Source organism: Netta rufina, assembly GCF_964035555.1.
Source record: "Netta rufina genome assembly, chromosome: 5".
Classification (NCBI taxonomy): domain Eukaryota; kingdom Metazoa; phylum Chordata; class Aves; order Anseriformes; family Anatidae; genus Netta; species Netta rufina.
The window spans coordinates 59,852,369-59,992,232 of record NC_140128.1 but is presented as its reverse complement, the minus strand read 5'-3'; the positions used below and the strand labels follow the sequence as shown (position 1 = coordinate 59,992,232).

At 51.2% G+C, this 139,864-nt stretch overlaps 5 protein-coding genes across 6 annotated transcripts; 3 read left to right on the top strand and 2 right to left on the bottom strand.

The window, feature by feature from the left end:
• Positions 1-476: 476 nt before the first annotated feature.
• LOC311210224 (inositol 1,4,5-trisphosphate receptor-interacting protein-like 1) lies at positions 477-2,336 on the top strand (the record flags this gene model as incomplete). The annotated part of the gene is made up of 2 exons (XM_084288013.1): positions 477-563; positions 858-2,336. The coding sequence occupies 2 exons, from the start codon at positions 477-479 to the stop codon at positions 2,334-2,336; spliced, it is 1,566 nt and encodes a 521-aa protein (XP_084144139.1).
• Positions 2,337-26,834: 24,498 nt separating this feature from the next.
• On the top strand, positions 26,835-110,051 carry DAAM1 (dishevelled associated activator of morphogenesis 1). Its single transcript, XM_084288563.1, has 27 exons — positions 26,835-26,895; positions 40,203-40,300; positions 59,929-60,152; positions 73,702-73,791; positions 82,346-82,417; positions 83,183-83,277; positions 84,942-85,275; positions 85,779-85,889; positions 86,002-86,105; positions 86,631-86,697; positions 87,092-87,209; positions 87,320-87,458; positions 87,909-87,967; positions 88,312-88,499; positions 88,789-89,100; positions 89,231-89,338; positions 93,479-93,508; positions 94,636-94,739; positions 99,266-99,350; positions 100,119-100,225; positions 101,845-101,933; positions 102,075-102,243; positions 102,825-102,932; positions 105,158-105,218; positions 105,813-105,944; positions 107,974-108,144; positions 108,378-110,051. Exons 3-27 carry the CDS (start codon positions 59,970-59,972, stop codon positions 108,585-108,587), a joined length of 3,246 nt encoding a protein of 1,081 aa, XP_084144689.1. The 5' UTR covers positions 26,835-26,895; positions 40,203-40,300; positions 59,929-59,969; the 3' UTR covers positions 108,588-110,051.
• A 7,637-nt stretch (positions 110,052-117,688) lies between these two features.
• GPR135 (G protein-coupled receptor 135) lies at positions 117,689-118,957 on the bottom strand (the record flags this gene model as incomplete). Its single annotated transcript, XM_084288395.1, has 1 exon — positions 117,689-118,957. One exon carries the CDS (start codon positions 118,955-118,957, stop codon positions 117,689-117,691), a length of 1,269 nt encoding a protein of 422 aa, XP_084144521.1.
• Positions 118,958-120,966: 2,009 nt separating this feature from the next.
• On the bottom strand, positions 120,967-122,887 carry L3HYPDH (trans-L-3-hydroxyproline dehydratase; the record flags this gene model as incomplete). Its single annotated transcript, XM_084288012.1, has 5 exons — positions 120,967-121,092; positions 121,471-121,608; positions 121,796-121,918; positions 121,998-122,167; positions 122,344-122,887. The coding sequence occupies 5 exons, from the start codon at positions 122,885-122,887 to the stop codon at positions 120,967-120,969; spliced, it is 1,101 nt and encodes a 366-aa protein (XP_084144138.1).
• Positions 122,888-123,179: 292 nt separating this feature from the next.
• Positions 123,180-129,027, top strand: JKAMP (JNK1/MAPK8 associated membrane protein). Of its 2 annotated transcripts, none has more exons than XM_084287625.1 (7): positions 123,180-123,223; positions 123,361-123,452; positions 123,564-123,718; positions 124,946-125,152; positions 125,725-125,906; positions 126,430-126,506; positions 126,796-129,027. In XM_084287625.1, the coding sequence occupies exons 1-7, from the start codon at positions 123,211-123,213 to the stop codon at positions 127,012-127,014; spliced, it is 945 nt and encodes a 314-aa protein (XP_084143751.1). In that variant the 5' UTR covers positions 123,180-123,210; the 3' UTR covers positions 127,015-129,027. The 2 variants fall into 2 exon arrangements, with proteins under 2 accessions (XP_084143751.1, XP_084143750.1); XM_084287624.1 differs by having other exon boundaries at positions 123,564-123,745.
• The last annotated feature ends 10,837 nt before the right edge of the window (positions 129,028-139,864 follow it).

Genomic DNA, 139,864 nt, shown 5'->3' with positions numbered 1-139,864 from the left:
GGGTCTGCCATCTGGATCTCCCTTGTCTCGTAACGCTCTCTTGCCCACCAGAGGGCAGAAACAGGGCTGAAGTGGCTGACCATCAGCCCTGCCCTAACGATGCTGGTCTCTGCTAGGGCACCCAGCTCACCCCACGCAGAGAGGCCTGAGCAATACCAGAAGTGTAGCCCAGGAACCACGTCCCACCTGATTCCTTTCCTGCCCAGCTGGGAAGACTGGCCCTGCATTTGTAGGGCTTTACCTTTAACTGAGCAGCCAGAACTTGCACTTAACTGACGGGAAAATAGTTTGGTGAAATACAGACCTATGCCACCCATGCTTGAAGGCAGCTGTCACGCACCACCTGACCACCATCCCCTTTGGAAACATGCCCAGGAGGGATTTCCAACCCCACAGCCAGCAATGATTGTGGCAGCTACAAAGATGCCTGACAGACACCCTGCTAGCCACAAGCCCCAAAGCTGAGCATGCTGGACATGGAGAAGATGCTGCTCAGTTGGCAGTGGGACGTGCGGTGGGCACCGAGGGCGGGGCGGGGGTCCTGTGATGCGGTGTGGGCGCAGGTGACATCACAGAGGACGTGTCACAATGGGGGGGAGGCTTTAAAGGCAGCCGCAGGCAGCGCTGCTTCACTTTGGCCTGAGCCATCGGTGAGTGCAGCAGCAGGGGGAAGACTGGGCTGGGCCAGGGCAGGGCTCGTGGCTGTCCCCGCTGGCACTGCCCACAGTCCCTGCTGCCTCCCAGTTCCCTCGCCCCCTCTCCTACCTGACCCCAAGGGCCTGTGGCTCCTGCCGCAGCTCCCTCAGCCGCCATCCAGCTCCCACCCAGCCCCGCTGACGTGCTTCTCTCTCTTTCAGACCATGGTTTCGGCAACTTTCAATTTCTTGGCGTTCTTGGGCTTAGTCGAGAGCCCAGTGGAAGTCGGGGATGAATTGGATGAAGCTACGAATGAGCGCATGCGGCAGTATGCGGAGGAGATGCAACAACGCATGGCGCAGCTCCTGTTGGAAATTGAGCAGATAGAGAAGCAGCAGAGCTCGACGCATATGGGAGCCCTGCTCTTATCTGCGATGCAGACTTGGCAGTTCTGGGTCGGTCTTGGGGTTCTCCTCTTAATTTGGCTGTTGTTTTGGCTTCGTAAAAAGTTCGAGGTGTTTGATGACAGAAGCGACGAGGACTTGGAAGAACCAGCGCTCAATGATGAACCGAATGCAGCCACTGTTATTGCAGAGCGCATCCAGGGGCAGCAGGAAATCCTGACCAACTACTGCCGGCTTGTGGAGGAAATGGTGCGCGGCTTTTGCCGTGCCTGTGACTGGGTCTTTAAGGACACTTTCTCTCCAGTGCTGCAGACACCCATTGGAGTGGGCAGTGCTTTTGAAGGCTGGAGTCCTCGTGAGGGTGATACGGTCTACCGCTGCCTTATTCCCATGACAGCTCCTCGTGGGCACTCCTTCCACGTGGAGCAGAACACCAAATGGAATCTGCCATCAAAGGTGTCTCGTATTCGCGTGAAGCTGGAGTGCACGTGCTGGAGGGAGCAGGAGTTTGGGAATATGCTGTGCTTCCTCCACAACACTGTGGAGGACCTGAGAAGAAATCAGGAACCCAGCCTCCTACAAACTATGTGCACTCGCTCCTACTTGGATGTGCGTAAAGTCTCCTCCTGGTTCCAGCAGCTGGCGAAATTATCCTGGAAATCTGTGCCTCATTCATCTTCATGGCTGGTTAAAGTACTGAAAACCAGACGCTCTTGCATGCTCCGTTTGATTGATGACACCGGATCAACCCTGTTCGTTGAGATGATGTTTGGGGTACAACAAGGTGATACGGACATTTTTCTGAGCAGCGATTACTCTGAGGCTCCCGTTACCCCGGACACAGTATGGCCACAGAGCTGCGCAGTGGCAGAGATGAAGTTCTTCCGGAACATAGCCGCGAATGCCCAGCAGGACAGTTTCCACCTCGGATGCATGCAGCTCTGTGCCCGTATCGCGCTGGGCAGTTATTTTACCAGTTATATGATGAAGACAGTCGTCATGCACCTGCTGAACACCATCCCTCTGGAAAGATGGCACAGGAGGGAGTTTTTGCAGCGCATGGATGACATCGTGGAGTACCTGCGCTCGTGCCTGAGGAAGAAGCGCCTGGACCACTTCTGGTTAGGAAACGAGCAAATGCCTGAGGAGTTCATCTTGCCTCCGGATTTCCAAACATACAGACCACCCAACCTCTTCCAGGACTTAGCAAAGGACCCGGATCAATACACCCAGGCGCACACTGATTTCTGTGAGCTGCAAGAGCAGCTCATGAAAATGCTGAACTTTGGGAATTGAGAGAGGCCTTCATGCAGAGCTCTCCGGGGCACTCTGCTGACAGCAGGCAATGACCTCCCACCACAGAAAGAAGAGGGGAGAACGCAGGACACAGAAAAAGACGGGAAAACTCCGTGCAGCAACCCACTGCCAAGTGTGGCAAGATCCCCGTATGGACAATCTACCAAGCGTAGTAACCACTGATGACTACGGTGGCTACAACCACAACTGCTTGCCACGTGCTGCAGAGCTGAGCATGCTGGACATGGAGAAGATGCTGCTCAGTTGGCAGTGGGAATTGCTGCTCCGTGTTCTCTCCACAGCAAAACCACCCTTGCGGGAGGCACACCCCATGCAGCTGCTTGAAGCAGAGGCTTTGTTACCAGCTGGACAGTGACCATCTAGCTCTTGCACATTGTCCATTCACTCCGGGAGCTCGGCCTCTCCAAAACCCTAATATATTGCTTGCTTAAACAACTGCTTTGTGTGTGAGTGTCTGTATCACTCTTGGTCAGGACAGGCAGGCATGAGATGCTGACAGCTTGGCTGCCACAGCATTGGGGAGCATTTTGCTGAGGAGCTGATCCAATAAGCTTCTTCTCTCTCAACTCCCCAAGCTATGTCTGTGGCAGTCTTCCTCTCTCTGTTGGTTCTGAGCTTTTTCCACACTCTGCACTATATGGGCAAACATTTGCAAGTTCTTCTGTAACTATCATATCAAGAGTGCTGTAAAAGTCCCAGTGCTCTAAAAGCCCAGGGTCCTTCCTCTTTGCAGTCATACACTGCAGAACACAGGCAGTTCTTCCATGGTGTGCAAATCAAAGGGTGTCCACATCATGTAGTCTAGGTATGGTAGGGCTTTCTTTCCACCCCTGGGGCAGTCGATTCCCGGTGTATTAGACACCCCTCAAAGTAAGAGCAAACTGTGGCCTGCACTCTGCTGCCAAAGGGATGGAGAAAAATTCATTAGCTATATCAATTAGCTATATCAATTAGCTATATCAACTGCAGCGTACCACTTGACTGCCTTTGATTCCAGTTCGTCCTGGAGTTCTAGCATGTCTGGCACTGCAGCACTCAGCAGTGGCATGACTTTATTCAGGCCACGATAGTCCACTCACCATTAGACTTTCGCACTGGCCATATGGGACTATGAAAGGGTGAGTGAATCTTGCTGATCATCCCGTGGCTCTCCAGTTGATGAATTAGCTTATGGATGAGAATGGCCAGACACATAATGTGCAGAGGGTGTCAAGGAAATCTAGCCACATGGCGTCAGATCCCAAAAACTCTGCCGCAAACCCTGCCTGTGATCCAGTTGTAAGAGGGACGATCCCAGTCAGCTCCTGCTGGCTTTCACAGTTGGTATAAACTTATCTGTGTATTTTGGGAGTCGAATGTTGATGGTATAAAGGAAAACAACAGTTTCCCCTGGTAGGTAGGGGACGTTTTCACGTCTTTCCTACTTTGCTGGCCTTAGCCACCTGTGCTTGTGACAGGGTGCTTGCATCACACTGACTGGGGCGAGGTGCACTCCCGAGATCCCAGCCCTCCAAAAATTTCAAATAATTTTCATAGCGCTCAAGGAGCTGACTCATCTCTCAGCGTTGGCGTGGACAACTTGTTCTTCCTCTGGGTCTGCCATCTGGATCTCCCTTGTCTCGTAACGCTCTCTTGCCCACCAGAGGGCAGAAACAGGGCTGAAGTGGCTGACCATCAGCCCTGCCCTAACGATGCTGGTCTCTGCTAGGGCACCCAGCTCACCCCACGCAGAGAGGCCTGAGCAATACCAGAAGTGTAGCCCAGGAACCACGTCCCACCTGATTCCTTTCCTGCCCATCTGGGAAGACTGGCCCTGCATTTGTAGGGCTTTACCTTTAACTGAGCAGCCAGAACTTGCACTTAACTGACGGGAAAATAGTTTGGTGAAACACAGACCTTTGCCACCCATGCCTTGAAGGCAGCTGTCACGCACCTCCTGACCACCATCCCCTTTGGAAACATGCCCAGGAGGGAACAGCAGCCCATCTCGTTGCTTGATAGACAAGGAGGAAAATCCTGCTGTCTGGGACAGACAGCATGTGAAAGTCTCTGTGGTCTCTGCCCTTGTCTTTCCTTTTTTCTTCATTATATGTGTTTTCATGCACTTCAATACCGTGCCATATGCTGCTTTCAGGTTAGAAGCCTTGCAGTGAACTAGCCTCTAGCTGGAGCCAGAGATTTGTGTATTCCTCTGTGGTCCTGAAGCAGTCTAACAAGTGAGTGGCTAAAGATGCTCATGCCCCTCTCAAAGCATCAGTCTTCCGTGGCCTGTTCTTGGTCCCTGGCCTTGTTAAAAAACATGAGCCCACTGATAGTGGAGAGGAGGGAGAAACAGCCATTTCCAAATGCTTGAATATGTGCTACCCTAAATCACACCTACTGTGGGACAAAAGACATTAATTGCCTATAAACAACTGTCTTGAGTTTCTTTCCTTCTCTCCAGCAGCTGTTTCTTTTGTGTGGTTATCGCTTCTCTTGTGTTGCTGATGCAAAATGCAAGAAAGCAAGTAGAGCCATCAATCAGGCTACAAGTTGGGTCACTGCAAAGATTAGGGGTTAATCCATTAATCCATGGAAAGGGCAGGGCAGAGTGAAACACGCTTGTGGCGAGAAAGACCTGACTGTCCCAGCACAGGGAAGGAGTAGAGCATACACATGCAATACCAGGGACTTTGGGTCATCCCTTAGTCAGTGCCCCTGGAGGCGTGAATGGCAGGTCCCGAGGACAAGCCTGAACCAGATCAATGCCTCCAAAATTTGGCTAAGTGGCAGAGATGAATCCTGGCCTGAGTGTAGCCACTGCGGCTCAAAGCTCTCTCTGTGCAAAGCAGGATATGGAAATGCTCCTCACTGTGATAGACTGAGCTGTCCACAGCATCTGCAGCCTGTGGGCACTAGCCATCCCCACAGGATTAAGATCTGGCCAAACCATCACCCCAGAGGAGAATGTGTCCTCATATTTCTGCAGGATGCTATTGAAACCAATGGCTGATGACACTGAAGCTTTCCCAGTGAGTTTGGTAAACTCTGGGTGAGAGCTAGACACATGATAGGGAGCAGGTTTTGTAGAGTCATTTCGTAAAGCCCTTAGTAGGAACTTCACTGATGCTAGAACTTAGGAAGCTCCTTTTCCATGCACTCTCCTCATCTTGATTTCTACCCTTGCTCTCTGGATGGGAGAATAGGTTTTGGTGGGTGTCAGAGATAGTGGGAAAGTCTCATGCTAGGGAATGGTGAGTGGGTTTATTTTTGCCACAGCTAGGCCTTTCTCCAGAAAATGCTGTGATCCCTGTAGTACCTATTCACACGCATCGCCTGCTCCACGTTAAGAGTTAAAAGCTGCAAGAGGTGTTTGGCCACCTCAAGGCAGATCACAGAAAACACAGATCTAAAAACAGGGTGAGCGATTGAATGGATAAAGTCACATAGATCTCTCCTAGCCACATCAATCACAGCCTGTGTTTGCCAAGCAGATTAAAACAACATGTACACAAAACACTGGTAGGGAATGGTGGAAAATTTGCTATTTCCAAACACCATGCTTCCTGGAATCATGTGCGTTTCATGTAATAATTAATGGAAGCTGCTGTGCAAGTGTTATGACTCTGCATTGTTTAGATATTATTATGCAATAACATCGTTACAATAGCATTTTTATATATTAATATGCATTATTGAAATTACTACAGTATTATTTCAATATTGTTTGTGCAGGTTGAGGCTTCAACAAGCTGGCCATGGGAGCAGAGGAAGACAGAGACAACCCTGGCACGAAGGGGACTTGAATGTCTGAAGTCCCTTTTGATTTCTACCCTGCCGCCCCACCGCAGCTTTCCGAATTGTTGGCAGAATGAACCTGGGGCAGGATATAGCCCAGATGCTGGCAGCTGTGAGTTGACTGCAGCCATACAGATGAGTCTTACAGATATGACAGGACACGTCCTTGGTAGTGGTGCTGGCAGCGAACCCGTGGGCAGTATGCCACAGCTCGGTTACTCTATTGCACCACCCTGCCTGCTTTCAGGTTAAAGCTGTGGGGTTCAGCTGCTCTCCCAGCCCCTGAGCACAAATCTGAGGAGAGAGAATGGGTGTTACCCATAAATCCCCTTAAAATCACGCTCCAAAACAGAGGAAACAGATGGGAGGAGGCACCTTTTTGAGACGAATCTAGGCAGAGACTGTAAGAGGAAAAGTCACATCCAAGTTATTGTCAAAATAAACCAATAAGAGATGTTTGTAATTTCTGAGATTTATGGCCATGAGAAGCTGTTGCACACTTCTGATGGCCTCTTCCTTGCACGCTGTGCTTCCTCGCCTGTCTCAGAGCTCTGTAAAGGCAGGGGAGGAATTAAACTGTGTCCTCCCTGGCAGACAGGCAGGAGGCTGAAGCATCCTGGAGACTCCCTGGGGAAAGAATGCTGGACCTGCAGCAGCACAGGTAATGTGTATTCAGGCCCTGCTCTGCAACGGGGGATTTGGCTTTCTCTGTAATGAGGGCCTTTAGCTCCACAGTATGTATTTTGTGGAGTTGCTCGTCCTGTCATTAGTGGTGTCTTCTCCTTAGCAGTGGAACAAACTAAACACTAGGGCCTGGAGGATGTTTTTTTTGGCTCTGTCCCTAATAAATAATGTCCCTGTCATCTCTACTGCCTCCCCAGCTACAGGTTTGAGCTGGTCCTGCAGCACACGGTGCAAGTTGCTATTGCTCTGATGTGTCTCAATAATTGCAGCAGCTGATACAGAGGGCTGCTCTCTGCTGAGTGATACCAGAGCTGTTCAGTGGTGCCTGATTGTAAGGACGTGTTGAGGCCAAGGAGAGGATCTAGAGGGCAAATCTAAACAGCAGGGTGGGTGCGTGGATGTCGTACAGTCACTTCTCACAGGCACTTAAGTTACTTTTGGCAGTGGGGCTCAGCATCTGCTGCCATTCACAGTTGCTTCTGCTGGCACTGCTCAGTTCCATGTTCCCACTGCCACAAATGAGGTATGTGGTAGTTTAGTTGGTCTCACGTCCATGCTGAGACACCAGGTGAGACAAAAAGCCTTTTGGGCACCCTGTGCTGTTAGCATTTAGCTAGTGAAAATCAGCCTGCCCCACATATGAGCCAAGCTTTGACTGGAAGGCTCCAGAGATGCAAAGGCAGAAAGCTGAAACCTAAGCTGTGCTGCTTAGCAGCTCGTTGAGCTTGCCTGCCCTCTGTCGTCATTGTTCGTGCCAGTGTAAATCTGGTACACTTAAACAGGGAATTCAGGGTTTGCTGAACGCAAAGGCTAGGGAAGGGCTCTCACTTGTGCTGGCAGTTGGCAGACCCATGGAGGTGACAGAGCAAGTGGGGATTGCTCAGGTGTAGGGACATGTCTGCAAATCCCTCTATAAAAAAGCTAACCCCCAAACACCTCAATCTAATTCCTGGCTAGCCTAAGCTGGTACACCTCTGCTGGCTTCACAGGGTGGCTGCCAAGCTACACCAGCCCGGAATTTGCTGCTCTGATTGCCTCATGTTTCTCCATGTCTCAGAGGCATGAGTCTTTGTAGACTCATTGTTAATTCAGCTGTAGGTTGGATACAGACTATGCAGTATATTCCACTAAACACCAAGTGCAGGGTTGTGAGGTATTTAACTTTCAGTCAGACATAAATTATCTTTATTAAATCTGTGCTGTAGAAACACTAGTAGTTTTCTAACAAAATGTAATATTCATTCCCTAGACTCCACCCTCTAAATCAGGAGCTCTGGAGACCCGGTCCCAACTCTCCCGTTGCCTCTGTGCACAGAGGTTTTGGCTGAACAAACACACCACTCTTCTCCAAGGTGTCAAGATAGGAACACCCTCTTCATTTTGGCTAAATACTCACTGACAGACAGATCTTCAGCTCCCTCCTTGGCCCAAAACATCTGCGTGTGTTTTGTGACTTTGAAGAGAATGTAACAGGGCTTGTTTTATTAACAGCTGATGGACACTTCAAAGCAAAAATGTTGCTGAGAAATTAATCATTCTACACCTCCAAAGTGAGATTTATGGCTCCAAAACTAATACAGAAATGAACCAAAGGCTAAATGCATGAATCATTCTTTTAAAATAAAGTCAAGTCTTCAATGTGTGGAGTCTTCAGTATGTGTGCTGGTAAAATGAATTGGAAGGCCATCTGATTTTCTTCCTTTACGGTTAAAATAATGTTAAAGAAACACTTTGGTCCTTAGCTTCTTAGTGGCCTAGGGAAAGTGTTTCACTTCAGCAGAAGAGGTCGTGTCTGATAATACTTTCCCAGATTACCAAAATGGTTTTTGTTTCCCACTCTTCCTTTTTTTGGGGGGGGGAGGTTGTCTAAAACTCCAAATGAACTTCCTTTGAGGAAATGCTTACTTTCTGTATTTACCAGGGGAAAGAAGGCCATTGTCTCAGGAATATGGGAATGTGAATGCAGGAACGGGGCATTAACATTTGCTGAGTTGGGTTACAAGTGGGATGGAGTTTCACCTAGGGGATTACATTCATAGACTCCATGTGGAAATTTTTTTCACAGTTCCTCCCAGTGCACAATTTTCCTGTAGGAGAATGTGGCCAGCTCCAGATGCAGCATCAAGGGTGCATTTTTAAAAAACTGTTGCTGCCACTTGGTGCTCCAGGAGCTGCCCCTGTCTACAGGACAGACTCTGCCTGCACCCGCAGCCTCCATGGCCACATGCTGGTGGCAAACAGAGCCTGTTTCACAGGTAGGGCTGTGGCTGGAGAGGCCCCCACAGGAACCCTCCTGAGTTTTATCAACCCATCTGCTTGCTGCTGGGCCTGGCTGAGCAGGGATGCTGATTTCCCAGTGCTGTGCCGTGAAGTCTATGTTGTCCTCAGTCCCTTTCAACTCTTCTGGGTTATCATCATGGTGTCATAACGCTGTTTTTACTGATGAGTACGTTATATTATGTCCTCAAACTATATAGTACCAAAATTCTCACTATGCAGAACAGCTTTGTCTTTGCTAAGTTATTTGTATACAAGATATGTTTTCCCCTAAGGGCTGGAAAGGCTCAGCTTCTCATACTAAATCTTTGTCTAATGCACTAAAGTGTTTTTGAACATTTCACATTTCTGTTCTCTTTGGCTTTATTTTCAAAAGCACAAAATCTCTGACTAGAAATAAACGACAACTTCGCAGTGCAGGGATACAGCATGTGGGCAAAAAAGTTACAGTGATATGAAAGGGAAATTCAAACGTCAACATGAAATCCATAGACACCTTTGAAAGGGCTTCCTGTTTTTCCAATCCTTAAGGGCCAGGCGGTTAGTTCATGCAGAGCTTGCTGAGAGCTTGCTTGCACGAGCAGGGCGGCTTGTGGCAGGGATGACATGTCTGCAAGCTGAGAGCAGGCTTCTTGCTTCAAATCACATGCCAGAAACACACAAGAGCTTCAAACACATGCCAGCTTCCAGAAGATGGGGCTGCCCTTCTTCTCAGCATCCCTCTGCCTGCGTCAATGGATGTTTGCAGTGCAGAGGACTTGGGTACAGCCCTCATTTTTCACGTGATAGTCCTTCCCCGGGCTGCAGAGCGGCGTGCTGTGTTTGCATGTGTTGCTGCTTTGGAGCTGGGCTGAGCAAAGATGGTGGTGTCAGCCCAAAGAGAGATTAAGTGATTGTTGAGGAATTTCTTTATCTCTATTCTGTGTAAATACAGATTAGAGAAAAAACATTTTTCTTACAGCTGCAAGTTGCTTCTGCAAACGTGAGGGAACACAGTGCTGGGCGATATTACACAGTCAGCTCTGCGTGTTTCTGCCAAGCAGGAGGTGGACTCCTAGTAGCACCCAGGCAAATGAGAGCAGCGTGTCCTGCTGTGCTTGCAGCCATCTCCTCCATCGGCAATGCCTCGTGGGCCAGCTAGGTACGGCACCCGTGTGTCTGGGTTTGTGTTGGTCCCAGCTGGGCTTCAACCCAGCAATGATAATCTCCTCGCAGGGCAGGATTTGTCCCCCAGATGAAGGTCTCTGCAAGTTGGGCAGCTGGGGGATGTCTCTGGTATATAGAACCATGGAACCTTTTGGATTGGAAGGGACCTTAAAGATCATCTAATTCCAACCCCCCTGTCCTGGACAGGGACACTTTCCACTCAAGCAGGTTGCTCAAAGCCCCATCCAACCTGTCCTTAAACACTTGCAGGGATGGGGCATCCACAGCTTCTCTGGGTAACCTGTTCCGGTGATTCACCACCCTCAGAGCAAAGAATTTCTTCCTAATATCTAACCTAAATCTACCCCTTTCTTTTTGTTTAGAGTCCCCTGGTATTTTACCAAGCAGATCCCTGAAGAGGCCAAAGTCTGCTCTCCCAAAGTCCACGTGAGCAAGCTTGTTGTGCTCCCTCGTCACTGCCCTCAGGATCCTAAATTGCACCATTTCATGGTCACTGCAGCCAAGGCTGCCCTTGAGTTTCATGTTCCCCACCAGCCCCTCCTTGTTGGTGAGGAGGTTCGGCATAGCACCTCTCCTTGTTGGCTCTTTTATCATTTGAAAAACAAAGTTACCATCAATGTATTCCAGGAATGTCCTGGATTGCCTATGCCCTGTCCCTCCAACAGATATCAGGGGTGGTTGAAGCCCCCAGTGAGGACCAGGGCTTATGAATATGAGGATGCTTTGATCTATCTATAGAAGGCCTCATCTCCTTGGTCTTCCTAAATTCTCTGAGTCTTCTGCAGCTCAGGAAACCCCTCTGTATGTGATCCCCATCTCCATTGCAGAATGCACCCACAAGTCAAGGGAAGGGATTGTCCCACTCTTCTCTCTGCTGGTGTGGCCTCACTTCCAGCACTGTGTGCAGTTTGTGGCACCACGGTATAAGAAGGACATAAAACTGTTAGAGAGTGTCCAAAGGAGGGCTACAAAGATGGGGAAGGGTCTGGAGGACAAGACGTATGAGGAGCAGCTGAGGTCCCTTGGTGTGTTCAGCCCAGAGCAGAGCAGGCTGAGGGGAGGCCTCATGGTGGCCTGCAGCTCCCTCACGAGGGGAGCGGAGGGGCAGGTGCTGAGCTCTGCTCTCTGGGGACAGCGACAGGACCCGAGGGGACGGCATGGAGCTGGGACAGGGGAAGGTCAGGCTGGGGGTTAGGGAAAGGTTCTGCACCCAGAGGTGGTTGGGCACTGGGACAGGCTGCCCAGGGCAGTGATCATGGCATCAGGCCTGCCAGAGTTCAAGAAGTGTTTGAACATCACTCTCAGACACATGGTTTTATTTTTGGGTGGTCCTGTGTGGAGCCAGGAGTTGGACTTGATGATCCCTGTGGGACCCTTCCAACTAAGGATATTCTGTGATTCTATGATGCCACATATGAAGTGATGGCTCTGATTACGTGATAAATTGCCTTTATTTGAGAGATGGCCAATTCTGTGCACCAGGCCTTGAATTCTGACCAGAAGAGGTGAGCTGTGCGTGATACAGGAGTGTATACACTGAAACTTCCTATATTCCAATAGCTGCCTTCTTCCTCACAAGCAGGCCTTGAGAAGCATACAGTGCTGAGTGAAAATAAAATAGTATTCATCTCTGGTAATGCAAAACTACTGCAACCCCAGAGGAGAGAAGAGTAACATTTTCCAAGGGCTGAGGTGCAGGCATTGGACAGAGCAGGTCCTGTTACGTGTTTGGATGGCACCCAGCCCACGTCCCATCACTGTTTACTCTGTAAATATTGATTTCCCAATGGGAACAACTGTTGTACAGTACAGCCAGAGTTAAAGAACTGCTCTGACAAAAACCGCACGCGCGCCTCACTTCTGCAGCATTCCTGAGACAAGGCTGTATTTTTATCATCTGCAAAACCAGCTGCATCTGCTGTGCCGAGCTATAACTGGAATCCTGACTCCCTCATTACGACCTCTGTCAGAGAAGTGAGCCAGCTTCCATGGGGTATAATTTAAGCTCTACCCAGTGCTATGGCTTTCCCGACAAAAAGATAACACCCTGGTGCATGGGGCTGGATGATAGACTAGCCCAGCTCTGCTGCTGCAAGATGACCTGTCGCATGCATACCTTAATCTTTCCTAAAAGTCACTCCAGACCTTGGGCACCAAGTTTACTGCAACAGATGAACCCTGTTAAAAAGCCTCTTCCTGCACACAGGCTGTCCTACCCTTGACTATGTGAATCATATGCTTCTTTTGCAGCATGTTTCTTTTAGGAAGATCATTTCCACACCCTCTGACTTCAGAGGAAAAGAGCTGAAAACAGGGAAATAACAGCAATGCCAGGCTTCGCTGGTCCAGTGGAGACTGCTAGCAAGAGAAAGGTTGCTCAGTTTCACTGCATCTGTTAACGGGATTCCATTAAGCTGCCAGAGATGATAAGCATTTAAAGGGACATCAACCATCACTCCTTGCTACCCATCAAAATCTTTGTAATCTCAGTGGTCATAAATAACTGTGGTTGTATTTGGGAAGCATTATGCACTGTATGTCCTCCCTTGGGGGCACCGCTGTTCCTGGTAGACCAAGGTAACTGTCCTGATTGTTGGCACACATGAAAAGAGCGTTTGGGTGCATATCTATTATGTCTGTTTTCATTGAATTAAATAATAATAATAATAATAATAATAATAATAATAATAATAATAAAGGTTCCTTCTAAAACAGATTGAAGGTTGCAAGCAGCAGGTTGGTCAAAAATCAAATTTTCCATTCCTAGGAAAAAAAAAAAATCAAGTTGTTTAAAAACTTGGTCTGAAACCAAATCTGATCAAAAATGAAAGTGTCCATATTTATCAAGGAACTGTATTTGTCACAGAAGTTCTGATGAAAAAAAGAAAAATGTTTTATTGTTGTGTTAAGATAAGGAATGAGGACATGTCAGCAGAACTGGCACCGTCCCATGGGATGTATCTGTTTGCAGTAGCAGGCATTTCCCTCACAGCTGCCTTTCGGCAGAAAGTCCTTGACCAGCTGTAGGAGAAAGCGAGCTCCAGCCAATGCCCTGTACGATCATTCAAGCGATTTCCCCCAGGGCACTGCAGGATTAAAGAGAAGAGGTGAATGATGCATAGAGGTGGACAGACACAAAGATGCAGAAGAGGCTGCTCTCCATGGGGAGACGGCCTCACCATGGTCTTTGCAGCCACCACTGCAGAGAGCATCACTGTGGGCAGGTCTCAGAGAGGATGATGAGATGCCAGCGGGAGGTATGAGGGGCAGCACTGGAGAAAACATGAAGGTGGGGGGATGAAAGTGGAGCAAGCTGGTGACCATTGAGTGCATCCATACTAGGCTTGGAGAGCATCTGCTGGGTGGTGGAGATGAAGCAAGAAGCTCTGATGTGCTGGAGAGAGGTGGGCGAGCAGGGAGATGAAGAGTTGGGTGAAGCAGTGGGGTGGGAAAGACGGTCTCTTTGTGCAGGGTCTGAAAAGATGGGGTGGTGCTGAGGAATGCACAGGCCCAGATGGGGCTTTGCTACATGGCTGGATCAGCAAAGACATGCTGCGAGAAGGGAAGCAGGCTCCTTGGGCAGAGCTGGGGAAGTCTCTCCAAGGGCTAGCTGGTGTGGTGAGCCTCTGATCTCCTCAACGTCCTCATGGTAGGGTTGTGCACCTCCTCTCAAATTTCTCAAATTGCCAGACAATTTCCAAACCTCTGTCTGGGGAGGCCGAGCTATGACCCACTTGCAGGTGCTTTCTTTTCCTTCCAATTGCAAATTGCTTCCTGAAATCAGGCTCCTTTGCTGCATATTGGCCAGCCAAAATAGTCACCCTGAGCTGATAGAGGCTCTGGAAAACATAGGTTCACACTTGGCTCTTTCAGCACCCTCCGGCAGGCAAGGGAGGTGTTTCTTTCCTTGTGCTTCATTTCACCACGTTTGATATTGACCTTTTCTTTCCCTAATGAGGAGGGATTTGAGGAGGCAAAGGGACTGGGAAGGAGGTTTGTTCCTCAAGCCTGCTTTGTGAGTCAAGCAGAAAGACTCAGGGCTTGGCAGGGTGATGGCTATTTGCTCCTTTGTCCCATTCAAGTGGCCAGTTTGGGAAACGTGGTGCTGCTCGTCCTCACTGACAGCTGAGCACTGAGAAACCGAGGGACCAACACACCCGCCGGGTCCTCTCGGGGGACAGTTTTTCCATCGGTTGAATCCAGAAGTGCAGAACTGGGAGGGTTTTGCTGCTTGCTGTGCTGCAGGAAGGAGATTTGTCGTGTGTTCCTGCATCTGTAGCCAGAGGGTTGCATTGTAGGCTTCCACTTTTGCAGAAGGGGCTATTTCTGCTGCTGTGTGTGCAGGGAAAAGAGCCCAGATGTGTTCTGAAAGCACAAAACCCCAGTGAAGGGAGCCAGTGTGTGTTCTTTATATATATATATATATATATATATAAATCTTGTAATTTGTGGAAGCTTAATTTACAATTTGTGAAGTCTGAGATTAACAGCGCTGTGTGTCCAGGAGTCTCAAACAGCAGTAAAGGATACCTCCAGCTTAATTTAGTACCAATAAAATAAAATAAAAATCTCCATTCTCCGGCCCACACAAGTACAGCCTAAAGAGCAATTCCCAGAGAGGAAGACGGGAAAGCCAGGGCACGCACCCAGTCCTGAGCCAGCGATTTCCAACCAGTCTCACCAGTTGTGCGTGCAGCAGCCGGAGCCCTGCGAGTGCAGGATCAGGGCTTTGCCCAGCCCCTGGCAGCTGCCGGCAGCCAGCGGCTCCGGGGCGTGCGCAGCCTCCGCGCATCCTCCTGCAGCCCTGCTGCTGCTGGGAGGGATGAGTCAGGCTTAATGAAGGAGCACACCTTCGTCTGGTGCAAGCCAGCTCTGTGTCATCTCGGTTTTACCACCACCGGTGATGCAGCCCGCCTCGAGGCCTCCCCGGTAATCTCCTTCTCCTATTTTGTAAACAGAAAATAAAAATAATTCGCTTGCAAGTCGCCAGCGGGTTGCCAACCTCCAGCTGCGACTTTGATGACTAACGCAGCCTGCCGTACCCCAGCCGTGCCAAAGTTCTCGTTTGGATAATTTTACATCTTCCTACAGGTTCTCCTTGAGGAAGATGAAGAGAAGGTGGTTTTTCGGAGGGAGATGAGGTTCGTCTGGGGTTTGTTTTGAAACTACTTAGTCAACAGGGTGTAAAGGGTGTGCAAATCGTGTTAGGCGTCACTGCTACACACCTGTCCGAAACCAGAAGTGGAAAGGGCTGGGCTAGAAACGGGCTCATTTGTTGTGGAGAGACAATTTTTTGCAAAGCTGGAGGCCTGGTTTAGAAAATCACTGAATTCGGTTCCACGCACACAAAGCAACACCTCTGAATTAAATATTTGTAAAATCTAAGTCAACTGCAGCCTGTTTTCAGCCAGAAGTCTCATGTGGGAGCGTTCATATCAGAAGCAGCAGAAAGGAAAAGCGGAATGCAGAGCTGCATTTCTCATGTCCCTCAGATTCTTTGTTTCTCTTCCAAGCTGATTTACTGTGGATTTATTCAAACAAAAACGTCCAGCTCTTCAGGAGGAACAGATACGTCAGCCAAAATGATCCATCTATTTTCGGCTTTATTTCAGAGCAGCTTTCAGTGGGCGCCGGTAAGCAGATCCTGGTTGAAGTTAAACGCAGCAAACCCACCCTGTGAGCTCGGGGTGCTGCTCACCTTGCTCTGCTGCAGCCCACAGAAAGAGTATCTGTAATATTCAGGAAATTATGCCCTTCTCCTTGGCTGGGCTCATCCCGAGATCAAGCTGTAGAGGTACATCCTACCGTGCAGAGCTTGTCTCTTGGCAGAAAGAGAGAGAGGAGACAGAAACAGCCCAGAGCCCACAGACAAAGGGAACACCAGGAGCCATTCTGCAGGCAGAGGCTGCTCTGCTCTTGGCCACGTTCACATGGATAAAGGAGACCAAGTCAGAGCCTGCAAAGCTGCGCAGTGATAAGAAAAAAATATTATAATGCTGTCCTGCAGGCTGGGCTGGGCCATGATTATATGGCAGTTCGTCCAGCACGGTTCCCCGGGGCCAAGATGCAGTTAGTAACCCTTCACTTAGACTCCTGGCTTCTCTGCAGAGCCACAAGAGCAGCTGATAACACCCTGGCAGCCCCAGCCGTGGGCAGTTTTGTGTGGCGCAGCGGTGAGCCGAGCATCTAGTTGGGCTGCTTGTCCTTTGGGAGGAGGCCAGGCCAGCAGCGCAGCACGGCGAGGGATGATGGCAATGTCCCTGCTCTGGTGTGGATCCACATTTTGGTCCTGGGCAAATCAGCCAGCTGCTGCCTCAGTCCCAGGAGGCATCAGGAGGATTTTTTCTGCCAGGACATCAGCGCCCAAGGGAGGCGAGTCCCGATGGCAAAGCTGGAGCAAAGCTGGCGGTGGTGGCCAGCTCTTGGGTGGCAGAGTCCAGGTGAGATATGAGTAGATGGCCCCCAGGGAAGGAAAGGATTGAGATGCCCCTCCTGTGGTCACCAGGAGGTGCAGGCATGTGTTTAATACCAGCCAGCTTGTCCCTTCTTGGCTCACTAGAGCTTCACTTAGGGGCAGTGCTGGGTGCTACGCTGCTGGCAGCTCCTGAAAGCTGGAGCTGGGCTGTCAAAGGGGAAGGGGAGCAGTCCAGGAAATATTATCCAGAGCCTGCTTCCAGACATCTCTGGATTTAGAGTACAGGCAGCAAGCAAAGGCAAACAGGCACGTTCTCTGATGTACCCCACCCCGCTCTCCTAGGCCAGCGGGCAGGAGGGCTGCAGCAGCACGGGGCTGGCAGGATGCCCCTGGGCTGGGCTGGGAACGCAGCGATGCATCGCCAGATCCACAGGTTCTCCTCTGGGGCGTTTCCACGCAGTCACTGATTGCCCCACTCCTGACGCAGGACGGCTCCTCACGGCACCACCGGATTGCTCTCACCGCCCCCGGAGCCGAGTGTTTGCACCAGACCCCAGGGACGAGGCTGTGCGATGAGAGGCTTGGGAGATGGATGGTGTTAAACGTCTCTGAAAGCAGTCCTGGATGCGGGGACGATTTCTGAGCACGTCCAAAGGAGCCTCCAGCCTCTGCTTCCCATCAGCAGAGTCGCTCAGGGCACCCGAGTTTCAGACAGATGGACGGTAGCCCAATAACAACAGCAGCTTTTACCAGCAGCCTCCAGTCCAAGCCTTTCCATGAGGGACTGGTTTGAACAGTGAAGGAACACACATCAAAGGTAGCCCACAGGCCTACCAGGGCTGTTGGGGTGTCGCGGGCACGTCGCAGGTGCTCTCTCCTGGAGTGGGAACCCCTCTGTGTGATGTTCTCAGAAGAAAACCATGGCTGGGTGATTTCACCAGAAATAACCCTCGACAGCCTTCACCAAAGCTGACTCAAACCAGCCCTCGTGCCTAGCCCGGCTCGCTGGGCTGCCATGGGTTCGCTGTGCCCCTTGTGCTGTTGTGAGCCAGGGCTCCGTGCCTCTGCAGATGAGCAAGACCACAGTCAGGAACCCATGCCATTACCATTAAGTGAGTAATTGGTGGACTCTAATTTCTTTTCCAGGCCTTCTTTCAGGAGCTGGACCAACACAAGAGGGTTGCTGCCAGCTGGGGTGGACGGTGGAGGCAGTAGGGATACAGAAGCACAACAGCCCCTTCCCTGTCCTAAAGCTCTAGGACCCCCTTCTGTCCCTATTAGCACCTGGTGGGGCGTCCATAACACGTGCAGCTTCCTACGGATGGAGAAAGATCCTTGGTGAGAGCATGTTTGGCCTGGGGTTGTTCTTACATAGGAGATATCTTGGCTTTGCCAGAGTAAAAGCGGTGTGTGTTGTCCACTGAACCAATATCACTGTCCCAGCGGAAGCTTTGAGTGTTCTGGCCTGAGCGTAAATAAATAATGTAGAAAGAATAATAGTGAGCTAATAACGCTATTATCTGGGAAGATTGCAGCCTAATCTCCAGCACAATGAAGATAATGAGTGTTGAATCATGCCCGGAGCATCCCGACTAAGCGGCACTGATTTTGATAAAGGATAGGAGCGGATTTTTGGTGGCAGCCCGTTGCTTGCCTATAGGTTTCTGGGGTGCACTGTGCCGTCCCTAAGCTGTGGGTCACCACTGCTGGTGGCAGAAGTGGCTCAGCCTCGTGCTCCCATCACCTTCACCTTGGGCTGGCTGGGATCCATCCAGCTCGTCTCGTGATGGGGATGTGGATGGGGACACTGAGCCATTCCAGCCCTGGTCCTAAGTGACAAGCTGCGAGGTGGCAATGGCTGTGTGTCACCAAAGGGGCCAAATTGGGCAGCGCTGCCAGCTTGTGCCATTGCTGGCATGAGCTGCAGCAACCCCTGTGAGCAGCCAGCGATCCCAAAATCAAACCAAACAGCCCTGGACATGTTGAGGACACACAAAGGAGCTGACAGCCTCTGAATCTGGCCTCTCATCAGCGAATTGTAACTTGGAAGCTTTACTCGGACTCCTAAGGAAAGCAGCTGCACAAAAATCCCGGTGACCTACTTAAATTGGGATTTCGGTAAGGAGAAAAGCGCTTGGCTCCTGCCGGAGGTGCAGCACCTAACTCCCCTACATCCCTTTCAGAAATCCCAGCCTTGGACTGGAGAGCACTGCAGAAGGGCAGGGTTTGTATAATCTGAAGAAAACTTTTTAAAAATCAGGGAAAAAAAAAATCAGCAGCAATTTAAAAGTGATAAAAACCGACCTCCTGGAGAAGGGGATGGATTAGGGGACACGCATGTGAGGGATGGGAGTAGGGAGCGGGCGCTCTGCTTGGCAAGCTTTTGGTGTTGTGCTTGCAGGGCCACCCGGTTTGGGGTGAGCTGCTCCGTGCGGGCAGGGTGTGTGCACACACGGACCTGGGCAGTGGTGGGGAAAAATATTTGCAGCTGTCAGACAGCCCGAGCTCGCTGTGGTACCCAGAAGGGCTCTATCGCCAAATCCCTATCTACACAGCAATAAAAAGCAGGGAGGGGGGGGAGATAACCCCATGGTGGGATTCTTGCAAGCTCGTAAATCCCGGCAAGCCCCAGCCTTGGACTGCTGGAAGAGCCGGGGGCTGCTCCACCAGCCTCAGCATCGCCGGGAGGAGAACGGGGCCGAGCTGCCGGCACGGGGAGGCTTTTTCCTAGCAGCAGGGAATCTGCTGCAGCCCAAGTTTTTTTTCTTTTTTTTGGAGGGGTGGAATGATTTAAGCACCTCTCCCGCATCCTGCTGATCTTCCCGGGGGAAGGAGGTCAGGGAGAGGGGGGGAGCCCGATAGCCGAGCCTCCTCGGGGTGCTCATTGTGGCGTATTCGCAGAATCAAAGGTTTCCCCTTGGAGCAGTGCCAGCCGGCTTTGGGAAGAAGAATGGGGCTGATACAAAGGGTTGTTTTTTTTTTTTTTTTTTTTTTTTTTTTTTTTTTTAAAAAGCCCATTAAGTCGCCTCGGGGCTGAGCTCATGTTCCCACCGCCTCGGCGGGTCGGTGCCGGGGGGAGCGAGGTTTCGTTCCCATCGTCTCAGCCCAAGTGGGAAAGTTCCTGTTCCCCCTGCCTCGCCTCCCCGCGCCGGCACGGGGAGGGAAACAGCCCCGGAGGGAGCTGGGGGGCCACTGCCACCTTCCTCCAGCATCTTAAACACCCAGCTGGCTGTGGGGAGGCTTGAGACAGGAGTGTGGGGAAGCCACAATTCGTCAGCCATGGGGTACAGGCTCCTAAAACCCGTGGCCTTTGCTCATCATTTGTGTTGTCCATCATACATGAGCCAGGAATCCAGGAGGGGTAATAAAGCTCCCAAGACCTGATGTGTTCTCTGGAGGGGCTGAGGTGTGTCAGGGGTGGTGGAAAAGGCAGAGCTACGTGTGGCTAACCTCCTCTAGGGACAGCAGCTCGGAGGATGCTGTGTCCCCTTGGGGCAGCCCCCTCTGTCCTGGCCCCGTGGTGTGTCTCCATCCCATCCCAGAGTCCCCGTCCCACTCCTCGCACGTCCCTTTGGCTCCCCTTTGTCCCAAAACAGCCTGATAGTCCCGTCAGCACTTCTCTCCCTACAGGCTTCTGGAGGCAACGACCAGCCCTAGGAGTCAGCTCTTACTCACGCCGCCTCCATGGAAAATATAAGAACGGGGTTGGTAATCTGGCTGTGACTAAGGAGGGGAACGTCCCCGCTGCTGTCGGTGTGGCCAGGATTTCCCTCCGCCAGCTCTGCGATGCTGGGGATAACGGCCCACCAGCAGCTGTGCCTGGCCTGGGAAGATGATCTTGGTGCTGCTGTGACCCCACAAGATCCCAAGGGATGGGCTGGAGGGGTTGCAGCGATCCCACCATGCAGGGCACCAGCACAGGGCTCTCTTGACAGGACCTCGCCAGGACCCATTGCTCTGCTGCCTGCAGCATCGCTCTGCAAGTATCCTGCAGGTCTGTCCCGAATCCTGCTCATTAGAAAGAAATCCACCCCCAGGAGCTGCGAAAGCCCCAGCAATGCCGTGAAAGATACCGGGGGCACTCGGGGCCAGCTGCACGGCCCTCACGGAGCAGGGAAATGTTCCTGCCGGTGCCGGTCGCTGAGTCTTCACATTCCAGCCCCGTGCTCGGAGGAACAAAACCTCTTAGCTCTGCACTTACTGGAGACAAGCTCGAAGTCGTCTGGAGTCAGGCGTTGTAAAAATTTAATGATGCGGGACAAATCGGGGTGACCAAAATAGCCGTCGGGACAGAGACTGCCTTGTGGTGTAGCGCGCCCAGCCAGGTCTCGGGGTGTCTGGCTGCCGTCCCCAGGTGACCACAGGCTGCGGGGGTCACGCCGCCTGAGTCACTGAGGACAAATTACCGAGAATTGGCTTAGCCAGGCAAGCTCTCGTTTTGCAAAAGGAATGTAGGTACTTAGAAGGCTGACTCCTACCAAAATCAGGAGGATTGAGGTATTTCCAGCGTGGCTAGGCCCTTTGTGAGGGCTCCCAGTTCCCATCGGGTAAGCGATGTCCTCATTTACCTCGCCGGCAGTCACGAGCTGGATCTGTCATCCACTGCCCCAAGCGTCTGGCCAGACCACTCTCACCTCCCCACTTGCACTTCTTGCCCTAATCTGAGGCTTTAAATGCTCTGGCTTCCCACTAGCCCCTCTGCAAAGGCAACACATTCAGCCCTTGCTAAATGTGAGCAAATCAAGAAGCCATGAAGCCAAGAAGCCATGTAGGCTTGCCCTCTTCCCTGGCTGCTATAAATGCCCCTGGGTATAAGGAAGGTAACGGGGCACTGAACTTTCCTCTGGGGAGGATTTGCCCCATCTGCCTTGAAACAGGGATTTTTTTTTTTTAATCTGGCACCTTTTCTGGCATTTCAGTGCAAGAAAAGTAACTTCCAAAGGTGGGACTTGTGGCCGGCAGGTGGGACCCCCTCACCCATCATGAAGCACGTATAAGTAAGTGATTAAATGTCATCGACGTGCAGGGGAATTTGCTTACAAGCAAATTACAAATTCTTCACAAGCTTAAGGACTTTGCAGAATCAGGACCTAAATCCAGCAAGTCTCTGCTGGCACTTCCAGCCAACAGGCTCGGCGGAGCCCTGCCTTGGGAATGCGTTTATTTTCCTTTTCGAGGCTGCAAAACATCACACCGAAGCTTTGCCTCCCCTGCCAGCTGCTGGGAGCTGCTGTGAACCCTGGGGCGAGATCGGGCTCGGCGCTGCTGGAGATAAGGCTGGCTCTGGGTGCGGTTTGTTTTCAAGCAGAACCTCCCTGCTCAGATACCAAGCCACAAAAGGGCCTCTATGTGCTCTAAAAGCCCCGTATTAAAGAGAGCCAAAGCACAGCGCTGTCTCCTACCTCTCAGCTAAAACCAGCCCTGATTGCTGCCGATGGAAACCTTCCCGTAAGCTCCGGCGGAGCAGGATGATGGCAGCAGCACGGAGTGGTTTTGCTCATTTGGCGCTGGTCTTCTGCTGCCGAGACCAAAACAGTGATGAAATAAAAGCTAAAGCCCATTTTTCTGCTGAGCAGCTCATCCATACAACACAAAAAAAAAAAACCTATAACCTTGAGGAGAGATGTTTGTTTTTTTTTTTTTCCCCTCCAAAATCCATTTTATTTAATTTCTGTGATGGGATGGGTTCCCTATTCTGTTACTGCCCGCTGGACCAAGGGGGTCCCTTCAAGTTCCACTGGAGCAGACACACAAAAGCTCTCCCCCAGGGGACAACACGGGATCGATCTCACATGGATTGAGCTCAGAGAACATTGACAGGTCCAGCGAGCAGCTAATCTGAACAATGCCAAGTATATTCTTACATATTTGGGGGGTTGGACCTGATGATCTCTTGAGGTCCCTTCCAACCCCTACAATTCTGTGATTCCGTGATATTTAGGACAAGAAACTCTTTTCCTTTCCCTCAGCTCAGAGAAAGGCCTGGTTCAGCTTTCATCCAACAGACAAACCTCCTATTACAGGATTATCCTCCAGGCAGGCTGGGTGCCCACACTGTCCCCTTCCGAGGGCTGGGTGCTTGTCCCTATCCCGGGCTGACTGCTGCATGTGTCCTACACAGCCAGCGAGGCTGTGGGCAGCTGGTTACTGGGCTTTCCTGCCTGAATATGGGAGCTTAATTTAATAGGCAGCTGTTGGAAAAACAAGCAGGAAAGCGACACAATGGGGCTTGATAAGCAGCCTCCAAACAAGCTCCGAGGAGGCAATTAGAAGAAAATGGCTGCACCGCTGCCACGAGGAAGATGCCCCTCCAGGTGCTAGCCGCTCTGCAGCTGCTTGCCCAAGGCTGGCAGCCTCCAGATCAAACCATCGCTGCCTGGAGGACGTGTCTCCGTGAGAGAGGTGGGAAGGGGAGGCCTGGGAGGGCATTTTGTTGAGGAAAAGTGAAAGTAGGACCATAAGACAGCCGTGCTGGGTTGGACATGGGGACCATCCCACCCAGCATCCTCTCCAAAGGGCATGAGAAGTGTACAGGGACATTTTCCAGTAAAATCTCCAAGGCTGCAGTACCCTGAAGCTCCAGGACTTCCTGAGCCCAAGGCTTGTATAGAAATGTTGTATTGAATAATCCTGTTACCTAGATGCTCCCCATCTTTGGTCTTCTGGTGAGAAAAGAGAAAGGAAGCGCTCATCATATTCAAGACGAGAGCAAACTAAGAATCTGTACAGTTGTTTTTCCTCTTTTCTCATTAACTCCTACCTGTTTGCTTTCATGATTGCTGCTGAGCAATAAGTTTGATGCTTTCATCAAATTTCTTGCTAAAACTAACCCCAGGATCCCATTGTCACAGGGTGAGGGTCACTCAGAGCCCACCACTGTGTACATGAGGGTAGGAGTGCTTCTTCTGCAGCTCATCACTTAGATTTATCCCCACATCTGTCATCTTCTCACTGAGCATCCCGAGATCCTTCTAGGGTTTTCCTGTGTCATGAGCTCCCAACCTGCCCACATCACGGTTGGAGATGCAGCACAGGCCCCTGCACAGCTCCCCTGGGCATCCCTCCACCGCAGGGACCGACCATCCCTGGCTGTCCCTTGTGGTTTCTGTCTGTAAACAGCTTAATTTTTCATGGCTCCATACCGTCCTCAAGAGCCCTTAGAAAATCCATATCTATTATATCCATTAGATCTCTGTTGTCCTCCAAACCTTTGCCTGCTTCCAAGGACCGTGATAGATTTCGTGAGTCATCATTTCTGTCTCCAAAAGCTGAGCTGGCTTTTCCCCAGCATATTTAGAGATGCGTTTGTCCATGCACCCCACCAGCTTCACAGCACTGCCATTGGACATGCTGCTCCTCAGAGCCTGCCCCCGACACCAAAAAAGCCCCCATAATTGCCAATTCCCTCTGCTCCTACACCAAGGTACCGTTAGGAGAGCACCTGCACACTGCACATTGCTGTTTGCATGGGGGTCTCTGTCCAAAACCAAGCTGGTGGTGGCAATTTGCAATGATTCCTTTTGCCAGCGTGTGCTGTGAGCCCTTCTGCTGACCCTTCAGCCTGCCATGCAGCCTCCGATGCATCCCTCTGCAAAGAAGTGCCCCGTTACCAGGAACCCACCCAGACCTCACCAAGATCCACGTGTGCCAACCACTGCATTACAGAGTATTAGGATGGAATAGCCACGCTGCTGCTTCTGCTGTGGGCTGGCACAGACACGTGTCCTGGGCACCTCGGGCTGTCTGCATCTTGTGGGGAGCGCTAGCTCTTTGGAAAGACATGCATGGTGATGCAAAGGTATTGATGGTTTCAGAAGGAATTATTTCTGGTTTCAGGGTCTGACCAGTCACACCTTCCCTGCAGGAAGATCCATCCCTGGGGACAGCAGCTCAAGGGCTAGGACTTGTTTGCCCCAGGCTAGGCTGTGGAGAGAGATTTAAACCACTCAGAGGTGAGGCCAGCCTTGTAGCAGTGACAGGGAATAGGGCCGACTTTGAAGTTCTCCACCAGTAAAGTGAAACAGTATTTTTTCCTGGCATTTCACATTTACCTGTGGAGCTCATTGCTACAAGAGACAAGAAGTTAGGAAAAGGGCCGGGCACAGTGAGTAGAAAATCCGCTTTATGGAAGTGTGTTTTGTTGAGATAAATGTACCTTCTTGCTTTAAAACCAAAAAGGCCTAGCTGACATCCTAAAAAATGTCTGTAATGGGTTTATCATTCCCAACATGCTTTTTCCTCCAGGGAGGGTACAGACAACTTGTTTGGGAATAAGGGATCATAAACATGAACCAGTGTGGCGTCTTGGACTGAAACTGTATGGGATGGGTTGAAACTCTGGGTCTGATCCTGGTTTATTTTGCAGATAAAGTCCTGTGATGGTGCCTGGATGGGCCGGGAAAGCTGCTGTCAGGGCTGTAAGAGGCTGACCTGTGTAGCACTTGGCAGACCCCGTGCACACACTGGTTCCTGTCTCTCCCTCGTGCAGATGGCCACCTAGGAGTCCGTCTGGCTGCAGCTGCAGAGAGCCCACCCCATGCAGTCGCTCTCATGTTACTCTTCGTCCCGCACTTCAGTGTCAGCTCCCCTAAGGATGCTCTTCCTTTACGTTCCCATCGTTGGCCCTTCTGCTGTCTTAGTAATTATTTGTGCTTGGCCCATATGAGCAATCCCTCTAAGTCCCTCCTAGCTCGTCAGAGCTTCCCACACGGTTGTTGCTGAGAAAAAAATTCACCCAAGATATAAATAGCTTGACCTCTTATCCAGAAAAAAAAAAAAAAAAAAAAAAAAAAAAAGTTTACTTAGGCTATAATGTTACACGCTATTAATTTGATCTCGAGTTTTGATTTGCAACAAGAGCAATAACTAGTTCCTATGCATGAAGCGGGTGGAAGCCCACAGCCTTATCTCCATACAGAGGTTATGCGAGTGCACGTGGAAGTCCAGCCACGTACAGCCGGTCAGGCTGCTGTGCTGCTTTACGTGAAACAGGAACCCCTGGAAAAGTGATTTATTAAGTCGGAGCTGACAGACAGGGAATGATGTTGCTTGGGAGAACATCGTCATGCATTGTAAAAGCAGCTGGGATACCGATCTTGCATGCCCGTCACCACCCGTGTCACCAGCCTGATGAAATTTTATCTCCGTGGCTCATCTGCTGGGGCTCTGCGGGAGGGAATGCCACCCTCCGGTTCTCAGATCGGCACCACCCAGGTAGCTAAGCAGAACAAAACGGGTTAGTATTGAATTGAATATCTCAGCTGGAAGGGCCCACAACTGTCATCCCATCCAATGCCTGACCTCTGCAGGGCTAGCCAGAAGCTGAAACCTGTTACTGAGGGCATTGCCTAAAGGTCCCTTGGATGCTGACAACCACAGGGCACTGGGTGCCTCACCAAGAGCCCATTCGGTGCCTGCCCATCCGCATGGTTCAGGGCTTTGTCCTCACTCCCCAGTGAGCTTTGTGCTGTCCCTGTGTGCCCACCACCAGTGACCATGCAGCAGAGACCTGCAGGACGAGCACCGGTGCCCTCCTCTGAGTGCTCCCACACCCGTGCTGCACTGCTGGGGCTGTTGGTGAATCATTAGTTTGGAAAAGCCCTCCAGGATCATCTGGTCCATCCCCCTGCCACCAATGTGACCACTGAACCGCGTCCCCAAGCACCAGGGGACATGGCAACCTTCCCTTGAACACTCCCAGGGACGGGGACTCCCCCACCTCCCTGGGCAACCCGTCCCAACGCCTGCCTGCTCTCTGAGCAGAAATGTCTCCTCATTTCCCACCTCAACCTCCCCTGGCACAATTTGAGGCCATTCCCTGGTCCCATCACCGGTTACCTGTGAGCAGAGGCCAACCCCCAGCTCCCCACCCCTTCCAGGTACCTGCAGACAGCACCGAGCTCTGCCCTGAGCCCCCTCTTCCCCAGCCCACCCCCCCAGCTCCCCCACCCTCTCCTCACAGTACTTATGCCCCATACCAGCTCCCCCCATCCCTTCCCTGTACCCATACCCCTTCCCTCACCCCCTACCCCCCGGTGCCAGCCCTCAGCACCACCCCATCCCCGCCGCCCCCATCTTGGGGCGGGCCGAGTGACGCCATGGCGGCGGCGGGGCCGAGCCGAGGGGCGGCCCGGGGCGGGGCGGCCGCGGCCCATTGTGGGCAGGGGCCGGGCGGGCTCCGCGCCGCACCGGCAGGTACCGGGGGTCCGCAGCCGCTCGGTGAGTGCCCTACCGAGCCCTGGGGACCCCCCTCGGGGTCCCTATGTGGAGAGGGGAGCGGGGCTGGGTGGCGAAGGAGGGGTTGAGGCTGCCCACCCAAGGGTGCTGGAGCCCCCCGGTGCTGTGCAGGGGCAGCGGGAGGTCGGCATGGGGCTGGGGGGGGAGCGGGGTTGGGGTCGGGGGGGTGGGCAGGTTGGCTGTGTCACCCTCCAGGATGAGGGTTTTGGGGGGATTTATGGAAGATTTGGGTCGGGGGCGCAGAAAGGGCGATGCCTCCGCTGCGGTGGTTGCGGTCGGATTGTGCTTGGGTGGATGCGAAGCCATCAGCGGCAGCGTTGGGGTTTCATCCTCGGGGGCTGCTCGCATCCTTTCGGTGCTTTGGGCATCCTTTTTGCATCAAGGTTAATTTAAGGCAAAGCCAGACCAGAGCCCTCCTGCTGTCCAGAGCCGAGTGGTTCGCTTGGGCGGCAGCTCAGACAAGGGGCTGCTTGCTGCAAAGCAGGGTGCAAGGAGCTGGGCATGCAAATCCCAGGTGGGCAGCAGGGTGCCAGGACCCCCGGGTGGCCCCCGAGTGCCACAGACCTTCACCACCATGCACCAAGCCAGCTTCACCCCGCTGCACCGAGGACAGCAGACACGGCTTTTTTCCTTTTTTTTCCTTTTTTTTCCTTTTTTTCTTTTTTTTTTTTTTTCCTTTTTTTCCTTTTTTTTCCTTTTTTTCCCTTTTTTTCCCTTTTTTTTCCCCCATTTTTTTTTCCCCTCTCTAGAGGTCGATCCCGATACTGCACACAAAACCCGGCGGTGTTTCGCACGAAGGCCGCCTCGCAGCACAGCCCCGCTTTCCTTCCCCGGGCCCGGCTGCACGGCGATACCTCGGAGCGCTCGGCGCTCCCTGCCCGCCCGCAGCGAGGGCTCCATGGGCCCCGCGGGCTGCGAGCCTCTTCCCACCGGCTTCCTTTCCCCCTGCCGGCCTCCTGCGTGGCCTCGCGGGCCCGACCTCCTCCTGGCCGCGGGCCGGACCTCCACCTGGCCGCTCCTCGGTTAATGAGTGACTCGCTCTGCTCGGGGACCAGCCAGACGCCACCGGTGGCCACCCGCCTCCTGCGTGCTCAAGGGAGCGAGAGCCAGGTTCTGGGATCCCCGACCAGGCAAGGTGGGACAGCAGGAAGCGTGGAGGCTTCCTCCTCCTCCTCCTCCTCCTTCTTCTTCTTCTCCTTCTCGTCCTCCTCCTTGTCCAGCCGGGTCGCTGCGTGCGGCCCTGCGGTGTTTTGGGGCTGGCCGGGCACTCAGCTGGCTCCGCGTCCCGGCCTCCGCCCCGGGGAGGCAAACAGGATGGGTGAGGTGTAGGAGCAGCCCCGAATCCGCTGCCCTGGGCTGGAAGCGGAGTCAGACCGGTCTCGACCTGAGCCGGCTCCTTATCTGACCCTTTGTTTTCGGGAGGCAGCAGGAAGGGCTCCACAGATGGGAAGAGCAGGGGGCGACGGCCGCTCGGCCCCGGGTCGTGGTTATCTCCCCCTGCTTCTGTTCTTTGTTTTGGCTTCTTCCCCCTCTTCTCCCGAGCTGTCACCACCGCCGAGTGACTCCTCCCTTGCAGAAAGCCTTCGGGTGGGGTTTACCTGCTGGCCCGGAGCCCCCCTGGTCCCACCTGTGCCCACCATCATGTTGCTGGCTCGCTCCCAGCTTCAAAACCGCTGAAATCCAGCACGAGGGGCAGACAGCGGGGTGCCCGAGTGGGTGTGATGATGCTGTTGGTCACCAGCAGCCTCCCAGCTTCTGCTTGAAAGGTTTTCTTTGAGGGATCCCACTGAAGAGATCAACCCTTGCATCGATCCCTCCTGCGCAGGCAGCGAGCGTACCTGTGAGGGTGGCTGGCGGTGGGCACCGCGTGCTCGTCCCCTGCCCATCCTCCTTCTTCACTCGTACGCACCGAGCTGCTGCTGCACGGCCGCTTTTATCCCTGAAGTATTAATAAATGAAGCTCGCCTATTTCTGTGAGCCTTTACAAGAGGCCGGCGGGGCTGCTTGCACGGCTCGCTCGGCACTGCAAGCATTCGGGGCTTTTCCACGCGCGCGCTCCAGCAGGAGATAAGCAAGGGCGTCCAGCTGTCAGCTTTGGAGATTGCCAAAGCCTGCTCGACGGGATTTCTGCAGGCTTCTCGCACAAATGAGGATTTTGTTGGGTGCTTTGGTTTCTGACTTGATGCTGGTAATTAAATATCTCAGCCCGGCTGCGTGGATCGACTGGTGAGGCCCTGTGAAGCAGGGCGCGCTCGTTCTGCTGTAATCGAGTGGGCCTTAACTACAGGGCTTCAGCCTGCATGTGTTTTTCTTTTTAATACACATTTTTATATAAGTAAATCTCCTTTAAAAGGGGAAGGAAGATCTTGCATTTTACAGCTGTCCTATGAAGCTTGCATGACCTGCTGGGACAGCTGGTTTTTTGCAAGTCGTGGTAGTCGAACGCTGTAAAATTCAAATCGTGTCCACATTGATTTTTTTTTCCTTCCTCTTGAAGGTAATGATATGTGTACTTTTCGCTTCTGCACCATGACAAACATCAGCTCTGCGCTGAAAAAGGTGATCTGAACAAAAGGGAGCAAGTTGGGGAAAAAATACTGAGTGTCTACCCTGACTTGAAACTATATGGCTTAGCATATAGGTTACTCTGCGTGCTGACCGTACTAGGGGATGGGAGGAACAGCTAGCAGGAGTTTGGGAAGCACTTAAATACGCCAGCTGTAGCTTTTTTGCATAGTGCATTTGCAATTTGTCTTTGGTTCTTCCTTTTCCTGCTGCTGTCTTGGTCTGAACCCAGCTGGGATAAAGCTGTGCCGGTGCCACCTTTCCCACCTGCCCTCTCGGGAGGTGGATTGTGCCCGGTGCCTGCCGTCCTCGTGGGGTGTCACGGTGCTCTGGAGTGTGCTGAAGAACCAGGAGTTCTGGGGGAGCGTGGAAAATCTCAGCCGAGTGAGTCATAAAACTTTCAAATCTCTGTGGCCTCCGAGAAGAAAACAAAGGAGGTGGAGATGAGAGAAGCAGCCTGGCACACCGTAAATACGGGGTTGGTTACCTGGAGACATTCATGAGGTGAGCCGACAGGGCTTTGTTCCGTCAGCGGTGTGGTCTGAACGCCAGCCACCTGCGTTACAGCAGCACAAAATAATGCGTGAAATCACCCGAGCAGCATCTGCCCCGGCTCTCCTCGCGGTGAAGTTAGGTGGGGTCACTCTCCGGGTGTCCTGCCCCGCGCCGAGCTCGGGAGCAACCTCTGCGTGCTCCACATGAATCAGCGCTCCCCCGGCTTCGTTAGTGCTTCCTCTGGCGGTCAGTGCTCGGCCTCCGGCTTTTGTTCTGGCTTTGCTGAATGAAAGGGCTTTGTGCTGCCGGGAGCACCTGCGCGGGGAAGTCACTTCCTAAATCGGCCAGATGGATGGGGCGGCCCAACCTGCTGGCGCTCATTGATGAGTCATTATTATCGGGAGTCGTTAAGGTAATAAATAAGCTGCTCGTTGACCGGGTTGCACGGACAGGCTTTGACAGGCGGTGCAAAATGTTGCTGTCACCCGCCGGAGGGGCCGTCGTGGTGGCAGGGTCCGTGCCACTGTGGGTCCATCACCGTGGCAGAGCTGGCTGGTGGCATGGCGTTAGAGCATCAGAGATGGGTTTCTAGTGCTCGTTTGTTCACTTTTTGTGCCTTCCTGAAGGACAGGGCGGTTGCTTTGCTATTTTTTGGCTGCTTCCAAGTTGTTTTGGAGCCCTGGTTCTGAACCTCCAGACTTGGCACCGAGGACACACGGCGGTGCCTGCGTAAAGTGCTCAGGGAGGGGTGGCATGATGTTGATTTGGAGGTGTCCTCGTCCTCCTGAGCCTGCCCGCTGCCCATCCTGGTGGGATCGTGGTGCTGGCAGCCTCATCCTTCAGAGAGCCGGGCTCCTCGGCGCTGTTGGGGCGGCGCGGATTATTGCAGGGCTCCTCGCCGTGCCAGACAAGTGGCTTCTTGTTGCGCCTCCCGCATTCCTTCGGGTGAGCAGCACTTAGCTATGCACTCCCAGCTACGTGCTGCTCACCTGAATCATGTGTGCACGGCTTACCTGCCCCAAAACCCGGGCTGCCCCTCGCCGGGCCGCGCCGCCAAGGCTCGAGCATTTTTACGAGCGGGTGAACTCCCAGGCTGTCACCAGGTGTTTTGCAATGGGATTCCTTGTCCCTTCTTGCGTGAGCAAAGCCCTGGCTGGAAACAGGTTGTGCACAGCTCCCAGCAACCCATCAGCAGCCAAACCCTGGTGATAGAAACTGGGAAGACCCAGTTAATCCATCAGCCCCAGGAGGCAGGGGAAAGGCAGCCCGTGCTGCTCAGAGCCTGGCTTTGGGGTTTTTGAATCAAACAGCAGCAGCTGGGCTCCCTACCCAGAGCAAAACTTGGCTGTGTTTGGCGGTTTTGGGGAAATCACCATGGAGTGGGGGTTCCTTCAGTGCTTTACGGGGGTGAGGGTTTTCTTCTGGGGGTTTTCTTCTGGAATTTTGGGCTTCTCCCATCACCGTTCCTGCCCCTGCTTGCGTGCAGGGATGTTGGTGGGGTCGAAGGTTTCGGGGTGGGATCTTTGGTGTTTGTCAGCGGTGCCGGGCGAGAGCTGGGCAGCAGAAGAGCTGAAGCTGCAGATCCGCTCCGGTAAGTCACGCCGAGGACTGTTTGAACTGCCCTAATCCCCCGTGCCTCCGGAGCAACCCTGTTTACAAGAGGCGACGCTTCAAATGTCTGTCCTGACGGCTACTTCACGTCAGGCGTTTGCTTGCTGAAGCTCTCTGGCAGGAAGGGGTTGGCTTGGAGACCTGACACACGGCGCTCCCTTCGTCACCGTCCCCTCGTTACGGATGCGTCCCACAAAGCGGCTGGAGGCTCCCCGGGGACAACTCAGTTCCCTTTTTAAACTCCAGCTCCTTTTATCTTCGGCGCAGGCTGCTGTCTGGGATATCACACGTGAAATCGCTGGTGGCTCCGGAGCTGCAAGAAGTCCCTCCTCCCCATTACACAGAGCAAGAAGATGTCAGGAAAAATTTCTGGAGTGTGCTAAACGCCGTAATCCCTACAGACAGCTTCTTACTTTTGGATCTGGAGTTGGAGGCAAGTCTTGGTGCGTTTTTGTGCGTTTACTTCTGTACTAAAGGCTGCTCTTCCACTCGCTGAGTTCAGCATTTGCCAGCTCTACATTGTGAGGGATGCAGCAGTGATCGTGGTGTCTTCAGACGTGACGTGTCTGCTGTGGAGTGTGTAGGCACGAGCCCAAGCGTTTCCCGTAGTCGTCATGATACAACTTCCTTAAAAAGGCCCATAAAATGCAGCCTGTCCCTGCTTCGAGCCATCCGACAGCCTGACGCATTTCCACATGAGCAAAAACCGAGTAAGGAGGACTTTAACCTCGACATGCTCAACGGGTGGATTTCCAGGAGGTGCCCAGCAGTGGCATCGGATGAAACTCCGCTGACTTCGGGCCGGGGCTGGACCAGCTGGAGCGTGAGAGCCCGGTGCTGCGGTGTGCGTGGGGAAAGCCTCCTGCTGTACTTTGACCGAAGCACTTCGAATGCAGAGGGTGCTGGCCTGAGTCCCGGCTGCGGCTCGCTTGCCTCGTGTCCCCGTCTTGTTCCCTGCGTGTCACATTTTGGGCCGCACCTGGAGGAGAGGCCGCGGCTGCGGGGCCTGGCGGCGCCCTGCCGTGGGGTGTCCCCGGGGTGCCGCTCTTCCCACCCAGCAAAACTGGCTGGCATCTGAAGAAATAAACAGGCCTCCTACGCCGGAGCAGGGAGTCTCGGGCTGTTGCACAAGGCTGGCAGCAGCGAGCCCTCTCATCACCTGCCTGGTGATTCCCAGGGCAGGATCTGCGCCGCGGGCCGGGAGCTGAGCTGCCGCAGTGCTCAGCTAACCCCAACCCTATTAAAAACCCGCAGGATCGACTCTTCCCCTTCCTCCTCCTGCTTCCTTTCCGCCCCCCTCCCCTCGGTTTTCAACACCAGATACGTGAATAAATCATCTAGGATGTGATCACACAGGAAACTCGCTATTTTTTTTTTTATTATTTTTTTTTTGCAGCCGAGTGAGGAAGTGAATTCAGCTCTCCAGGGTTTCGGGTCCCGTGCGCTTTTTAATCACGAGGCTCTCCGTCCTTTCAGCTCCACCACTCGTGAAGTGACGTTTCCTCGGCCGCGTTGGCTTTTCCCCTCGCTGCTGCAGACCTGCAGAGACAATAGCTGCTGGGAACGCTCCCCACCAACCTGACATGGATGGTGGCTGCCCGTGGCACGAGGGGGAAAACACACATTTGATCCCCATTAGATGGGGTTTTGTTATTGTGTTTACTACTTGGCTCTTCCTTTTCCCCCAAGAAGAGCAACCCCCTTGTTCCTGCAGGATCCGCAGCTTTTTTCCCCAAATTTGCTCCTTGTTCCAAGTAGCGTGCTCAAAACCCCACGTTCCTTTGTGCATCTTGTCTTTTTTTTTTTTTTATCTTTCTTCTTTTTTTCCCCCCTTTTTCTTTGTCCGTTGGGGGCTTACGGAGTATAATGGGCAGATTAGCAACTGTATTTGTGGAGTAACCCATCTTTGTGCGGGTCTGGCTAGAAACCAATTAAGCTTGTCTTGATCTCTAAATGAGATTTTTGCCGAACGCCTTCACCCAAGCGCCTTTTCCGCCCATTAATAGCGGGAGGGATTAAAATAGCTCGACGTGTACAGGTCGCGTGTTGGATAAATAAGAAGCCGTGGCTGCAGGGAAGGTCCCGGGGATGTGTGCAAACCGGTGCCTCTTTGTTTCGTGGTGTTGTAGCTCGGTGTTTCTCGAAGCCTGGCATTAAGTGCGTTTGGCTACGGGTGTGCAAAGCCAATGTACGCAGCGAGGGGACAGACGCGGAGCTGCCGAGCAAATTGGGAGCTTTCCATGGGCTGCATCACCGTGGTGCACCAAAACACCCATCAGTGCACATCCCCAGAGCTCCGGGTGGCTCTGAGCGGGGTTGCTGCAGCTTTTGGGTGCCTGGAAGTGCCGTGGGCTGGCCGTGGGCTCTGTTTCTGGGATGCTTTTCAGCCTGGGAAGGAGCCCAGCAGCTTTCCAGGTGTGGGTGGCAGCGGGGACCCATCCCCACATCCCTGCCTCAATGGGGTTTGCCTCTGGCTTGCCCTGCTGCTGCAATGAAAACCCATCCGGGAGCGGCGCTTTAGTGCAGTGTTTTTGAAGAAAAGCAGCTAAATAAAGATGCCTTTAATAAACCGTGCCTTCAGGGAAACCCTTGTATCTCCTCCCAGACTGTTTCTGCGTCAAGATAAGATTGTGGAGCAGCTGGATTTGCGCTCTGCTCGGGGAGGTGTTGGCGGGGGAAGGGCCGTGGGATGCTTTTAGGGTGCAGACGTTCATTATTTCTTTGTTTGTTTTCGCTGTTTGTAAAGTAACTGCGGAGAAGCAGCACAGAACCTGCTCTGGTGAACGCCAGGCTGCTCTGGTGTGCCCGGATGGTGGCGAGCATAACCTGAAGGGAAGGAGGGGAATAAAACATTGGGCAAACTGCTCCCTTTGTTCAAAAAAATCCATTTTTCCCCCATCCTGACCCTCCTGGTGGCCACCCGACTGTCACCATGTCCCTGCCCTGGCACGGAGCAGGAGCATCACAGCACCACGACTGTGTGAAGCCCAGAAGCTCTTCAATTGCTCGTGTAAGCATTGGGCTTTTCCTCCCTGTATAGAAGTGCCCAGAGATCAGGGTTTAAAGAAATCCCTGACGCTGGCACAGTGCTCCTCCTCCACGCGGTACGTGGGCTTTGGTGCATCGTGGCGTGGCCAAGCCCGAAAACCTCAAGAAAAAGACCCAAAAGCGTGAGATGGTTTTGGTGCTCGGCTGGGCTGCGATGGAGCCGGGGCTGAGGCGGCAGCGTGCTGGTGATCTGACGCGACGTGGCACTTGATGTGGCTTCCCCGGGGGGGAAAATGTAAAAATAACCCTGTCTTCGGTCCCATCTGCGTGCTGTGACCGCGCTGGAGGAGCCGGGGGATGAAACGTTACGGGTGGAAATTAGGCAGGGAAAACAGGCCTTGCCCTGGAGCTGAGAGGCTGAAGACCAGGAGGGAAATGTCCTCATCCTCCCCCCGCTGTCCCGGCTCCTCCTCTTCCTCCCTTGGGGCTGAAGGAGCCGCGGAGGTCACCGCGCCTCATCGCGGGGTCCAGACGGATGACAGCCACCCCGGTGAGACTGCGCCGTGCCCGAGGCTCGGAGAACCTGTTGGACCTACTCCTCCACCTCTTCGCTCTGCGTTTCCCCTGTCAAAGCCTCGCGGGAGCCCGTCTGTGCCTCCTCCTGAGGCCACCGAGCTGCAAGGAGCGCGTTTGTCTGAGACGTGCTCGGGGCGGCCGCGAGCTCCTGAAGGAACCAGGCTGAGCTCCTTTAATCTGCGGTGGACCCGAACCCCTTTTGTCTTCCATCGGAGTTAAATACACCCTGGAAGATGTGGTTAGTGCGGCCGGCTCTGATTTTGGTTATGCAAAGCGGCTCCAAACAGGCCCAGGAGGAGAATCCCATGCCGGGACTCGGTGGGGAGAGGACACCCCATGGGCAAGGTGCTGCTGCCTCCTGCTAGCCCGTGGCTGGGCCGTGCTGGTGGCCAAGCTTGGGATGTCTGATACTGCGTGGACATCTCTAGCTCGGGGGGATGTGGGCTGTAGAAGCAGTTGGTCTTGCTGTGGGGCCATCACCTTTTGTTGATATTACGTGTTTTAGGGTTTGGTGGCCACGCTGTGGCTACCTGGGCATGGCTGGAGGCTTCAGGATGGAGAGGAGGGCAGGATGGAGAGGTCTCTGCTGGCCTCCCAGAGGTAGCGGTGGAGTATTTGAGGATGCAAAGGAATAAGAAGCTGTTGGTTGGCTTGAGCAGAGGTAGGGCCTTTTTGTCTGGGAAGGCAAAAAGGGAAATTAAACACCAGTGGGGGAATATCGTGTATGTAGCTCACCTCCTGAGGCTTGTCTTGTGGGATAGCATCCGAGATTCCTCTGCGTTTGGGCTTCCAGGAGGCCTCGAGAGACCAAAAATTCACAGCGGGTGAGAAGTGCTGCGGCATCTTCGGGGTCTCCGACGGAGGCAACTTCTGAGCTAAATAAGTGGTGAAATAAGTGGTGAGAGAGGTGGGAGCCACCTGTGACTGCCTGCTCTGCGTGTCGGCGCCCTGCTTTGAAACCCCGTTTCCCCTTTGCTTATCTGGAGTGTGTCACCACGCTCGTCCTCGGCAGCCGGGGTCACCCCTTATCTGTGTGTGTGCTGGCAGCACGGTGCCAGCCCCGGCCCTGCCAGCAGCCACCCAGAGCAATAAGAGCTGCGGGTGTCCTATAAATGAGTAATATTAACGCACGTCATGGTGCCTACGAGAAACCAGTGACCTGAAGGGAGAGCAGGGCGTTATCCTTGGTTTGGCTTAAAAATGGGTGGGGGAGGCAAATTAGAGACAAATGCGAGGGAATCAGCTTTGCCCTTACAAGGTCACCTCGTGTGAGTTGGTCGGTGAAGGAAACAAGGGGGTGGCTTTCCGACAGCAGTGTGGTTTCTGCTCTGCTGCGGGCACCTGCTCGGTTCCGAAATGCAACAGAGCCGTGTCCCTGGTGCCCTCCTCTGTGAGCACAGCAGGAGCCCAGCTCTGTGGTTTTCCTCCCCGACGCCGCTTCCCTCCCCATCTTTAATCCCTTTTTCTGCTCTTTCCACCCTCCTCTTCCCATCACGTGAGCGCACAGCTACCAGACACGGCCTGGCACGCTGCTGTCCCTTGTCTCTCAGGTGTTCGTGATGACAGAGCAATAATAAGAAGCTCTCCGACTGGAGAGCCAGGAGCACAAGAGTTTGCATGCTGCACTGCTACAAATGCATTTAATTTTCCATTTTCGCTATGTAAAGGCGACGTTTCCTCCCCAGCATCCCCCAACGAGGTTCTGGGGTTCGTTGTGGTTTTAATATCACCAGCGGGGGGGATTTGTAAGGGGCAGAGGTGTTCCCGCAGCACTTCTTGCAGGTATAATCCTGTGGGAGCGCATCCGTCGGTACTCAGCGTCCTTGCTGATGCTGGAAAAAATCGATCTCAGGTTGATGCTGACTTACAAACTGGCAGATGAGCTGAAAATGGGGGCTCGGTAAATGGTTCCAGAAGGTGATTTGGAGCTGTGGACGGTGGTTTGAGTCTCGGTAAGCTGCAGTTGCTGCTACAAAAGGCTCTTTAATGTTGAATCTGCCCGGGAAACGGCAGCTTTGGCCGTGGGCATGCGATGGGCTGGCAGCAGGGGCTGTGCTGGTCCCGTGGGTCTGGGCATTGGCGTTGGAAGGGGCTGGTTTGACTGATGTAAGAGCGCACGGAAGTGCTGCAAATGCACAGGAGCCGGGGAAAACGCTTTGTGCTGTGCATAATATGAGAGCTCCTCTTGCCTTTTATTCGAGAAACTGAAAAATTCAAGAGCTCGTCGCTTTGTCAGGAGCGGCGGTGAGCATCCAGCAGCTCTCAGCCTGGCGAGGAGCACGCACCTGGAAGCTGCAGCCAGACGAGTGCTCTCCAGAGCTGACGCTCCCGCAGCGCTGCTGCCAGCCCAGCCCGATAGCCCTCATTTTGTCCACTCCTGCTGCTCCAAAAGAAGTCATTTAGGAGGACGTTTTCCACGAATCGATGAATCCATCCTTGCTTCTGTGCCTGGGAGGTTTAGCTGGCTCCGGATACCGAGCGTCTCCATCCTGAACTGCACCATCCTCTTTGGGGAGCATGGTGAGGGTGTCCAGCACTGCCTGGTCCCTCCAAAATGAGCATCCACCAGCGTGGGCTGAAGGGATCAGGGCGTGTGTAAGTGAAACAGTTTCTCTAGGTATGCGTGTGGAGCTTGAGGAATTTGTCCCTGTGCCAAGCAATTCCTGATGTTACAAGTCTCGGGGAAAGCGAAGCCAAAAATAAAGGGGGGAGGGAGCGGCCGCCTTTTGAAGGAAACCGGGGCGCAGGAATCTCGGTTGCAGGTAAATTTGCCTTTCAGATCTCAGCGTGGCATTTCCTGCCGGGAGGAATTGGAAAATTCCCATTGCACCGCACCACATCCCCTTCCGAAAAATGCTTCTGCGAGCCAGGGTGCGTGCGTCCTTTGAAAGCGATACACGCATGTGTGCTTAAGGAGCCTGCCGTGGGACGTGCCTGGAAGAACAGGGCTCAAAACCACAGGTTTGCTCCGTGTAAAGAAGTCAAAGATAACACCACCATCCCCAAACCCGAGCTTGTTTCTGTTGCCTTATCGGAGCATCGCGATCCAGCGGGGCAGGAGCGGCGGTCACGGGTGGGTTCACCCAGTGGCCAAGCCCCAGGACCTGAGCTTGCTTTGTTCTGCACGCTGTGGCTTTTTGGGGTGTTTCGTTTTGCACAGAGGGGCAGAAGCTCCCTGCCATGTGCAGGAGCTGATTTCTGTGCTCTCCTCGTGCTGCGGTGCTGCTTTGGGCACCTCGGAGCTGGTGAGCCTAGCGCTGCAGGCTGCCCATTGACCCTGGAGCCCTCTGCTCCTCGGTCAGGGGGGTTGCAAGATCATTTTGCAGCTCTTGCAGACCAGAGCTTGCGCTGGGGGGGACCCAGAAATGTTCCCAGAGCCAAAACGCCGCAGCGAGCGGGTGTGCGCGTGGGCTCTGGTTCTGATTTCCTTCGTCGCTGCGGAGAGCAGCCGAGCTGCACACGATGGTTCAGCAGGATGTCCCGTCTTTTGTTCCCCAATATTGGAAAAGTCTGTGTGTGTGTGTGTTTGTGTTTAAAATATATAGGGTTTTAACATCGATGTTTGTCACTTGGGGCGTGGTGCCAGGGAGGGATGCCTGCCTGGTGTGCTGGCGGCCGTGCGATGGTCCTGTCGGTTTGGTGATGCTTGCACTTGGGAAGGAACAAATGCTAGCAGGGAGTGATCCTAAACCTCCTCAAACCGAGCTGGAGAGGCTCTGAGTAAGCTCCTAGCACTGGTGGAGAGACACCGCTGCTGTTGTTTCTACCACAGCCTGGCCCAAACCTTTTAATGCGTGCCCACCGTGTGTTTGCTGTCCCCGTTTTCCATCGTGCGAGCTGGCGGGGGGCATTGAAGGCGATGCAGCTCGTGATACTGGGGTTGGCTGAGGGATCTCAGCAGCTTTCTGCCCATCCTCTGCGCCAGGGTGAGGAGCAAACCCAAGGTCAAAGCGTCGTCGTGCCCGCAGCAAACCGGAGCAGCCGTTTAAAGTTGTCATTTCCAATAATTGCCACCATGGGTTCTCCTCCCCTTCCTCCCCCCGTCCCCGTGTCCCTCCCCACCCACCGCCCAGGGCTGGCGGGATCCGTTCGAGATTTATGTTAAAAGGCGAATTTTATGTACGTAATTAAAACGTGGCATTGCTGGATAGAAAGGGGATTTGGTGCTTAATGCTGCAACTCTTGCTCGCGTGCAAGGGCGAACTGATTGATTACTGAGGTTTGAGATTAAATATTCCCCCGAGCCTCGCTGGTATTTAGCGTGGTGGGGGAGGGCAGAGAGAAAAGGGGAAGGAAAATGAAGTTTTCTCCTCCGAGGCGAGGAGAGCAGGGCGATGGCTGCTGAGCAGATCCCCTTGCCCTGCTCTGGATGCCGTGTCTGCTGTACATGTATAACAGAGGCTCCTGGTGCTGTGCTCGTGGCCCACAATAAATCAGGAGCCTTGCTCTGTGCCCGTGGTGCTGGGCAAGCTGCAGGGGGGCTCTGCGGGTGCCCCGGCACCGCAGCAAGCATCCCATCGCGTCCCAGCACACCACATCCCATCCATGTGCTCCTGCCCCCTCTGCTTCTCCCCGGGAGCACGCCTTATTTACTTCCCTTAATTTCTTTTAATTCAAAAAAAAAAAAAAAAAAAAAGCTCAGTTTTCGGTTTCGATGGCCTTTAGGGGAGGAAAAGCCCAGCGTGCCACTCCCAAAGCGCGTGGTGGGAGCTCTGCTCACACGCCGGAGGAACAACCCCGTGTTTACCCGCTCGGGGAACTTTGCTTTCATTGATGTCTAATTTTAGTTGATGGCAACGGATCCCCCCGGGGTACTGCAGAGGTTTCCTACCGGCGCAGACCTCAAGGAACACGCATGCAAACAAAAAGCACTCGCATTTATTTTTGCGAATTCTTTTGGAAAGGGTGTGACTGATTTTTTTTTTTTGCGAGCCGCGCAGGCACACACGGGCTTTGTTCTGCTGCAGTCTGGCCGGGTCGGGTATTTCAGGTCTTCCAAGATTTAATCAGAATAATTAGTTACTGTCTGTTTATACCTTCTGTTTTTGTTGCAGGGTTTCCAAAGGGCGTATTTATCTTTCAGAGTGCTGCCTGAGTGTCGCTTAATCATTAAGCATCTGATTTCCTCCAAGTTATCTGTCATGCTGCTTATGTAAGTAAATAAAAAAAAGAGGGTGGTGGTGGTGGTGGATTTTGCCTGGAGGGGTGGGTTGGAAAGATTTTCCCCGCTGGTGATTTCCCTGATTTAAGTGTTTGGTTCGCAACCCCTCATGTGATGATCAGAGGACTGCCTGCTTTGATTGGCGCTTAACGACCCAGCCAGCTTAATGAGCTTGCTTTCAGCCAAGCCTTCAGTGTATACCCCTGTAAACTGGCAGGCTCTGTGTTACTCGGGGTCGTTTTGAGGGAGAAAAATGTCTTTGCAGGAATAAAGGGCGTTTGCTTTCCCTTGTACAGTTATGCCTTTGACTCCTTCACTCGGTGGTGTCCCTTATAAAAGTCACAGTTCTGCCTGGAAATGAATTAGTGCTACAAGTTTCCCAGGCCTGGCGATCCAATTGGTTTCCAGCTTTTATTTGCACATAGGGTTTTGGAAGGGAAGACAGTGGGGTATGTATTTCCCCCCTCGCTAATGCAAGAACGACGCAGAAAAACACTGAAAAACAGGAAAAGAGGGCTGGAAAAGCTCACCACGAGACAGGTGTGGTGCTGGGGCCACCCCCGATTCATGCACAGAGCCTAAATGAATGATGTGCCTGTTTCCCTGCAATATTTATCGCTGTGAGAGCAGCCTGTGCAGAGGGGCCAGAGCGATGTTGGCGGTGGCACAGAGGACAATGCATGGGGCTCGATAATTTCGCTCTTTTCCTTGGTTTTGCTTTCTTGGGAAGCCATGCTAGCAGTCAGCAGTCACGATGCTGGCTCGTCAGCTGCCTAATTTATCGCGTCAGATATCCCGTGCACGACCCTCGGGGCCGAGGGTGCGGGGCGTGCGCTGCTCCCGGTGATGGATGCAGTCCCACAGCCTTTTAAACCCCGAAGCCGCCGGCCCATCAGCTCCTCCGCTCGCCCGTGTGATGCAGACCATAAATTTTCTCTGGCCGGCTTCTGTCCTGAGGTCAGTAACTGCAGTTTAATTAGCCCCTGTCGAGGATTACGGATGCGTGGCGTGGCTTCGCTCGCTGCCTTCCCATGCAAGGGAAGAGGCCGCTGCGAGGTGGGGCCGTCAGCATCTGCCTGGCCTCGGTGCCCTCAGAGCTAGGAAAACTTGCTCATGAGCAGGCTGAGCTCAAAGTCCATCTCCTCTCTGCACTAACTCAGGTAAGCTGTAATTCCTGTGGTTATAAGGAAGGCGTTTTTCATGCTGAGGGCAGCAAGGCCCTGGCGCAGGCTGCCCCAAGGAGCTGTGGCTGCCCCATCCCTGGCAGTGCCCAAGGCCAGGCTGGATGGGGCTGGGGGCAGCCTGGGCTGGGGGCAGGGGTTGTGCCCATGGCAAGGGCTGGGATTCGATGGGCTGTGAGGTCCCTGCCAACCCAAACCAGGCTGTGTTTCTGAGATGATCCCAAACTGCTGCACTGGGGCATGAGTTGGGGCCCAGTGCCACAGCAGAGCCAGTGTTGGGGGTAAGCATTTCCATTTCCTTGTCAGCACGGCCACTTTTCTAAGAGAAGTTGTCCCCTCTGACAGCTTTTAACTCATTCTTTGTGTAACATTGGCACAATCCCAGCCCCGGTGGCTGTGGTTTCCCCATCAGAGGTGACAGTGACATTAGAGGTTTCTGCTCCACTCTCGCAACCAGTGCCGCGTTGCTGTTGCCCGCACCCTTTCTGCTCAGGTGAGAAATGTCCAGTGTGATGGCAAAATCCTGAAGGAAAGCTGTCAAAACAGAATTTTTAAGTGATGTTGACCCAACTGGAAAGCCAGTGGAGGGCTCCTCTTCCTGACACCACCTCCTGAAGCACCCATGACGTGCGATGCGTAGCGCTGCCCTTGGCTGCCCAAGGCCAGTGGGGATGGAGGGTCTCTAGCCCCTCTCCATGCTTGCCTGCTTGCTTCACTGTGGCTTTCCCAGGTCTGCTGTGGTGGTGTTTGGGCAGAGGTTGGGCTGAGGGAGAGGTGGGAGGAGGCACAGAGGTGCTGGGAGTGGAGGAAGAGTGGAAACGGGGAGTGAGGAGGGAAGAGAGGTGAGCGGTGCCTTCAAAGTGGGTGCTGGGAGCAAATGGAGGCAACTAGGCTTGTTTATAGTGCTAATGCTCTACAAGCTGCTCTAGATGAGTGAGGCACTCACTAGGGACATAAATTTGGCTATTAAATAGCTTTGGAGCAAATGAGTTCTCTGTGCTGCTCCTTTCCCCTCCATGGAGGGAGTCACCTCCTGTCCCCATCTGTTTTAAGACCCGTCTTTGCCTCAGGACACAGGATATGCAGCTTGGCACCTGTGTGCTTTCAAAATGCCCTTCCAGATGTCCCCAGGCTCCTCGTCACTCCCATCCCTTGATGTCTCCCAGCCTGGCCGCTGCAAGCCTCGGCTGTGGGGACCGACCATGGGTCCCCTCTGAGTGCTGCACGCCAGGCTTGGCGCTCACCACGCGGCACCGTCTGACGCGGGTGCTCTCCAAAACCTTTCATCTCGGTCAAGGAAGGGGAATATTCCCCCCTGTGTCCACCGTGGGGAGGTGGGCTGTGTCCCCCAAATGCGTGCGGGCCGACCGCCAGCCGCTCGCGGATGCGGGGGGAAGGTTTGGGACGAGCACACCCCGATTTCCTCGTAAAACTCCAAACAAGAGGCTTGGCCTGGTTTAGATTTTAAAAATAACTTGCACATTTGGAAGCTAAAGTTTCAGAAGGGCTCCGAATGGGATAATGGCTTTGATCATGGCAGTCTGAGATCAAGGGAGGGCTTTTTAGGCTTGCTGCATCAGATGGAAAATATATTGTGGTGTCTAGACTTTATCATCCTCGAGCAAGGCTTTTTTCTTTTCTGCAGAAAGTCTAATCTAAAGCCCACGTACGCTTGATAGGGCTCCCTTGGAAAGCAGCCTCCTTTGGGGTTTGATTGTGTCCAGAAGCAAGTTGAAAGAGATGGAAATCAGCTTTGGACTTCGAAGGACTTCTGAGGCTCTGGCTTATGGACCCTGCCATTTCTGACAGGGTTCTTGGCACGGGTGGAAGCCGGCGTGGCAGCAGGGGGGAGGTTTGGCTGCAGAATTGGGATCACCTCCTCCCATGGCACTCAGACCAGCGCCTCCCTCAAACGCCTTAGCTCTGGTTGTGTGATAACCACAAACACGTCGGTGTTCAGAAGGAACCTCAGCGTTTCTTGCCGAAGTGTAGAAAATGTAAGCTTTTCTCTTTTCATTTTCTAAGCATTCTGATCAGAGGCAGAGAAATGATTTCCTAAGGTGCTTGGAATAAACCCAAAAGCCTGCCATAAAGGTGAGGACATGTGGCTACGTGCATCCACCGACTCTTCCCAAATGTCCACGTGGCAATCGGGCTCCATCACATTGGAAGAAAGGGGAAGTTTTCCTTTGAAACACTGCATTTTCTGCACGAGGGTCTTGGTTGTGTTTTGGCAAGGTTTGTGTTGCCAAAAAGGCCTCTCCAACCATCCTGGTGCATGCCCCAGCGCACCGTCCCGCTGTGCTGAAACACGTCGTGAGCTGCAAACGTAGCCCCGGGCCCTGACGGAGTCACGGCTTAGCTGTGAGAGCTTCAGCTGGAAGTTTTGGAAAACATTTGGAAATGTTTTGGAAAACATTTGAATTGAGGATGTCATGGCTCCACGTCTGGTTGTTTTCCTTTGCTTTGTCTTTGTGAGAGGGGAGAAGACTGCTGTTGTGTTTCTGTTTTTCCTTTCCATCAATTACTCTTTAGACATATTTATTTCCGAGTATGAATCAGAGCAAATGCCAGCCTGTAAACAGTTTGTGGTATAAAATGGCATTGAAATCGGGATGGAAGGGACCTCGAGAGGTTGCCTCATCCCCACAGCAGGGTCAAGTAAATCTGCTCATTGAACTGGAAGGCGATCATGTTTGTTAGGAGTTGTTTTCTCATAACTTTTTTAAGGAGCAGAGGCAGAAATCTATCAACTTATGCTGTCAGGCTGTGAGAGAGCCCTTCTCAGCTTATTCAAATCATTTGCTGAATGAGTGTTGTTAATGAATGCTGGGTTTGTTCCCAGAGCCACTCAAAGTGATAGTGCAGAGTAACATTTTCTGCCTTGGCGTTTGCCATAATACCACGACTTCCACAGGAAAGGTCTTCTGCATGGAGCCATCCCTTGCTTCTCCCAGTGCCAGGCACAACCAGATCCCAGAAGTACCCCTGGCTGCAGAGCAGTTTTTGCTTATTTTTTTGTGAAATAAACGTGTTCAGAATGAAAGCCATTCTCCAGATGGTAAAAACAACAAGAAAAAATACAACCCCACCACGACAACACCGGGTAGTTTGGGCTGCCCTGGGCTCACATCCCCAGCTGGCTGTGATGCCAAACCCATGGAAATCAATGGCAGCCTCTCCCCTCGACATCTGCAGGCTTTAGATGAAGTTTTCAGTGGTGACAGAGGAGGAGCATCAGGAGAAATCCTTGTCTGCTTTGAAATTGAAAATCAAGCGATGGCTTTCAATTAGTTTCTCATGCATCTTCCTCTGTCCTAGCTTCGTGTCTCAAGTGGTGGATTGAAAAGACAATACCCAAGAGCCCAAGTTTAATCTCTCGCCTTTCAAAGATGCTATAAAGCTCCAGTGGCTCTTTTTTTCCCAGCTTATTGCTTCCAATTTCAGTGAGGAGAGGCTCTGAAAGAGGTTCACCTGTACCCAGCTGCATGCCGGCTTGCTTTCCACCCAGCATTATGTCAGTGTTAATATCCACGTGGCCCAGATGGTGACCGGTTTTCCTTCGTCTCCTACTTTCCCCAACTGGTTTCTAGTAGGTGAAAGCAAAATGTGTCCATCTTTGGCCGTGTGGCAGGCTTGGAGAGCCTACCCCCCTGGTCCATCTGTACATTTAAAGTCAAGATGGCAGGCAGCGTTATTGTTTGGCCAAATGTATGCAGAGATATCACGGCTTAGATTTGTTACAGATGGGTTTCTGGATATAGTGGAAGGCATGCTGCCAGCCCGTTTTATATCCGTGTAAAAGTGATTGGCATCCCTATAAATAAAGCTGCTGTGAGGTTATAAATCTAAATATACTTATTCATCAAATTATTTTTACATCTCAAGTAGGTTGCCATCCTGTTTTTTTTTTTTCATGAGCAAACCATGCTCTTTGCATGTGTGTTACCCACAGCTCCCCAATAAATGATCGAAAACGCAGCTTTGGAGGCTTTGAATGATTTTTTTCCCCTTGGAAATATATGTGTGAGGACTGTCCATGGGTCCTGTGCTGCAGTGGGATGAAGGAGCTTCTTTGAGACATCTGTGGGAATGAGCTGGTCCCAGAGACTGTTGTAGTCAGAGGTCCAGAAGTGGAAATGGCTGTAAATATGGTAATGTCAACTCTCTCTCTTTTGGCTCACAAGTGGGTATGACATTGTAGGGGTGTTTAAGCCCTATGACAAAATAAATACTGTTTGTGTGGTTCACTGGTGCTAGGAAGGAGCCCCCACTAGCATCTCCACCTCGTCCTTGGCTGGGGAGTCCGGCAAAATCTTTATTCCATCGGTGCCATGGGCTGGGCTGCATGGGAACACAGCACATCCAACCTTCCCCACTGTCACCTTGGCTGCAGGAGCATGGGAAAAAGCCCCCCAGATTTGCTCTGGGTGCTGCCATGAGCTGGAGGAGGTGATGAGGAGCAGAGTCGAAGGTCCAGCCCTCACCACCACCCAGCTTGGTCATTGAAAAGGCTTGTGAAAATGCTCTAAGCTGCAACCTTCGGTTCCTTTGTGTTTGTTTTTCTTCTTTCAAAGCATTTGAATATTCAGTCAGTAAGTTATGAAGCACAGAGCACATGTGCCTGAGAGGCAGAATATCAGCTGCCTTGCTTTCTGTGGTAATAAAGTGCATCATTTAAAATTAACCTATGGTTTTAGTGTAGTTTCCTAATGAAAGGAAGCCTTAAAGTCGATCAGTACATCTGCTCCTCCTCCCCCACTGACAATTCATGAAGTCCATTGTTGGGTTTTTTGCTTCCAGATTGATTTTCATCTCCAATATGTGGAGCTGCTACAAGGTTTGTCAAAACAGGGATCGGGCCAGGAGGGTGTTGCGGAGGTTTTTATTAAGGGAAGGGATGCAATGAAAACTCAGTCTGTACTGGCCGCCAGGGAACACACACAAATGTTATGAACATCCAAGCCATAAAGAGTGCTTTTAGTTGGATTTACCACGTTACAGGACACCGGAGGGCCCACGCTGCAGGACTGCACAGACACGTAGGTGTTGCAGGGGGGATGTTTGCCCGAGCGGGTTCTCTGATGCCTAATAAACATAAGTTCATCTTGCAGCCTTAATATAAACGTACTTTATGTTGCTTGGGCTCGCAGACACAAGCCTCCTCTGTGTTAGTTCTGGTATTCATAGTGCTGCTTCCCCCACCAGGTGTGGTTTCCTTAGCGTCGCAGAGTCAATGCAGGCTTGTAGTGACTTTAGAGGCCGGTAACAATATTTGCATTTCTCAACCCTTTTGCTGGAGCTGGTCACAGGTTTGTGTGCCATTTGTCATAGCAGGCAGAGCAGCTGTTGGCAGGAGAGCTTTTTAATACATGCAGTGTTGGACAGATTCACAAAGGATGCTGCGTGTCCTGCATCCCCATTACCTGTGACGCTGTGGAGGCAGGGGAGGACAAGCTGCTGATAGTTGGTGTCCTGAAGGTGGAAGTTGTATGACAATGTTGAAAACAAGTTTTGAAAACCTTGCCATCTTCCATCACTGGAAGGCTTAGCATGGCTGATGAGCAGCAGATGGAGAGGAGGACCTGTCAAGCTTGAGTCCTGTGTCCCAGGGTTGCTTCTGGTGCGTGTCATGGCCACACGGTGTAGGTGAGAGGTTGGGGTGTTGGCTGTGTCCTGGAAGTAGCAGGGATGGCATACAGCTTGGACAGCCCGGCTGGATGAAGATTTGGAAGTGAAATGAACCTCCTTCTTGGTTCAGGTAAGGGCAGAGAGGATGTTGGTCAGCCCTTTTGCACGACTGCTGCCAGCAAACGGGGAGATGGTGGCTTCTGGGAATGCCATCCCCATGGTCCCTGCATCCTCCTGCAGGCCCTGATGCAGCAGGGGAACCCCTGCTTCCCCAAACCAGCAAATGGCTCCATGTTGGCACATCTTACCCAGGCTGTGGCAGCCCTAACGTGGGTGCCCAGAGCAGCTGTAATGTGCTTTGGTAGCCTGGAAGCCACAGTGTGACTGGCTCACTGCTTCTGGGAGCCATCTGCCAGCAGCTGGGTCCTGTGTGGGCGTGTGAGAGAGCCTTGCATCACCTTACATCCCACAGGGAAAAGGGAGAGACCCTCAAAGCCCAGCCACCTGCATCCCTGCAGGGATGCCACAGGGTGTGAGCAGGAATCAGTGCTCACTGTGGTGTTGGTGAGCCGCCAAATGTTTGCTTATCTGCGTGGTTTTTACTGGTAGGTGTCAATACTTTGTTCCACACCTGGGTTTTGCTCTCTGCTTTCCACCACAGCTTGAATTCTTTGCAGTGTTGTTTTGGTTTGTTTCGTTTCGTACCTCATTTTCCTAAATAAGAACACAGCCGATGGTCTGGAGCCCAAGCTAAACCCACCTATTACGCATTACCCGATTAGATGCCGTGGTAATAAGCATTTGAATCTAAAGGTAGATTAGGCAGGGAGCAGTCTCAGGCTGGATTTGCATAGCATTCATTCCTCATCCATGTGACGTGTCCTTAAGACTATTGAAATCTAATAAAGAGTTGGTGGTGTGCTTTGGGTGCTCCTCTTGGGGCAGGGGTTGCTCCCCCCACGAGGCACTCTGCAAAAATTGCCTGTGATTGCCTGGAAGATGGTTTTTCTCCCTTCTGCTGCTGCTCTTACAGCTCGTGTTGCAGTTGATGGGGACAGGCAGCTCTTGCCAACTCTAAAAACCTGCACTAATGGGATTTTGAAAGATTTTGTCTTTAGAGGCAGTTATTTCAGGGTGTGCTGGTTTCCTGTGGCAATCTCTGGCTGTAGCGGAGTGAATCTGGAGTTCGGGTGCCTAAGTCCAATGGGCAACTTCTTCAAGCTCTCATGGTGATGTTACAGCTCTCGTGCTAGAAAACACTGTGAAGATTTATTATCCAAAAGCCATTTAATTTACTTCCCCTGTGGACTGGCACGAGGTAGTGGCTGAGCTCAGGGTAATTTTCTCTCTGAGGTGTGTCATTAGGGTTTGGGGCATCCAAACTGCAGTGTAAAATCGGTGAAGTGGGCCACTGAGGCTGAACACAGAGGAAAACGTGGAGGTGGAGGTAAATATAAGCCTGTTTTGTAGCAGAGGGGTGGACGGAGGCTCTCTGGGCCTTCCCAGCTGGTGCTAGGCCGAGCAGAGAGCAGCAGCACCCAGCCAGGCCCTATGGCGACCTCCATCTCCTGGCCAAGTGTCAAAAACGTTACCTGAGGGTACCTGAGCAGAGATGGTGTCGCTCTGTTGCAGCCCCTGAGCCAGCAAGCAGCGACTCCGCTCGCTTTGCTGGGCCTTTTTGTTATTAGGGCTGTTAATTGTGGTGTGAGCCAGGCGAACGCAGCAAATGGCCGGCTCCTGACCCTTGTGGCGTGGGCATGGTGAAGCTCAGATCAAGGAATAAAGGTTTGTTTGATGGGTTTCAAGCTTGGTTAGACCTGCTGGGCCCTGCTTCGTCATGAGTGGTGTTGTCCAGGCTGTAATAAAAGATCTGGTGAGCCATGAATGCAAAAACACAGCTGGGGAGACCCTTTTTCACTAGAGAGCTGGGTAGATCTGATGTCAGTCAACAGATCGCCCCGAAGCCAGGAATCCTTTCTGAATTTTGAAGCAACGTCCCCAGGCTCCTGATCACCACTGGTACCATGAAGTCTTACCCAGGGGACAGGTGTAGGGATTTCTACAATACCTCTCCACCACCAGGATGTGCCAGAGTGGTGGACTCCAACCCTAAGCGAGAAGGCATCTGCAACGTGGTTTGAAGATGTGTGAGAATGAGCAGAGTGGGGGTGTTGCACCACAGGGCTTCTCTGCAGAGCTGCAGTGGTATTTGCCCAGGCAGGGTGATGGATGAGGGCAGAATGTGATGCTGTGTCCCTTGAGAACTTGGTGATACTGTGGCTTTGTGAGCTTGGGCTCGTGCCTGCGGTGGCGGCTGGAAAGGTTTCTCTGCTCTCGTGGGGTGTCTGGAATGGTGCTGGTCTCAAGAAGGGAACACTGAGTCTTCTGTCTCCAAAAGATGAGATTAAATTAAAAGCTTCAAGCACAGTTATATTCTCTCAGGGTGTCTGAGCTTCATAGGGGTACCCTAGGGTCACTTTTTCAAGCATCTCTTCACAGTTATGAGGCTGTTTGTTTTCCAGATTTAATGAACAGGAAGATCTCTGTGTAAATAACTACAGGAGTGAGAATTTTTGTATTGCAATTTGTGGCGAGTGCAATGTGAAAACCTGCAAAAACAGTAATAATAAGAATAGTACAAAATTCTGTACGTAGCCTTGGCAGGGAGGTGGCTGCTGTCACTGCAATCTTGCACCTTCATTGGGGGGGGGTTCCTTACTGGAAGTGTATGCTCATGAAGAGAAGAGGCTTGGGTTTTAAACAGCATCATTGCATCAAAGAAGCTACAGAGATGAGGCCGACAGGATGTCTGAAGCATTAGCAGCACTGCAGATGCCCCATTTGGACTTGAATGGGGTAAAAACAGATTTGGCTAAAGCAGTGCACAAAAACCCGAAGCCTGTGCACCTACTCAGTGTGTTTAAATTTGGTTTATATCGATGCTGCTGATGCTGATACTTTCCTGGATTAAGCATTAAAATGGCCAGTATTGATTTTTAAATGCATCCCCTTGGGATTTCCACTGGACAGACATTCCCCTCGGGATGCTCTGCAGGGGAAGGGCCATCACCCTGTCCATCCCCAGAGGCAGATGAGTTGGCGGGGTTCGGAGCAAGCCCTTGCTCTTGCAGTCGGTGAGAGGAGGGTACTTAGGCAATTAAAATACTATGCCTTGATTAAGCTGGCTCCTCTGAATTATAAGGGGATGGGCTTGAGCTCTGATGGGAAGCCTGCATCCCTCCTATTCAAAGCGGAGGTTTTGCTGTAATCTAGATTGTATTGCATAAAAAATTCAATCAAGCCTTCCAATTAGACTTGCCTGCTGGTTTTGCCTGCTTTTTTTAACTTTCCTTTTTTAAATGTCTAAATGCAAGCAGCCTTTTAGTGTAATGTGATAAAAATTTCTGCTTTTAGCAACCCGGTTAGGAGCAGACGTAGCGCTGGAGCCCTTCTCATCTCCCCGAGCCATGTCTGTGCAGTTGTGCAGCATCACGTCGTGTCTGATGCGAGCTCACGTATATTATTTCTCAGTGCTCATCTGCTGGAGCAGTGGGAGGTATTAGTGCCGTGCTGCAAGGAGAGTTGCCAGTGGGGAATTTCTGCTCTCAGCCATTTTTATCAAAGAATTCTCGACCCCAAATTCATACTTCAGGGGGAAAAATCACTCTGGATTAATGTCAGTGTTTTAAAATCTTTAAAGGGAAATCCGCAATTCACATGGCTCGTGGCACGTAGGGCAATGGATAGACCTAATGAATCTGTTTGGCTGGCTTTGGGCACTCTCTGGACCAGAAGTTTAATGAACTGCTCGGAGATCTACCTGCCCATCAGGGTCCCTTTCAGTAAGGTCTCCTGTTTGTACCAGCTTCAACCCACTTTCATTTTAAAAGCACAAAAGCCAGCTCGCTGCACACGGCAAGTTGCATAAAAACCAGCAGCTCTAGAAGCCTCACCTTAAGCATGGATAATGCCCAAATCCCCAAACATGACCCAAAATTGGCCAGCGGGGACTTGGCCGGTGGCTCCTCGATTCCTTTGCCGTGGTGCTGGCCCCAGACATTGCTGAGCTGCTGTACTGCAGGCAGGCGTTCGCTGCTGAACGGCTTCAAAAATCCCGTGTGTGGTGCCAAATTAATTAAGAGGCTTAAGAGAGGAAAAACCTGCCTTCCTTCCCCCGTTTTACAGCGGGAGAGCCCGTCTCACCCCAGGGATTACCGCTGAAATGGGGAGCAGTGAAATGGAAAGTTCAGCAGAGAGGCTTTGCATACGATATATCAAAGTCAGAGCCCAAATATTCATTGGAGGAACAGGGCTTGAGGGGGGAGAAGGGAAGGAAAAAAAGGAATTAAAATAAAGCAAGGCTTTTATTGAACTATTGTTCTCCAGGAAAAGGCTAATTGGCAAACAAATATCCTCCAACAGTGGGAAATGCGGCTCCTCTCTCCCCACTTGCCAGGCTGTTCAGCTTTTATTGACAAAAGCTTTGCATCATCAAAGTAAGTGCTTGGAGCCCGCAGTGATCTCAAAAACGCACAGACTTAGATCCACATCCTTTGGGGGTAAACAGAGAAATACTGAGATGGGAGCTCCTCTTCTGGGGGCTGGCTGGAAAGTGGTCCTGCTGTGTCGGGAGCTTTCTGGTCACCGTGATACGCTGGTGTGGGCTTCACATTTCATGTTATCAGCCCCGCGGAGGTGGTTTTTTTAGCTTAGTGCAAGTGTTTTCACTCAAATTTGGGCAAAACCAGGGATGGAGATGCAGCGGGGCTGGATGTCAGCTTGTGACAGCGCTGGGTGCTGAGGATGGAGGTGGGATGAAGCAGCAGCAGGACCTCCTGTTGCCCTGGGTTGCTCAATGGAGCTGTCACATCCCTCTGAGCTGGCTGAGGCATCTTGTGGTGTAATAAGGGGGTTGAAATATATTTCTTCCTCCCGCCACCTGCTTTTATGTTTGCTTCAGCAAAAGAAGGACCAGAGGTCTGCCCGCCTGCTGGAAAAAGGCACATGTGCAGTTTGTGAATTGGGTCGCCTAGCTGCTTAGTGAGTATTGGGAAATATATATATATTTATATAGGCTCCCAAACTGGGTCTTGTCGGGGGTTACACGCCTGTTGTCCTTGTTTCTGAAACAAATGGCATTTGCCCATATTCGTGTATCTGATGGAGCTCCAGTTGGAAGTGGTCTGTGGCCATTTCGAGGACCTGGTGCTGAGCTCACCCCCGGTTACGTTTACCCTTTTAATGGCGAACTTATGACCTCTTTTGGTGTTGCCGTGCCGCCCGCTGTCTGGCTGTCTGGGATACTTCCATCAAGGTTTGTTTTTAATCCTCGAAAACTAAACAAAGTTTTGCTCCAGCAGCGTTTTCCCTGGTTGGACGCATCTGTGCGTTGAGCAGCATCAATCCCTGCAACCACGATGGGGCTGTGCGGGCACCCCTGCAAGCATCCTTGCACCCAACCTCTCCAAAACTCCCATGCCCAAGACAGGGATGTTCCCACAGCATCCAGACCCTTATCTGTATTTCTGCTGGGCTGCCAAAGCAGGCGGTGCTGCTCCTTCAGTTGGAGAGCTTTAAGGCAGATCGTGTCTCGCCCTGCTGTGTGCTTTTCCCCAGAAAAGCTGATTGTGGAGCCCCCGGTGCGTGTGCTTCTGGGCTGGGCGCTCCTCTTTGCTCTCTTGCAGCAGAAGCGACTTGAGCTGTGCCGTGATGCTGCCAGGCAAACGCTCGCATGGAAGCTCGAGTGGAAGCTGCTGCTCCTTTCTCTGAACAGCATCGTCAAGTAGTGTGCAGGCAGAAAAAAAAAAAACAAAAAAACAGGCTTTTCTTGGCGTATTACAAATCTGTGAAACAGGTCACCCATCGCTTCCCTGCCCCTGAACATATAGCTGCGTGCTGGCTCGGTGAATAAACTGGTTTAATTTTTCATGCTGCAATCTGAATTTCACCATCAAGTCCCCGAAATGCCTCTGCGAGCTCATTTGGATGGGAGCAGAGGAAAATGTCTTCTTGCGAGGCAGCAGGCCCAGATGTACGCTCCGTTTTTTGATGAATGCCACAATAAAAGGAAAGAATACAGAAGGCAGTAAACACGTTTTATGCGAGTGCTGTTTTTTTTTTTTTGCAGTGCTGGCAGATGGGACACACAGGGACCAGGCTGGGAGCCTGCAACTGCAGCCGGCTCCTGCCAAAGTCAGAGGCGGCGTGCAGCTATCACGCTGCTATTGTGCAGCAGGAGCGAAATTCGGAGCTGCAACCCCCTCTTTTTTTTTTGGGTCGTGGAGTCCAACAGGATCTCTGGAAAGAGGGAGGATCTGGGATAATTTAGGATTTGGCATATAAATGTAAATCCGCGAAACTGAAGAATTTTGAGATTTGCTTATGCTGGGAATTGCAGCTCTTGTGATTTCACGATGAGTCAGGCTCCTTCTGGCAGCCCATTTTCCCCGACAGCAGCAAGGCCACGTCCAGGTGTGCCTACAAGGCACTCGGAAGCCCCTTTCTGCTCCCAGAGGTGTAGCACTGGCAGCATGGGAGGGCTCCCGAGCTCTGTCTCATGGGAGGATCCAGGGGGGAAAGCCAGTCATCAAATGCTTCAAGGCTTTGGGGCCAAATGCTTTGTGGGTTTAATTATTTTTTTTTCCCCTACACCATCAAACCAGCTCCTGCCGATGCGCACGTATTTTTCCCAAACACAAACATTCCTCTCCTGTGCAGTCTGCGGGTGAAAACGGCGCCGTGCCTGAGAAAGGGGTCTGAGGAAAACGCGCGTGGGAGTTTGTGGCCAAAAAGTCAGCCTGGCTGCTTTTAATAGAAACCACCCGGGCGGCGCTGGGCTGCGTGCTGGAGGTGCTGGGGACGGGCTCCAGTCCTCCGGGCTGCCCGGTGGGAGGGGAGGAGGCTGCCACCGATGCTTCCCGAGCATTGCTTCCCGGGTTTAAAAACAACGCTGATAAATAAATAATAACGCTTGTGCCGCCTGATCAGATGGGCACGGCCTCACACACACGTTTCAGAGGGTTTGATATCAACACCCAACGGGTCGAATTATCGAGCAGAGCCACGCAGGGTGCCGGCTTCCCGGAGTGTGTAAGGTGGAAAATCAGAACTCGTTTTTGGCGTTTCTCAGTGCTGTTGGCACTCAGGGGGGGTCTTGCAACATCGCCCACGGTAGCAGAGCCTTTCCCAGCCACCGCCAGCAAGCGAGGCCGCTGGGCAGTGATGTGGGGATTGTCAGAAAATGCCCATCAGGCAGGAGCACCCTGCGCCACCCGAAACTCCAGGGTGGGGGCAGACGTTTGGCGAGGTGAGAGATGCCGAAATGGGCCCGGGCTCGGCAGAGCCGGCCAGCGAGCGTCACCAGAAAGAGTTTCACCTTGTGAAACGCGCTGAAATACAGCTCCCGGTTGGGAAAGAGCTCGCTCGGGATCTCGTCTCCTCGTTTGGGGAGGGGATGGGAGAGGAGCCAGAAAAGCAGCGAGCTGCTGTTCATGTTTGATGATTTAGCTCCTAGCTGCCGCGTGGGTTTGGGGGCGGGTGCGAAGAGGAGCGGGCACCCTCCTTTGCATGCGTTTGTGCCCTCGCTGGGTATTTTGGTGCTGCCGACCGCAGAGCCGCAGTGCCGGTGCTGGCTTCGAACCAGCTCGCTGGGGCATCGGTGGCGGGCAGGCTCCGGCAGCGCCTTGCTCCACGCAGGCTGATCGAGCTTGCCAAGGAGGCTGCTGAATATGCAAACTGTAATTGCCGTGCTCCTCTCCTTAAAGCGAAGGCGGAAGCGACACCGGGGCCCAATTTTCTCCTAATGACTGATTTCATGGGAGCACTGCTCAAGGCGATGCCGGGGTGGTGTGAGGCACGGGGGGGGGACCTGAAACAGCAGCACGCTCCGGTCGGTCACGGTGGCACTCGTGTCAGGGTCCCAAACGTGGGCTTCAGGGAGCTGTGAGCGTGTCCCAGCCCGGCGTTGTTGCTGCCTCTCTGGCAGCCGTGGCTGCTGCTGTTGTTTTGGGTTGGTGCCCTATTTCCAGAGGAGCATCGCCTGCCCGCACCCACCTTCGTCTCTGGTTTATGGCTGTTTGGCAAAGCAGGGAGCGGTTGCGAGGAGCGCTTGGATCAGCTCCTTCCCGAAGCCTCGTTTCGCCCTTTACGCCTCTTTTAAAAGAAGCTGTGCAACAGCCAGCCCAACAGCATGGGCAGGAGGGGAAGGTGCTGGGATTAAAACACCTCCCTGCCGCTTGGCACCGCGATCACACCGCTCAGCAGGCGTTGCAGAGCCACCGGCAAGGTCACCGCTGGAGTTTCGGAGGAGGAGGGCTGGGATCCCGCCTGCTTCGGCCACAGCCAGGGCCGTGTCCTGCTGCCTCGCCTGCCCTGAGCTGTTATCACGGTCCAAACTCCGTCGTGACGTTTGTGCAGGGTTTTGGCACGCTTCGCAAGGACGAGGTGCCAGCCTCCAGGAAGCGCCCTGCCCTGGAGTCACCTGGTCCTTTGCAGATGTGGCTCCCGAGCAGCCTGCACCAGCAGAAAACAGCACGGGATGGGTGGAAGCTGTCCCTTTACCTGCCCTGTCGCCTTGGGGTGCAGCCAAGGCATCCCCCTGCCCACCTGGAAGGAGCCAGCTACAGACCCCAGGGCAGCTTCCGGAGCTCAGAGACCCCCATCTCCTTACCAGAGGTGTGGGAGGAGAGGTGACCAAGTAACAGGGGCACCACAAGCCAAGGAGAGATGCTCCTGAAGTCATTTTTTACTGGGTGGCGTAGAGACCCCAAAGACCAGATCCCTATTGCAATCACTGCTTTACGACCCCACAGCCAAAAGCTGTCTTAGTTTCAAGAAAAAAAGTCGCTGCTTGGAACACGTCGCTGTGTCAGAGCAAACGTTCTCCTTTTGTCCAGTGTCAGCTCCAAATTTAGCAAATGCTCTTGGCAGCCGTTCCCTCGCAGAGTGTCGGGGTTTCACCCAAGTCATACATGAAGGATTTTCTCCTCCTACACCTGCCGAAGGCTCAGACACCTCCCAAGCTCCACTCCTGTCCTGGGGCACACGTTGCCTCCTGCTCCCCAGCCCCATGATTTTTGTGAACCGACCCCGCAGACAGCTTCTATTTCCCCCCACCCAGGAAATGGGACAGAACTTGAATAAATCTCGTGGAAAGGGGCAGTGTCTTGTGGTGCCAGCCAAAGGGGTTGCCACAGGTACCCCGTTACCTGCCACCAGTGCCTGTGGCTGGGGGAGAGTGGCACGGTTCCCTCGTCTGGTTGCTGGGTGATTCGTTAGCTCAGAGAAGACAAATGCCCTTTATCTCCTCCAGCTTGCCAAAAGCAAATCTCTTGTAATTAATTAGGTTCTGTCCATATCGTTCCCCAACATCATCTGGCCTCCCCCGGGGAGCAAAACCAGCCGTGGGGATGTGATGGAGCGAGCAGGCAGCAGGAATGCAGCGAGAGGGTCCCGCGAGGGGCACGAGCTTGCAGAAAAGCAGCTTCAGCTTGAGCTGACAGCCGTCGGTCGTGCAAGATCCTGGGCAAAACCGGTCTTTGGGAGCCCTCGGGGAGCTGGGGCGATCCCCATCACTTGCACAACTGCAATAGGAATCAGGCTCATCCTTTACAAACCCGCACAAGTGCAGGTTTGCAGGGATGACTTTGGCCCGAGGTGGTGCATGAGAGCCAGGCAGCACGACTGGTCTCCATCCTGCATCCTCCTCTCCCAGTCATTCCTGTCCGAGCTCGTCCCGTGCACATTTCTACCTGTTTCTGGAAAATCAGAGCAGTTTTAGAAACCACTCAGCCCCATCGGTCCTGTCTGGGGGTTTGGGGTTTGGCGAGAAGTTCCCTCGATGACCCTTCCCAGCCTATCTTCCCCGGCTCTGTACATACAGGGGCAATTAAATTTAATTTATTCTGGCCTGCTCAGTAGTAAAGGCCAGAAGGCAGCATTAGATCACAATCTGACTTGAATTTATTGATGTAATTAGTGCTCAAACGTATAGATGGGAGGTGGGAGCAGGCTGTTTAACAAGCGGGGCCGCATGGAACTGGTTCCTTTCCCTTTCCTTACTGCAAGCCACTGGGCTGCAAGAAACTGTCATTTCTTCTCTCCTCGAATAACCCATTTCTGCAGAATTTACAGGGAAAAGAGGAGGCTGTGTATCTGGACTGTGTTCTGAGGCAATCTGCGCTGTCTGCAGCGCTCCCGCCGACCTGCCAGGAAGCAGTTTTGATTTTTATCCATCGCCGTAATGAATATTCATCAGCGTTCTCGAGGTTTCGTGCTATTTGCCTGGTAGCTAACATATTCTTTCCCCAACCATTTTTAGCCTTTGTTGCTAATAACCCACAGCCCACTCAGCCTGCGGAACAGGGCGTTTTTTTTTTTTCTTTTAATTGTTTCGGGATGAAAATGAGGAACCTCAACAGCTCCAGAGCTGGAAGCGGCTCAGAAATACCTCGTCTTGGTTACTACACCACTGTCTGCTTTAGATCCTGAAATAAAACCTTGCCTTTTGCTCTGTCATTCAAGCTCCTCATAAAACACCAACAGAAGGAGGTGTCTGTCCCTGAGGAGCAGGTGTCCTCCTGATAAAAGCTTTCTGTGCATTTTTGCAAGCCCAAATCGGAGCTTGTAGGCAGCAGCAGGTTGCAAGGAGGAGGTTGACGTGGTGCTGAAAAGGGGCTAGAAAATGCCCTGTGGAAGAGGAGGACGGGTCAGTTTGGTCCAGCCCATGAAGCACCCTGGCTGCAGGAGCAGGATTGTGCCCTGATTTGGTAGGAAGACCAAGTAACGAAGCTTTTCACAGATAATCATGTGTGAGTTGGGACCAAGCTCCCATGCAAGGCACAAACAGCCGTGCAGCCGCCTCCCTGCCTTCATTTCCCTCTGTGCTGTGCTGGACCCAAACCTGCAGGGCATTTTTAATTTTCTCCCTGTTGGAGAAAACGTCTCCCTCGTTCTTTGTTTCCCTCCTTCCCCCTAAGAAAGAAACTGCCCACCAGGTGCCAACCCCCTCCCGAAGCCCCGTGGGTGCCAGCGGACTGCTAATGGATTTGCTCTGCTGCTGCCTGCCTGGGAGCTGCCATGCGAGATTTCGTGGCAGCTGAAATTCCTCCAGTGGCTGCATTTTCCCAAATCCGAGGCGCTGGATGTGAAATGAGATTTTGGGCTCGCCGAGAAGGGAGGCCCTGCAGATTGGGCACAGAGATTATCCCCCATGCAGACCGAGCGACTGTTTCCCGTCGCTCCCGCTTCAGCAGATGATTACACCATGTGCTAAAAATATGCGGTCGAAAATAATTTCAAGGGTCAGGTCCTCAGTTAAGGTGATGGGAGCAAAGCCTGAATTTTCTGCGAGGTCTCTTATTTTTGGGAAGGCAGCGTTTGCTGCTCAGGGCTGTGCAAGAGGTGGTGCAGGGTCCCAGCACAGGTCTGATGCCAACCTGCCTCCGGCAGTGGCTCTCCGTGGTGCCCAGCAGCTGTTTTTTTGGGCCATTTGGGTATTTTGACACTTACGTAGTTAGATGGAAATGGGAATTCTTCAGGGAAATGGAGATTTCTGTCGAAATGCTGACCTTTTGTCCAAGTCTCCTTTTAATGTTGTTAGCAAACCCGAGTCATCCATATTTCAACCTCCTGCATTAACTTTGGCAGCGTGCGGCTTTTTGTCCTCTCTCCGAACATCTCAGTGTCTTGCTTCGCAGAGATAAAATATGTGGGTGTTTAATATGTGGATTTAGAAGTCAAATATTTAATTTTTGTAAAAAACAAAACAAAACACACTGTGCTTTGCTGGTTGATTTTTCTCCTTGGGATGTTTCTTTGCTGTCCTCATCCCTCGTAGCCGCTCCTCCCCTTGTATTTTTGACTTTTGTGCTCGATGGCCATGGTTTTGGTGCAGTTTTTGGCTGGTCCTTGTTGTAAGCTGTCGGGCAGGGCACGGGTTGGCATTTCTTTCGGGCTCACTCACTGCTGAACATTCATCCTCCTGCCACGAGCATCGTGCCCGACACGGCCTTGAGAACTGAGCCAAACCGACCCAACCAACGGCGTGAGTAATGTCCCACGCAAGCACTGCGTAGGAAAAGTCTGAGCTACCGGCGCAGTGTGATTTTTATCAGCTCAATCCGCGTCTTGTAAATATTTACCGGAATTCCAGGCAGGGTTTATCTAATTAAAGCCAAGCAAAACTTTCCGTGAAAAAGAGCCGCCCAACCAGCAGCTGCCAGTGGATGTTTAGGGACACGTTTAAGAGCAAACCAGGGGTATATAGGGTATTTTTATGCCTCGCAGCTCAGGGCTTCTTGAGCTGTATAAGGTCTTCGAGCACTGAGCCATTTGCTCTGGGGACCATGTCCCTGGTGCCGCCAAGCACATCCAGCTGCTCTTGGCTGCAGCACCCCAAATCTGCCCCCCCCTGTGACGGGGCTGGACAGGCAGGAGCGGCACAGCACGGGGACATCAGCGGGGATTTGTGCAGGGATTTGCAGGGCTTTGCAGCGGTATCGGGGGATCAGGACCTGTCCTGCTGCGGGGCTGCGAGTGCGGGGACACCGGCGCGTCCCCCTGCCCTGCTGCCCGCTCCGACGGCGTCGGCACAAGGCAAGCAAAGGCATCTTTTGAACTCGTGCGGTCTTCAAGGTTGCCAGGACTGTAAATGTCAAATCTGAGCAGAAATATTTGGCATGTAAACCGTCTCCGTTCTTCCCCTCCGCGCTGAGCGCGTGGGTGGCTCCGATTCCTCCTCCTCCCCGCGGGACGGGAGCGCGGTGCTGCGGGGCAGCTGCCGGAGCCTCCTCTCTCCTCTCTCCCCAGGATCTAGTGCCCAGCAGGGAGGGAAGCGGAGGATTTCGGCCATGGCCCCGAGGAAGAGGAGCGGCCGGGGGATCTCCTTCATCTTCTGCTGCTTTCGCAGCAGCGACCACCCCGAGATCACGTACCGCCTGCGCAATGACAGCAGCTTCGCCCTGCAGACCATGGAGCCCGCACTGCCCATGCCTCCAGTGGAGGAGCTGGATGTCATGTTCACCGAGCTGGTCGTAAGTAGAACACTTTTTCCTTTTTCTTTTTTTCCCCTTTCTTTCTATCTTTCCCAATGAGGACGGGCTTGAGGTTGTGTTTTCGTGTGTGCAAGCTGAGATGCATCAGGGGCTGCTGTTGGGAGCGACATTGTGCTGAACCTTCAGCTCTGCTCCTCTCTGAAGTACTGCCGGATGGTGCTTTCCCTTTCTTGGTGGAAAGCATTGATTTCTTAGACCAGTGTCTGGGGGCTGTTCTGGGTTTGCCTGCCTCTGGGGTCCAGGGTGATGCAGTGTCAGAGCTGGAAAAGCAGCTTGTCCCTTGTAGGTGCAAAGTGGCTTTGCTTGCTGGGCAGTCTGCTTTGCAGGAGTCCTTGGGTATGGTCTAAGTTGATGTTCAGAGAGTCAGGATATTGTTTCTTTGTCCCTCAGTACGAAAACTCTGAAAAAGATGGATCAGAAAAATCAAAAAAGTCAGAAAAAAAAAAAAAGCTGTAATTTCCTCTGTCATTTCCATGTGGCTTGTTGGATGGACCAAAAATGCTCCACTTTGAGTGGGTTCAGCAGTGAAAATGGGGCTTCTCCGTGGTGTTTTGTCATGTAGCAGGAGCTGGGAGGTCACACTTCATGCTATAGCACGTCCCATCGGACACCCAGCAGTGTGGTTTTGGTGATCCACGCTGCTCAGGAGCAGGTTTTGCCCAGATGAAACCTCCACAGGCAATAGGAGAGGACAGGCTGGGACACCCATTGCATGGCATATCCCAGTGGGGATGAGGCATCCCTGCACCACAGCACGTGTTCTTGCAGCAAAATGCTGGAGGGGGGATGATTTTCAAAGCGTCTCCCCCAAATTCAGCAGATGCTTTTCGCACGGGATGCACTGCGGGGCACCGCTGCACATGCAGTGAGGTGGGAGCAGAGCAGCACTGGTGGGGACCAGCTGGACCCGGGCGTGCTGTGGTGTTTCCCTCGCTCCATGCTGCCAAGGTTTTGCTTTTTTTCCCAGCTGTGGGTGAGAAGAAGGCTGGGAGGCAGCTGCTGCTCCAGGATTGGGGTCAGCAGGAGCTGTGCTGGCCCCCCAGGGACCTGAAGCCATTTCGGGAGGGCATGCAGCACGTCCTTGCCACGTTCCTGTGCAAGCAGCTGAAAATCCCGGGTTTCCCCCCCAAAAAATCAAATTTTTGCCTGCGTCAGTGCCGAATGGGAAGGAGAGAGAGGCTGAGATGATCCCTGTGGGGGTAAGAGGCCAGATTTCCCCAAATGGCATTCTGGGGAGAGAAGATGCAAACCCCCTCCCCATTACAACCGGCTCCTTCTTGCTCTCCGTAACCTGTTGGTGCCGGGTATTAAATTTCAGCATTAGCTAAATGGTTTGGAAAGTGTCCCACTGTTTCTGTATAAACCCACTGTGTAACGTTTGGAAGAGAGACAGAGAAAGCACTCAGAGGCGCTGGGCCGAGCTTTCTGCCTGCGGATGGAGCCCGTGCCGGTGGCCCCAGCGCTGCCGGCCCCGTTCACGCTCGAGCAACTGGGACAGGGCGGCTTGTGCCCGCTCTGCGGGACTGGGGCTGCCTCAAAAGGGCTCGGTGGGCTCGGTCACTGGGGTGAGGGAAGTCAAAAAGGGCTGGAGGGGACCTGGAGGCTTTGCCAGCTCGGGTTGGGCCTTGGCCAACTCTTCCCTTGCGGCTTCATTGCGACTTTTCTGCACCACTTGTTCCCTTCAGCCCGGGCTCGGAGAGCTGTGCAGGGAGGATTTCGGTCCTGGGTTTGGTCACCCGTGGGGACAGTCCTCCCACAAAGACCAGTAACTCAGCAAGGTCCCTGCTCTGCGTACCCTAGGCTGCTGTGAGCATCGAAGGGCAAACTCTTTGTTTTTGGAGCCATCCTGCAAAAACTCCTTGGAGCTCTGGGCATTTCGAAGTTTGCCTGCTCATCTGCATCTGCAATTATCCTCATGGAGAGAAATCGTGATTGTCCTGGGCTGGTGACAGAGGATGAGGGCTTGTGCTGCCCAAGGAGCTTGGAACAGCACTCGTGTCCCCAAAGTTAGCTAGAAGCTCGATTTGCTTTCCTACCATGTGTTTATGTCCTGCCCTGTATTCTGTGGACAATGAATTTTAGCTGCTTGTCTTTCACCTTCTGCAGAATAGTTTTGTTTTTATTCTGTGGCCCTGCAAGTGCTTCTCTGAGAGGAGCAACTGGGAAACGTGCCCCGTTTGCAGCCCAGGCAGTGGGGATGGTGTGCCCCATCCCAGCCAGCAACGGGAGCAGGCGGTGGCTTTCCCCTGGCCCCCGAGTGCATGCAAATGCTGTTGCTGTGGTCAGTGAATGATCACTCTTTCCTCCCGGAGCGATCCTTTTCCCTTTCCCTTCCTTCCCCCCACCAGGGTTGAATGGGCTATCGTGGGGGTATTGTCGGGATGTCGCTCAAGCAGGCGCCGGCCCCGTTTGAAAGGTTTCCCTTTGTCCCCTGTCCTGCTGGGGCTCCGGCCAGGCTCAGCCACCCAGGGAGGAGCAGGTGCTGGCAGGGAGGCGCTGACAAAAGCAGAGAAATTCAGCTGGATTTACTGATTTGCAGCCGATTTTGCAGGAATGGGGCTTCACAGCTTTGCACGGCTCTTCCCGCATTGCCACCGCCGCACCCCAGGTTCAGCAGCTCTTGCAGGGCTCGTGCAGCAGCGTGGTACTGGCACATCCCTGGCAGCATCCGCTGGATTTAGGCCATTTCTACACCTCCAGCAGCCAGCAGTCCTCCATCAGGATGGCATGCCATGGCACACGGTGGCATAGGCTCATCCTCGAAGTGACACCAACACCAGCCCTGGGACGCGGCGCTGGGGCTGCCCGTCCCCTGCTCCGGCAAGGGGAAACGTCTGCGGCCCGACGAGCTGCCTTCGAACACAGGGAACAAAGCTGTGCCATCTGCCACAGCTTCTTTCAAGAGGCTCCTGTGTATCCAGGCTAACAATACTGCGTTTCTTCAAAGGCTGAAATCTTGCTTGCATGCTCAGAGAAAGCGCTTGCAAAGCTCCGCATAATGGTGCCATATGGTGGATCTCGCCATAACAATCCTCCCTATTTTCTGCCAGCAACTAGACTTTCCACCAGATGGGTAAATGACTGATGTCCTTTATATCTGCTTAACACTCCTTGTCACTCCGAGGCTTTTAATGAAGCGCTGTGTGTGGTGCTGTGCCCCGGCCCCGCGGGGCGCGCGCTTCACGGCTGGGTGGAGGAGCGGAGGGGCTGAACGGCTCGGGCAGGGAAGGTCAGCAAGAGCCTGGGCAGTCCCCAGGAGGGCCCAAGACCCCTCGGGTGTGTTTGGAGGGCACAAGAGGTTGGAAGAATGGGACACCTTCGGACACGTGCTTTTCATACTCTTGTTGGATGAGGCAGCTTGCTTGTAACCAGTATCCCTGTTGAGTTACCCGTTGCTGTGTCCACCTTCCTGCCCCGTAACCTGGCTCTCTTCCCAGTAGGGCAGGTTGTAGTGGTGTCATCGTCCTGGCAGTGCTCTGGTGGCTCCTCAGACCAGGGCTTTCCTCACCCCAGGAGCACAAGGTGCCACCTCTCCCAGGTCTTGCACCTCTCTCCTTCCCTATATCTCCGCCAGTGGAGGGAAGGGCTCAGTGGTGATGCTGCTTTGGCTGTCCCTCAAGACTTTTCCTCCCAAATAACTGAGCTTTTAGGAAATTCCAGTGGCTGGTCCCCATTGGGCTTTCAGACTTTTCACCTCCATCATTATCTTTAGCAATACAGAAGAAATTTGTGCAGTCTCCACCTTGCCCCGCATCCCACCCATGATGTGCAGCAGCCTATTTTCAGTCAAAACCTACAAAACCAGAGCAGGTATCCTTCCCCAGGTCCCTCCTTCCAATTTCTAGCAATTAGAAGGTTTTGGAGACTTGTGGAGTTGACACCAGGAGGCAGGTGGCTGTGCAGTGTCCCCAGCCCCCTGTGACACGTCAGCTGGCTGATGTTGCAGGGTGTTTGTGACTGCCTTCAAAGGGATCTGCTGGAGGGGAGATACCCACATGTGCTCTCTACATGCTGTGATTTATGCCTTCCCCTCCCACAACGTGAAAGTTTTGGAAAGTTTTTGGGCGGCTGGGGAACAAAAGAAAAGATGCTGCTAGTTTAGAATATTTGTTACAGCGTTTGTATTTTGCTGTACTTTTGGCAACTGATGCGTTTCATCAGAGGCCACAGAGCTGGTCTTTGGGTGCGGGCTGTTTGTTAGGAGGCAGCATCTCAGTCTCAGAGATTAACTCCATGTTGCCTTTGAAATGCTTGAAGTGGGGAATTTGTCTGTGGCTGACGATGTAGGGCATTTGGCTGAGATGCTCCAGGTGCAGTTTTATTGCTTCTTTGACTGGAACAGGTGTATGTTCTTTTTGTCTGAACCTGGGCTCTTGTACGGCTTGACAAACAGCGCCTGTTCGAGCCTGTAAGTACAAATCAAACAGAAATAGCCGTGGAGGTAAAACGCTTTCACAAGTGAGCTGCCTTCCCTTCTAGCCTTTGCAGACTGTGCTTTTTCAAAACCGCCTTTTCCTTATTTTTTATTTTCATTTTTGGTAACGTCCACTCCTGCCTGAAGTTATTTTGAAAGCATCAGGAACCAGATGCGTGCTCTCACCCCTTGTCCCATAAAGAAGGCCCTTCAGGAGCAGTGGGAGAAGATCAGGCCAGGCCTGGCCCATCTCCTCTGGCACTGCCCGGCCACCTGAGCTTGGCGTGGTGCCACAAGTGTTTGGGGTGAGCAGTGGGTGCCAGGAACAGCCCGGCCACCCCCATGGGTGCTGAGCTGCCACAGGGTTAAGGGGTGCTGTGATCAGCCTGAGCACTTGTGGTGTGGTGGTAGCGGTGCCCAGGAGGGAATTCATCACTAGGTTTTACTTAGGAACTTCAGTAATGTGCTTTTCCCCCGGTTTCTAATCGAGTAAGGAGAATGCATGAGGTTTTTGGCCTTGCAAAACAACACGGCTTTTAAGGAACAGCTGAGGGATCAGCAGCAAAGCAGAGCTCCGCATTTCACGCTCGCAGGTCAGCTGTCCTTTTTTGCTGCCTGGTCTTTTTGCACTGTTAGGGACTTCGGGATTTTGAGAACCACTGAGCAGTGCTGAAGCCATCTTCCACTGTATCCCCACAGCAAACACAGAAGAGATAGGACTGCAACAGCCCTTGTGTCCTGGACAACACTTCTCTTTCTGCAGAGCCCACCCAGAGCTGGGCGCAGCACCGGCCTCCTAACCCTAACCTCCTAACCCTACCCCAATTCCTTCACCCAGAAGCTCCCTCCAGCACATGAATCCCCTGTTAGGAGGAAAACCAAGCAATTTGGTCATCCCTTCAAAGAAAACCAAGCAATTCGGTCATCCCTTCAGTCAGGAAGGAGCAGGCTGGGCCATCGGGGCCTCCCCAGGCCGCCCGCTGTCCCCTCAGCCGCCCTGTTTGCTCTCAGCGCCTCATGGCATTACACCTTCATGTGTAATCCCTCGAACCTGTGTTTTGGCAGGTGAGCGTCTGCTACAGACGTCGCACGGCAAGCAAATAGGGATTTTCTGCCCACGCATGTCCTACAGACTTGAATAAAATAATTCACCGAGGAGCGCTGTGTTTCAGCCGAAGCGTTCATGTAATTGCAAGATCTGTTACAGCTACAACCAGCGCGGGGGCTCGCCCGGCCCTAAAGGCCGCACTGTTCCCGAGCAGTAACTTTATGAAGGAGCCGTGTTACAGCACATTGTGAGCCCCAGCTAAAGGCAGAGAGCAAATAAGAAAACCCTTTGTCTCGATGAGAAGCACGGCTAAAGTGGAAAAATATATGGTCTACCTGCTAAGTGCTTTCCACTTTGCACTTCATAAAAGAGGAGGCCACATCACTGGGAGAGGCCTGGATAGCTCATTTGGTAACGCTTCAGTGGCATTAATTGGGGCATTTTGGGTTTTGGTTTGAGCCAGCTCCAAGCATTCCTGGTAGGAGTCACCCCAGAGGTGCCAGCCTGGTGGCACCTGCCACATTCTGCTTGTCCCAATTGTGTTGTTGCTGAATGGTGTTGCAGGAATTACAGGCAGGTTTGAACTCCACGTGGATTTTGCTTCATTGCTAACCTCCGTGGGAAGCATTCCCACTGGAAAGAGCCTGTTCCTGCCCCATATCTGCTTGCAGATGGGTAGGAAAGCTGTCCGTGCCGATGCAGTATCTGCCAAAAGCAGGGTCTGTGCCTTCCTTGGTGCAGAGCCATGGCCAAGGTCAGGTTGTGCCTCCGAGGCTTTGAGCAGCCCCGTGTTGCCTGCAGGGTCCTGCCTGTGTGCCTGGCAGCCCTGAATCCCATCTACTCTAGCACATGAACCAGTACCTCTATTCGAGGGGATTAGCTTCGCTGAAAACTCCTAAAACTGAGTGGTTTTATCAGCTGCTTTTCTGTTTGGTTCCTTGCAAGCAAAGCTTTGCAGGGAGGATGAATAGCACATCACCAATATGAAGCGGAGGGACAACGTTACTTTCCTATGAAAAGCATCCCAGGCTTGGCTTGGAGCTTAACTTACAAAAGGTACTGGTTCAGCAAGAGACAAATGGGTACACTTGTTGTTAGGTTGTGTGCTAAAGCTCATCTGCACACCCCCAGAGGAGCTCAGAGGGACAGTGGTGGGAGCCCAGATAACTCCCAGGCCTGTGACAGGGGCCACCAGCCCATCATGGGTTTATTTGCACAGGCTTAGAGCACCACAGGGGCTCAGTGGCATGCAGAAACTTGTATTTCCCAGTGCCAGCTACTGGGGAGACTGGGATCTAGGGCAGCTGCTGAGGAGACTGAGTGTCTGAACCCGGCTGCTGGGGGGAGATCTACCTTGTACATATGTATATACGTGTGTGTGTGCACATAGATATATATATATCCAAGCAATAGGTAACCAAGGCCCTTTTCAGTGCCCTTCCTAGTGCTGAGGAAACCCTGGAGTGGTTTAGCCCCAGACCAACCATGCACAGCACTCATAGGTAAGCATCCCTTTCGGGCAGGGGACATCTGAAGTGACACTTGGCCCATTGGCTTGACTTCTGACTTCAGTAGCTCTCGCAGATTTCAGCAATGGAGGTGATATCTAAAAATTGATTGAAAAGGGAGCTGCTGCTTTGCGTCCATAAATAGGTGGGAAATGCACATCTGAAAACCTCCTGTTATTTATATGCCAACACCAGGCTTTATTACAGTATCAGGTGCACTCACCGAAGGGCAGTCATGCTCAGCTGAGGCTGACTTCAATTTAATCCATCGTAGTGATCACAGTAACAAATAATGGGCCAATACATCTTATTTTGTTGTTTTCACGGCTTCTGTCCAATTGTGTGGAAAAAGCGCTCTGGCAGTCCACCTGCAGGGCTTTAGATCTGAGAGTGCTCGCCTGTCTGGGTAAAACTGCTTAGATCAACACAGTCCTCGCTTGTAGAGTGCTTTGTGCAATAATTCAAGATGTAGAAGTGTTTAATTAAAATGGGAGAAAGGTTTTCCAGATGATGTCGGTGAAAAGGTTGTAGGAGGCTGAGCTCGATAAATAACAAATTATGTATGTGTGCAGTTATACATCACAACAACAACAAAAATAAAAAGGTTGAGAGATCTAAGTAGGTATTTCTCTTTTAAAACACATCAGCATTGGAATATGAACACCCTTAAAATCTAAACTTAGTTTAGATAATTAAAATAACAAATGAAATGAAGTAGCATTAAAGCAGTACGTGCTGTCTGCCTCAGGTAGGTGTTTGAACTGATGGGAGTGTGAGCCAGCCGCAGCTGGAGCTTATTGAGGAGCTAAATCAGATATCGACGGCCATAATCTTCCCTGCTGGAGAAGAAAGGAATACATATTTTATTTACGTCTGCCCAATGTGTTTAGGTCAATAACTGAAAGCTGCAAAGCAGGATGGATTGCAGCCTGTCCTTTCTAATAAAAAAGAAATAAAAATTAAATGAGGGAGGAGGCCGACTGGCTGCAAGGGCTTTGAAGACGTTATTCCTTGCTGCTGCTCATTGCCTTGCTGTAGGCAATTTCCTTTCTTCAAAAAATTCATTAAATGATAAAGGCAAAATTAATACGAATCTTCTATCCGTTATGCTTATTCATTACTAAATACAAATAGCTGGGTTTTGGTCGCGGGCTGTAGTTCCTGCTGCAGGCTGGCACGAATAAATTGAAAATGTACAGCGATGACACTGGCTGGGGTCAGCTTGTCGGGAGGGTTGCTTTTATGTTCTCAGGGCACTGCAGATGGAAAGACGTATGCTAGAGAGGACGTGTTCTTATTCAGAATACTAAAAAGGAAATAGCTCCCTGTTTTAAATAAACAGCTGAGCTAAATCTGCCTGGCTTGAGAATTGTAGCTGTCTAAATATCATTAGCGGTGCTGCTGGGTGCGTTACCTTCAGGCTGCCTTTGAAGGTGGTTACGTGTTTGCATGCAGTCACGCCGTAGCGGCCACCGATGAGTAGGTCTGTTCCTTGAAGAAAACAGCTTAAAAAGAAAATACTGAGATAAATAGGATGGATTATCTGGCCGAGGCTTTCTGCACGCCAGTATAAATCACAGCCAGGACCGCCAGCGTGAGTGCAGCAGCCTCCCTGCGAGGCGGCGCGTTCGCTCAGCGGAAGAAGATTAGATGAGGGACGGGAGGAAAAATGCTGATTGCTGTTTCCCTTGACACTGCAACATTCTTGGATAAATCACATTGATGAACTTGGAGAAGAATGCCTGGAAGAGAGTGAAAAAGAGATTATGACCCCTGAGAAAGGAAGCTGATGCAGACTTCAACAGGCGCTTTATTTATTTTTAATTCTCGTGCTGTACCAGTTAGTGCCAAATGTTGCCAGAAAGTTCCCACTTGTTTCTTTCTTTCTCCGTCTTTATTTATTTATTTATTTATTGTTTTATTTTTGGTTGTTGGTTTTTGAGCAGTCATGGATCTCCCTGTATTTGCTTGAGGATGCAGGAGAGCTTGGCTGTGTGCTGTAGTCCCACTGGTGTCCTTGCAGCCTCACACAGGAGCTTCCAAACCCTGTACATCTATCCCTCAGGAGTTAATTCACTTCCTTTTTGTTATGTTGTTAATTTATTGTGATGTCTTTCTGTATGTGCATATATACATATGTATGTGCACATGCAGATATGTATATATGAACCCAAAATAAGCCAGCAGCCTTTGCATGATTTTTTATTTCAATTATGACAATGAACAACACCCTTTCTCCCCTGCCTCCTCTAAGTATTGCAGCTGTACAAGCCAGAAAGTCCATCAGGCTAATAAATTTTTCATCCTTTTTCCTACCACCTCTGAAATATTATGGGAGTGCCAACCCTTGCCTAGTGAACTGTCCCTTATTTGATCTCTGCACTTCACTATTGGCAGAGGTTTTTGGACCAGGGAATCTGTGGGGAAAACCCTGTGGCAATCGCACTGGGGTGGGCAGTGTTTGGGCTGGCTCAGCTGTGGGAGCTCATCCTGGGGCTTGTTTCTGAAGTCAGAGATTTGCAGCACCCCACCTGCTTGTCCTCTCTGATGCAGCACCCAACGTCGTGTCCCATCTCTCCCACCCCCTGGAGAAGGGAAATAACAAAGGGGAGAGACTCAGACTTCAGGCTCCAGCTCTGCAATTTCACGCCTGGGCTGTCCTGCCTAACTTTAGAGTTCAAACTGCCCTTTACAAACCCCTGTGCTCCAGCCTGACCCTTTCCTAAAGCTGTTTCACCCTGCTGCTCTCCCCTCTGACCCCGTGTTATGGAGCCAGCAGCCCCAGCCAGCTCCTCGCTTCCTGCCACTTCCCCAGTGAAAGTCCGGTGGCTCCCAGCCACGGAGGATGCTCATTACAATTTCCACCGTGGCACGAGTGTCTGCCGCAGCCTGGGGCTGGACTTTGATGCCCTCTCTGCTCGGAGGATCAATCACTTGGTTCAGCCGCAGCGCCTCCCTTTTCTCTTTGATCTGGGTTTGCGTTTACGAGGTGGTCAGAGACGGCACTGACTGCAAACCAGAGAGGATACAGGGTCTCCCCCCTTAGAGATACTCAAAAACCACCTGGACGTGGTCCTGGGCAGCAGCTCTGTGTGGCGCTGCCTGAGCAAGGCGTTGGAATGGATGACCACCACCTCAGCCAGCCTGAAACCTTGCAGCTCTCTTGACAGTGAAGTCAGGCTCGAGGCTTTCCTCCAGCTTTCCAGGTTTCTCTGAGCCTTTTCTGACTTGCACACAAGACACCGTGCCTGCTCGATGCTGTCACTGCTGGAACAGGCTGGGATTTGACTTCTTTTCTTGCCAAGCTCCCGCTAGGGAGACATCCAAGCGAGCACCTGCTTGGAGGAGCTGCCTGGTGGTCTTCTTCCTGCGCCACTCAGCAGGACTCTTTGTTGGTTTTTGCTCAGCAGCCCTGGTCCTTTCATCCACATGTGCATCCCTGTTACTTGGGCTCCTCGTGCTGGCTCAGGGATGCCAGGACCATGGGCACCTCTCTCCCGAGCACCGCTTTACATCCTCCAGGATAAAGGTGGGATGAAAACTTCAATTCAGCCTGTGGGATCCTGCTCACAGCATGCTGGGCTAAACCACCAGTATCTCAGGTAGCTTTAGGAGAGCAGCATGGAGTTGCCTCCACTAGATGCTTGTTGTTCATGTTCATTTGTTGTTGCCCTTGGCTTGAGCAGGGAGCCGTGAGCTGTCAGCAAAGCAAGCAGCACGGATGTATTTTACCTCCCAGAAACAGCACATAAACTCAGTCAAATCTCCCCTATGAGTTTTTTTTTTTTTTTTAATCATATTCAAATGAAGATTTAATGTGGAAACATGTTTCCTGATCTAAAGGTTAAGAGTTTAACTGTACGGGATAAATATTTAAGAGCAGCGTATCTCTTTCCAGTAAAAACACCCTGGGCAGAGACTTCCTTTTAGTGGCAAAACGAGGCTGTTATTTTACGTGCCTTTGACCTGTTTCCAAAAGAATATTTAAAACAGCAAAGTTGGCAGCTCTGGACGTGGGAGACGGCCAGGTGCAAAGGGGCAGAGCTGTGAAGGCGAAGCTGGATTGAGGGGTGAGGGCGGTGGGTGCACGGTGGGTAGGGATGGACACCGACCTTGGGGTTGTCTTCTTCGACAGCCACCAGCATCGTGTGCTGTAGCGGGAGTGCCTGGCTTGCAAATGGCCTATAAAATTAACTGCCAGTTGGAATCACCTAATTATTGAGTTCATGATTTTTAATTGAAGGTGCATATGGGTTTGAGATCGTGCACGGCTTCTCTGCCGTGTTACGACTCTGCGGTGCGATTGCAAAAAGACTTAGACCAGCATTGGTCCGGTTGTCTGTGAACGACTGGAAAATGGTTGGTTTTCCCATCCTCTGCTGATCTTTTGGAGTCTGAAGGACAGTTTCTGAGCAGCCTGCTCAGGGCCGGGGCGTACTGAGACACACGTGGTGCTTCAAGCCCTACAAGGCTGGAGGTGAGTGCAGGAATTCCCATGCATGTTGTAACAGCAAAGAGCCGATTTTTCACGGTTCAGTCGCTGTTACAGCTCAGAATGACAGTGGTTAGTCACTGTTTGATTAGGAGGATCCTTGTATTCACCGGTTGCCACGTCTTATTTATTTAAACACCTCTCCCAAGCATCCTGCAAGATATCATTAGGTAGGTGTTTCTGAGTGATGAAGGGCTGTGATGACTGAACATGTCAGAGCTGGGGCACAGTGAAACATGCTGTGTGAGGCTTAGCAGGATTTCTGCACCTTTTTTGGATTTGTTTGCACGCTGTCATACACCAGCACCCAACGCGTTCTTCCACTGTATTCTTTCTTATTCCTGCTGAGGCTTCAGCTCGGTTTATATTTTTTCTTGGTTAATAAATCTTCGTGTTTGTACAAGTCTTATTTTTAGGGTTTGGGTATTTTACAAGTTTCAATAAATGTTTTTCTAAGAACCTCGGCACAGATGTGCCTCCGGGGTTCGAGTGGCAGGGAAGCTGCCTGGGGTGACCCTCACCGCGAAGGTGGGTATCCGGCACAGATCCCTCATCCCCTCTCACGTGCCCAAATGCCCTTTTCCAAAGTCTGAAGAGGCCAAATCGCAGCTGGGTATTTCCCATGTAAGGTCACCTCACAAGCCTGCTTCCAGAGCTCCACGAGCATCGGCCGTGCTCGGCAGGATGCCCGCTCGCACATCGGTTTGAAAGGTCAGTCAACATGGGGAGGGGAAAGCCAAGGAAGAAGTGAAGCTCCTCCACATGTACATAACCAAAAAAGCTCCTTTTTTGTAAGGAATAATTTCATCGGGAAGTGAAGCCACTACCTGCAGTGGATATATAGGTGAGGTCCTCTCCGAGATGCCGAGGGCTTTGTCGCGGTGCGCTGTGTTGGTTTGGGCTACGAGGTAGCTGAAGGCTCCCTTCCATGGATGCTGGATGCAACATGAGTTTTAATTAGATCAGCTGAATTTCTCCATGGCCTGTGGGCTTGCTTGCACAGGGACCGTGTCTCCCCGTGAGCATCTTGTTCAGCCTTCGCTAAGAGGGGCTTTTACCTTTGGTTGGGGTACCAGGGGCTACCAGCACGCAGACCTTTGTGTGAACATAATTGCTCTAATTCATAAGCACTATTATTCAGGCAGGAAAAAATTAATGAGTCTCCATGTGGTTTCTTTTTTCCTTTTTTTTTTTAGTTGCTAGAATTAAGTGTGTAATTTTTAATGGGGAGCCTCTCAATTAAGTCCACTGACTGGGATTTGGCTGGAGGCCACGGCAGGGCTCTCCTGTGACCGTCTGCAGCATCTCCAGCACTCCCCGCGCTGCACCAGCGCCCCTCCAGCAAAAGGCTTGTCATCGACAGGGGTGGTTTATAGAGACATCCGTGGCTGCAGGATCAATGTTGGCTTTAGAAACGAGCCTCACAGCCCTGCCTGAATGCTTTATTTAGTTCCTTCCCTGTTAAAAGCTTTGACCTACATCTAGCACCAGGAAGCAGCAAGGCTTTGATAATACTCGGGCATCCCAGCGGAGGACACGCTGCTGACAGAGACCTCGACGGATGCGTCCTTTAAAATGAAATCAAATAAACCCGTGAAGGCCTCAATCAGTAGACGGCTTTACCTCCGCCAAGCAGTATCTTTATGAACTGTAGATATTAGGAGCTTTTAAAAATTATTAGCAAACAAACCAAAAGCCAAAAAAAAAAGCCCTCAAGCCCAGCAAGCTTGGGCAAGCCTCCTGGAGCTTCAGATGTAGTGTATGGGGCGCTCGGCGTCGCGAGGGTCCTTTCTGAAAGGCTTGCTGCCTTAACAAGTAATTTAGGTGGCGTCTGGGAGGGGTGAGGCAGAGGTTTGCAGCCCCGTCCTCCCGGCAGCCGGCTGTTGCCCGAGAGTCATGGAGAGGTCAGCAATTGCAAGATGATAATTAGCATCATTGACCCGGCAAATCGATAGGTGCAGGGCGATGAGCTGGGACATCAGTTCCCCGGGGGGTTGTGTCTGGGTGATCTCTGGGCCGTGCACTCACATTGCTTCTTTTGTGCTCTTTTTTTTTCCCCTTTCCAGGATGAACTTGACCTCACGGACAAGCACAGAGAAGCTATGTTTGCGCTGCCAGCGGAGAAGAAGTGGCAGATCTACTGCAGCAAGAAAAAAGTAAGAGACATGTCTGCTTGCCAGCGGGGCTGAGCGCTTTTCTTACCTGTCCCAGGAAGGAGGAGATGTGAAAGGAGAAGCAGCTCTCTCTGGGGTTGCAAAGTGGTATTTGGGGCATCACAGAAATGCATCTGTTCCCTTGGCTGGTTATTCGGTTGTGGGGGTGGCCAGCAAGGCCCTTAGACCCATGTCTCCAAAATGCAGAGCTCTTCCTCACAAGCCCTCCTGGCTGTGCTCTGGATCCCTGTGAGGCACTCAGTTTCTCTGCAATTTCCCCAATTTCCCAAACTGGGAACAGGCTGTCCCCTGCAAGCTCTGTGTTCACTCAAGGCCTGGGCTTTCTGTACCCCAGCAGCTTTTTTCCCAGTAAACCAAAGATTTTTGCTCTGTATCTTTGCAAAGAAATGCATGCCCTGGGGGTTGGAAGAACCACTTCCAACCCATCTGGCTGTGTTGGGATTCATTTCCTTCCTCGTGTTGCCCAAAGCAGAGAGGTCCTGCAGGTCTTATGGCAATGGGGAGAAATAGCACAAAAATACTAGATTTTGGAAACCAATCAAAGCACACCCAGGGCAAAGCAGTGCCAGGAGTTCAGCTTCACAGCAGCATCTCTGTCAATGGGGGGAAATGCCAGCCATTCCCAGAGCTGCTGCTGCATCCCGTAAGCTTCCCACCTTGCTGCAGAAGTTGGCTCTGAATTGCTCCCAGTGTCCTGGCCCCACTCAGATGGCACTCAGATTGCTGCTATTATCGCCTGTTTTCCCCCGCTCTAGCAATGGCACCAGATTTTCCAGCCTCATTTCAGGCCAAGAGCAGGCTTACCTTGCTCATGTAGGATTAAGTTTTAAGCCTCTCATAAATGCCCCCGAAATCCATGTATTATTGTTATACAGAGGCCTGACGTGTCCGAGATTTAGACTGGAGGGGCGAAGAGATGTTAACAAATTACAGGCACTGCTCTTCATCCAGGAGAACATGGGCAGAAGCTGCTCACTTGTCGCTGCCTCTAGGATAAGCGTGGCCGTACTCCAGTGTGTCTAAATAAGCGGAGACAATGGGAAATTAAATCAAGCAGAGCCATGTAATTGTTACTGTGTGGGGAGATGACGTGCTATCTAATCTCCCAGGGTAGGGTTTAGATGGGGCTGATATTCCCCCTTTCCCATTTGAGCACCTATTTGTGCTCACACAGGCACTGCAAGGCTTTTGAAAAATGGGGAAAGTCATTGCTCCCTGGTGGATTTGAAGGAGCTGCAGAAGTGCCCCGTGTCGTCCTCCAAAGTCCTTGCATCTCGCGCTCCTGCAAGGCCAGCTCCTGGCTGCTGCTCTGCTGTTCATGGTCCTCGGCCATGAAACCATCTGGGCAAGCCGCAGGGCTCGTGCAGATGTGCCGGGTGGCTGGTTGGTGGGAGAGATGAATGCTTTTGTCCTGCTTTTTAATTAAAAATGAGCAAAACCCTACCAGCAGCAGCTCGGCAGGTGGGGAGCGTGGGGAGCCAGGTGCTTGGCAGAACGATTCCCTGCGTGGGGCCACGTGATGGACATGGAGAGAGGACGACAGGAACATTTGTGACTGTCGTAGCAGCTTAGGGAAATCCTACCTGTCTACCTCTTTGTTTTTCCAAGGACAAACCACCTGCGGGGCAGCCTGCAACATCTGGCACCGAGGGGCTGGACTGATTGCGGAGCAGGAGATAAGGCTGGGCTCCTGCCTCGCTGCCTCGGCTGCTGCCTCAGCAGCTGTGATGTAGGAAATTCGGGATACGCCAAACTATTTTGGCCTGTCCATGGTTAATAGCAAGTCGGTTTTTGAACTACACGAGAACTTGTAAGCCCTCGTTTCAGCCGGTGGGTCCTGGGGGAGCCGGCGAAGGCTGACATCAGTCATAGGCAGTTGTGTGAGTTGCAAAGGGTCCAGAATTTTCCTCTGAGCAGTTTTTGCTCTTTCCTCTGCTGCCAATCTTGGCTCCCGTTTGAAGAAAGCTGTTAAGAGTCGAAAGACTTCGGTCGGTCTTTGAGTCAGAAAGTCCCAGGTTGGGGCAATCTTCATTTTTAGCTTTTTCTTTTTCCAGTTTCCCTGCTGATTGCAGCGCTCCCAGCTGCAGCTGCTCCAAAATATCTGATGTTGTGGCTACAGTCCGTGATGCCAGCACTTTTTCTCCATGTTCATCCTACAAAACCTTTGTCCCCATCCTCCTAAAGAGGGGGGGAGAGTTATCCTTAGGGCAGCCTGCTTGTCCCCTTTTTAATCATCTGTTGTGGAAGGAGTTTCCTTGGCACATCTCGGAGCAGAGGCGATGCTGCAGGAGGTCCTGGCGTGCCCTGGCCTGGGGAGACAGACGCCCTGTGCCCAGCACCACCAGCATCAGCAGCCTTACTGAGGTCTGCTCCACAGGGCACATCCCAATTCTTACCCATTTTTCTGCATTCTCCTGGGAGGCAAAATTTGCTAAGAGCTGGCCAGAACGAGACATTGCTGTGCTGGGTTGTCCTGGCAAGGGGCACAGCCCTGGCCCTGCTTGGAGCTGAGGGCTGCCCTAGATAAACTGCCCAAGGTCCTGTCCTTGGGGGCAGAGAGAGAAAAAGCACCTTGAGATGGAGGCTGGGCACTCAGAAGGCAGCGACCCGGGCAGGTCACCTCCTTTAAATCCAGCAGCCGTGCTGCGCTCAGACCTGGAGGGAGATTTAAAGCCTGTTGGAAAAACCTTTGAGGTTGTCAGCCTCCTGTTTGACTGAAATCAAGCAAGAAGATGCAAAAGTGGAGGGGCATTAGCAGCAGGGTAAGATCTGCTTTTAGAAGTGGTATTTCTGGAGGATGACTCGCTCCGTACCTCATCCTGAAGCATTTTATTCCCTGCTGCTCCTGCCCTCCGGGAGAGGATATTGCTCGGAAGCACGGGGAGGAAGCCGGAGGGTTTCCAGGTTTGGCGTGGCTTTGGCTGCGGGTTTGAAGTGGTTTGGAAACGAAGGGGACTCGGGATGGCCTTTCTTAAACAGAGATGAAGCTCTAAAAGGAGATAATAAATAACACCTAGCGCTTATGCTGCAGCACCCCTTCATTGCAGGAGGGTTGGCTCCTGCCAGCCCCAGCATGTAACCGCGCTGTTGGGGCAGCTCACGGGGTGATTTTGAAAATAAAAATAGATCCGGGGGTATTCAGGCAGAAAGTCATCATAAATAACTGCGGGGAAGGGATTGATAGCTAACATCAGGTAAAATACATACAGGGTCTGGCTCTGCCCCCCTTCCTTTCGATGAAAAGCTCTCTGCTCACGTGGAACGTCTGTAAAACCCAGCAGAGGTTGTGCAGGGATGACGAATGACCCGCGGAGATGACAAACGATGCCACATTCTTTAAGCCCGTGCTGAAAACCCCTTAGCTGGGCGCGTAGCTCTCTCCTGCAGGAAGCTGTCCCCGTGGCAAGCCAAAGTCAGCGTCACATCGAGAATTTTCTCAGGTGTCAGAGGCAGCATCGGGGTCCCTCTGCGTTGGGACGAGGCAGCACCGGTGTGCTTGCAGGAAGAAAGGGGAAAACGCATGATAAATAGGGAAGTGAGTGATGACTCTCCAATGATACTGTTTTTTCCCAGCCAGATGGCCTCTTTCCTGTCTGACTGTGCCTTCCACCCGTCCCTCCGGAGAGCTCCGCTTTCCAGCTCGCCCCTCCACGTGCACCTTTGTCCCGCGGCGGGGCTTGCGTTGATATCCATTTCCTTCGTTTAAACCCATTTTTTTCTCCCTTTATTCATGTTTTTCTGCAGCAACGGAGCTAAGCAGAATCTGACAGAGGTGGCCCACCAGGGGAAGGGGTATAAATAGCCTGGCGTTTCGCCCCGCTCAGCCACCTGGGTTGCAGGAGCAGCATTTCCCAGCCCCGCTGCAGCCCGCAGCGTGGCCGCGGCAGGTTGAAACATCATTTCGGGTGTAAGGCTGGCTGACACTTCTCCCCTTCCCACCAAACAGCGGAGAAACCAGGCTGTCTACATGGCTGGGGGTAGTTCTCGATAGGAAATGTTTATAGTTTTTATCTTTAAAGGTAATTCCCTTTTTAGTTCCAATCACAACACACTTTTGTTCAGGCGAGGTTTTTTGCCGTCTCCAGCCAAAAACTGCATCTGTTAGCAATCTTTTTGGATTTTAAAGTGAAGCTTTTTAAACAATGAGCCATCTGACTATGAAAGGCATCTGGTCATGCTATATTTGCTTATTGTTAGCATAATTTTTAAACCCTGGGAAAAGCGTACAAGGGCATGTGTGCGTTCGCAGAGGAGAAGGAAGAGGAAGCGTTACGGGAAAACAGCACGGCCTGTGCTGCAGCGGGGTGGTTCGGACCCGAGATAGCAGCTTTGATAGAACCGTATTAAATGACAGCCCTTCCCAGCAGCCACAGGGCTGGCAGGGTCGCTCCACGAGCATTTGGCAGAGCACGGGGAAGCGGCGTTAGCTGCATTATTTAGTTTTTGGTGCGTGGATGCTGCTGCCGGCGCACACCTGGCGAGGGCTCATCCGTGTCGGTGGGGCTGCGCTGGGTTGAAACTGCAAACCTGGCAACTTAAAGCCATCCCAAACCCACCCGTGCTGCTGCCTGCTTCTTTTTTGACCTTGCAAACAGCACCCGTGTTTCTCGGCCTGGCAGGGCTGCTCCTCTCACAGCGCCCTCGGTTAGCCTTGGGGATGCTGAAGCTGGGTGGGCTGCAGTGGCCCTGAGCTTTACCTTGCTCTGCTTGTACAGAACAGAAAGACAGGTGCAAAATAAAAACATCATCAGGGAGTTGCTTGAAAATGGATGCACTTGTTCCTATTTTTGCAGCAGGAGCAAGGTTTCTAGAAGGACTGAGCCCCAGCAGCTGTATTCCCGAGCAGATCTCCACAGGGGATGGAGGCTGCCCGCTTATCCCAGAATCGTGATGGTCTGGCCCTGACCCTTTTGGGAGAGTTTCTTAACCCTTTTGTTACAGCTGTCCTGGTGGGAAGTCCTCCTGGAGCACGCCAGCTCAGCAAGCTCAGCTCCCAGGAAGGAGGTGACCACCGGAGCTGTCTCCCTGGGGCCGGCACGGAGCTGGCTGGCATGAACCAGCTCTTGTTTTCTGGCTTGGGTTCACCTCAGAGAACTTAACCCAGCATGTTGGGTTCGGATCAGCCCCTTGTTTTGGTGCTTCTTAAGAAGACAGAAAGGGAAGGGAATGTGTGTGGAGGTTTCCCAAGCCTTGGGGTTGCCCGATGTTTCCTCACCAGGTTGGTTGGCAGTGATGGTTTATAATGCAGAGCGGTGTTTGGCAGCCTGCAGAACTGAACTTTTTTCTTTTTTTCTTCCCCCTCCCAAGGCCATTGGGCTCACAGGTGGCTGCTTTTAGCCGTGCCATGCACAGAGCTGCCCTGAAGGTCGTTCAGACCTGTACATTGGGAAGGGAAACACGCCGGCCACACTTGGTCCCCGCCAGCTGCTGCCTTCCTTCCCCTGTGGCTTCCTACCTGCTCACATCACTTTTCCCTTCCTGAGCTTCCCAATGAGAGAGGGAGCAGAGGGCTTTAGTGCCGAGAAGAATTTAGGAAACCTTTGTGTCCCCACTTCCCGCAGGGCAGGATATGATGGGCCCTCCTGGCGAGCTGAATCTGGCGCGTCCCTCATTGAGGTCAGGCTGCAAAATGCACACCCCAAAAAGCCCAGCCCGGGCGCTGGGAAGACTTCTGTGAATTCACCCCGTCAAAGCTCGGTGCCCGCAGAGCTTCCTCCTTCATCCTGGCTCCGAGCAAAGCTGCGTGAGTCACTTCCCTCCGGGCTCCTCGCTTTGTCGGGAGGCTCCTTTATTGCCACCGCCTGCGCTCGGAGACACTTATCGGTGTGCTGTAGACCATTAGCCACAATAATTACCGCTGAGCAGTGTCCTGCAGCGAGCTGAAGGAAGCCCCTGCCCTGATCTTTGGCTGCTTTATTGTGCTTTCCCCTTCTGCATGGGAAGCTGCCTTCCGACGAGCCGGCCCGGCTGCTCCTGTGAATTAATGAGGTTCTGCCGCGCTTAATTGAGAGCGCTCCTTAAATTGGGGGTTTCAGGGAGGAAATGCAAGAGCCCGAGGGAGCCGAGCAAAGGGAAATATTTATAATGCAGCAGGTTAATTATAAATGAGCAGTTTAGCCAATTTTGTTGTTCAGCCTCCCTCCCCGCCCCCCGGGGACCTTGGTGTTTTTCGCTCCGCTGCTTCCTTTCAGCCCCAACCCTGCAGCAGGTCCGGGGCCGTGCTGGTCACCCCGTGGTGCTGTGCCCTGGTGGGGACCCCGTGCCCTTCCCCAGGCTCAGTGCTGCTGCTGGGAGCACTGGTGGGAGCGGGGTGCCCCTTATGGGGTTGCTGGGGAGGACCTGAGGGATGTCTCCAGGAGGTGACAGGAGCTGGTCCCGTTTGGGGCAGTGGTCAAGGCGCACATGGGCACTCCAGCTCCACCAGGCCAGCCTCCAAAAGTCACTGGGAACGCTGGCAAGATGGAAAGCTTTACCCACAGGCTGTGCAGGATTAGTGCAGAGCCTTCCCACAGCAGGATGCCTTGGAGGCGGGGGCTGGCAGATGTGCCTGGGTTTGCAGCATCCCCGGCCCCTTACCCTTTTTTTAAGTGCCTCGGGCACACAGCTGTGCTCTCTGTCGTGTCTTGCGCACGCAGACGGTGCTGGATCCACCACTGAGAGGGTGCTGGAGGCTGACCCAAAGCATCTGGCAGCAGCTCTGGGGGCATTTTTTGGCCCCAGCCTGGTGCCTGTGCTCCCATCTGCATGGGACAACAAAAACCTGGGCAGCTTTCGGCGAGGGAGAGCGGACACGCAGCGGGTGCTGCTCTCCAAATCCCACGGGGGAAGCTTGAACCACAGGCAGCTGAGAGCCGATGCAGAGGGCACCCTCCCTGCCATCCTCTGCCCCCAGGGGCGGGCTCGGAGTTGGGAATGGTCCCGGGGAACCTCTCGTAGCCAGCAAAAACCGAGTGGCAGGGCACGGATATTAGCGGTCCTCCCAGCGGCACAGGGGCAGGCGCTGGGACCTCCTGCAGGTTTATTAGGTTTGGCACTGGCGTGGGTAGGACACATTTTTGGGTTGTTTTTCTAACATCTCGGAAAAAAAAAATTTCCTGCTGATTCCCATTCAGGTTTAAAAAAAAAAAAAAAAAGAAACGTCGAGGAAAGGTGAATCAAGTGTTTCATTCAAAACTTGGGTTCTTGGCAGCAGAAGGAGGGGCGAGCAGCCCAGACTAATAAAGCAGAGGGCAGGGAGGTCTAAATACAGGCTTCTCACTCAGGAAAGTCCTTTCACTTGCCTTAAACTTGACCAGAGGCATGGATAAGCAGCTTCTCTCGGCCCTTGGCACGCTGGGGGAGATGCCAGGCTGCCACCTGGGTGCTCCTGAACTCCTCTTGTCCCCATCCCAGAGCCACCCACACTGAGGGCTTGCTAACCCTCTCTTTTCTCATCTTGGCAAGCTGAAGCTTGGGAAGTTTGGATGCACAAACATTTCCCATGTATGCCTCTTGAAGCACAGTAAATATTTTGGACTCTGCTCCTTTGACTTGCAGAACTCGGCCAGACTACGGCTAGTCTGCACGCACGGACGTGGGAGCAGAAGGGTGGCTTGTCCCTGGCCTTCGCAGGGAGCTGCGGTGTGGGACAACCCCTACAAACATCTCAGGTTCCTTCTAATAGCTTGGGAGGGGCTGCTTCTCCTGGTCCAGCTTGAAGCAGATTTATTTTTTTATCCTTTTTCTTCTTTTGGTATAATCTTGGGAAAATACAGTGGGGAAGAGGGTTGGTCTTGAACTACTCCTTCAAAATACGGGTACTACCTGTGGACATGCACTGTTATTTTTGGGAGCTGTGCTCAGTGGACCACTGGTCATGTCCTACAAGAACATGGGAGAGCTTTAAAACGACTTGTGTGTCTCAGCAGACGCAGGACGTTGTAAATTGGGATGACCAAAGGAGGCTGTGCCTCGATCTTTGTCATAGATTTTGGGCTGGGGGGGGATGTCCTTCAGTGGGGGACATTGCCATGTGCACGTTCCCTCCTAAAAACTAACAAACCCCCACGGGCTCTTGGCTGTTGTGCCAAGAGACTCCCTTGGTGGTAAGTCACAGCCCTCCCCCAGGAGTGGAACCTTGTTCACATCACATTTGTTTACCCTTCATAGCTTGTAAAAACTCTTTTTTTTCCCTCAAAGCACAGTCATCGAGGCCATACAGCCAAAACTTCAAGGGCACTGTAGACTCAATACAAGAGAAATTTGGGTGTAAAGTTCCAAAACTGATGCACTGTCACTGGGGCAGAGCTTAGTCCCAGGCAGATGGTGTAAAACCTTGCATATAAAATGTGCTAGCTCAGTAGATCAGGTAATGTTCCTGTACCTGGGGCTGTCAGTGGTGAGTTCAGAGTGTAGAAAATGTAGCTTATATTGATATAAATTAAGGTAAGAGCACGAGGCATCTTCACAGGTGGTTGGTTTTGAAGGGCAGGAGATGTTAATGCCATTTCTTCTAATCCACTCTCTTTGTTTCACTTTTTTTTTCCCCTCTCTGCAGGACCAGGAAGAAAATAAAGGAGCCACCAGCTGGCCAGAGTTTTATATCGACCAGCTGAACTCCATGGCTGCTGTGAGTATTTCTGCAGTGCTTTGGCACTTGTGAAAACCGTAACTGGCAGGAGAGCAGTTGTGATATCGTGATGGTTTGTGATATGGTCAGTGTTGTGCTTGAGAGAGCTGAGTGTTTTAGCCACAGCGGTGTAACGTGGCACTTCTCAGCCTTTCCAGTTTGCAGACCCCCCCCCAGCACACTGGTGGAAGTTATTTAAGCCAGGTGGAATGCAGGGAGAGGTTATTTTGTCCACTGGACCGCTGGGTACAACCGGAGAAAGGAGATGTCCTCCAAGGAAAAAGGGACCTTTCATCTCCCCGCACGCCAGGAAGCTGCCAGGCTAAAGGCACACAGCAATTTTGGGGCTGGTTTTGAAGGAACCTTCAATGAGAGCAGGATCCCTGCTACCACCCCGTTCCCAAAACACCCTCTGCGCTGGGTGGTTCCTGTTGTGCCGGGTGAGACCAAAATAGAGCTGTTTTCTGTAGGAAACACAGTTCCTGTAGGGCAAGGCTGCACTGCCAGACCTGGCACCCACCCTGGTGACCCCAGGCATGGGTGCAATATCCCATCCCTCCGGGCTGCAGGGCATCCCCACACCCACCCTGTGAAGGACACATGGGATGTGTGGGTACTGGGGAAGGCTAAAAGACCCCACAGTTCTGCCCTCGACCCCCAGTTAGTGTTGCTTTAACCCTCTGTATTCTCCCTGCCCCATCCAGCCCCATCCATCCTGGATGCAGAGAGATTTTGAGATTTTTGCCACTCTTTTTCCCTTTGCAGAGGAAATCGCTGATTGCTTTGGAAAAAGAAGACGAGGAGGAGAGGAACAAAACAATAGAAAGTTTGAAGACTGCACTGAGGACAAAACCAATGAGGCAATTCTCTTCCACTTCTTTGCTTTATTGCTCTGGTCATGGCTTTTGATTTCTGTTCTCTGGCAGAGGGGGTTTAGAAAAGAAATAGAAATGGGGCCCGCTGAGGATAAGGGGACTTGGAAGGCAGGGACCCTGAAATGACACTTGTTTTTTGGATCCCATCTTGTCATTTTGTTCCTATTCTTCAGCCTTTTTAGTGGCTGGAACCATCAGCACCTTCACGTCTGTTCAGAGCAAGCAGACCACTTTTTTTTCTCCCCCTCAAATTTGCTGTCATTCTAATTGGAACAGAATATAAAAATACCTTCCAGAGTTTTTCCAAAAAATCCAAATTTTGTTGGTCAACCAAGCCCTTTGTTTCAAGTTCAACTCTCCTTGCGCTTTCTGAAGGAATAAAATCATACGAATCTTCAGGCTTTAGTGGAATGCAGGAAAGAAAAAGTTGCTAGGAGGTTTTGATGGGGAGGATAAAGAAAGGGTGGGACTCTTTCTAAATGTCTTTAGTTTTTCCTAAGTTTCTCTGGAGTCTGCATGCACGCATCCAAAAAATCTTTTTGATGCCTTTGGTTGACTTTTTCGGATGGAAAAACATTTCATTAAGAAATGCATTGCCCAGTCTGGTTATGGAAGACACAGCTCTTGTTCGCAGATGCATTGCACTCTTCAATTTCTTGTTTGCAATGGTTCTGGCAATGGGATTTGGTCAGAAATTCCCAAGGTCGGGGTGAGCACCCGATTTCCTTGAAACCTCGACCTCTTGGGCACTGGCTCCTGCCGTCCCCAGGGAGCAGGGGTGGTACCCAGCTTCGTCATGGTTTGCAATTTAACTTTCCAAAGTGCTTAAAAGTGTCTTGTGAGTTCATCTCACTGGAAATCAGGGGGATGCAGCAGGTTTCTGTAGAAAACCCTACCTTCTGGACCTACTTTTGTTTCCAGGGAAGTGAACGTCAAATTTCCTATTGACTTTGGCTGGAGTACGAGCGGGCTTTGAAGCAGAGAAATCAGTTTTCACTGCGTGCAATCATCCCTTTTGTTGCACATAAGCACTGGTGGATCTAAATTAAACTCGTCCTAGTGCTGGGAGGTTCTCGGATCATTTGCTGTCCGAGCCCACTCCTTTTTCCAAAACAGAATACACCCAGCCAGGGTGGCATCGGGCAGGGAGCTCCTGAAATGCACGAGGGGTGTGCAGTGAAGGAGGGTGGGTTATGTCTGCATGCTCTGCTGAATCTGCAGCGGGCACTGCATGCATTTGCAGCCTGTGTTCAGTTTAGCAGCATTACATCAGTCATCATCAAAATCTGAAATCCCTGCTTAAAAAAAGTGTGAGATGTACAGCGGAGGAGGAGGATGCAGGTGGTGAGGCAGGAGCAGCAGGAGGCAGCAGGTCTGGCAGGTGGCAGGCTCAGCTGACATTGGGGTTTCTGTGGGTTGGCTGCAATGGGTTAAAAGACAACTCCAGGACCATGGAGCTTCTTCCCTTCCTGTGCAAAACTGGTCCCAAAAGACCAGTAGAAATCCTGCAGGCTTGCTGCTATGCAAAATTTATTGCAGGAAAAAATATATAAAATCACTCAGGGTTAGCAAGAGCAGACAAGTCAGCCCTGTTTGTGGGTTAAGTGCTCCTTCAGCATTTGATTTTAAAACGCCCCTCCTTCTGGCAGGTTTGTAACCCGGTTCATCGACCTGGATGGCTTGTCGTGTATTCTGAACTTCCTCAAAAGTATGGACTATGAGACAGCAGAGTCTCGAATACATACCTCGCTCATCGGCTGTATAAAAGCACTAATGAACAACTCCCTGGGCCGGGCTCACGTCCTGGCCCATTCGGAGAGCATTAACGTAATCGCTCAGAGTCTGAGCACGGAGAATATTAAGACGAAGGTGGCAGTGCTGGAAATCATGGGCGCTGTGTGCCTGGTTCCCGGCGGCCACAAAAAGGTACTGGAGGCTATGCTGCACTACCAGAAATACGCCAGCGAACGGACTCGTTTTCAGGTGGGTGCTTCTCGGCTCACCCCTCGGCTCCCAAAATTCGGCTCTGGGTCTGGGCAGATCTCATCAGCCGCTGCCGGGAGTAGATCTGCTGCTTCCTCCTCCTGGGTATCCAAACGCCACGTGTGCATGATTTGTTCTGGCCATTTGTAATTTTGATACTCTAGGAATTACCCCAGAACAATGCCCCATCTGAGGAGAGCCACAGCTGAGCAAAGAGTGGCAAAACTGTTATTTAAAGCAGCTCTCCCTGAAGAGTGCTTGCTGTTGTAGAGTTGTTGGGACTGCAGCTCTGCAAGGCTGCAGCACGTCTGGGTGGGCTGATTTTTGCAGACATGGGTGCTGGGATGGGCTGGGCTACCTCAGGCAGCACCTGTTGGTCTAGAAAGCATCGCCAGTGAGTTGCTGCAGGGGCTTTGGGAGCACTGGGAGAAGTTGTTCACGCCTGTGTCCTCTGGAAGCTCGTGCAGCATCTGGGCTCTTAACTTACCTTGTGGGTTTGACAGACGCTGATTAATGACCTGGATAAGAGCACGGGGCGGTATCGGGATGAAGTGAGCCTCAAGACAGCGATCATGTCCTTCATCAATGCAGTCCTGAGCCAGGGAGCAGGCGTGGTGAGCTCCGGGTCTTTTGGTCAGGGTGGTCTTCTGGTGGGTTCGGGGCTTGTCAGTAAGGTTTTTGAGGAAATGCACCTTGCTGTGTTGACCCAACAACTGTCCCTGGCAGGAAAGCCTGGATTTCAGACTGCACCTGAGATACGAATTTCTCATGCTTGGGATCCAGCCAGTCATTGACAAACTAAGAGAGCATGAAAACTCAACCCTAGACCGGTGAGTGGTGACCCGCAGCCTGCAGGTTGTTTTTCCCCTTTCCTTAGACGTGTGCATTCGGGTTTTGGGACATGGGCTTTGGGGAAAGCCACGTGGGTCTAGACTATAGATCTGGCTCCTCTTGAGGAAATGCTTTGGTGTCACCAAGGAGGGAGGGGAAGAACCTTGGCTCTGTGGCACTCCAGCATAGGGTTGAGCTGGGAAGGATGTGCCATCCTGGTGGGTGCTGTCAGCCCTCCTCCTCCTCTCCTCTTCCAAAAGACTCCTTGGAAGGGCTGTAATTACTTTGCCCTCTGTGTTTTTGAATTGGTTTCTCGAGCTGGCGAGGATGAGGATGAACATGTGGAGCTCCAGGAGCTCTAGACTGAAGATCCTGTTGGTGTTTCAAGTTTCATTTGTCTTTGGACCACTGCCTGCTAGTGGGCTGCTCTGGAAGCTGTTCTAAACTGGCTGCCTGCTTTGCATGGTCACATCCATATCTACTTTTAACAGCTGTTTTTTTTTTCTTTTCCTTTCTTTCCTCAGGCATTTAGATTTTTTCGAGATGCTTAGAAATGAAGACGAACTGGAATTTGCCAAAAGATTTGAGCTGGTGAGTGTGAACATTACTGCTTCAGAGCCTGCTTCTTGATGTCATGGTTCCTTTTAAGAGCGCCTACGTAGACCAGGCCAATTACAGGCTTTTGGGTCAGATTTGGAGGTTGGAAATCTGTCTCCTGTTGCACTGCTCCTTTGCTTCATCCCTCTTCTCCCATGCCTGCTGGCCTTTTGCCCTTCATGGGGCACTTGGGACTATCTGCATGCCAGGAGGCTCATAGGGTTTGGTGGTGAGACTCAGGAAGCTCAGATCAGATGCTTCCTAGGAGACTGGGGCCGTATTCTGACTGCCTATGGGTGCAGTAGCAGATGCTGTGACTTGGTGCTGCTGTCCCTCGCCACGGGACTGACCCAGCTGGGGCCTGACCATGTTCTGCTCTGTACCACAGGTTCACATAGACACCAAAAGCGCAACTCAGATGTTTGAGCTGACGAGGAAGAGGCTGACTCACACAGAGGCCTACCCGCACTTTATGTCCATCCTGCACCACTGTCTCCAAATGCCTTGTGAGTACAGGGGGAGGCAAGAAACTCACACCTCACAGCCCAAGTCCCCTGCCTGGGAGGCAACCACGTCCCTGCAGCTCCTCCCAGCCTCTTCCCTTCCTCCTGTCCAGATAAAAGAAGCGGTAACACCGTCCAGTACTGGCTGCTACTGGACAGGATCGTCCAGCAGATCGTCATTCAGAGTGACAAAGGGCAGGACCCTGACGCCACTCCCCTGGAAAACTTCAATATCAAAAACGTCGTCCGAATGTAAGTGCTCATCCTCCTCTCTCGGGGCTCGCTGCCGTGACTGCGTCTGCTCAAGACGGAGGGCAGGCGAGGCAAGGTTTGGGAATCATCCCTGGCAGGCTCGGATCGTTTTGACCTACTCAACAAGACGTGCTCAGTGAGCTATTCCCCTTGACTGTCACTGTTCCTTATTCATCACTCACTGCTCTCACAGTGACGTTTCTGCTCCTCGGCTGGACAAGTCGGGGTCCCTGGAGCTGTGGAGGCAGCAGAGCATCCCAGCATGCAAACCCCATGGCCAGGAGACATTGAGGGCAGAGCAAAGGTGTCTGAAATACCCACACGGGAGCTGCACCCCACACAGCTCCTAGTCCCATGCACAGTGCTCCTCAGTTGTGTTTGTTCCTGGTGGTGTTTGCTCGCTGACTGCACCGGGGTTGTCTCATAGAGCTGCTTGTCTCCTCCTTTTAGGTTAGTCAATGAAAATGAAGTCAAACAGTGGAAAGAGCAAGCGGAAAAAATGCGAAAAGGTGAGCGATGGAAAGATGAAAGGCACTAACTTTAACCTGAGCATGCATGGTGAACTAAACAGCTCCAATTTATATATTTAACTGTGTAGACCGTGAGTGACCGAGATTGTATCATGCTATAGGGCTTATGAGAGAAATAAATATTAATTTCTTCATGGGGTCTGCGGCACGGGGGCAGCCCTAGCCAGAGTCTATTGTGCCCAGCGCACGCTCCTTTTCTCCTATTGCACAACTTCTCTCCCAAGTAGCGCAGGGTTTATAACACTGCTTGTTTTTTTTTCGCCATACTGAAGTGTTCATCACCCAAAAGTGGTTTCAGGGGTTGCTTTTCGGGACTATTTCAGAGCACAGCGAGCTTCAGCAGAAGCTGGAGAAGAAGGAGCGGGAGTGCGATGCCAAGGCCCAGGAGAAGGAAGAAATGATGCAGACACTGAACAAGATGAAGGAGAAGCTGGAGAAGGAGTCCAGCGAGCACAAGCAGGTCAAGCAGCAGGTGGCAGATCTCACAGCACAGCTCCATGAGATGAGCAGGGTAAGGCCCCAAACCTCCTCCTCGTTGTGCCCATGTCCCAAATCTCCTGAAAGTGCTGAGGGGTGGTTTCTGGAGGCTGCACAGAGGGCTGCAGATGGTGCTTGCTGGCAGGGCCACCAAGATGTCCATCCCTGGGAATGGGGTGATTTCACCTCTCTGGCTGTGTTGTACCTCAGTCAAGTGTGCTAAAGCCTTTGTTTTTTTTTTTTCCTATGCTGTTTAAATATGAGGTATTTTGGGATGGTGCCCTCCCTCTGTATGACCAGTTCCTCCTCTCTTTCTCTCTCAGAGAGCGGTCTGTGCTGCCAGCCCTGGAGGACCTCCCTTGCCACCAGGAGCTCCCGGTGGCCCTTTACCTTCTACAGCTCCAGGATCCCTCCTTCCCCCTCCACCACCACCACTACCACCACCGGGGGGATGTCCCCCACCGCCACCCCCACCGCCGCCCCCTCCGGGTGGTCCCCCTCCACCCCCCGGCCCCCCACCCCTGGATGGGGTGATGCCCCCCCCAGGAGCACCTCTGGGCTTTGCCCTGAAGAAGAAGAACATCCCGCAGCCGAAAAATGCCCTCAAGTCCTTCAACTGGTCCAAGCTGCCAGAGGTAAGCCAGGGGTTCCCCGTTTGTGCTTTCAGAGGGCCACGGTGCTCTGCAGGAGGAGAATAATTCAGGCAGCGAATCCAGAGGTGCCAAAGGAGGCACCCCAACCTGCTGTGCTCCCGCTGTCTTTCAGAACAAGCTGGCAGGCACCGTGTGGACCGACATCGATGATGCAAAAGTGTTTAAAATCCTGGACCTCGAAGACCTGGAGAGGACGTTCTCCGCCTACCAAAGACAGCAGGTAACGGCTGGCCGGGGCCCTGCGCAGGCCTCTGGGGCAGACGCCGTGGTCGTGAGGTCGCTCGGTTCCACGTGTGGTCTCGGATCGTGCCTCCTGCCATTATTTCACTCCGTTTGCCAGATCGACTCGATCTGGCTTGTCCTCTCATTTGCATGCCGGTGCCTTTGCCTGGAAACGGTAGCTCGCAGCCAGACGCGACCGATTTCGCCCCTGCCCACATACCTGACCGCGTGTGTCGCTGCGCCAGCACCCAGATGGGTCACAAAACAAACAAAAATGACAGGGAATGCATGAAAATAGCCCCCAGATGTGGCCACGGTTGAGTAATTTTGGGATCACTCTTAACAGCGACTGCTTCATGTCTGTATGGGGTGGAAAATTTATATCCCTCTCTGGCCAAGAAGGACTCAGTTTTGCCCACATCTACCATGGGTGGATCTCTTCTTTTATTTTTGTAGTGAGCCCAGAGCAAAATGCGAGCTTTGAACAAAAAGCAAGTCCCAAACCAAAATAATGACACTGCAGACAAGAGTCTCTGCTTTTTAATCTCCTTCTCAAGCAATATGGCCCCAGTTTGGAAGGCATCAAAACCCGTGAAGAAAATTAGACACTTGTTTTACCCCAGGCAGGACCATTAGTGGTCAAAAGCCGTGAGATTTTTCAGGAAAAGTAGGAGGGGGAAGTAAGAGAGAGGCTGCAGACACTGTGCTCACCTGCTGAATGTCTGGCTGTGTCACGGGGAGGGGAGGCCGGGCTGTTTGCTCTCGCCAGGCTCAGCAGGGACGGGCTGGGAAGGAGCAGACCCATCACATAAGCTCCTTAGACAACGTGAGAGCTTAATCTCTTCCAGAGGCTAATGGAGGGCAAGATCAGGGCGGATTAGAGCAGTGCAAATATCAAGAGTGACCCCCCCAGGGATAGGTGCTGCCCTGGGGTGTTTTGGGAACGGGTGATATGATGCTGGCTCTTTCCCCCAGTGGTTTTGGAGCTTGACTAGGGCGTCCTGAAGGGCCCATCTGAGGAGGAGATGGAAATGGAAAGGAGGCAAGAATAGAAACCTAGCGTGTCCGTGGGACAGCTTGCCCTCTGGCCAGAGTCAGTGAATCACCTGGTGCTCTGCAGATTACTGCCAGGCAGGAATCCAAACAGACTTTGGCTTGGCTGAGGTCCTGCTGGGTGAAGTGGGGCCAGCAAGGAGGGGGAGATGCTGCATGCTGCAAGGAGTGCTGCGAGTGGAGTGCTGTGACCGTGCCCCTGGTCCCCAGCACGTGTCCTCACCCACCTGTGTGTCCCCAGAGTGCCACACAGGTGGTGCCTGGGGAAATCCCTGGCTTTCCACCAGGGTCTTGTTGTCTCCAGAGACTGCAGAGCGCCTCCTGAGTGTGCGAGGCTGGGCTGTTAAGATGAGAAATGCAGCTCTCCGAGACAATCACTTTTCTTCTTTTACTGGGGTATGCACCCTGGCATGATTACAGCTGGGATGTGCCTAAAAGTTGTAAATATTCCTTGCTTTTTGCCACCGCTAAGAAGATTTGGTGTCTGGAAGGTGTCTGCTGGATGGGAGCTCTGCTCTTCATCAGCTGGGCCACCAAGTTCAGTCAATAAGAATTGCCTGTCCTTTGGGGGAAGGATGATAAACTAATTTCTTAACAACGTGCAGCATTTTCAAGCTCGAGCAGGGATTTCTCCTCCTCTCTCCCTGTCTTGAACCCTTTACTGAAAGTCACTTACTCAATGACCACTTCTCACTTCCCTTGAGATGTCCGTAGGGCTTGGGGCATCACTGTTTGCCCTTTTTTTGCTGTTGAGGAGTGGCATTGCCGATGCTCCAGTGCACTGGGGGCAGCTTGCGGAGGTGTGCGTGGGGCAGGGACATCTCAGACCCCCTTGGAGTAGCTGTGGTGGCTCTGGTGTGGATGGGACTTGGCTGTGTGTACTGCCACAGCACCTGGAAATCCCCGTTTGAGCACAGACTTGATTACATTCTCAGTTCCAAGCATCTCCTCGAATGCTTTTCCCACGTCCCAGGCTGGGAGGTTAACACAGGCTATGGGGGGAACTCTGCAGCTCTCGGGAAAGGGCCCTGCCCCACGGAGAGGACAGGAGCGCCCTGGATTCAGCCCTGGGAGCATCCCTGCCCTGTGCTGGTTGCTTCCCAAACCTACCAGGAGGGCAGATCCCTGAGCAGGGGTCTGCACCTCTGTCGGAGGTGTTTTGAGAGCTGAGGCTGGGGGTGATGCTGGGGAGTGGCAGCGGCATGGCTGGGGCAGTCCTGGGGCATGGCAGGTACAGCGGGTGAGGTAAAAGAGCCAGGGCAAGTGGAAAAACACAAAATGACGCCTCCTTTCACTGCCATCCCTCAGCAGAGGCTGGATTGTGGCTTGTGCAAGAGAAAGAGGCAGGGACGAGGCTTGTTGAGGCAGAGGGAGGTGTTTTTTTTTTTTTCATAATGAGCCTTTCTGTGCATTGGGAGCTCTCCTGGAGAAGGCAGAGGGCAGAAGGACCTCCCCATCCTCCTGCTCTCCAGCACCACGGGGCAGGTACAAGCATGGGGATGGCTTGGAAGAGGTTGCTTTATCAAGCACCGCTCCTTTACCACCTCGACCGGCCCGTGGAGTCCAATTTTGCCCTCGTGTCCAGCTGAATTGTAGGGCTGCATTTCTCTGGTCTCTCTGAAATACGGCAATAGCAGCTTGGGTGTCTTTATTTAGGGTCTGTCGGCCCCCCTTTCCTTGCAAAGCCGCTGCTGAAGGAAGCCCTGGCACCTCCGCTGTCCCGGGACGCTCGGGAACGGGTTGGTTCCTTGTTTCCTTGGCTGATGTTTCGTTGTCTCCCGGCACGTTTCATTCTGCTTTTGTTCTCGGCCGCAGCGTTTTTGCTCTCCAGGGAAGCTTCACACCTTGTTCGTCCTGCACCTCTGCTGGGAGCCATTCGCACACAAAAAGCCACGGGGACGGAGGGCGCTGGGGGGCTCGGGCTCAGCCCCCTGCAAGTCGAGCCCGGGACGTTTCGTGATGTCCTACAGAGCCGTTTCCCATCCTCCCTCCCAAACCCACGCACGGTTCCCGGGCTGATAAAGCTCTGGCAGCCGCTCAGGGGAAAACCTGCGTAAACAAGGTTCCCTTGCAGAAGGCAGTGGTGATGTTTGGAGAAGACTTAACTCGAAGCAGGCGTGTGGGCGGGCTGTCCCCTCCGAGCGGAGGGGCTGGAAGGGAACGCTGCTGTAAATGACCTGGGTTTGGAGTCCACCTACCTCCAGAAGACCTCTGCGTGCCTTCATTTTTTATGATTTAATTTTGAAAAAAACACAACAGCAACAAACAATTCACGCACCTTTGCTATCTCCCTTCCCATCACCAATCGGCCGGACCTTGAGCCAAGCCAAAAAACCACCAGCAAAAGGCGCAGCCCAGCAAACGGGGAGGGAAAACTCTCTTGTGTGTGTGTGGTCTCACGGTACCGGCTTTGCTGCACGTGCTTCCAGTCTGCCGGCCAGGGCTGCGGGCTGGGGGGAGCCCAGCAGGCAAACGGGGTCTCGGGACGAGCTAAGTTCAGGCTGGGCACCGGGGTAGCGTTTGGCCAGGCTGCCGAGCCCCGCAGAAGGGTTATTTTCCCTGTGAGGAGGAGAAAGGCGAAGGGGAAAACGCGTTGCCATGGCAAAGGGTAAAGTTTTGCTGCGGCGAGATTTGCTCCGGGATGAGAATCTCGTTATTTCCACTTGAAAGCCCTGTTTTTCCTGGCACTGGCGGTGATGTTTCGTCCTCTCAGACTCGCAAAAACCCTGCAATTTCCTCCCCCGGCACGCCGGGCCGAGCGGCGCTGCTTGGGGCCAGCCCTGGCAGGGCTTGGCAGAGCTCCCCTGCGTCCCCAAAGCGCAGAAGCACCTTGGCGTGACCCAGCCGTGAAGCATCCCCCTTCCTCCCCTCCTGCACCTCCTCCTCCTCCTCCTCCTCCCTTCATCCCCACCTGCATCCCCCGTTTTTGGGCTCTGGCAGACCCCCGCGCGTTCCCCCTTGCTGCTGACCCCGCTGCGTGTCCCCCTCTCCCTTTAACTGTGCTTTGATTCCTTTTGGTTCTGCGGAGGTCACTCAACCGCATGTGTTTTTACTGCCTTTTTCCATGCTTCTGCTATGGCTGTAGGACTTCTTTGTGAGCAGTAACTCCCGGCAGGTAAGTGAGCATCCGCAGGTCTTGGAGCGGCCGGGGACGCGGGGACGCGTGCCGTGGGGTGGATTTTGACTCAGGGGAGCTCCAGCTGCTGAGCATCGCTGGGAATCCCTGCCTGGAGGGACAAAAGATTGAGAAAAATAAACTCACACCTGTGGGAGGGGCTCAGCGGAGCCCTGTGCCACCCGTCCCATCACTTTGCCACTTCTCATAGGTGTTTTTTTTTTGGTCAATGCAAGAAAAGAAGTGAAGAATGGAAACTTCTTCGCCCACCCTAAACCTGTAGGGTGGTTGTGCACCACGTCTCCCGAGCTCGGAAACATTTAGTGCTCATCTGCAGCACGTGGGGCCTCGCAGCTCTGGGTTATGTTCCTGACAGGAGGATTGAATAGCCAGGTTTTAATTTATTAACCTCACTACAACATGCAGTATGGTAAATTAAAACCAGAGTCAACCTGAACTCCTTGGGCAGCCCTGCAAGATCACTGTTACCTGGATCTGCCCGTCCGTGTGCAGCCGCACCTTTGCACGTTGTTATTCATTTGAACACAATAACGTTTCCGAGCTGCCTAGGAGATTTAGGTGCCACAAGGATTTGTGCTTTCAGATCCCTTGTTTTGGAAGCAATTCCCTGAAAGAGAAGCGAATGCAGCGAGCTGCATTTGTGAGGCTGGTTGTTTTTATTGGAAAACTCTTTACTGCGGACTGGAGCGTGAAGGGCGACTGCAGATGTTTGGGGTGCAGGAGCAGGAGCGGGACCGAGTGTGTGCAGCCGCCCGGAATGAAACATTTCATGCGAGGGTTTAATGAAGTATCACAAATATGTACGCTAAGAAAGCCCCGCTTTATTTATTCACCAGCGCCTGTGTGTTTGCAGATTCTTAAATCTTCCCTGTCTGAGAAAATATTTACATTTCTAACCAGTGGCTTCAAAGCCAGTTCTGGTTTCTGAAGCAGCTCACTGTATTTCAGTTACAGGCCGTGGGTTTTACCCGTAACCCGTGGTGACACTCCTGATTAATGGGGGCCCGCTGTGTATCGCGTTGGTATGTGCTGAGAGTACTAAATGTCTTCTCCGGGGTTTTTCTCCATGCTTTTTTTTTCTTTTTTTCTCCCCTATTTTTTTGTAGAAGGAAGATGCTATCGACGACACGTTGAGCTCCCGACACAAAGTCAAGGAGCTCTCGGTCATAGACGGCCGGAGAGCTCAGAACTGCAACATCCTCCTCTCCAGGTAGGGCTGAGGCTTTGGTTGAGCTTTGGTGGCTGCTAAATACTGTCTCTGTATGCTGGGGAAAACGCTGCCTGTGTGCAGTGTTTGGGGACTGCAAGCAGCTTCCCTGCCACAGCTGGCAGCGTAATTTGGATGTCCTGTGTGGGTGCCACATGGCTGTGGGACAGAGGTGTCCCCTCTTAGCAGCTGCCAGGATGACAGCCCGCAGAATGGCCCTCTCCAATTTAATCCAAGCCCCAAATCTCATAGGAAAGGCGTTTTTTCACCAGGTAAAATAAACCAGGCTGTGGTGGTGTGGAAGGATGAACCAGCAGCATAGGTACATGGAAAAAAAAAAAAAAAAAAAAAAAAAAGGACAAAACCAGCAGAAAATGCAGCTTTTTTTCTGGCTCACCCAGAAAAAAAATGATCCAGCAGCAGTAAAACCCAGCTCCGTTCCAAGTGGTTGCTCTGGGGCACCAAGCAGCTGCTCTGCTTCTGTGGCACCCAGGACCAGCCAGCCCCCAGCAGTGTGGTGGGCAGGATGGGTTTCCCAAATCCTGAGGTGTCTGGACAGAGGGTCAGCCCACGGGGCTTTCATCCCTGGCAGGCTGCAGGCAGGTGCCTGCAAACGGCACCTCTGGGTGGGGAACGGTGCCTGCTTTCTGCTCTGGGTTGCTCCTAGGGTTTTTATCACTTCCTCAAATGCAGTAGTCAAAATGAGAAGGGTTACAGTGAAAGAGGAGTTTAAAGCAGCCTGTGAATGAGGGAATTTATGTCGGCAAGCTGCTGGAGGGCACAGCAGCTGGGCTGGGGCACTGCCTGGGTTGCTCCCCTGCGCTGAGCACAATTAGAGTAGCACTGGGTGTAACTCAGCAGGATGCTTGGGCGTGCAGCTGAAGTTTAAGGGCACAAACAGCCCCTTCGGTGTGAAGGAGAGCCACTCGAGTGCTTAACTTCAAAGGTATCTGAGGTGGCTCGCTGAATAAAGGTCTTCATTTCATCTCACCAGCCAGTCCTTCTCTCCCGGCAGTGGCTGGTAACGAGTCACCAGTAATTAATCCAACAGGGATGGGAAAATAGAGAGGCCAGTGCCTGCCCCCCCTGCCCTTTGAGTCCTTCCCTAGGAGCAGCGAGTGGGGCTGCGTGGTTTTGCCCAGCATCACCATTTCCTAAGCACTGGTATAATCAGCTAAATAAATATATAAAAAGCCAACAGGGAGAGAGCCCTGACTCTCAGCAGATCCCGAGCTGCTCTCTTTGTGGTTTCCGTGGCCATCACCTGCCCCAGAGGAGACACCGACCCCGGCATTGGAGGTGCCTCGGGGTTCATCCCTTGCTGCAGGAGCTTCTGCTGAACCTGGCACTGCTGGGGACTTGCTCGTAGGGTATTTATCCAGCATTTGCAGAGCTTTCCCATCTCTGCAAGCGACCACAAGCAGATTTCTCTCCCCAAAATGGGCGATTTTCTCTCGACAAAAAAGGAAAGGATGAAGCTCCCTGCCCAGCATCCTGCCTGCACCCGGGGACCTCTGCAGGCTCCGCTCAGCCCCTGCTTCTCCAGCAAACTCTTCTCCAGCAAACTCTTCTCCAGCAAACTCTTCTCCAGCAGACTTCTCCAGCCAACCTTTTGCCCATCTCTGAGTTGGGCAGAGCCGCAGCATCCTGCTCCCCGTGCTGCAGGGGGCTGGGCGAAGCAGGGCCGAGCAGACTTTGACATCTGAAAGACCTGCCCGCCTGGCCCCGTGCTTAGCCCAGACATTTGTAAGCAGCACAGCCATTGTCTGGCTTGCAGCGTGGAAAGATTACGGCCAGCGAGATACTTTATCTCTCTCTGTAGATTTATTTTTTTGCCTGCTTGCCTCGCTTTGGGAGAAATTACTGCACAGTGAGATCACTGGATTTTCCTTCAGCTTGTAATGCAGCAGAAGAATATTTTTAACGTTTGATTTCTTTTTTTTTTTTTTTTTCTGTTTGTTTAAGAGCACTTCAGCTATGCCACTGTCAGTGCAGAGTTGGGTCTTGCTGAATGAAACCACCCCGTGCTCGCCGTCGCTGCGGGTGTACGTCTGAGTATTTTTAGCTCGCTGCCTTCTGCGCGATGCAAATCGGGACCGTGCTCCGTCCCCTTCTGAGCGTGCTGGCGCTGAATGGCTCGTTTCATTCCCCTCTCCGGCGAGGCAGTGTCGAGCATTTTTCTCAGCTGAATGTGGCTTTTCAAGAGGGCGCGTCCCCTTCCCGGCGGAATTTGTTTTTCCCCTTTCACACTTCTCACATCCTTCGCCGGGCTCTACAAAAGCCACGCAAGCGAGCCCCGCGCTTGCCGGGCTGTCACTTCGCATCACCGAGCCGCTGGGCTTAAATCCCCGTGACAGCAAGCACTGTGACCCCGTTCCTCTCAGACGGCTCGCGTTCGACAGCTGCTGCCAACAATGATAATTATTGTGGTTATAGATAAGCTTCTAGCTTTCACTGGCCCCTTTCCCATCACATTGTCTGAGAAGCTGTTTGCTTCTGGCGCCCCGCGATTGCTCTCTGCCGATCCCGAAGCAGCCTCTTGTTCTTGGCGTGGTGTTTTGGTGATTTCTGAGAAAACTTTTTTTAGCCTTTTTTTTTTTTTTTTTTTTTTTTTTGTATATTTTATTATTGACTTTGCTTCTAATGAGCAGGGCTTACAGAAGTCACCCTCGCCCCTCACCACCCACCCGGAGACAGTCACAGGGGAGCTTCAGGTGCATTTGTGCGTTGGGAAGAGGTAACTGCCCACCAGCCACCTTCTCGTGGGAGCATTTCTTCTCCCCAGGACCTCCAAAATATTAATGTTAATATTGATATTAATATTATTTATTTTATCAATAAACCACCAAGCATCAGGTTTTCACTGGGTGAGGACTGACACTTGGTGCCTTAGCACCTCTGCTTGGGTGCAGACTTCATACCCAATGTCAGGTTGGGTCCATCCTGGCCATCGCCATCATATGGGACGAGGAGGGCATCTCCAGGACACAAGAGGGTCCAGCACCCTTCCTGCTTTAGCTTCATCTTCCAAAAGCTGGCTCTGAGGTCTTGCTGTGCTACCGGAGCAGATGCCAGGATGAAAATTTCCCTCCTCTTCTGATTACCTGGACTGATCGAGATCTTTCTTGCTCTTCGAGATCTTCTTTCTGGTCCACTGAACAGGCCAGTCCATGAGGTCTCACATCCCACCACAGGCTGTGTTTCTAGTTTCAGCTCACTCCTTCGAGCCACATCAGTATTTCAGCATCCTTTGGCAGTGCTGGTCACCAAAACCAGGGCGATGGGTTTCATTAAAGCCCTCCCTGCCACACTGCACTCAGCGATACCCAGGTCTGGTGGCTTCTGCAGCTTAGTTTTCAAATGTTGGCTTTCTGAATTTCTGTGCAAGACCCTTTTCTGACATTTTGCATACAACACTACTCCTGTATCTCTGCTTGGATCTGGGGCTGGGTGTAAGACCAGCACCCGAAACCATCCGAGCTTACCGCTCGGTGCTAGTATCGCTCAGCCCAGTTCCTCCTGCTTGGGGATACCCACCAGGCTGCAGAAAGCAGCGCTTTGTCTAACCTGTGTGAGCACAAACAGAGTTGTTAGAAGCTGCAGCAGTGCTCTAAAATGAAGAAAAAAACAGCCAAGGGCTTGGACAAAGAAAACAGCCAGGTCTGTGATGGGGATGCTTGGCCGAGAGCCGCCGGGAAGGGCAGGGGTAAGGAGAGGCTCTCCTCTGTCACACCGAGGTTATTTGATTGACCGCAGTACAAAAACATGAAGGAAAATATTTGTGGTTTTGCAATCCTAGTCCCTGCAGGGAGTGGTTACGGGGAGTGCTGTGGACCAATTAAACTGTAATTAATGGTTGCTCGGCCCAGGAGGAGATAAGGGCATCTTTCTATCTATCTCTTGCCTCCACTTGCTGCAGGCTGCTGAGCATCCGCTTGCCCAACTTCTGGGTTTCTTTTTGGTTCTTCTTCTAGAGGAAGTCTCCATCCGAAAGCAGTTAGGAGATGTAGGGGAGACAGCACAGAAAGCCAAGAAGGGCAGCAGAATTTGGCCAAATTTTCCTTAAGGGTTGTGGAAGTGGGTGCAGAAGCAGCACTGAGCTGCGCCCCGGTGCCCAGCTGTGCCGTGCTGGTGACGGGCAGTGCCACCCCTGCTGTCCCCACAGCCAGCGGGGATGCTGGCACTGCAAGAGCAGCACTGCCACGGGCCAGAGTTACACATGCATGCTTTTTAAAATACACATATAATGTATTATTTATATAAAATATTGTGAAATATCAGGGGTGGTGCTGTTCCACTCCATGTCTCACATGTGCTGCTTCATGCCATGTGCTTCAAACCACATGCTGCTTCAAACCATGTGCTTCAAACCATGTGCTGCTCTATGTGACCCCGCTCATTATATGTGACTGACCATTAGCTCAGCTGTCCCTGTCTCCTGGCCGTGTTGGTGGGTGGCTGAGGACACGCTCCTCAAGCCTTCCGATTGCACGGCTGCAGTTAACTCTCTTTCCCTCTCCTCCTCCCAGGCTGAAACTCTCGAATGAGGAGATCAAACGAGCCATTCTGACGATGGACGAGCAGGAGGACCTCCCGAAAGACATGTTGGAGCAGGTGGGCAGCACATCCTGTGCTTCTCCCTTGTAGGCAGTGTGCCTTGCCAATGCAAGCAGCCTGTATGTGGTGCCTAGGATCAAGCTGTGGCTCTGAGACACGCATCGTTCCATGAGTTATTTGCCAACAACATGTTGAAAACCACTCAAAGGGCCGGCTGGAGAAGCAGGAAAGCAGCTAGGTTGTAGCATCGAGTCTGGGAGCAGGATGGCCTCTGCATCCCATGCCGGTAGCTGGATCTGTCCTGGGACCTGAAGGCAAAGCCATTTGGTGGCTGTAGCTTGAAGTTTGTGCCCGGTGGGAGTTACTTTTGAAAACTTGTTCAGTCCTCAAAAAGGGAATCTGATCTTTCACCCCCTCCAAGTCCCTTTAGTAGCGTTTTATTCACCTGTCCTTAAAACTGGGCTGGCAATAGCACCTTCAGCAGAAGCATGAAAGGATTCCTTGCACAAAATTTCCATCTACAACACGTGGAGTTGCAGCAATCCCTTGTAACCTCAAGTGTCAGGGTTAATATGGAAACCTTGGTATAGACCTAGTACAGCTGTTGTAAAGCCAGAGTAGTGCCAGGGCAGAAGCAAGAGACACCAATGTGATGGGACAGAGGGAGGAAGAGCAAAGGGACAGCAGAAACACATTTCATATGTGCATTGGGGCCACTTTGTGCATATTGAGAAATAGTAAATTCAAGTAAATCACCATCTTGCATGAAAAACTGCAGAACCGTGCATGGAGCTCTTATCTACAAATGTGCTTTCCCTTGTTTAGCTCCTGAAGTTTGTTCCAGAGAAGGGTGACATTGACCTGCTGGAGGAGCACAAGCACGAGCTGGACCGCATGGCCAAGGCTGACCGGTTCCTCTTCGAAATGAGCAGGTGGGGTGGCCCCTGGCGTTTTATGGGGCCTGGCTGGGATAATACGCTCTGCTTGCTGCTTTTCACATCACAAAATGTGTGAGCCAGACGGATGGGAGGACCAGTGAGGTGCATTAGGATCTCTCGTGATGCTGTGCTCCCCAAATCAGGGTTGTGCATCCCAGATGAGCAGCAGCTGGGTGGAGCAGGGTGAGGGATGGGAGATGGGTGCTCTCAGGAGGTGGTGGGCTCCCAGGGCATCTCCCGACACACACCTGGGGAAGAAAAGCTCAGTCTGGCCCAGCTCTGCCAAACAGTGCATCATCCGTGTCGTGGTCCAGGTGGGAAGTGCTGCTTGAATGATAACAGTGCCACTGCGATGCTCCTTTCCCCTCCACACCAATATCCTAACAAATACCCAAGACTGATGTATGTAAATTTTGCCCTGCTGTGTAGGTAAGTCTCTCCTCATTTCCAGAAATGACTCGTCCCTGGGGCTCACAAGAATATATGAGGCAGAGAGCAAATGTCAGTTCTTCCTGATCCTGGCAGCAGTCACTGAAGACTTAGAGGTCTTGAGAAATGAATAACCTTATCTTTTGCATGCACATCCTCCAGGGGTGCTGGTTTAAAATCTTGAAGCTCCTTATCGAAGTCCAGCTGAGCATGAAGCTGTTTGAAATTTTCTCCAAGGAATTTCTTAGCTGAACTTGGAGCAAGTCACTCGTTTGAAAAGTCAGAGAGTTCTCCAATCCAAAATCACTCCAGGAGATCAAAAATAGAAGCTCTCCTCTTCTCCCTGAGAAACGTGCCAGTGAATCCCACAGCGATGCACCGTGTGGTTGCTGAGTGTCAAAGGCAGGCAGGGCAGAGCTGTGAAGTTCAGGCCCCTTGGGGCTGGAAGATGCTCAGAATGAGCTTTCCCATTGCAGGTCACCTTCCATCTTCACAGTTTCTTGCCCAAATGTTGCTCCTGTGCCGTCATCTTCTGGAAAGCTCAGCGTGCTGATGCGAATATATTTCAGGCATAGCTGTTTAATTTGCCCTGTGGTCTGTAACTGAGTGTGATGGCTTTGTCACCACTAATTAGTACAACGTCAGCCTGGTCTGTGACCTTGTCTGTGAGCACTTCTCCCATGGATCCTGGTCCAAATAACACAAATCAGGCTGCCATTTGCTTGCAAGTGAGATCTTGTTTAGCCTAAATACAACTGACGTGAGCAGAGCCATCCCAAACTTGCTCAGGAATGGGCTGGGTTGGGATGCGTTGGTTCCTCCAGCCCCACCTCACTGCAGAGCCATTGGGAGCCTGGATGTCATCAGCCTCTGCTCAGGAGTGGTCATGAATGAACTGTTTGTTCATACCAACAGGGTGTAAAAATGCCCTTGTTGAACCTGCAGAGTTCAGGGTAACTTAGTCATGATGCTCAAGAAGCCACCAGGATCCGCCCTGTGACGGGTGCAGCTTCAATTGTCATTTTTTTTCCCATCCGAGCATAGTTTCAGGGAGAAACATGGTCATTATTTTTCAATCACTGTGGCTCAGGAATGCTTTCTAAGTCCACTTGTGAAGAGCTGAGCAGCAGAGCTCCACCTGGAGCACGCAAAGCTCAGCCCGCACCTCTGCTTTCCCCTGGCAGGATAAACCATTACCAGCAAAGGCTGCAGTCCCTCTACTTCAAGAAGAAGTTTGCGGAGAGAGTTGCAGAAGTCAAGCCCAAGGTGGAAGGCAAGTCACCCAGCCTGCTGGCTGCTCCTCGTGGAGATGGCAGGGATGCAGCGGGAGGGAGGGAGGGAGCTGGTGGCCGCTCTTTGGCCACCAGGGCTCCCGGCACGTGGCAGGTGACGTCCCTCACCTTTCTCCCTGCAGCCATCCGCGCCGGCTCCAAGGCGGTGCTGCAGAGCAGCAGCCTCCAGCAGCTGCTGGAGGTGGTCCTGGCCTTCGGGAACTACATGAACAAAGGGCAGAGGGGAAACGCTTTCGGGTTTAAAATCTCCAGCCTCAACAAGATCGCGGACACCAAGTCCAGCATTGACAAGTGAGCAGCCCCTGCCCTCCTCCTCCTCCTCCTCGGTAGCTTCTGCAGGCTCCAGCCTTGCTGGGGGAATGCAGAGGGTTGTCAGCACTGCCCTGGGGACTCAGGGGGGTGAGAGGAATCCCTTCCCTCCTGCTGCCCGGCCAGCATGTCCGATGGCACAACCATTGGGTTTGGAGCGTGAAAGGTTTGGAAGGAACTGAGCTGAGGTCCTTATGGGGTTGGATGGGGGCTTTGCTTTCTGAGCTGCTCAAGGGCAGTCGAGGGTGGAGGGGAAGATCTTCCTCCCAGTGTTTTTTCCCCTTGGAGAAGCCAGGAGCTGCTGTGCCGTGGCTCAGTGGCCAGAGGAAGGGTCCTGGGGCTCATCTCTCTGCAGCTACCCCAAGCTGCCACAGCCACTGCAGTGTCCACCCTGCTGAGCTCTGTGCATGGAGTGAGAGGAGCTGGGTCAGGTCTTAAACCTGCCCGGCCTTACAAATCAACAGAAAGGATGGAGGAAGGGGATGCTGATGTTCAGGGCACCTCCCCTGGGCCCCTGCTGATTTAACCAGCACCACGCTAACCTCGCTGCTCCCCTGTCCTAGGAACATCACTCTTCTGCACTATCTCATCACTATCGTCGAGAAGAAGTATCCCAAAGTCCTCCGCCTGCACGAGGAGCTGAGAGACATCCCGCAGGCAGCCAAAGTCAAGTAAGCAGGGATTTGGGGGGCAGCGCTAGTCCGGGGTGGGTGCATCTCCTCCTGCTTCAGCCTCCTGCCTCTCTGCATCGCACCCCTGTGCCCGTGCACTCACCTGCAGCACCCGTAGAGGCAGTGGCACAAAGTTGGTGCTGCAGCAAGCATCACCTTGTGGCTTTAAACCCCAGCCCTCGCAGCTAAAGGGCAGGCAGCCTGCAGAGGGAGGAGAGCTGCTCGCAGCAGCCGTTTCCTGCTGTTATCTCACCGCAGAAGCATTTAATTAATTTCTAATGGCACGTCAAGTAATCTGGTAGGAAGCGGTTGTGGTGTGGCTGCAGATAAAGGGCTGCTGCGTATCTGAGTGCGCTTTGGGGGGCTTTGCTGTGTGGGGCACTGCTGGGAGGGGTCCTGCCTGGCCCTTCTTTTGCCACCAACGTGGAGCTCCTGGTGTCCACAACATGCTTACAGACCCCGCATGCCTCTCTGTGACCTGTTCAGAGCAGGCTGCTGCCGTCTGGAGAGGCCCCCATCCAGCACGGCCCTTAAACACGTGCTTGGGGTTAAGTGCACGAGGAATCTGCTGGTGCTTTGCAAAGCCCTCAAGTATGTGCTTAAGTCCCTCCGAAATCAATGGGGGCTCTATTTCAGCTTTAAAATTCAGCAGGAGGGGACGTGCTGTGCTGCCCCCGGGGATCTGAGCCCGTGACGAGGAGTCAGGGATCTTACATTTCTGCAGGCAGCATGCGTGCGGCTGGGAGCATTCACCTTTATAATCCACGGACATGAAAAAGGCCTTAAACGGCACCTTATTAGAGGTGACAGCAAACATGCCAGGAGTTTTAGGTGGCTTGCAGGTCTTTTTAATATTCAAAGTGCTCCTGTAGCAAAGGGCGGCTCGCTCGCTGCACATCTGTGATGTGAAAAACATTTGGGGAGGCGAGCATCCCCGTGTCTAAAACACAATAATTTTGTGTCTAAAACACTGTAATTTCCGGCTGTAAGGGTTAGACGAAATATTTGCCCAAGGAATGGGTGGCTGCTGGTTGCAGGCATCAGCTGAGGCTGGGTGGGAAGGTGGCCCCGGGGTGCGCTTCCCGGCTGCTGCAGGCGCCTTCCTCCTCGTGCTCGTGCCCCTGCAGCTGCTGTACAGATACAGGCATGGGAAAGAAAACGTCTGCAGAAAGAGTTTTTTTTTTTCTTTTTTTTTTCCCCTGAACTTTATCGGTTCTGCTCTAAACCGGACACCATATGTAAGATTTGGGTTTGGTCCAATCTAGAGCAAAACCAAAAAGTTTCGAGCCCTCTGGAAAACCCTAAACTCCCCCCAGCCCTGCAGCTGTTAAGCAGAATTGCCGCCTCTGTGGATCCCAGCGCTGCTAATGAACTGCTGGAGCACAGGGCTCCCAAAACTTCATTTTCCCAGACTAGACCTGCCAGGAACACTTGCCCCGTGACCTTGCGTCAGCATTTCCAGGGACCCCAGCCCTAGGATAGACACCCCTGGAAAGACGTCAAGCCTGTGGTCATCGAGTCTTTGTGAGAAAGCTGCCGCTCAGACGTGGTGGTGGAAACCCGTAAGCACTCGAGCTCAGAGCTCGCTGGGGGCTTGAGCCTTGTGTAAACAGCCTGAGCGCCAGACACGATTTATTTTTATTTCTCTCTATTTGGGTTGTCTCCCTTTATTGCCTTGCTGTTAAGGACTGCTGCTGCAGGCCGTCGGGTAGGAAGGATGCTTTGTGGGGTACTCGCCTAATCGTGGTTCCCTCAAAAATCGCTCACAATTACCTTCTGCTGGCACTGAGAGCTTTTCTGAGCCCTCCTTGTGCCTGGTGAGCTTGCTGAGCCTTCCTGTTCCCAGCTCCTGGGGCTGAGCCCCACAGAAAAGGCAGCACCTTGCAGGGGCAGGATTGAGGAGCACCCCTTCCTCCATCCCACCGCCGCCTGCTCCGCTACACCATCAGCGTCTGCTCGGGGTGTTTTAGCACAGCCCCTTTGATTAAAAGCCCAGAAAAGTGCTTTGCTTTAAAGCAAGCAGCTGCAGCCACTTTCGGATAGGCAGCTGCCCTCGCTGCGAGGCTGTCAGGATGATTTGCTGCTCGAGACACGCCAGCCTGCAAACAGGAGGCAACGTCTGCAGCACCGGGGTCTTTGCCGTGGAAAAGCACGGTCGTGGTGGTGGGAGAGCTGTAGAATGTGCTGGGGAAGGCTGAAAATTGACATCCTGCCATTTCCAACAGCATGACTGAGCTGGAGAAAGAAATAAACACGCTGAGGAGCGGCCTGAGAGCAGTGGAGGCTGTAAGTATTATTTAAATCAAATGCAGTCCAGCCTGGCTCTGAGCACCACGGCATCCCTCCGCGGAGGGGGCTCCCAGCAAAGCTGCTTTTATCACATTTCCTAGAGATCTGGTCCTCCCTTCCTGCCCTGCACGTGTGCCTGTCCTCCCAGGGCCGGCTGGGCATGTGCATGGTTTGTGTCTGATGCACCAGGGGAGGCTAAGTAAATCGAATGACAGCGTGCATGGAGCAGGACCTGTGATGTGCTGTGGGGTCTCCTTGGCTGGAAAACCTCGGAGGACAGGGGCTGGGGCTGGGCAGCTGACCTGGAGAGGTGAAGAAGCAGTGGAGGTATCCTGAAGGACTCGCTGTCTGGGTGATAACGCTGCTCCCAGCATCTCTCCTGCAGGATTTGGCCTCAGAAGCATAGAGCAGCCATGATACTGTAAAATGGGGTAATTTGAGGTTTTCACGCGTGGCAGGAGGCAGCAGCGGTGCGGGGGCACCATTGGCACTGTTGTGGGCACACACACAACAGCACTGATGGAGGCCGGTGGTGTTTGTGTCCCCCATCGGCCAGGGCCTGACCAGATTTGTTTATTTTTTTCCCCAAAGGAGCTGGACTTTCAGAAGTCTCAAGTTCAGCAAACGGGAGACAAATTTGTGTCTGTCGTCAGCCAGTTCATCACGTTAGCCAGCTTCAGCTTCTCGGATGTTGAAGATCTTCTGGCAGAAGCAAAAGAGCTGGTAAGGGCACCAAACTCCCTGAGATCTGGATAGCAGGGGAGGGACAGCCCTGCCCTTCCACTGTTTCTGAGGAGCTCAGTGACATGAATTGAGGCCAGCTCCAGGCCTGCTTAGTAGAGATGCTGCTTCAAAGGTTCAGCTTCCCCGGAGCAGTGCCTTGGTGAGCACTTTGCAGCCACCAAGGGCCACATGCGGTGACTTCTCACCACATCATCCTCTCTTCCCAGCAGACTGGCTAAAATCCAAGCAAATTGGTAGCCATCAGCTGACATCTGTGATTCCCAGGCACCCTTTGCTTCCCCTCTTTCAGCAAAGGGGCATGCAGCTGGTTTCTGTACCCTCCCAGAACTGGCTTCCAGTACCTCCTCCCTGCTTTGGCTTTCATCTTAACTGAACTGGCAGGGAGAACCCAACACAGAGAGGTCCCATCCTTATCCCACTGCATGAGCTACCTCTCCAAAGACAGAATTTATCAAGTTATCAAGTGCCACCACCTCCTTCTCCCTGGTTGAACCAGTGCTGACCTGATGCTGTCCTCCAGACCACCCGTGCTTGGCACTGTGAGTGACCACTGCCCTCCTGAGGCCGTGCCTACACCCTGAGGTGAGGCCACCCTTCAGAATTGGTGGTGGCAGCCAGGCAGATCTTGCCTGCAGTGAGTTAGGAGATGGTGACAAGTGTCTGCAAGCTGTGTCATCCTACATTGGCTGGATCTGGAGGAAGGTCTGGTCGTGGCCCCCATAACCCATCAAAGCCTACTTTGAAGCAAGTGCATGGCTGTTCCCATGGTCATCAGATGGGACGGGCTGTGGAAAATGCACCAGCTCTTCATTTTTGAAACACATGTTCAAATCGTTTTATCGTTTTTTCTTAGGACAGAAGAAACTTAATAATCTTATAAATTTTATATCCCATGAGGATAACATTTTCAGCCTTTTCCCCCACCAGAATCTCCTGAGAAATGGCAGATAACATCAGTATTTTAATGAAAATCAACAGGAATAAACTTGATGGTTTTGATTGACACAGGGCACCTTTCAGATCCCCCCTTGCATCCTGAAGTGCTAAGTCTCATAAATAAACAAAGAAATAAAAATGCCCTAAATGTCTTTTGAAGAGCCTGAGACATCCCTGAAAATAAAACTTAATTATCCAGGCAGGCTTAGTCCGCAGAGCAAAATTAAAGCAACTTAGAAATCTGTTTGTGCTTTGATTTTGTTTTCCTTTTCTTTAAAGCTTGCTTATCTCCAGGCCGCGCCATGCCCATATTAATGAACTTTCTGTGCACAGAGTCTCCTTCAAACTGGAAGTGAGAACAAAGGATTTCAGCCCACAAGGATGAGTTGTGGGCTCCTTGGGGACTGGGACCCATCAGCAGAGCGTGGATCTCCTGTCCTGACCTTTGCTACAACCTTATTTGACTCACTTACACTAATGGTGTGCAAACAGCACGAAAGGCTGGAAAACTTCCCATTTGCCTGCCCAGTGCTGTGTCTGAGCCTGGGCAGAAATGTCTTAGAAGTTTCACCAACACATTTGGTTTCAATAGCAGAGCATGTGGCAATGATAAATAATACCCCAAAAATACTTCAAAGAAAACTTAAAAGTGCGAGTTTCCCTTCCCCTGCCGTGTTTACTATTAGTTTTATGTCTTCAGTCTTCAGTCCCACAATATTTTGCTTCCTTGCTTTTACTACTGCGTGGTTAATGAAGTCGAGCTGGGGGCTCGAGGGGGCTGAGCAGAGCCAGAGGTGCGAAGGGTCGGTGTTTTGGGAGAGGGGGCTGCAGGACCTCTCCGGGGGACTTAAAGGTCAGCGAATGCACAGAAAACAAGATGTCAGATGGGTCGTGTCATGCTTAAGCCAAGGATTGACTAATTAAAGTCTTGCTGTTAATTCCATCCTTTGTTATGTCCAACCATTGGACACGTTCCTCTCTGCTCCATCAGGTTGAAGGCTTTCCATGGGGGTCTCAACGGCGTGGTGGGTGTCCCCTCAGCCTGACAGCCTCCTGTCTGCTCTCTCCCCAGTTTTCCAAGGCCGTGAAGTACTTTGGAGAAGACACAGACAAAATACAGCCTGATGAGTTCTTCGGCATCTTCGATCAGTTCCTTCAAGCCGTGACGGAGGCCAAGCAGGAGAACGAGAACATGAGGAGGAGAAAGGAGGAGGAGGAGCGCCGGGCGCGCATGGAGGCCCAGGTGAGCAGGCATCCACGGGTCCAGCACTGCCTGGTGGGGGACACATGGGGACAGCAGCCCTGCTGTGCCATCCCCTGGTGGCACGGGGAGCATGGGTGGCCAAGCAAGGTGCTCCTGCACGCTTAGAGCACCCAGCTCTTGCTTGTTAAATAACGGGTGGGAAACCACTGTCATTTCATGGTTTGGGGTTCCGGGTGCGTGCGTGACAGCGAGCTGTCCTTCCTCCCCACCAGCTGAAGGAGCAGCGGGAGCGGGAGCGCAAGGCGAGGAAGGCGAAGGAGAGCGGCGAGGAGGGCGGTGAGTTCGACGACCTCGTCTCAGCCCTGCGCTCGGGCGAGGTCTTTGACAAGGACCTCTCCAAGCTGAAGCGCAACCGCAAGCGCATCGCCAACCAGCTGGCCGACAGCGGCCGCGAGCGGCCCGTCACCAAGCTCAACTTCTGAGCGGCGGAAGGGACGGAAAACAACGAAAACCACGAGTTTAGAAACCTGGTTAGCAGTCTTTTTTGAAGTGGCTAGGATTATTGTTTTTTTTTCATTATACTGCCTTGCGATTCCAAGCGAAACAGTGGCACGCTCTTTCTCCCTGCGGGCGAGTGTGTGTGTAAGTACCACGAGTACGGTCGGGTCAGGTGGAGCTGCGCATCCCTGAGGGTGCTCGTCCCCTCCCCTCTGTCCCCTTCGACGAGTGCCTCTCCCAAGGCACAAGCACAATGTCACGTCCGTGGAGAAAGACAGGACTTGAGCACAGAGACAACCGCCTTCCTCGTGGGGGTCCATAAAGGGGATGGAGAGCTGCTCCGCGTCGCTCTCCCGCCCCGATGCCCGGGCACTGAGCGGGGCCATTTGCTGGGACGCCTTGCACACAACCCCAGCAGAAAAGAGGAGAAAGCTAAGTTGACTGGACTTGATGAGTTTTTTTCGTTGTCGTGGTTATTCCCAAAACTTGCACTTCTGTGCTTACTACGTGCTGGTCCCCACGCTCGGTGCCGCGAGCGCTCCCGGTGATGCTGTTCTTCCCATCACTTTTGGGAAACGCTCTTCTTTTCCTTTTACCTTGCTAAAGGAAAAGGTTCCCCGAGTGTGCTTATCGCTCACACAGCACCCAGGTGTATTTATACTTTTATAACGTTTCCTGGCCCGAGACGGCGGGAAGGGTTGGTTCTCAGATGCGACGAGGAGCATTAAACTTTCGTGTTGTAATTTTTATTCTTGCTTTCTGTTCAATGGGACAAACTGTATCCTCTGTAGATGTTGGTCAGGACGGAAGGTCAGCTGGTGTACAACGGGGCCGGAGCAAAACTCGCAGGCTCACACCTGTGCCCGCCTTCTTTTCTGTTCTTGTTTTTCTTTTTTTGATGGACACCAGAAGCAACGATGCCAAGAAACGTGTCTCTTCGCGGTGTCCTATTTTTTTTTGACTGGTTTGCTGTTCAATGTCCTTGCAAATTTGTAAGCAGAACTACCTGTAAAATGTCAGTCCAAAAAAAAAAAAAAAGAAAATAATAAAAAGAATTCAAAGCTCTCAGGGAGTAATAATTTAAAGGTTTAGAAAATTAAAAATTGGAGAATAAAAAGTAAACGCCATTAACATATTAACATTTCTATTCTTAAATTATGCTGAGTATATAAAGGACTGTTACTTTTTGCTTTTATTTATTTGTGGTGTGTTTTCTGAGGAAACAAGACAAAACCTTTTTATACCACCAATACTTTTGTGATCCTTTTTTATTTGTTTGTTCTTTTTCCTGTGGAGAGATGAGTTTGTCCCTGTTGCACTAGATATTAACACTATTTGAAATAATTTTTTTTTGTTTTTTTTTTTTGTCAGATAATCGGTATTGCTGATGGGGTATGGGGTGTCAGTGAACTATATGTACTGTATAGCGAAAGTGCTGTTTAAACTAATTTGTATAAAAAATATGGTTCTAAGCACCTGAAGGCCGCGGGGTCTGCGTGCTGTGTGAAAGCTGTGAAATATCACTCTAAACAGAGTTGTCAAGAGCTGTGGTTTTACCATTTTGTTCTTTTCTTCATTGCAACTTTTGACGCACTGTAGATTTAAAAAAAAAAAAGAAAAGGAAAAAAAAAAAAAAAAAAAAGACTTTCTGAGTAGCATTAAAGCAGTAATAAATCAAGCAGGTAAGCGCAAAAGTCCAGCACCTCGTTTCCAAGCAGCTGCGCAACCTGCGGGTTATGTTCACAGGTGGAGATAAGCACTTTGCTTTCAGAAGGAGGGGGAAATAAAGACAAAAGGTAATGATAATACTATTCCTTAACTAAAGTGCCTCTATTTATATTTTTTATTTATGGCTGAAAAAAAATGGGGCTGATACAATTGAGGGAATGGACTTGGGGGGGAGGGGGATTTAAAAACAAAACAAAGCAAAAAGATGAAAAAGGTTAAAAAAAAAAAAAAAAAAAGTCTGGCCTCTGATGGTTTAAGGAATGGTTTCTCACGTCGAACTCGCAAGGCGGTCGGATGGGGAAGGGCGATCGCCTGCTGGGGTCCCGGCCCCTGCTCCTGCCTCGCGGCCCCACCGGGGCCTTTCTGACAAATTTCCTCTTGCCCTCCCAGACCTGGTTTTTGTTGTTGTTTTGTTTTACAGCAGCCTCGTTGTTGGGCTGAGTTTGCCATTTCTTTGTTTTCTTCAAAAAAAAAAGAAAAAAAAAAAAAAGAGAAGAAAAAGATGATATATATATAAATACAAAGGCTGTGTGCAGGTAATTCCATGTGCCATTGTCAAAAACTACTTTTAGATTGGTGCTGGTGTAAGTAGCCACTCTTTTCTCTTGGGTGTGTATTTTAAAGATGATTTTTTTTTTTTTTTAATAATGCCAAAAATGAAAAAAAAAAATCCATAATAATTTGTAAACTGAAATATATGTCTTGGAGCTTAGTAGCTTCGTAGTGACCAAGGTAGTCTGTTAGGTGCAAGAATGTTATTAGTGCTAGCTAGCGGGAAATGCTGTGTAATGTCATGAGACTGTACATTTTCTAAGATGGCAATATGCAATAAAGAAAAGCGATTCCAGTGAGTGTTCAGCACGGAGCCACGAGTTATTGTGCAGAGCAGCACAGCAGCCTCTCCTCAGTGTCGCTGGGGATGGGAGAAAAACGGAATATTTGGGGGAAAAAAGGGGCTATTTGAGGTTTGGGACAGGTGTTGGAGGAAAGGTGTGAGTAGGCTGGTGCTTGGGGTTGCAAACACCTGTGAGAAGGAGATGGCCCCATTTCAACCAGAAGTGCTCTGGCCCCAAACCTCTGAGTTTTTTTTTTATATTTTTAGCCTTGAATAAGTCTGGTGCAGGTGAGCAGGGAAGCCCAGCAGAGCCTGGGGACCAGCAGCTTCTGGCACTGGCCACGCCACATGGTTCTGCTTCTGGCACTGGCCACGCCACGCCACAGAGACAGCCCAAGCTGTCTCTGGTGCCTTTCTGCCATGCAACAGTCAAAAATGCTACACCTTAATACCCCCCAACACAGCTGAGGAGGGATAATTTTAATTCTGCCCCTCATCACTCACTGAGTCAAACAGGCACAGGTCACAACGTGGGGCTTTGCTGCCGCTTTGTCCTCCGCCTGAGCACTGGTTTGTGCAGTGTGTGCAGTGAAAGTGCTTGCGTGTGCAAGATTAGCCAGTTAAAAACGCCTTTGTTGGTGATCTGGATGGCACTGGTAAGCGATGCCATGGTAAGTGGTGAGGGTAACTCCACCATGGTTACCTCCAGGACTTGTCCCAGTACAGACCCAGCACTGGGAGCCAGTTTTGAGCAGCCTCCCCTTGCTAAAACCCAGCTCTCCTTGCGTTTTGTTGTCAGGTACCATGAGCTCGGTATTAAAGCTCATTTTCCTGGTTCCAGGGCAGCTCTGTGATGATCAGTCACTAAATTACCTTTTTCTCCAACTTCATTTACTGACCCACGGCCCAATATTCTCATTCCTGCCTGTGCACCACAGCACGGGGCCGCGGGACAGCAGGGCTGGAGGGCTCGGAGCGAAGCAATCAGCCGAGATGGGCTTTCTACGGCAAATCTTCCCCGTTTAATAGCAGGGGAGATGAATGCTGTTTGAGTTACATTTTCTGGAAAGCGTTCACAATTCAGATGGGCGATTTGAGAGCACGACGTGACCTCTGGGCAGCGAATTGCCCAATGTTGTGTGAAATGCACCAGGCTGAGCCCGGCAGCGGGTCAGGGAAGCACAAACCAGCACAGCCCATCAGACTGCGCCGGAGAAATTAGTGACCTGGTTACTCGGGCATTTTTCCCCTGATGCTGAGAGCAGTTGCCAGGTCGAGTAAGCAAATTACACTTACGAGGTTGTGAGGGAACGGCTGGGTGAGGGTGTTTGGAAGAAGCCACCTACTGCTTTTGTGCACATCCGTGACCCTGAGGGTTTTTAATCTGCAGGATTCCTCTGAGGGTTTTGTTCTGCATAGCACAGGCAGCTCCCCAGCTTGCAGGGGTGTTGCTGAAATTCTCACCCTGCTGCCTTAAGCAAGATGTGCTGTGGCCCCTGCGAGGAGCAGGAATGTTCCTCGAAATGCTGAACGCTTCCCCTCCCAGACTCCCCCAGAGGAGCATCACGTCCCAAAATGTCATCCCCAAAATCACGCCGTGCTATAGCGCTGTCTGTGTGCTCCCTGACTGCAGCTCCTTGCTTTCACTCTGTTTTGGGGGCTTCTGCCAACGCCTGTCATTTCAAAAGCAGCTGAGCCTGGAGGAGCTCCATGCTAGCAAGGAAAGAAACAGCAGAAAACAAATGGCTCCTCTCAGAGCACATTTCCTTTCCATGCCGAGCTGTAGCTGCTTCCAGCTCATCTTTCACAACCACCCCACGAGCCCGCGGGCGTGTTTTTGTGCTGCTTCACCCAGCCCAAACATCCCGAAGAAGGCCCCGGGGCTTGGTGTCTGCCTGCGCAGCGAGCACCAGCACAGCCCCTGCAGGCAGGGTGGCAGGATGGGCGCCATGATCCCTGCAGAAAAAGAAAAAAAAAACACAGACTGGTCTTCGGTTGTCGATATTATAGATCACACAGGAAGAGCCTGGGGCTAGGACTTAGCCAAAAACGCATTGCTGAGCAAGAACTGGAGCGTGGAGCCAAGCACAGGGCCACGATGCCCACACCAGTGTGGCATGGGGCAGTGGTACAGCCACCCTCACCAGGAGTGAAAGCAGTGTAGGGTCATACACAGCTCCCCAGAACACATCATGCAGGTGTTCCCTTCCCCTTTGAGCCCCCCCTTCCTAAATCTCCAGCTTCAGCCAACCTCTCCTGGGGTCTTTCTGGCTGAGCAGAGCAGAGCATCCCTCACTCCCCAGCCAGACCAATGCAGGCCCTGGGTGTTGTGCCCTGGGTCTTGTGCTATTTTCGCTTTATTTTTTTTTAAACTCATCCATTTTGTGCCACAGGGAGGGATTTACAGCTCATTTCTCCATGTTGCTTCTCCTGCTTCCCATAGTGGTGCTTGCCTGGTTACCCAAGCCTGTCCCATTGCCTGTGATTCCTCCTGCGGGATTTGGGACCATTTTATTCCACCATGTGCCTGTGTATTGCTCTGCAAGCAGCTCTGGAGGAGCAGCCATTTATTAATAATCAGCCACCAACTAAAAGCACCAAGATGAGAGGGAAGAGGCAGCGCTGATCAACCAGGCACTGCCAGCATCAGGGCTGCAGCGTGTGCAGCTCCACAGGCTGTTAAAAATGCTGCTTTTCTGGTGTGCTTTCTGAATTATTCATTTCAGCCTCCGTGACAAACCTTCCAAAGCTCCAGAGGGGTGAACGTAGACCTTTCCATGCATTTGCTGCAGCCCTTGCTCTTAATTCGGGCACAGCAGTCCTGAAGGCAGAGCGATCGATCTCATTAGTAGGTTTTTCTTATTAGCAAAAAGGCTGCGCTGGCTGCTCAGAGCTCTGCTGGCATCTGCTGGCTACACAACCCAACACCAGTGCTGAAAGGAGCAGGGCTGCTGGATCTCATCCCCGTTCTGCTGATCGCTATCAGTTATTAGAGCCCATCAGGCTGTCACTGCCGAGCTAATTGCTTGCAGCTCGTCAGCTGTACACGGAGCGTTCCCTCTGAATGCAGCCTCCATCCAGGGCTCAGGGAGGGAGTGGGAAGTAATGACATGAATGAATCCGATGACTGCATCAATGGCAAAACTTCCAGACTCCAGTTGGAACAGTACCCTGTAAATGCTTCCCATTCCTAAAGACTTAACGTTTCCCTTCTTAGAAGTAATGCATAGGCCAGATCAGTGGCATGCACAAATAATATGGCACTCTTAAAAGGGTGAGGGTGCTGGGAAGTGCTGGCTGAGTGACAAAGGAGCCTAAGGACGCATTTTTAGATTTGACTTAGATGAATGTTGTCACTGGTATCCAGGGCTGAGCTGCTCTTCAAGCCATGCGAATTGCTCTCTCTTTAATGCTGGCTGTACTGCACTGAATAGCCCACACAATTTTTGAGCTGGAGTGCTAAAAGGTGTCCCAAATTCCCTTCAGAGCCCTTGTACAAACAAAATTATGGCTTGCCTCGCACCCAGCCTCACCTCAATGGAGGAGGAAGGACAGAAGGACTGCTGAGCCATGGCTGGAGGGTTGGCCCCTCAAAGCTGCTTTTGCATTGTCCAACCCCCCGGCGTCTCGCTGCCAACTGCGTGCCCCTCCAGCCCAAAGAAGGGGGAGCTGTAAGTGGGGTCACACCAGCACGGGCATGTAAGAGGTGTGGAGCTGATGTCCCCATAGTGGCTTGGCCAGGAGCCACCTCCTGCAACATTTTCTTCCCTGGGAACGAGCTGTGACGATGGGCTGAGTTAGCCCATGGGCTGGGTTAGCATGGCTGAGATCTCCCCGTCACCACGCCGTTGGAGAGAGGCAGCAGCACAAGTGCCCTTCTGGCAGGCAACCTGCAACCTCTGGCATTTGTTCTCTCTGTGTTGGTGTTTTTCTCAGTTGTGGCTTAAGATGCTTCACCCCTTGGTTATGTTTCTTAAAGGACATTTTGAAAAATGTGGCTGTAGAGACTCATGTACCCAAATTACCCAACTGTGCTGCGATTACCAGCTCTGTATCAGCCCCTGCAAATGGATCTGGTCAATAATCTTCCTTTGCTATGCCCCAGTGTTTAAGTTACTGTTAGTGTTTAACAGAAAAGGGCCATTTGGGACAGCTCAAAGGCCAGCTGCCCTCATTGAGCTCTGCACATGCAAGACTAATGTACAGGCACTGGCCGGAGCTTGTTAAAAATAAGTGGAAATCCATGCTGTTCCAGCAGCACTTCCACCTTCCTAGAAAGCCCTGATAATTCCCTCCTGCTGCAGCTCCCGCGATGCCTCATGGCCGACCTCAGTCCTGGCTGTCCCAGTCTTGTCCCTTGCCAGAAGCAACTGCCACAGGGCTGCTTCTCCGACCTGTGGTAAGCCAGTCAGGGCACGAAATCAGCAGAAACCTCGGCCAGCATGCAAAAAAGGGAATCGATGGCTTTCTGTCATTCAGTGCCTGAGCTGGCCAGCAAGGGATGGCTGGGCTGGGAGAGTGGCTGGGGGAGGACCACCCTTTTCAGGGCCACTGAGCAGCAAGATTAATGCAGCCTAATGTTGGACAGCACACCAACAGTCAAGAACAGCAGTGCTGGACCTTCACCTTCCTTGTTTTCTTAAGCCAAGAACTATCCCTTAATTTGTCTGTTCTTACCGTGTCAGTGACTAGCGGGACTCAGGCAAAAGCTCTTGGAGCTGTTGAGCCATACCTGGCTGCAGACGGGCAGGCCAGAGAAACAAAAATGTAAGCAGTTCCTGTGCTGCCCTTCTAACAAGTCACCAGTGTTCGCTCGCTGTCAAACAGCTTCCATGGAAAGCAGTCCGGCTTCTCTCTGAAACCGTACAAAAGCACTGCTCAACTTGCAAAATCCAAGATCTACAGGGCAAAATGTGAGTACTGAGAGGTATCCAAGGGTCATATCTTTTCCTTGTGGACTTGTGGACTTCAGGAGCATCACAGAAAGAGGTTTAGAATAATGCTTACAGCATAAAAAATGGCTGCATTAAAAGTTCACAAACAATCAGGTCACATTTCTCAATTAGGTTTCTGTCTACTCTCATTCACCTAGCAATTTTTTAAGAGAAGTTCCCTTTTCAAGGCTGGGTTGAGAATGATGCCAGGCTGAGCCACTTTAATGTCCTGCATAAAAGACAATTTATTTCTTGTCTCAGTTGCAAAATAAGGGTTGTATGTTACCTTGAGTCACAAACAGTTGAAAAAGCTGTTAAAACAGTAACATATTTTTAAAGACAGTACAAGAAAAACACTGCTCGTCTTTCACATTTAACTCCAGCAAAGATAAAGAAGGACAATCTTAGGTTCTGATTCAAAATACTAATTTAAGGCTTTAGGCCTCTGAGCCTGTGGGCAAAAATAAACGATACAGATAAATTCATACGAATTTATGCTGTGCAATTGCACTTCCTTTCTGGTGTAATTTTCATTTTGTTTCAGTGTCAGAGCTGGTTTTTAAATATTACATTCCAGTATCAGATGGCTGCCATTGGTGCAATGATATCTGTTCTCTGCATATACACATTTTCACATGCTTAAGCAGACAAAGAACACGTGGCATTGCTTTACCTCTCCTTTGGATACTCACCTCTCTTGCATGGCTCCTCTAAACATGGTTAAATTGTTAGAGATGTGAGACACTTCTGATGAGCTCAAAAAGAAAGCGTACACCTTGTGCACAAGCTCAGTGATACCAAAGTCTACACCCACACCCTTTTCCTCAGTTCTGAAGAGCTCTCATTTCTCACATTCATAGTATTTTAAGCTGACTGTACCTGTAAAGAAAAAGAAAAGGCTGCTGAAATGCTGACAAGTTTAATCTTCCTTTCCCTCCCTCCCAGTATCACACATCTTCCCTCTCCGTAGACGTCTGTCACAACAATTACTGTTTTGTTATGCATGGGAGTTTAAGAAAATATCATCACAGATCACTTTTTAGCCTGTCCAACATTTTGTGACTTTCGGCACTTCCACGTATAATGGGTTAAAGCAACATTTTCCTGCCATGATGCGGTTTTCACAGTGTGGTGTTTTCAGAGTGTCTTCCAGCTGCCATTGTACAGCTTTCAATTGCTCTTTTGGCACTTAACAAACAGCTCACACAGTCGGTCGTCGGTTTGGGCTGTGTTTGTGTGTCTGCTCCCCAGCTTCAGCTTGGCGCTTGCTGCAGGACTGGAGCAATGGCTGCTTTGTTCTTGCAGCCAAACTCCTGGGCTGGCTGGGCCCAGCAGCTATCACCAGTGCATCAGGCCTGCTGAAATGGAAGGGGCACACCCTTTCCCTGGGATCTCTCGCTGCTTGGAGGCTCGGTCGCCAAACCAGAGCTCGCAAGATGGAGAAGAAATCCCACTATGGCTCCTGCAGTCCCGTCTCTCCGCTTTCCCGGCAGCCTGGCTGCAAAGCGCTGCAAGAGCAGGGGCTCCCACTGCGTCCTCAGGGAGACGGCCACGGGGCCCAACACCTCCATCCCGGACCCCAACCCTGTCAGAGGCTGGTGTCCACAGTGTCCGCTTTGGCCTGCATGGTGGCCTCGGAGACGGTGTCCGGCTGCCCGTCCCGACAGAAGAGGACAGCTGGGTTCTTGCAGGCCCACATGGCCACCTCTCCCCCGCTCGCCGGGCTGGAGGAGGACGGGGCGCTGCCCGGGGGCGCGCTGTGCCGGTTGACGTAGCGCTCCCGCACGCGTTCAGCCCGGCTGCGAGGCTCCGGCCGGCGTCCCGGGGCCGAGAGGTAGGCGGCCACGTTGTTCCTAGTCCTGTAGCCGCCCTCACGGCTACGCCGCAGCAGCACAGAGATGTTGGGGTTGCGGGCGGCGTAGATGAGGGGGTTGATGGCCCCGTTGGCCCAAGCCATCCCGCTGGCCACGGCGTCCATGGTGGGCGAGAAGGGCAGGCGGCCGGCGGCGGCGGCCAGCCCCAGGATGCAGTAGGGCCCCCAGCAGCAGATGATGGAGACGATCATGATGAGGACGGTGGTGGCCGTGCGCATCTCCCCGTAGGCGCGCAGCAGGTGCCCGTAGGTGGTGAGGGGCCGCACGCGGCTCTCGGCCAGCCGCACGGCCCGGCAGATGTTGTAGTGGCAGAAGCACATGAGGGCGAAGGGCAGCAGGTAGCACAGCACGATGAGGGCTGCTCCGTAGGGCGGCCCCAGCCGCGAGGAGCCCCAGGGCAGCACGTAGACGCAGCGGTACGCCCCAGGACGTGCCTCCCGACGCCCCTCGCCCGCCAGCCCGTACCAAGGGCCGGCAAGGGCTAGGGCTGCCAGCCAGACGGCGGCCAGGAGCTGGGCGGCGCGGCGGCGCCCCATCTTGTGCCGGGGCTGGCGGACGATGGCGCAGTAGCGGTCGAAGGAGAGCAGCGCCATGGTGAGCGTGGCGGCGATGCCCAACCCGGCGTGCAAGGCGGCGGAGGCCAAGCAGAGGCGCTGCCCGAAGAGCCAAGCGCCGGGCGGGCGGCTGAGCAAGCTGAGAAAAGCCAAGGGCAGGCAGAGGAGGGCTCCCAGCAGCTCGGACAGCGACAAGGACAGCACGAAGGCGTTGGTCACCGTGCGGAGCTGCCGGTGCCGGGCGATCACCAGCACCACCGCCCCGTTGCCCAGCGCCGACAGGGCGAAGATGAGCAGCAGAGCCAGCGCCTGCGAGGCCAGCGCCGCCGCCGACCACCCCGCCCCGGAGGCGGCCGCAGCCTCCTCGCTCTCGTTGCCGCCGCCCCGGGAGAGGTTGCCCGGCTCGGCCACCGCCGCCAGCGGCTCCATGCCCGCCCGCCCGCCGCCGCCAGCCGCTGACGTCCTCCCGGCCGCCCATGGTTGCCCGGGGAACCCGCCCGGCCCGGCCCGCCCCGCAGCACCGGGGGCGGGGGCAGCGGCGGCCCCATGGCCGCGGAGCCCCCTCACGGACCCGAATTCCCTCACGGCCCCGCTCCCCGTCACGGTTATAGGGTCCCAGCCTGCCGCCCTTCATGGGCATCTCGACCCCGACCCCGCTCCGGGGAAGGGTTTTTGGAGGCTGCAGGTTAATGGCTGAAGGGCTGGGCTGCGAGAGCCAGCTGGAGTATTTGTATGGGGAGAGATCCCAAAGGAGGTTTGCACAAGCTATAAGCACACTAGTGTCTTTTACAATCATTAGTTTGGAAAAGCCCTCCAGGATCATTTGGTCCATCCCCCTACCACCAGTGTCACCACCAAACCGCGTCCCCAAGCACCAGGGGACATGGCAACCTTCCCTTGAACACCCCCAGGGACGGTGACTCCACCACCTCCCTGGGCAACCCATCCCAACGCCTGCCTGCTCTCTGAGCAGAAATGTCTCCTCATTTCCCACCTCAACCTCCCCTGGCACAACTTGAGGCCATTCCCTGGTCCCATCACCTGTGAGCAGAGGCCGACCCCCAGCTCCCCACCCCTTCCAGGTACCTGCAGAGAGCACCGAGCTCTGCCCTGAGCCCCCTCTTCCCCAGCCCAATCCCCCCATTTGTTCCTGCAAGCACAGACGATGTGCTCGTGCTCGTCTCTGCTGGCCACCCGCACCCCAGGCTGCAGGGGATTCATCAGGGCAGGAGAACTTCTGCAGGAAATCAGAGGCAAAGCTGGGAGCAAAAGTCCCAAATGCCAGCCTTGAAAAAGCCCGCTGGCAGCGCAGCTGCTCTCCAAACTTGCAGATTTCTGCTTCTTCCCCTTCCAAAGTTGTAATTTTCAATTTGACAGAAGAAATTCCTCTCAGTCCTCCCCATGCTACCCTTTCCCAAGCTCTCCAGCCTGACTTGCTGCACGAGCCACCTGGAGATACTCATTCTCCTTTTCAGAAGAATTTAATGAGGCAAATTCCCATGAGTGTCTCCAATAAACCAACACCGTTTTGTCCAGAGACACAAAGGAAATTACAGGCCCCGAGTGGCCTGAAGCTCTGTTTCTGCCACCGTGACAGCCTGCCCGGGCTCTGCTTGGTTTATCCCCAGCGGCCGTCCCTCGCGGGGCTTGGCGCCAGCCCTGGCCACGCTCCGCTGGGCAAGCTGCCCCTGGGCTCAGACAGAATCACAACTAAATAAGTTTGCAATCAAAGGTCAAAATGGCTCCAACCTTTGAAGCCAGCTACTCCCGTTGTAAGTTAACCACAGGGTGTTTGCAGACTGTGGTCCGAAACGAGCAAGAGGGCAGGGTTTAGGAAGCAGTGTGAGGAGGACACAGCAGTCAGCAGGCTGGGAATCCTCTGCACATGTTTGTGCCCAGACCTAGGACATGGTAGGGCTCTGGCAGGGATGAAACCAGGGCAGGGATAAAGGGATCCAGGACTGGGGACACGGGGGCATGAGGCAGAGCAGCGCTGCCGCCTGAACAAGAGGCATCAGGGAGGGACAGGCAGTCCTACCAGCAGTGACACGCTTGGCAGAGCCCTGGAAATGAGCTCCAGGAGCAAGAACAAGAGGGGAAGGCAGTGTTTCCAGCTGGCATTTAATAGGAATCTGGCTTAGAAATTAGTAATTTACAGAAGCAGAGAAGGCACATAAATTCGAAGACAGCTCTCCAAAGATCAGCTCCATTTTCTGTGAAAAATTATTTTAAAAAAAGATTGTGGCTTCCCAGAGCAGCCCTGGACCTCCATCAATAGCCAGAGCAGAGAAGCACAACCTGTTATCTCAGAACACAGCAGGCACCGTTATGCCACTGAAGGCTGGTTGGGTTGCTCTGGGACATTGCAGCGAGCCGTGGGCAGAAGCAGAGCAGAAATGTGCAGGCGGAAGCACAGCACCGTCACCAAGAGGCTCCGGTCACTTGAAGAAGAAGCCGTATTTCAGCGGGTCCTCCTCTTCCATTGTGAAGGTGGCCGTACCGGTGTAAAAGGCTTCTCCCGAGACTTCCACTACAACGGCGTTGTAGTCCCCAAACTTGGCTTCCTGCGGAGGGGTTAGGGTCAGGGTGTCCCAGAGCAACAAGCTCACTTGGGGAAAAGGGGATGGGAAGAGGAACACACCCCCCACTGACACAGAGGATAAACCACATGGATTTATCTACATCAGCATCAGAAACGCATCTCACCCGGGCCTTTTCTGATGGCTGAGGGTTTGCAGTGAAGCCATGTAACACAGCTAAGTCTTACCATTACATCCTTCCCTAATAAAAAATCCTTGCTTGTGTGAAAGCAAGACCCCCAGGCACCTCCCTCCTCCCCATCCAGGCACAGAAAGGCTTTTCTGCCCCTCCACGGACCCACAGCAACAGCACCTTCCCCACAGTCCTCGAGCCAGGGGGAAGCTCCAGCACAAAGCACTTGCCTTCACTGCCTTCCCCGTGAACAAGGACCCCGTGGTACTGCTCCGAAAGGTTCTGCTCTGGTTCAGCTGGATGAGCCCCTTGTGGTACTGCAGGGCGATGCGAGCTGTCACGCCTGAACCGGTCGGACATCGGTCCACCTACAAGAGGAGATGAAGCAGCTCTGCTTCTCTCACCTTTATACTGTGCTTAGGGAGAAGTCCTCCTAGCCCAGGGGGGGTTAAAAATCAGGATATATCACAAACTGGAAGACAAAATATGCAGGTTTGGGGTACAAAGGGGAAAAAGGCAGTGCCTGGAGCACCCGAGAACAGCCCGTTCCTGTACCTGTTCATCCGCAAACACGCAGATGTTGGTGGTGGGCTCCTCGCTGAAGGCGTCCTTCCCGTCCGTCAGTATGGTGCCGTAGAGGAAAGCCAGGTCTTCGCTCTCAGGGTGATGGAGCGGGAACTGGGAACGGCACAGGGAGGTTTGTGAACACAGGCAGCACTTCATAATCAGCAGCAGCCAGAGCAGCGCGGTGCCCTACCTGCTTCTTCACCGCTTCTGTCACCGCACTCGCGGCGCTGACCAGGTCTCTGGTCTTTGAGGAGCAGACGTCGAGGCCCAGCTGCTCGGCACTGAGGAAGGCGTAGAAAGTGCCGCCGTAGCCGATATCGACCACCACCTTCCCGTGACCGGGGACATCGATGGGCACATCTGTGCAGGGAAAGGGAGAGCGATGAGAAGGGGGCACGGTGCTGAGCGGTCTGAGGCCACCCAGCCGTGCTCTGCGAGCTTGCCCTGGTGGCCTCATCCCACCTCTGGAGGACATCAGAACCGGGGAAGGATTCACCCAGCACCCCAAACACCGATACCACCATCCCCAGCCCCACCGGTGGCAGCAGCGAAGGCGGGCACGCTGTGGAAGCGGACGGGGTTGCCACTGCGCCGCCCATCCCACGGCACGAAGGCGGTGACGACCCCGCAGGGGCAGCGCAGGCGCACGGCGGTCTCGGGACAGCGCGGGGCGGCCACCAGCCCGTAGTCAAGGGCGAAGCGCCCGAGGGCCAGCACGGCGTGGCCGCACATGGCGCTGTACCCGGCACCGTGCAGGAACAGCGCCGCCAGGTCGGCGTCGCCCACGGCCGCCGCGCCGCGCACCACCAGCGCCCCGTACATGCCGCGGTGGCCGCGGGGCTCGTGCACCAGCGCCCGCCGCACGTGGTCCTGGGTGGCCGCCACGTGCCGCCGCAGCGCCAGCAGCGACAGCCCGGACGATGCCACCGCCGCCTCGGCCGCCTCCAGGCGGGGGATGACGCGCAGGGGCTCGCCGCCCGTCTGCATCTCCACCGTGAGCAGCGGCGGCGCCTGCAGCCAGCGGGGCGGCAGCCGCGGGGCTCTGCCCGCATCGGCGGCACCCGCAGCCTCGGCCGCCATCAGCGCGGGAAACGGCGGAGGCCACGCCCACCGCACGGCAAGCCACGCCCGCTGTGCGGTAAGCCACGCCCACTTGGCCAACAAGCCACGCCCACTTGGTTAGAGAACCCGCCCGCTGCGCTGTAGCCACGCCCGCGCTGATGTGGCCACGCCCACCGCCTGTAGCCACGCCCACGCTGGTGTGGACACGCCCACCGGGTGTAGCCTCGCCCACTACCGTGTCACCGTCCCCACCGCTGCGCTCGCTGGAGTGGGCGGGGCGTGGCCTCGCGGCGGAAAGGGAAGTGACGTAAAGCGGAAGGGGTCGTTGCTAGGGTACCGGGATGGTCGGCTCCGGTATGGACGGGGCTGCGCGGGGTGGGAAGGGCCGGGGTGGGCCCGAACCTAACCTAACGTCGTGTAATGTAATGTAATGTAATGTAATGTAATGTAATGTAATTTATCGTGCCGTAACGCCCGTGCTCTCCCCGCAGCCGTCGCCATCCACCCCGCCTGCCTGGGGCTGTACTGCGGCCGCACCGTCCTGGCCGTCAACGGCTCCCTGGAGACCTACGGGGACTGCGGGGTAGGTGCGGGGTCTCCCAGCTCGCTTCCCTTGGTCCTCTCGGCCGCCCCCGGCGGGTGCAGCGCCTCGTGGTTGGGCTCTGCTGTGACCCCCGTGCTGTGCTTCCCGCAGGTGTGCCCCAGGGGCCAGCGGACCGACGAGAACAAAATCTGCCGGGAATGCGTGGGGTCTCCCGACCGCTATGACTGGCTGTACCTCGGCTTCATGGCCATGCTGCCCTTGGTCCTGCACTGGTTCTTCATTGAGTGGTATTCAGGAAAAAAGAGGTTAGCATCCCCCTCCTTCAAAAAAAGGTATTTACAAAAACGTACTAACCACAAGTGTAGTCTGAGATGCTGAACTGATCTGTCTAGCACCACACCTGTTGGCTGAGCCGATGCAGCAGCACGGAAGCCCTGGGCAGTTGGTTGATGTTTTTATTTACAGCAGTCATCTTGGCCCTTCCCACCCATCTCAGCCTGCAGAGAAACCCACATAAGGTTTCCCCGTGGCAGGCCATAGCGGTGCCTCGTGTCAGCCCCTCCCCATGAGACTGACCCGCCACCTGCGGAGGCCCTAAGAAAGAATGTTTTTGACTTTTCTCTTTAGGAATGTGTATGGCAGGTTTTGGTCCTGACAGCACTGCTGATGTACCTTAACTTCAGTGGGGTGCATCAAGAAAATTCTGTAAGAACAGGGATTTAAAATCACGGCTCCATGTGGCCATCAGGAGCTTGGCTGCAGTTTTTTAAAGAAGTAATGTTTCTCAAGTGTACTAAACACTGAAAACAAGGGCCTGAGAGAGCTTAATGCCTGGTTATGTGCCATCTTTACCAATGATTTTCAGCGGTGAAAGCTTTGTCTGTATTGTGTGTCACAATATTATCTGTGCTGGGATGTGTGGTGCCTTATTCTCACTGAGGCTTTCTTTGAGACTGCAGCACCATGAGTGTTGATATCCTGGCAGGGTGTTCATGCCTGTGCTGCGTGTACGTGTAAGCATCCCTGGGCTGGGCACGGGGGAGCTGTGCTGCTGCAGGAGGGAATAGCTCAGCTCTGTGGAGTATCAGACATGATGAGGACGGCTGTGTTTTATTGTAGCCTTGGCTGTTTGCTTTTTGTGCTTGTAGTCTGATGCCACCTTGTGCTTTCCTGGAGGGCAACTCCTGCTTCCAGCATTCCTGCATCAATATACCTAGGAGAATACTTCTTGTGATGGTTTGATCTTACTTTCTACTACCCATACTACAGCAGGGTTTGGTGTAAGAAGCTGGAATGGTTCCCAGTTATTTTACGCATTAAATCATTTTGGATCCTATGAATGAATTTTCACACTCAGCTTAAAATACTTGTTTTTTCTTATTCAGGCAGAATATTGTTATTATTTGTCCTGTCCTTGGTCACAGTGAGTCACAACCCCGCAGAAGTCTGTCCAGTACACACCTACACCTTTTGGTCAGCCTTTAGATTTACTTGAATGGTATAAAACAGAAGTAAATTTCTCACCTTCGCAGCTCCAGCGCGCTGCTGCAGCACATCACCGCCCTGTTCGAGTGCAGCGTTGCGGCGATTGTTACGCTGCTCGTCAGTGACCCCGTTGGCTCCCTGCACATCCGATCCTGCAAGGTGAAGAAGCTTTCGGACTGGTACACGATGCTCTACAACCCGAGCCCCGATTACATCACCACAGTGCACTGCACCCACGAAGCCGTCTATCCCCTGTGAGTGGAAAGGTTTTTGTCCTCAGAGCTGTTTCTTCCTTCTGTACGTGTTTGTTTCTGCCCACGCCTCTTCTCAAAGTGGCAGAAATTGTTCCCATGTACCCAGCTTGGACCAATGAGTATGAAAACCCCTGAAGTCTTTTTGTTCATTGAGCTGTTTTTTTGTGTGAAACACCAACATTTAATGATTTTGTGAATCTAGTGTCTTTTCCCGTGTCTTCCTTGTGCTGCATCCTCAACATGCAGCAGGGAAGCTCAACAGATAAGTATTTCAGAGAGCATTTTGTGATCTGTTCCTTCTTGCCACCAAAGAAGGTGACACAGTCTAGGACATGGAGCTATGAAGCATAAATCTTCATTTTTTCCCCATCTGCTGCATCTTGACACTTTCCCCTAGCAAGTCTGTCCATCGTTGTGTCTCTGTGTCCCCCTCCTGTCACATCCTTTGGCTGTAAATTCTGTAGGTTTGTCCCTACCTAACAAATTTCCTGGTTCTGAGTTGAGCCTGTAGGATGAGATAACTGTACGTTTTAAAGAATTCGTTATTTAAATTCTCATTCTGTTTTTTGCAGGTACACCATCGTGTTCATATATTATGCCTTCTGCCTTGTGCTCATGATGCTACTCCGCCCTCTGCTGGTGAAGAAGATTGCCTGTGGCTTAGGAAAGTCCGATCGATTTAAAAGCATTTACGCAGCACTTTACTTCTTCCCTGTCCTCACGGTGCTCCAGGCGGTTGGAGGAGGCCTGCTCTGTGAGTTCTGTCCTAATAACGCTAATAAACGTACCCATAAACACAGTAACAAATGGCTTAGGGGAGGGAGAGAAGGGACGTGATGCTTCTTGCTTTGTGGATGAGGATTTTGTTAAGGTTTCTGCAGGTTGTGAGGAGCCTGAGCTGAACAGGGGGCTGGTTAGTAGCCCTGTCCTAACCAGGCTCTGAGCAGCACTGCCTCATCTTTGCGTGTGCTGCTAGAGGCTGCCCCTTTCCCAAAAAGGCACAGAGTTGGGTATGAGAGGAAGTTAATTCAGGAGTTTATTCCACTTTCTGCTAAGGTAGAGTACATCTGATTTCAGAAATTAATTCAAGTTTGGGGAGCTCACCTGATCTTTGATTTAGCTTGAATTTGGGATCCTAAGATGGAAGCATTGACTAGTTCTGTTTGGCTGAGCCTTCCTGCTTACACGTTTGACAGTAGGTGTGCTGTGGTAGCTTAGTGGCCTCCAGTCTCCCCTGAATGTATAATGATGCATTTTTCCTTAATGTTTGCCTTTAGATTACGCCTTCCCATACATCATACTGGTGTTGTCCTTGGTTACATTGGCTGTGTACATGTCTGCTTCTGAAGTGGAGGTAGGTGAACATGTTTTCTGTATCGAAACTCATAACAAAATACTTGAATGAGCTGAGACTGCATTGTCTCAGCAGTGTTTTATGTATTGAAGCATCTTCCTTTATGACTTCCTCTTAGCTGGAGGAAGCTCCTGTGAGACTTCCCCCTTGTGGCCTACTGAGAAACTGTGCTATGTGCTGGAAAGGCTTCAATCCCCGAGGCTTTGTGCAGTGTCTCTGTGCACTACCTATAACGTGCCTTAAACATCAGGTACAGCGCGCTAACAGAAGGTTGTGTTCATTTTGCCAGTCTTTCAAGGACCTCCTTGTCAGGAAGAAAAGGCTGGTTGTCCTCGTCAGCCACTGGCTGCTCCATGCCTACGGCATCATCTCCATTTCCAAACTGGACAAGCTCGAGCAGGACCTGCCGCTGCTTGCCCTCGTCCCTGCGCCTGCCCTCTTCTACGTGCTGACAGCCAAGTACACGGAGCCCTCACGCATACTCTCAGAGGCGGGGAATGGACATTAGGAAGATCCTGTGCCAACAGCGCTGTCCTACAACGACGTGGAGTAAGCAAGTGTAGTGCTTGGTACGCATTTGAAAACTTCTGGGTTAGAAGCAGCCATTTGTGTACAAGACTTCTGGGTGAAACATTTCTGAGACTGTATAATATTAAAAAGCTGCACTTTGTATTCTTCGCAAATATCTAGTATAGATCAAAGGGAATGTCTGTATTTATTGCTGTGAATTTGCATAAAAAGCTTCTGACATTCTAGTACAGAGTTTTGCTTGTATATGTTTATTTCCTATTACAATATTTTAGGTGGTGTTTAGAAGAACAATAGTTTATTTTTCAACAGAGTTTCAATGAAACAAACCGAGCTCAGATAAAACATGGAGCACTTGTACATCAAACAACAGCGCTTGAATGAAACAGAGCACTTGGTTTTCTCATCATGCATTCTAGCTTCTGTCTTCCATGAGGGGAAAGAGACTTTCAGATAGCTGAAGGTAAGCACTGGAATTGTGCTCAAGGTGTCTTTTTTTTGTGATGGAAGCATCTCCTCATTTCTTCACTGTACTTTATTCTGACTTCTAGGAGAAAGAAAACAAAATGCACTGTGAAGTTCTCCATAGTTTATGTTCTGTGTACTGGTTTAGGTATGGAGACCTCCTCTGGAAATGATTAAACAGTAGCATTTCTCCCACTAAAGCCCTTTTATTATATCCTGGCTATAAATTCCTATCTAGAATCAGGTTAAAGATTTTCTTTTCCTAGTAGTTTACACCTGTTGTCAGCAAAGCACTTGCTGCAGGTCAGGCTGTGAGCCAGGGTAACTACAAATGGATGGAGCCTTCTCCCCTTCTCCACGTCTTTTACAAGACATCTTCCCCTTATGAGAATGCTTCATGCCTGTTAATCCATTTATTGTCTGTGTGTGTTGTATGGGAATACACCCAAAGCACATTCACAGTATATTAATCACAAACTACTTTGTGCTGTAGTGGGCCCAGAAGGAGCAGAGCAGCACTGAAGGACTGAACGTTGAAGGAAGAGGTCTAGGGAGATTTTTCTTGATTTTTCTTAACAACAAGTTGTTGGCCGCAGTAGCAGAAATACTGCATGTTTCCATACTTTACTGTAGCAGGAATACCTTTTCTAGTCGATTACCTGCTGGCTCAGTGGAAAAGGACAGAGCCTGAGAGCTCAGGGGTTCTGTGGGTGCTCTCAAGGCTTCCTCAAGGTGTCGTGCTGCTCTATTCAAGAGCCTTTCTCCAGAGGTTTAATTACATCTGATACAAATTTCCTGATAACTTTGTTCTGTGCATTGCCAGTTGACAGGTTTGCTGCTTCTAAAAATAGCGTGCAAACAAACCACATCTTGTATGCAGGAGTAAGGGATTATTTAGGGATTAAGGAAATAACTGATCTCCTTAAGGAAATCAAATTCTATCTATGCTGCTACATAGAAAATACAGTTTGCAGCCATACAAACATAAAGGAGAGAACTAGAAGTATGTTCTTAAAGTCCATATGTTAAGATACCAGGTACATAACTGACAGATTCATAGGTGTGTTTTTCTTTAAAATGTCCTAAAGACAGTTTTTTGTCTAGTTTTACATGGTTCCCACATCAGTACACACGCAGAAAGCGTGTGAGCAGCCAGTGCAGCAATAGACAGGAAAAGCTTTCTGCAGAGGTGCAGGCCTGAGGACTGTATGCTTCTATGTGCGTTTCCACATACAGACTACATATGTTAGCTTTAAAAGTTGGGCCATGTATTTTTAAAAAGAAAAGTAATGATGACTCCGAGGTAACATTAGCTGTACTAATGAGTACATCTTTTGATCGGGCTAGAGAATCGTGTACTAATTTTAAAGCCTGGAGAATCAGGGACTTATTAAAAGCAGAGTTTATAGGAGGCCTGTGAACCATGCATGGCATTACCCAACACTGACCTTCCTTCTGGCCTCAGGGGTTTTAGCCTTCAGCAAAACCTGGAATGTAAAATGCAAATTAAAAGCTTTTTTTTTTAATCCTCTTCTCTCAGTATAATTAAAAAAAAAAAAAAGTAATGACAGTCAAGGAGTTCAACAGATGCAGCTAAATAAATACTTGCAGTTTTGAATGATTGAGCAACGTTTCTGTAGGCTCCTTATGAAGAAACCTGCCCTGCATGTTTCACCCACAAAATAATACTGACATTGGCCTTCAGATGAACCGGGGGACTCCTACTATATGTTCACCATCCTCCGCCCCCCTCTGCCTGGCTTCCTTCCAGGGAGATTCCCTTCCTCTATAAATTCCCCCCTTCCTGGCTTCCTGTCATATAACCCAGACCCAATTACTTCAAAGCATCCTGAGTGCTGCAGCCCTTCCGATTTACAATATTCGGTACCAAGGCAATGTCATACAGTGACAAACCTGCAACTCATTACAAACGAGGCCTCTATGAACCAACAAGGAGAGCAGAAATCTACAGGATTCAAGTTAAAATGAGGACCTGAAGCAAGCAATTTGGCGTGTATGCGTCTAGGGCCCCTGTGTAATAACACCACCGCACACCTCTGCTATACTGCAGTATAGAATGGCATGCATTTAAATGGAAACAGCAGTACAAATTGCCCACAGGTAAAATTCTAGACAACACAAACATTAATTAACCATGTATTCCTACAGTGGTAACCACACAACAACAAGCTGCAGGAGTTCGAGTTTGTTAGTTTTATTTATCCTTTGTGGAAAAGCAAACGTAATTCTGGAAAGATCAGTGATGCTCAGACAATTTTACAGCCCCCTCACTGTGGTTATCACAAGCCTTTAGAAAGAGGAAATTAATATCCAGGCTGTGTGATAAAGCATGGCTAGTTCTTCTAACAAAAAAAAAATGCACTAACTGTTCCACTAAATCTGAATCTACAGCAGACTGAGCTGATTTAACACAGCTGTACTACTTGTATTTTGTCACAGGCTATTAAGAATTAACATATTTAACAGAACTCCTCTGGGACTGAAAACAAATTAGGGGAAAAAGTTTGGTGTATCTTACAGTGATCATCCATTCTAGATTTTTTTTCAAACAGAGAATCCAGTCCTTCCAGGTTATTTTGTAGCCTGCTATTAATATCACCAATCTTCTCCTCTCGATGTTGAATTTTTGTTGCTAGGGCTGTCACTGCATTCAGAATTTCCTGCTCGTTCTCCAGAAATTCCTGTAATGACATGGGATAAAACTCCTTTTTTCTCAAAGTGAAAAAACAACAACAGAAACAACAAACAAAAGCACAAACCACAGCATGCTGAGAAAGTTATGTTATCTTCTTTTCTCACAGCTTGACTAGCCACCAGATCACCATTTTCAAAGGAAATTTTTCAATAATGATCCAATCCTGAAGGAAAGGAGGAAGGAAAGAAGGGAGGAAAGGAGGAAAATTTGCCTTTCTAATGGAAGAACTTGTGAAAAACTTTCTTACATGATAGTTTGGTTTAATTCCTGTTGGAAATTTTCAATTGCCAAATTTCAAGGCCATTTCCAATTGGAAAAACATTACAAGGTTGTTGATCAGCAGGTAGAAGCAAGAATGCTAGCAGATACAGGGAGACTGCACAGTTTAAGAAAGGATCAAAAAGACAAGCAAAAAGGAACAGTATCAGGAAAAATATATATATAGTGTTAGAAACCATGGGTTTAATACTTTGCCCCCTATGAGTTCAAAAATTGCAGTGCCCTATTTGCAACATGAAATCATTTTTACATCACAAGTGAAACATATTTATGCAAAATAGTGTGATAGAAAATTGAAATTCACCTTTTGAATAAAGCTGTCCTCTGACCATGCCTTCAGAAGAAGATCTACAACAGAGTCAACAGTTAAACTACGGTAAGACAAAGACTTAAAGATATTATTTAAAAATATTACTTTTTGTTTTGACATAGTTATTAACACATTACCATGAAGCACTGCTAGGTCATTCAGAATTTTGACTGTTGCTGACTTGTGGTTTTCTGCTTCAGAATTCATTGCAAAAATATCTTCTTTCATCTGCAGATTGCACTGTAAAAAAATAATTACAACTGAGTACTTGCCACAGTTTACAACTTTTCTAAATAACTTCCAATCAGTTTCACTGTTTCTAAAGAGGCCAGCAAGAATAAACTGATGTTTAACTTACAGAAATACGAAGGCTAACATATTCCTCTGGACATGCTTTCTTTCAACAATAGCATCCATTTCATCTTGTTGATTAAATTTTAACAGTTGTCAAAATCACTACAAGCCAACTATGTCTGTGCTACCAAATGAAACGGGCTATGATGCTGAAAACAGACAGAACAGCACAGGTCACATCCAAACTGGGACTCTTTCTTCCTTTCTTCCCCAAAATCAGGTCGACTCATTCACATTGGATCAATACTGGCACTCAGCTTGTGCTGTCCCAGGTTTGGCTGAAATGTGTTAGCCCAGACACAATAAACAGCGCTTCCTGGTGCGATACAGGCATCAGAAAAACCTTCTCAGCTTCTGTTAGCGAATGGAACATAAGGAGAGGGAGATTTGTAGCATAACCAGGGGGTCTGAGTGAAGCCTTTTAGCCCAGGAGGATATAATCAGAGCCACAGAGTCACTGGTACCCAACATCTGCAGTGCTGGCATGCACAGATTCACTACTGGCAGCAGTAGAGCTCTCTGCTCGCAGGCACCAAACAGTGCAGAGAAGTTACATCAGCTCAGAAATTCAGTCAACGTGGCTGTGCAAATGTGGGTTCAAATCTGGATGGCAGCCTGAAAACAGCTGGCAATAAGAGCACTTTTACAATCCTTCCTGTATTTTACGGGGAAGGAGACTCTACTACACTGATAGCCCAGGGTCTGAAAGGTATACAAAATACTTTCAAAAGCATGTATTCCAAACAAAACAGGCCTATTCTACATCTCACTTTCATCTCATGTGGCAGGAAGGCTTTTTCCTACAATCCCTGACTGAAGGCAGCAGATATATGATATTGATTACGCCTTGCACTTGGATATTCCTCTTTGTTTCCTTCCGAAGTAAACACAGATCTACGCATTCCTTTACAAGACAGAGTTTGCCCTGTGGTTTTTGTATTTCATCGTCTTCTGTGGATAGTTCTCTGTGAAATTGAGCAAAGAACTTCATATTGGGAATGAACACTGTTAAGCTTCAATATACTCACTGATTTGAATCTGCAGTTCTCCGTGTTCACAATGTCAAGTTTTCTATTGATCTCATAGATGTCTCTTTCCAGCAACTTCATACTCTCTGTGTGATTCTTCAGCTGACTAACTGCAGCATCACGCGTGATCCGCAGCTTATTTCTTAGCTCCAGCTGCAAATAACAAAATCTTCACTGCTACCTGACCTTTATACAGGATTTTTGTACTTAAAGTGAAAAGAGTTTCTACTGCATGGCACCTTTCATTTAAGATTTTCAGAGTAACATCTGAGACAGGAATCTGTACTCTCTTACCAATGAGGAGGAAGAGACACAGAGAGGGCAAGCGACTGCTCATGGTCCACAAGAAAGGAACCAGCACGAAGTGACCTTCCTGCTGTAAGGCCACCCAATGACAGAAGCATCACATTACTGTCACTGGATGTTCAGGTGTACACAAATGTTGTTGTGCTTCACTATTCTAATATGGTTGGAGAAAGAGGTCTCCCTTCTCTGAACAGAGACAGTATCTGTGGTCACGTAGCTTCTGTGGAACAGTCATCAGAGAGATTTACCCATTACCAGGCCACTTGGGCATGGATCCTACAATCCTGAGCAACTTCAAAACAGAGCCCTTTATGTGGTTTATCAAGTTTCTCTCGTGCCCTTCAGTAACTAAAAACATTTAAATTCTCTCCATTAACACCAGAAGATGCAACTACATTCCTTTTCCACCTGAAAGTGGCATTCTGTCAGAGAAACAGGACGCAGAAACAATCTGACTGTTACCTAGGATGTACAGTCCACCTGAAGCAAGTTCTGGCCAGGCTGCCTGATGCCCACAACCCTAGACAAATGGCCCTGCTACACATTGAGACTGGTTGTGCATGTGCTGTAAAAATGGCCAGTGAGAGCTCTGCAGGTCTGATGTGCACCGTGGTACTGTGCTCAGACTCATCATCTGTACAGCTCTGAAGGTGGCTGACAGGCAGATTCACTGTGCAAGCTTTGTGGGGACACTGGGGACAGTAGAGCCACCATGCCTCAGACATTTTGAGCTGTATGCAACTATCCCCACAACAACAGAAGTTTCTCTCTCCTTACACTGGTGCTGCTTGAATGCCTGAAGGCAGAAATGAGGAAAGGTAAAGAGGCAACGATACAGGAAGATTTTTCAAATATGAGTTACTGAAGTGGTGGAAAGTCCTGCCCCAGCAGTGAGCAAGCATCTGAATAGAAGCAAGTTCACAAACCTGGTCTCAGCTCAACAGCTTCCTTTTGGCCTGTTCATGTGCCTAGGGAATGCAAACTCAAGCTTAAGGCCAGCATGATACAAATGCTGGGCCACAGCATTTGTATGCTGAGGTCTGAGGCATCCACCAGATAGGAACAGGGCAAGGCACAGCCCCAGAAGGAAGGAAGGCACAACAAAGGAAGGCACAGCCCCAGCCTGTCTTCCCATCTCCATGGGTGCCTGTTGGGATTAAAAAACTGCTGGTGGAAATTTTACAGAATTAGTAGTTAAGTTTTAAGCTGTTACCATGTCCTCCTTGAGCTTCCTAGTAGTCTTGATTGACTGCTGAATGGCTCTTTTGATTCTTACCTCTTCATCTTTCTTTTCTACAAAGCAGGGAAAGGGTTTTTAAGACAGAATAATGACTGAACATTAAAGTCAAACTCTTATAAAGAAAACTAGGTTCTATCAGCGAGTGAGTTGTTTGACTGGTCTGGCATTTCAAAATACTTCATATTTATGTTATAGCCATGTCTATGGATTCTAGTTGTTGCCAGGAGCTCGGTTTGTATTTGTTTCATAGTTCACTTGAGCTACAGGCAGACAAAGGGGTATGACATGCTGTTTTCAGAAAAGAGAAAACCCAGCCATGTAGAGGAGCTACTTAACACTTACCTAAAAATGATTTATTCAGTTCTTCATATTTTGTATACTTCTCTTCTTTTTCTTTCTGGGTTTCTTCCAAGGTTAGCCTGCTTACGTTTAATTCTTGTTCTTTTTTAAGCAGATTTTCAGTTGCAGTTTTGATGTCATTCTTTAATGAAAGTAAATATTAATCAATAATCTTTCTAAGCAGCATTTAATGCATAAATAATTTAATGTAACCAAGGGGGAAAAGAAAAAAAAAACACAGAGAAAGGAATACTGGAAGCGATCCCAAGAGGTCATCTTAGTCCATCTCTCTGCTCTCCAGCAGAATCAATTAGACCTAAGTACCTATGACAGATGTTTGACTTGTCCTTAAAAACCCTAGTGGTAGAGATATCGAGTCTCAGACAATTGATTCCAGGATTTTGCAATTTGTGCTGTCAGTGTTTTCTTAGGCCCTAATTTTTTCTTCAGTTAAATCTGCTCTGTTGCCTGCTATTTGTCTCAACAAGTGGACAAGAAGTTTGTCATCTTGCTATCAATTTTTATTTAGTTGGCAGATACCGTCTTATCTTAGATTTACTTATTTTAAATGGAAAAACTGCACACTTTTTCAACTTTTTTTTTTCTTTTTTCCCCTGATCATCTTTGTTGAACTCCCCTTGGATCTCCAAGTAATCTACATCTTCTTTTAAATTAGGTGATCAATACCAGATGATGTGTTCCACCTGTGTCCTACCAAAACTGTCTGGAGCTTCAAACTTTCATTACATGCCATGCCAGTCTATATGCCACTTCGTAGAGACCAGTTGGATATTTCTCTTTTTCATTACTACACATCTGTGCTGACTTACGTTCAACTTGTCAGCCTTAGTCCTATTTATCACTGCTAGGCTTGAAGACCTTCCCAGTGATGAATTTGTACAGAACTATTTCCACCTAAACATACAAATGCACATTTTTTTATCATAACTTTTTCTCTTTGCCTTCGTTTTGTTCCCCTACATTACTTCCTTGATTTGCTAAAATAATTCTGAATTCTAGTTCTGTCCTGCAGAGGGTGCTCCCACTCTTATCGAGTCTGTCCTCTGCAGATGCGATAAGCATTCTCTCAGCCCTATCACCTGAATCATTAAGGAAAATAGAGATTAATTCCAGTCTGAGAGAAAACTCCCTCAAACTAACTGAGACCATTATTCTGTTTGGTCAGTAACTGATGGGTAACTATTATCTAGGACGATTTTTCCAACCGCTTTTGTACCCAGCATTCTTCAGCCCTGAGAAGTGACAACTGAGGGGACGTACAATGAAAGGTGTGTAAAATCACGTCTTTGCTGGAGAAGATGAGAAGACAGCAGCTATTCACTGCTTCTCACAACAGAAAACTGCAAGATGATGATAAACGTTTAAGACGGCAGGTTTAAAACTGAAGAGTTTTTTTTATATTATTAAACAAATTATATGTTGTTGTGGAGGATAAATGTATACGTGAGCTAAAACTATCAATCAGTGACAGAAGAATATTACCCTGAAGATCGAGCATAGCATAAAATCCCATCAAAAGCTATTACATGCAGATACCATCTCCATCTGAAGAAGTTCCTGACACTTCATTTGTCAGAGAGATACTACAGAAAAAGAGCTGTTCTATATTTGACTGTTCTTACTTTTTCATTTCTTTTCTAAGCAGCACTACTGTTCACTGCAGAAGACAGGCTCCTTATAGATCAACTTTGTGTGTTACCCAGCACGGCTATTCTGGGAACTGAAGATAATTTGAGCTTCACCTGTTCTTGATGTGCAGTTAAACCATGAACAGCACTGAAATGGCTTCAGCAACTTAACTACCTGAAAGTGAATTTTGTCAGACTTGGGTGATCTGAACACATCTGAGTTCTCTCGGTACACTTGCTAACTGGTTCCTTCCCTATCCTAGCCTGTGGTATTACCTTTCTGATACTAGCATTATTTACATTAAATGGCATTGGTTATACTAGGCAATTGATTCTGCTAACCCATAAATGAAGCAAAACAAATGCAACTTTTTTTTTTTTTCCTTTTACCGCCAATATGGAGTGCTTTCATGTTATTTCACACGTGCTTTCCTGGCAGCATTTAATTCTGCAGCTTAACATATCTCATGTTTCTTCATGCACAACCATAAGCCTATTTTTTTAATCATATTAATATTTGCTAAAGATAAATGTAATGATGATGCTCCTGAATCTGAGGCATCTGTATATGGGAATCTCTCGGCATAGTGGAATCTCATCTTGGTTAGGGCAAAAGGATTGCAAGTCAGGAGTTGAGTTATTTTTCAGTAGAAAAATACATCTATTCTCTTTTGCTGCAATAGGTATAAACAAGGAAAGGGAGAACAGGAACATCCTATACAGACAGAAGGACTTGAAGAACCATGTTAAGAGAAAGACAAGATGATACACAAGAAATAAAGCCATACTAGAAATTAAATTGGGCCCAGGATGTGAAATAACATCAGGACACTGAACTTTTTTATTAACACGACATTCATGTCAAATGCTGCACTACATGTTTTTGGTCCCTGTGAGACTCTGAAGTCAGGAAAATCATATCCAGTTGTGTGATCAAAGAGTAGAAATATCAGAAAAATCTCAAAGTATAGATGTTTGGATATACTCATAAGTTTTGGTGGTGTTTTGTTGTTGTTGTTGTTTTTTTTAATGGACTGTAGCAGAAGAATGGATAAAAAGAATGCAAAAAAAAAAAAAAGTACGGAGGAGAACAGACAAAATGGAAATGGCACCCTTAGAGTATTAAGAAGGCAGAGAAAGAAAGGTGATCTAAGCCTCATTTCTACAGAGTACTTTGACACCATGCATCACCATGATGCTCCTGACAGAGCAGAATAAATCAGCAAAGGATCTGTCATTACTCTTATAATGGAAAATATTCCCTTTACACAGACTGCCTCCATGAGACAACAGTCAAGCAATCATTTTACAAGTGCAAGAAAATGCTGAAAGCATTTATAAAGGAATTTATTCCCCAAAAGGAAAATATGGAAGAAAACAAAGCAGCTACAATTGCTTCATCAAAATGGTAGGAAATGAAAGCATAGCAGGAAAAAAAAAAAAAAAAAAAAGTTAAAAAAAGGAGAAAATGGTAGAGCATATCATTGAATGAAAATAATAGTTACAATTATTCCAAACCTGCCTTATCCAGGTCAGGAAGGAAGGACAACCCTCTGATAATGTTTTCCTCAACACTGTATTAGATGTAGGAAAAACTCTTTTAGTATGGATTATATTAAAGAAAAGACAGAATGGGAGTCAATGTATTTAGCAATGACTTTGTATATTCTGAATAGTTCAACTGCCAGAAAGAGTGGGAGAATGAATCCGGCACAACTATTTACATATCAGTGACAATCTCAGGCCTGTTTTTTAGGAAAGCTTCAGTAACAACATGGACCGAACTGTCTTGGGTGATGTGGAATCATAACCTCTCCACCAGATAAACAACGAAAATCCCCGAGGCCTTCTCTAAATATACCTTTGTCACGTAAGATATATAAATACATTCCTGGCATCAGGTTTATCCTATTTCAAATCACACTGTTGACCAGGAGTCAGACAGTTTCCCTGGGGACAGAGCATATGCTGCATAGCAAAGATCGGAGAAGCACTTGAAATTTCTGAAAGCTCTGCATAGTTCATGTTCAGCATTTCCATGCCCTACTTTCTTGGGAAAGAAAGCTCATCAGTGTTTTAAAGAAGACCAACAGTAAGTAGCCTTGGGTTATGTATTGCACACCACCAATCACTCCAAGAGATTTACAACAACAATAATTCAGAGTAGAATTTGAACAAAAGTCTAAAACCAAGCTGTTGTATTTCCATGAATGTTAGCCTGTTTACCCAAAAATGACAGAACAAATTCTACATTAACAACTTACACATCGGGTAGCTCACAATAAAGCTAAACTGGATGCATTTCATGACTGAATTGGTCCTGCACATATATTTATTTCAAAATGGGAAGCAACCCTTCTGAGAAGAATATTCACTGCCTGGCATTCTATTGAGATTGGTGCCCATATTGTGCATGAATATATACATACGGGGTATATATGCATGTTATACACATGTGTGCTGCTTCCAGTGTCTCAGTAATCTGAGGGTCTCATCGTAAGTGCTTTTGAGCATTAAATAAACAATCAAAAAATTCCTAACAACAACAAACAAAGAAAAATAAAGAAATTTCTTGAAACAGTTACTGACTGATGGGTCACATTGGAGCATAGCTATTGGAGCTACACTCCAATGTGGTACAACAAACACTGACAATTCATCCACCAGAAATCTTTCCAAGGTTAACTTAAAAAAAAAAAAAAAAAAAAAAAAAAAAAGGCAAAACTAGCAAAGCTTACCTCCAGACATTTCATTTTGTTAATGAAATCTTCATTATAATTCCTGTAATCATTTTCCCTCTTATTTGCTTCTTCACTCAGTGCTTTGATTCGGTTTTCAGACTGAAGAATTTCTTTCTCAAGGTCTTCAGTCTTGTAATGGAAAACAAAACAAAGGTGAGTAATTTCTAAAATAAATAGTGTCTACCTGAACCGCTAGGAAATAAGCGATCAGAACAAGAAAAGAGCAGTCTGCATTTAAAGCACAGTATCTGCTGAGCTAAATAATTGCTTTTGAATTGTTATTAATTGGAGTTAAGATCAAATCACAGAATGGTTGGGGTTGGAAGGGACCTCTGGTGGTCATTTTGTCCAACCTCCCTGCTCATGCAGGGCCACCTGAAGCCAGTTGCCTAGCACTATGTCCAGACCTGTCTTTAGATATCAAAGATCGTTAGACCTGATATCATGTTTAATAGCTTACAATGAACTTTAGAGGCTACTTACTTCAGTACCAGTTTACTCCGAATGTACAGCATGAACTTACTATAACACTGAACGTCATGGGTTATAATATTTGCTGTTTAACATACCTTCAGAAGTAGTTCAGCATGCCTTTTTCTAAGAGCCTCTATCCTTTCACTCGCTTCTCTGCTTATGTTCTCCTCCTCTGAGAAAAAGAGTTTTCTCTGCTTTTTTAAGTACAGTACCTTCCACTGAAGCATTACTCTAGTGACAGATACATAAGCAAAAATAAGTTGAAACTGGGTGAAAAACACTGAAGGCAGACATAGCATTATCAGAGGTATAGCAAGCCTCATTTAAGATATTGGAAAACTCAAACATATCTACTGTAACTTCAGGACTATGATCAAAGTGGTTCAGCAAGAAATCTGGTATACTGACAGAATCTAGGAGAGATGCATAAAAAGACTGAACACAGCAACAACCAAAAAAAAACCACCTCTGAATTTCTATTTAAAATTGCCTGTACTGAACACACAGGAGGAATCCTAAAGTGACTACTCTCATTTAAGTGCTTCTGTAAGGTACTTAAAATTAACTTATGTAAGTCTGGACCATATAATTTGGCTAATTTTGCTTAGAAAGTTGCAAGGCTGGAAGGGACATGATTTCATATTCATAAATCCCTAGGGTTTGTAAACTATGAAAAGGATAAAATGACAACACTGATGTAGAAACAACTACAAAAAAGCAAACTAGATGTCAAGAAAAAAAGATTCTTGGCTATCAAAAGAGAAAGATTTTAGAGTAACATTTTAATGAGAGTAAAGGAAAAAGCAAAGACAGGTTTTTGGATTGAGCGTGATTGTTTTTTGGAGACAAAAGTATGGTGTAATATTCAATTTAGTTACCAATGAATATTAATTACACTTAAAATTAATTAAAATAAACAACAGACAGTT

Bases quoted from the DNA above. Each gene is read 5' to 3' on its own strand.
- DAAM1 (XM_084288563.1), top strand. From the start codon at position 59,970: ATGGCCCCGAGGAAGAGGAGCGGCCGGGGGATCTCCTTCATCTTCTGC. The intron at 73,792-82,345 runs GTAAGAGACATG...CCCTCTCTGCAG, and splicing joins TCTACTGCAGCAAGAAAAAA to GACCAGGAAGAAAATAAAGG. The intron at 102,933-105,157 runs GTAAGCAGGGAT...CATTTCCAACAG, and splicing joins CCGCAGGCAGCCAAAGTCAA to CATGACTGAGCTGGAGAAAG.
- JKAMP (XM_084287624.1), top strand. The intron at 123,746-124,945 runs GTATTTACAAAA...TCACCTTCGCAG, and splicing joins TCCCCCTCCTTCAAAAAAAG to CTCCAGCGCGCTGCTGCAGC. The intron at 125,907-126,429 runs GTGAGTTCTGTC...GTTTGCCTTTAG, and splicing joins GGTTGGAGGAGGCCTGCTCT to ATTACGCCTTCCCATACATC.